The sequence below is a fragment of the Dinoponera quadriceps genome, unplaced genomic scaffold (genome assembly GCF_001313825.1).
Source record: "Dinoponera quadriceps isolate SergipeBrazil2010 unplaced genomic scaffold, ASM131382v1 scaffold367, whole genome shotgun sequence".
Taxonomy (NCBI): domain Eukaryota; kingdom Metazoa; phylum Arthropoda; class Insecta; order Hymenoptera; family Formicidae; genus Dinoponera; species Dinoponera quadriceps.
The window spans coordinates 2,177,418-2,279,546 of NW_014554712.1; the positions used below are offsets into that span (position 1 = coordinate 2,177,418).

The 102,129-nt window shown below is 44.7% G+C and overlaps 4 protein-coding genes across 5 annotated transcripts in view; 1 reads left to right on the forward strand and 3 right to left on the reverse strand.

The window, feature by feature from the left end:
* LOC106741122 (aristaless-related homeobox protein-like) overlaps nucleotides 1-8,039 on the reverse strand; it is a 15,828-nt gene extending 7,789 nt beyond the window's left edge. The window contains exon 1 of the mRNA XM_014612793.1: nucleotides 7,416-8,039. Coding sequence (XP_014468279.1) covers nucleotides 7,416-7,488 — 73 coding nt within the window. The 5' untranslated portion in view covers nucleotides 7,489-8,039. The remainder of the gene's footprint in view (nucleotides 1-7,415) is intronic.
* A 15,163-nt stretch (nucleotides 8,040-23,202) lies between these two features.
* Nucleotides 23,203-24,218, reverse strand: LOC106741012 (AUGMIN subunit 1-like). Its single transcript, XM_014612569.1, has 2 exons — nucleotides 24,084-24,218; nucleotides 23,203-24,013 (listed from the first exon to the last, which is right to left on the reverse strand). The coding sequence occupies exons 1-2, from the start codon at nucleotides 24,099-24,101 to the stop codon at nucleotides 23,285-23,287; spliced, it is 747 nt and encodes a 248-aa protein (XP_014468055.1). The 5' UTR covers nucleotides 24,102-24,218; the 3' UTR covers nucleotides 23,203-23,284.
* A 3,519-nt stretch (nucleotides 24,219-27,737) lies between these two features.
* Nucleotides 27,738-32,577, forward strand: LOC106741113 (nuclear pore complex protein Nup107). The gene is made up of 7 exons (XM_014612781.1): nucleotides 27,738-28,160; nucleotides 28,279-28,763; nucleotides 28,855-29,062; nucleotides 29,423-30,276; nucleotides 30,635-30,952; nucleotides 31,149-31,400; nucleotides 31,506-32,577. The coding sequence occupies exons 1-7, from the start codon at nucleotides 27,863-27,865 to the stop codon at nucleotides 31,605-31,607; spliced, it is 2,517 nt and encodes an 838-aa protein (XP_014468267.1). The 5' UTR covers nucleotides 27,738-27,862; the 3' UTR covers nucleotides 31,608-32,577.
* Nucleotides 32,578-39,003: 6,426 nt separating this feature from the next.
* Nucleotides 39,004-84,643, reverse strand: LOC106741014 (protein Skeletor, isoforms B/C). Of its 2 annotated transcripts, XM_014612571.1 has the most exons (11): nucleotides 84,469-84,638; nucleotides 65,927-66,152; nucleotides 64,475-64,586; nucleotides 43,032-43,270; nucleotides 42,510-42,690; nucleotides 41,553-41,573; nucleotides 41,086-41,446; nucleotides 40,360-40,680; nucleotides 39,993-40,116; nucleotides 39,516-39,810; nucleotides 39,004-39,403 (listed from the first exon to the last, which is right to left on the reverse strand). In XM_014612571.1, exons 1-11 carry the CDS (start codon nucleotides 84,533-84,535, stop codon nucleotides 39,254-39,256), a joined length of 2,097 nt encoding a protein of 698 aa, XP_014468057.1. In that variant the 5' UTR covers nucleotides 84,536-84,638; the 3' UTR covers nucleotides 39,004-39,253. The 2 variants fall into 2 exon arrangements, with proteins under 2 accessions (XP_014468057.1, XP_014468058.1); XM_014612572.1 differs by lacking the exon at nucleotides 41,553-41,573 and having other exon boundaries at nucleotides 84,469-84,643.
* Between the last annotated feature and the right edge of the window lie 17,486 nt (nucleotides 84,644-102,129).

Below are 102,129 nucleotides of genomic sequence, written 5' to 3' on the forward strand. Positions count from 1 at the left end.
CCCCCTCCCCCTCCCCTCCGCCGGCTGTACTTCCTGCCATGGCCACTCGTTCTGTCTTTTGCATCGACGAGGGCTTAAAGCCCCATTAGAGTAAACTATACGTAGATAAAGTCAGATATTTAGTTCGATACGCATCAGGCGAGAAATCGAATCGCACATCCGTCCGGTCGACCCGGCCCGGACTTTCGGACTTTCGCAGGTAGCGGAAGAAGGCGAAGAAGAATCGTCGAAGAACCGCTGAAATTTGCGGAGTTCGTTGGAACTGTCAATTTGACGCGCGTTATCTGGGGGTACCGGCCATGGTCGCGACCGGTTCGAACGAAATTTGTCGTCTATACGCGCGTATTACACACACCGGCGCTCTCTCTCTCCCGCTTTCTCTCTCGAGCGTTTATACTAAAAATTTAAATAATTGATGGATTGTTTCAACAACTTTGTTACAAAACTTGCGACTGTGCGACGCTCGAATCGATACGCTTAAAAACGTTGGAAAAACGCCCGGTGTAATGCGGCGGATATTGTACAAACGCTCAAATAATCGCAAATCGGGTGATCTGCATATAATTCCAAAAGGCACTCGACGCGTTAAAAATAAATTCAGAGTAACGAATTTTAAAAAGGCGGGGTACGGAAAAGCGTAGGTGTGTGTGTGTTCGCGCGTGATGCGTTTGTTGGGATATACTCACGAAGGCATTGCCGGGCGGTTAGCGAGCGAAAAAGCGGCAAAAATCCTCCATGGATTCTATGAGAATGCATCATGACGACGTCGTGACAAAACCCGATATGCGGGCGGCAAAAATCGAGCACAGCGACAAACCTTGTTATCTCTTTGACGCTCGTAAGAAACGGTATACCTATGTACCACGCGCGTGTCATAAATTGCCACGCGATTTATTATTTCCTCCTTTTTTTACTTTTTGAACTACCTTTATGCCGTAATCTTGAGAGCGATACGTTTCTTCCTCCCTGCCTCTCTTTGCCTCTTTCTCTCTCTCTCTCTCTCCCCCCCTTTCTCATCCATTGAAAAGAACTGCTTTCTACACGTTTCTGCTAAAGCACTGAGACGCTTTTTCCGCTTTACCCGGTCAAGTTTATTACCGAAAATCTACCGTATCGTAGAACAGAACTCAACTTGTCTTGCAATTTGAGAGAAAAATTACACAAATTACTGCGGGCTCTAAAGATACTCATAAAGTATTGCAAACTTTTCTGGGTCATCATCTCATGCAACCTGAGCATTTTTTACGTTGTTCAAATAATATAAATTACACACATATTGTTAGTATACGGTATAAATATTAAGGATATTAAGATGATAAATTTTAAGCCATGCAGGCAGATAATGGGAGGAAATTTTTCTAAATCTCTCTCTTTCTCTCTCTCTCTCTCTCTCTCTCTCTGAATCTTCTAAATCTTTCGATACACGAATAATCGGGAAATAAGCTGCGAGAATAAACATGCGACATCCAATGTGCGCTTACGTACCTCATCGACACAGGTTTTGCAGAAATCCGACGTTAGACTTAACATCGTTGTTCGACTACCTCCTTATACGGTTCACCGATAAAATTGCGTCGTCGTTACCTTGTGCTGCGAGCCAATTAATTAATTAGTCACGCTAATTAATTAGCCGGCTGCATATCGCCGTTTTAGATTAATGCACCTAAATTGGATAACGCCGCGAGAATGAAGCAGCAATTACAAAGTTACAACGGTTCACTACGACTCCATCTACATCCGCTTATGCGCGCGCGCGCCCCGACTAATCTCACATTAAATTATAATCTGCTTCGAGCGTTCCCGCGAAATCATTTCGTGCGTTACACCGCGCTGTGCGGTACATCTCCGCGAATAATATCCGGTCCTCGATAAACAAGATCGCTATCTCGTTATAAGGAATATACGACCGGCTCGAAATATCGTCGGAAATTAATGGACGTCGAGTGGCTCGCGTTAAGCAAACAAGACAAGTCGCTCGGGCATGCCTATCCGAGACTCCATCTAGTTTGTTTGTCGAGCGTAAGCTTAAAAAATAGCCTCCTCCAAACATAGATTATAGCTTTAACTCGAGCTTTCGTTGACCATCGTTTACCCCCGAACTTCGGTGAAAAAGAAATTCGGTGAAGTAGATTTGCGCATTTCTCTTCTCGGGTATTCAAATAACCAAGAAAAAGAATGAAAGAGAGAAAGTAAACGGAAGTACGACGAAGAAAAGCGCGACGAAGAGACAGCGAAGCGAACGGTTCGTCTCGAGTTTGGCATTCGAGTCGAGCGCTTCAGTTGATCCGGTTTACTCCTCGCGACTCGGTTCTTCCTACTTAAGTAACGACTCGAGGATTCGTTCGAGGCGGGCTGCAATTTATCGAACCTGAACGGATGAAGGAGAGAACGAGAGAGATAGATCAGGGGAGAACAAAAGCTGACATTTCAAAATGACCGTAAAGTTACGGTTATCCACCCTTGCCTACAGATACAATCGCAGCATGCACACACTACCCCCCCCCCCCCTCGTGCGCGTCTCCGGCCAGGCTAATTAGACAAGCATTTACTACTCGTGCGTAATGATGCTAATCCTACTTTTCGGTGTCGATACACAGCCAGCAGTTGTGATAGGATGAGCCGAGAAACGATTTAAAACGTATGCGGCAATGCACGCACGCATCCGCGCTGCCGGTGGCCGCGCACACGCGTGTGTGCGAGCGTAAGCGCGTATCACGCGCGCTTACGCACGCACGCACGCACACACTCGCGCGGAAAGAGAGGCATCGTCGTACTAATCCAAGCTGAATAGAGAGATTTCGATGTTTTTATGCCGGGGCACAATGGAGTACCCACTTGATGCTTAGCTCTCCACTGCTTTTTATTAAATCTACTGTGCGCCAACGCCTGATGTGGACCGGTCGACTACGGGCCGGGACAAGGGGGGAGGGGAGGAGGGGAGATCGAGGGTAGTCTCGTGCAGGCGGAGCGAAATGAAAAATTTATTTACCGTCGCGGGCACATGTCGAGCTTAATGACGAATCGCTCCTCCGCTCGTCACCGAAGGGAGAGACGAGGAGGTGAATCGTCGGACATTCTGTCCGATAATACACGCGATAATTGGTCAATGGTCGGCGTGCGATATTGTGCGACATGATGCTAATGTCGTCGAATTACGCGACGTACATTTGACAGATGTTTATTTCTGGTGGATTTCCGTTACGTGCCCACGCGGATTATAATGCGTCTAAGCGTCAAGCGTCAAAAGCGATTTGCGAGCGCCAAGTCCGGTAGCTCGGCGAGAGATGTACCTCCGTGAGACAGGGGGCAGATTACAAGTGGCCGAGGACTTTACGCTGAAAATCTAATAAAATCCTTAAGAGGACTTAACCGTTAATACCGCCGGCCGCGAGTTTTCCGGCTGGGATAAAAACGCGACCGCGCACGCTCGAGAGTAATGTGTGTGTGTGTGTGTGTGTGTGTGTGTGCCGGGAGAGGGGGAGCGCGTTTGTGAAAATTCGTAGGACGCGCCAATTCCTTGAATGTATCTATTTTTGTGTATTGTTATTTTTATTGTATTGTCGGATTGACGCGAAAGTTCCTTCCGTTTCTCAATCGGTTCTTTGCTCAGAAGTACGAGGATTTCTACAAACGCGGGATCACGCGGTCAGAGGGATAGCAGGTCACCGGACAAAATGGCGCATATTTGATTGACTGATTTTATTTTAATAAATAAATAAATATTTTTATTATTTACGTATATTTTGTAGCTTACAATATGCAGTTTTTATTTGTACAGTTCGTTTGTTTTCAACGTAATAAATAATATTCGATAAATTAAGTTTTTTCCCCTTAGATGACGTATATACCGGACGTATATACCGGAGTTACTCGATATGTTATTTTCACATAAAATTTGTTTATAAATAGTACCAAAGTGTTACACTTTTTGTGTTAATTTCTGACACATTTGAGTTGTTTCTTAACGTGTTCACTTTGTTTGTTAAATCAACACAAAAATTTGAGTAAATGTGTTAAATTTAACGCAAATTTTTTTACTGTGTGCTTTATTAGAATATTCACGGTATCCATCATCGTCATCCTTATATAATACTATCGAAGGATGTTTTAACGCAGGATTGGCGGAGGCTTGTCTGCAGCCATCTGGACAGGTAGTGAGAGGCAACCTTCACCACGGGGAACGTGAGTCGCATTCGTCATTTTTGATGAAGCGAACCGTAAATCGTAAACGACGTGGAACAATTCGCGCGAGAACATATAGACATTGGCCGCGCGAACACACACAAATAATAGCTCTAATAATTTACATACATATATCCGTCACATCCAAAAAATTGTTCGTATTTTCGTTTCGTGATTTTGCGCGCGCGCGCGTACTCGCGCATCACGTGCAGCGTTTCCGCGTTTGTGTACCGCACAAGAGACACAGCGTACATCCGCTGTAATACACGCGACGTTTGCGTGTCGTAACGTCGTGCCGCAAATTCGCATTACAGCTGTTATCGCTGCGATCGCTTATAAATTAAAAACCAAGTAAATCCATTATAATATATCTCTTGTAGAAAAGAGAGAGAGAGAGAGAGAGAGAGAAGGAAAGAGAGCGATGAAGGAAAAATTTTTACACAATTCGAGATAAAAGCCCCCGAGTCGAGTCGATCGTTTCAGATTACAACGTACACATGCAACGTTATTTTTCTGCCGTTGCAGTCCTGTTAATATCCTGAAAATCCCGACATGTTCGCACCGAATAATTTATATACAGTTCCACGGCGCGCACACCATTTTCCGCCTGTAAATTTCCCGATGTGTTTGAGGTCAATTTTTTGGCGAGAGAAAATAGCCGGCCGGCGCGGCTCATTTGTTACAATTTTGCGATTTTCTTGCCATTTAAACGTCATTGCGACTAATTCTCGAATTAGCGCGCGCGTTTGTTCGATTATAAAATCTAAAATAAAGCGGAAAGTCGGACTCCCGATTGTTCGCGTGCTCGAATTTTAATTTCGACGAAAGTGACCCCCCCTCTCTTCCTCGTTTCCGAGTGAACAATGAGAAGACGAGAGTGAGATGAAGAGATAAGGAAAAGAGGTGAAAAAGTATCGACGTCTCGATATCGTCCGATATCACTTTTCATCGTAAGTTCGACGCCGCCACGATGCGACGGCTCCCATTTTTTTTTATTCAAATCGACAAATACACCCAAGTAGAAATTAAACCAGTTTTTAGCCAGTAACTGGCCAGTAATTCTCCAACTAGCTAGTTTCTGATCAGTTTTACTGGCAAAAACTTACAAGTTTCGGAGACTTTTGCCTCGACAATAACTGAACAGTAAAACTAGCCAATTTCTGACTAGTTCCTAATAAGATTTTGAACATTTTCTTTGTTTATTATTTCGCCTAGTTTCTGACCAGGAAATTGCCAAAAAACACTAACCATAATTTTAAAAGTTTTGCTAGGAGAAACTGAAACTATCTAGTGTATTAACTTACTATTTTTTTGGAATAGCTTATTGCAAGTAACTGGCTAAGAAATAATAGTTAATATTTTCTGGACAATTTCTGAACAATTACTGTCTAATTAATTCAAGCAGGGGAAAAACTGTCCAGTTTCTGTCTAGTTTTTCCCTAACATTTTTTTACTCGGATACATCGGGGTAAGGCAGAGGCGTTCGTGCGTTTAATGAAAAACATCAGACAGTCACTCGCCGCTCCGTTTACCCCGCAAACCGCGGTTGCTGGCTGCCACCAGTAGCGAATACACGTAATAACGCGGTTCTTTAAACTCAATAGCGCGATTTATCACGCCATGACAATTCCGCAAAGGGCACGAAACAAACGGCCGTTCTCGTGCGTCCGTCCGGTCGCCGCCGCCTAATCGCGCGCGCGCATGCACTCGCGTGTCGCAACATCGTGTAGCAGTAAATTCACGTTACACCGATCGTCGCTACAGATTCGTGACCCGCGACGACCTAATTACGTTTATGCTGCTTTTAATCGCGCAACCCTAAACTTGACGGCGCATTTCGCGCGACCGTGCGCGTATCTTCTCCCTTCGTCGTTGTGCGAAATTCGCAACTTCGTGCGTTTACCTTGAGATCGAGATTACACATTTTGTTCGTCGCACTTATCTTCTCCCTCCCGTGCAAACAGCGGATTTTAGAAAAATAAAAAGCGGGCAGAAGAAGACATCAGTTTTCTGATTCTCCACGGATTTTCCAAAGCAGCTCCTCGTCAACAAAGTTGAATAAGTAAAAATGGAAAAAGGAACGGGGAAAGTCTAAAAACAACAAACTGTGATCGTCGATTCGAAATTCGAAATCATTTCGTAACTCCGACAGCACAAATTTTTCACAATTTACTTTGAACAGTTGAATTTGCAGTATTGAGTTAATTATCTCAATTCATTTCTTTTTTTTTTTCAGAAAATATTTTAATATGTACAATTTCATGCAATTCATTTTCCACTTCCAATTTACTCCAATTCATACGATATAATTTATTACTTAGTGCAGGAAAATAACGTTAATAGATCCCCGACAAGAATGAAGACGGATTATAATGTACGCATCGCATTCGCGGCGTAATCTGCAAACAGCTATGAAAATCAGCGACTAGTCGCTTTTAATGACTTGGAAAAGCGGTCGGTTGTCATTTGCAAAATTACCGCATGATTACGCGCCTTATCAGATAATGCTCGTGTGTTTGACTCGCGATGTGTCGACCTAGATAACTCACTTTGTTACAAAGAGAGAGAAAGAGAGGGAGAGAGGAAAAAAGAGAGCGTACCGGCCGCTATCGCTTCGCGACCGATCGGTATCGGGGTAATAAAAACTGTAACGAACTTGCTAGTTGGCTTGAATGATCAAGGATTCCGCGAACGTTAACGAGAACGGGCGAAGTTATCGATTTTACGGTCATTACGATCGTACACAAAACATTTCACGGAGAGCACGATTATTTCATTTCGCCGAATGGACTGCACCGCCGTTGTATATTTTAATCGGCACGCGTACACGGACTGAAGTGCGGGCACTCGACGAGCAGAACTTTCGAAGGAAAAGACATTCGACTTACAGGTGGAATTAGAAATTCCGCTCGCTCGCAGGCTCCGACTCTAACCGATTCACGATCGTCATTAACGACACATTACGGACGAACATTGTTGCATTGTGGAATCGTCATCAATTATACAGCGTTATTAATCATCAAACATCACCAGAGCGAAAAGTTACTTCACAGACATCGATAGATTTATTGACGAAGCGATCTAGGAGTGTTTTCATAGCTACTTTCAGGGTTAACAGCTGTTCGCTCGTTCCACGACAAACTCAAGCGGTAAAATCGCGATACTCCCGATTGAAAACTCGAAAGAACCTAAATTCGCCACTACCGGCATGTTTCCCCGAGTCGGGCACTCACCTTCGTCCTTATCGTGACCCAGTATTTGATCGATGCTGTACACATTCCTCTTCTGATTGTAAGTCTGCGCCATGCCTGAGGTGGAAGAGTCGTCGGGCGCGTCGGGCACTGACGTCGGGGTAACGCAGGGATTATCGCGACTCGCGAACGTCGCAGGCCGACGTAGGTCTCGACGATGATTCACGGTGCTCTCGGCTCACGAGAGAATCACTGGTGAATAAATTCTCCGGACACGCGCGCAAATCGAACCTCCCGCCGTGCCATGTGTCCTTCCGCCGCCGTACGTCCGCAGCAACCGGAGGGAAATGCGCGCGAGGGTTGCGAACGCGAGGCTCGACGTGGTGAAGAACGACGACGACGACGACAGGGGAGAGAGCAGCATCGGGCGCGCTTCAACGCTTCGCTCCTCCACCTTCTCCCGACGGAAAATGCGTCAATCGACGGCGCACCACGAACTGGCTCGTCGGACATAAAAGCAGCCCTTAATATCGCGTACACGCGCCCCACCTCGCAACCCCTAACACCGCCATATTAGCCTCTCGGCCAATGAGGGCGCGTGCTTTTCATCCAAAGCCACCCCGTAGTTGGGGGTTGAATGAAGCCTGGGCGGGGAATATTTTGCCCTTTCCGCGTAAATCTCCGGATTTTTTCTGGCCCCCTCACCCGCCTCGTCCTCCCTGCCGCGCGCCGCCCCCCGCCCTCGCGCCCGTCTCTTTTCGCCCTTCTAACTGTTTCCTGTTCCTCCACATTCGATCCGTTCTCGCCCTACACGCGTCTTCTTCCCCCCCAGGTGAGTTTCTCCCATTCGCCTCGCGTCTTCCTCCATCGTGTGTCTCGTCCTTTCTCCTCTCATTCTTTATCGCGTTCCCGCTCTTTTGTCTTCCTCTTTATCCGATTTTCCCACCTGTTCCCTCCTGTCCCTTTTACCTTTCTTCCGTCTCTCCGATAGCCTCCGAAGTGCAAAGTTTCGATGACTTTGAACGATTCTTGACGACGACGACGACGACGTTGCGCAGATTTCCTTCCGCCAACGATCGACTTCAGGACTCGGTTTTACTCAAGACGACGTTGTATAAAATCGACGTTTCATCTATAGTGAGATCCGCTAACACTTTACTTTTTTTACTGCTGTATGAAACCGTGTTTAACAACTAGCATGTATTGCAAGTTCACGGAGAAAACAAATCTTGCTAGAACAGCAAGCGTTTGTCAATGTAGTGATGGCAAAAAAATGTTTTGCTGTCTAAACAAATTTATTTTTGTTGTCACTATATTGACAAACATTTGCTGTTTTAGCAAAATTTGTTTTCTCCCTATTACCACAAAATTTTTCGAAAGGAAGAACAGTCGGTCGACGTGAAAAACGCGACTTTCTCTCTCTCTCTCTCTTTAGAAGACACCGTTGACCGCGGCTTTAGTCGGTATAGTATACCGCAAACCTGCTGGTGGTGGACTGCAGGTAAATAAGGGCACAGAGGAACCTGCTGCTTAAGAACCTGCGTTTAGCCGAAATAATTATGGAAAAAAGTGATCGTCGTAAGATCCGTCCCGAACAATGGTGGGTGGCAAGCAACCCCATTAAAACACGATTATCCTAAGACTCGTTCTAAGACAACACCCGAAAAGCGCGTACGCTCTGCCGGCCTAAATCAATATTCTAATCTTAAGACCACGAGACTGCGTGACATTTCGGCGCCGCGCGCCGAAGAGATCCTGTCCTTCTTCATGATTTTTTCCTTCCTTCGCCAAACTCTTCCGCCCGAAACTCATTGGCTACCTGAGCCGCGCCACGAGTGACGCCAGCCGACAGCTATTTTCCCATCTACGTGTCTCGAAATCGCGTCGCGATGGACTTAGCGTTATTGGATCAACGTCAATTCTCCGATAGCAACTTCGGTCGCGCGCGTTAGGTATGTACGCTCTCCGTAAATAACTTTGTACTCATAATTTGCTACAACGGGGGTTGCAAATAGTTCGAGTACGCAGTACGATGATAGAAATTGTATCATATCACACGAGTATTTTCCTACTTTTTTCTCTTTGATTCACGGATCTTTCGATCAAGATTTTGAATCGCTTGTTTCTCAGGAAAAACTTCGACGTCGTGTCGCGAGTCTCTCGACGTAATTGAATAATTTTGACTTGTGATCAGCAGTGTTTGATCAATGCAAAAGAGTAGTTCGGTATTTTAGGGAGAAATTCATCATCGATATAGTTGACTGCTCCTGAAGGAAATTTTCCTCGAAGATGCAACGACTCAGCGAGATCGCGATTCGTCGCTAGTCGACGATCCGAGTTTATATATATATATATATACACACACACACAAAGATATATCAATCTCCGAATTGATTTGATCGAACAGAATGTTATCGTCATCCGTATAAAGGCGTGAGTGTTTGATCTCGTCGGCGTTCGCCTCATAGTCGGGCTTTATCATGCAAATATGGCATCGACACTCGGTTGTTGTGACGATGAAAAATAGATTTATCAAGGTGCTGCTGCGTGACACACCTAATAAAATTGTCAAGATCAGAAAAATACGTGCGACTCTCTCTCTCTCTCTCTCTCTCTGTTATGTGCTAAATAGGAAATCCCAATGGCAATAAATATCTATTTTATTCTATTCTACTCTACGTCGTCAAGTCTCACGTTATAACGCAAATGACGAATATTTCATACAGTGCAAAATACAATCGCAATCTCGCGGTGTAGTATTATACATTCGCCAGGTAGAATTCGGACGGAGTAATAGCAAGCGATGCAAATCGCGGGACAATGCGAACGAAACCCGCTGGGATGGAACGAGGAGATGAGAGACGTTATCCTGCAACCGGACGAGGGACTCATAAGACGGCTGATCGCGAAAGCCCAGATAACACACAGTAGCTAATGCTACTGTAAATTTTTACACTACTTTGTGGTATTAGCCGTCCCCGAAGAATGGCTTCTAATCGGATTGTAATTAGGGGAATTCCATTGTCAAGCGGTGTCCCAGCATTAGAACGATTATCCGCGCGACTTCGCGTTACCAAAGGACAATTTTATACCTGTTGGGACTCTCTCGCCGGCCAAATTTGAAAGAATAAGCGACAAAACCGTTAGAGACACAGGTACGGAATATTTATCCCAAATGTGCGTATAAGATATATTGCATATACCTTGTATTTTTACTTATTCTATTTTTCTCTCTTTCTTTTTTCTCTCGTAACTAAAGTAACATTATTATCATTATTATTATACTAATCAATCAATCAGATTTTCATTGGTCCTTTTTTACAAGTTCTTGATTGCATGTCAACGAAGTCTTTTCAATCTGATTTTCGATCGATAACAAAATCTGCCGGAATACTTTAATTATTCGACATTTGCCTGATGCATCTCATTTACGCGATATATAATCACCCTACATTAAGGATTATCTCGAGTGATGCAATTTCGACCCCTCCCCCACAACTTGCCGGTAATTAGTCGATGAGTCAATAGCCGTAAACTAATTGATAGGAATCGCGCGTACCGCGACGAATAATCCTGCAGTGGGCTCGATTCGCACGACAATTCGCGAACTTTAACGCGTCCGTATGTCCGTGCGTCGTGCAAATCGAATTTGCGTTATCGTGTATCTGCGTAGGATATGGAAGGCCTCCTGTATAATAAGCTTAATTAAGAAAATATTATTACGACTGACTTGTACTTTCGCCGAAACTACAGCCGGACGTTCATAAATCTTCAAATCGAATTCGCAGCGCGGAATCGTGCCATCCTCAAGATTCTTAAGATTACCGATCCGTGAAAACATTGCAAAGTATATCTCCGATTGTACCGTTGATCCAAAGAGCGACTCGAGGTTCACGCCTCGTCAAATACAAGAGAGAAAAAGAGAGAGAGAGAGATTTGATCTTGAAGACAACAAACCGCCGCTTTGCGTGCTCAAACCAAACGATGGAACTTTTACATGACGGTATTCTCCATATACATATATACGTCGCGTCAGCTTCGCTTGCTGTCTCTCCATTCTGTTCCCGAAGCGCTCGAATTTCGTCTAACGCGGTAACGAATAACGTAACGTTGTTCTGCTGGTAAATCCACGATCCACGAAACGGTTCAGTCTCTCCCCCCCCCCTTCGCCCCCTTCCGCCCTCTTTTCCCATTTTTATTTTTTTTTAACGATCGTCATTTGCATACTATGGAAAATAGCTGTGATGGTTCTTTTTTCTGGAAAATTCGTCCCGTAAACAAGGGCCCGTGTTCCGCGGGCTATTCCCCGAGATTAAATGATCAGCCCTCGTACATTTGCGTATTCATGGAGTTCTTGGTTCCATAGCTATCGTTCCGGTAGCTACGGTCGCGTCACGCCGTGTGTCGCGTATAGCTGGCGGAATTCATATAGAGATACATTTCCGCCGTAGCCCGCCGTAAACAGACGTTCGCTCTCTCCGTTTATTCTATAAAAGTCAGCAGTTCTTGGGGACTCGGTTTATCCGGCGTACGACCCGAGTCGACAAAGCCTGGTTGCGCCTCGGGGGCCAATAACGCGACGCCCCTGACATACAACCACGAAAGAGCGACTCCAAACCCCTTTGCCGCTCCTATGCCGACGTCGCGTGGCGATCTCCTCGTGTCGGTTAAATCACCGTTGTTGTCATCCGTAAGAGAGCCACCTTCGCGGCGGCAGGAAAAACCAGCGAGGGCAATTTACGGGCCGAGGAGTCCACGTCGTCGCCGGCGGTATTTTCCGCGTTGTAAAAATAAAAGAAATTTATTGCGATTAATCCCCGGAATCGCGCAGTTCGTCATGCATTTGGTTCTTGTTGTTTTTTTTTTTTCAACATACTTCGAGGCACATCCACAAACTGTTGATTAATCGACGAATGAATACGATTAGATCATTGAGATGAATTTGGAACGCGTGGTGATTTCTATCTTTTACATAATGTATAAGGTACAGATAGAGATAAAATCGGTAGCCTTTAAAGCTCAAGCTGATGATTTTGATGATTCGGTTTAATTCAGCACTCATGTAATTATATTTTCTTTGATGCTTCATTCTTTAGTACTATCTATAATCTGTACTCTCTACTATCTGTAAACAGTACTATCTATAATCTATATTCTCTACTATCTATAATCAGTATTATCTATAATTTGTAATCTGCGATTCGCTCTCTCTCTCTCTCTCTCTCTCAGATATTTTTATAATTTAATCGGAGATATTTCGTAGAAGTTATACGATTTTCAACGAAATTAGTGTAAGAACGCAATCAGATAATTAATACGTCTTCATTTCGTTCGTTGCTGTTTCGTATGCATTTACAGACCTATCTTAAACATTTTATAGGCTGCGGCTTCAGCCGTTCAAGTCTATACCGGACTACTTAATCGCACGACTTTCGCTTCGTTTATCTCGTAAAATTCAGTGATTCTTCGTTTCATTCGGAGACAACAATACGCGCTATGGCCTCGGGGGCCAATAACGACGTCCTTGATAACCCGTCCTCCCTCGGAGAATCAGCGTCGAGATTCATTCCCCCTTTATGTGGAGAGAAAGCCAGCGTCAATTTGAAGCACACATTATCCCGCCGTCTTTATATCGCCGGTAATTAATTCCGCCATTTGCCTCGCGCGTCCCAATTAATCGCGTAACTGTCGCGATACATACGCGTAAACGATCGAAGCCACGATTGAAACGACGATTTTTCAACATTTTCGCGGTGTATGTAAGGTCCTTTCTATCGGAAAAAGATTCATAGGATTTACACCGACCACGAGACGCGAAATTTACTCAAAAAAACAAAATTGTCCCGCGCGCCTTTCGAGCACGACAACGATGATGATAACGGCGACACCGGCAGTAGGACTGTGCGAATGCAGGCGCACCGAGCGATCTAACTTTTAACACTCGCCGTTTCACGTCAGTTATGGACGTCGGTAATTCCCGTTGGGGTGGCGTTTGATCTTCGCGCCGGTTCGCCGAGCCCATTGTGAATTGTATCTGCTTCCTTTGCGCCCCCGATTCCGCTCCACCTCGCCTTTCCGCGCCGCGAGCAGAGCGAGCCACCTCTCTTTTGCAGATTTAATGCTGCCTATTGTAGGACCCAGGCGGTGCCTTGCATACCTTCCTCGTCGTCTCCTTCCTGTCTTCTCGCGCTCCTGCCTCTCCTTTCGGCCGTATCCATGGTCGTAGAGCTCCCGTTTATTCGTCCTCCGCAGATCCATGATGTAACAATTACGCCCACGAGTTATCACCCTGGCGGCGACACCAAGATCGCGCGTCAAAGGAACACCTTCTCTTCTTCCCCGCTCGCACTGCTAAACGAACAGAAGCGATCTCTCTCTCTCTCTCTCTCTCTCGCGGAGGTACTGCTTTCTACGTTAGCACTTTTCAAGAAACAAGAATCATTTTCGAGGAGGACGCGTCAGAGTCAACAATGAAAATCCGAATCGATATCCCGTGATATCCGTGTGTTCCTCCAAACAGGTGAAACGAAATCCTATTCACGATTTTCGTTTTCATTTATCCGGCCTATCAGATATTTTATCTATCACTTTAAAAAAATCGATTCGCACGCGCATTATTAACTAGAAATATGAATTATGCTTAGGACGAACCGGGTGTTAAGGATAAATAAATCTCACATCCATCAGGCGTCATATGTGCCTTCAACTCTTATTAACTAGAATTTTTTACTTTATACACATACATATAAAGTTAAAAATCGCGAAAGCAACCCTAATTATAATGTTAAAACATATGTACGACGCCCGATGTGCAATTAAATTAAAATTAAGACAGAAGAATTCTGTAATCGCGGCACGAGATAGATCTGTTCTTTTTCGTCGCGTTATGTCATATCATCGGTAATTCAAACACGCCAGGTGTATATTTGACTTTCGGCAGAAAGGAGAAAGAGAAAGAGGAAACGATTTCAAAGGAATCGCGCGGAGAAAGAGAGAAACTGCGGCTGAAACGAAGGGACATATCGCATGCCTCGAAAAAAAAAGGAAGCAGGGAAAAAGAGAATACTGGTTCGTATGCAAAATGATACGGAAGAAGCGCGCGCGGACAGAGTATATACAAGGATCGACAAAGAGAAGAGATCGAGGATGCAACAAACGGCGACTACGCCGCTGCTAAATAAACTGAAGCCTCCTCTCTGTACAGCAGCCCAGGGGGGCCCCGCGGTGCTGCGGGAACGAACGCGGGCTGCTCTCGCTGCACACCCCGGCGTGACTGCTGGGATTTTATTAACTTCTGCACAACGGCGGCGCGCCGCACATTTCGCTCGTGGAGCGGAGAGAAAACGGAACCGACCTCGAGCCCGACAAACAGCCAAATAAAGAGATAGTAATTATTGTGTTTGTGCCCGGTTTATTTCTTCGCCGCTGGCTCATTCGGATGAAACTCCGGCTACCTCATCACCCGCCTCCTCTCCTCTCTTTCTCTTCCCTCCTCTTCCTCTCTTTCTCTCTCTCTCTCTCTCTCTCTACCATCCTCGTGGTACGTCGCAAAGTACACCTTTGATGGACTTGGTTTTGTGCGTCACCTCACAGCCGACTCGTGATCCTTTTTTCACCTTTCTTCCGCGTATTCGAACTGCGACATCGCGGCTACAGAGCCGAGTTCGAGCGGATGAATGAAAGTATTCCGACTTGTGATCCGTTATGCCGATATAACATGCCCGCACGTGGCAATGAACACCCCCTCCCTTCCTCCTCGGACGAGCTCCTCTCCCGTCGTCTCTCTCTGCCATCCTCTCCTCATCTCTCCTCGCGAGACCACCCCCGCCGTCCTCCGCCTTCCTACATTCACGGAGAATCCCAAATGATCGCGAAATAACCGCTCACTTATATCAATTCACCGGCTGCCTCTTTGTAAAGGCGCATTCACGCGTGACATCCACGATACTATCCCTACGCGCGTCAAGGACCGCTCTCTCCTCGGCCCCTCGGTACTCCTGTTCAGTGGCGGATTACCGAACGGGCGCGTTATCCACGAGGTTGGAAATAATTTGATCTCCGTTCCCCCAACAGAGAGAGAGAGAAAGAGAGAGAGATCACGTAGATTATTGAACAATTATATTTCAAGCGCTTTCTTCATCGCTCTCTTTGGCTTCTCCTTCTCTTTCTCTCTTCGAAACCTCTTTGATCCGAGACTTTCCGTCATTTTTTCCACGTGAGAATCTAAAGTCGACGTGAGAGATACGGGCCTCCGAGTGCCTCGCTCCGCCACTGCCTCCTGCCTGTCTCTTCTTCCTGCTCTTTTGGTGGACGGTAGACGGTCCTTTTTTCCCTTTATCAACGCGTAATCCCCGAAATGATCAAGCCCTCTCGACGATCATCACCCATGCCGACACGCCGCTTCGCCCCTTCCCCCTTTTCCGCTCTCATTCTCTCGGTCTCCTTTTAGTAGCGCGGAGTATAACAACGAATCATTCTAGTCAATTATCTCGAACGCGTCTAACGGTCCGCATTATCTATATCTCCTCTTTCTCGCTCCATTGTCGTGCACTAATTGCCCTTCGGAATATACGCGAAATTGCCACTGCGAGTCCTATTAGATTACGATTTGCGGTGCCGGCGATTGACGCGGCCCGATTGATCGCTCATTTCGACACGCTCCCGGATTACACAATCGATAATACGAATCACATTCGGAAGTGGTTCGGAAATTTTTAAGTAGACGAAAAACATGTCTAACTACCGTCGCTATAATATTGAAGCACGTGGGATCGCAACGCCGATGAAATGGCATGTCGTGAATTACGTAAGGAGATTTTTTAAGAAAATTGTAAGGCTAAATGAATTTGACGGAAGAGTTCGATGAAACTTGCTGACTACATATACACTGAAATATTATCCAATGCTCCTGATTCCACAATTAGGAGATATTAAAAATAATAAAAGGTAGAAATAATTAATTTGCCGCGTTTTTTTTCGATTAAGAATTGTTGGTTGCCCCGAAATCGTAAGCGCCGCGAGCGACGACGAACGCGCAACCCAGGACAAACTCGAAGAACCTACGGAGAGAGAGAGAGAGAGAGAGAGAGAGAGAGAGAGAGAGATAAGGTCGTAAACACCTCGGCGAAGTGAACGCAGGTCTATGAAAACCGAGGCTTATCGTCCCGGTCGTCCTACTTATAATCAGAGAGAGGAAAGAGGCATTTTACGAAATTGTTCGATGCCTTTTAGCGGCTTAATCGGACAGGATAGAGGCAGAATCCGCAGACACCGATTACGCATTGAGGGCCGGCCCGATAGAGGAAGCAGAAGGAAGCGGAGGATCGGCCTCGAGGAGGAGATGATCGTCCCCGAAGGGATTTCTCCGGCGGGTGACGCCGCAGCGTGCGATTCAGGAGACAATGGCCAGAAGAACGGGGAGGAAATATAATTGAGCGATTTGAGACGTCGTCCTGCGCGGGGCGAAGGGAAAAGAAGGCAGGAGGAGGGCGCGAAGGAGGCCAGGCAGGATGGGAGACAGATCCGGCCCGATAAAGTATAATTATTTTCCGATAGAGTGGAAATTATTCGGGGACGAGCGTCGAGCTATTGACGATATTCATACTTTTATTAAACGGTTCATTCTCTCCTTCTCTCCCTCCCTCCCTCTCTCTCACTCTCTCTTTCTCTCGTCTCTTTCTCGCAGATCCTTTTCCGTTCCGACACTTATTTCAAGACGCAATATTACACACGACGCGAGTAACCTCGAGTCGGATGATTGAGTTTCGATGAACGGATAATTGTCTTACGCCGGAAGCTCGTGCATTTGTGGACATAAGTCTGCTTTAAACTAAAAAAAATTGTTTAGAGCAAAGTTTAATTCTCGTAAACGAGACAATCTGTTTGCGAACATTTTAGTGTCCATTCACGCAAATATCGATAAATCAAGAATGAAGAGATGGAACCTTGCCGATCACCGATCGGCGCGTTTGTGGTTTCCAGTTCTGAGGTCAAAGAGACATGTGTGTCGACATATCGTTGGGACGATACTTGCCGATTAAGCGGCGTTAAGAATCAGCGTACGAGTCGCGCGGCGTAGCCGCGGAGAGACCGACTGGACGGAAAGCGTAATTTCCACACGATAACGGCCGCGGTCTACGTCTCTGAATCAACATATACACGCGTGTACATATAAACGTATGTCGTCGGCGAGATTTTTCTCCAAAGCGGCCGTAATGTCGCGCGAGAATGTGCCTCCGCATCCGTTCCTGCGAGTATCTTACTTTATGAAGCCTGGAACGGACCCGCCCTGCTGATGACACGTTGATAATGATACTCCGCAGCTATTCACGAGCGAGTAACATTGTTAACTTTGCAATACAGCGGACGAGCGGAGTGAGAAGGATGAGGTGCAGGAGTTGGGGAAGGAGGTGGCGTCGCGAGGGGGAGGGTGGTGAGGCAGAACGAGGACGACGACGACGACGACGCGGCTGGAGAATAGGAGGAAGGGGGATAAAGCGACACAGAGAAAGCGAGATCTCACCCATTGTAAGGCAGGGGATGATAATAGGTTGACATCTGCACTCAGCAGCTCCGGTTCCAGCAGCTCGTTGGAAACGCAATTAATATTCGTAATTATGCCACATCCCCACCTACCGCGTCAGTCGTCCCTCGCCCACCCCGCACGGCGCGATCTTGCTCTCTCTCTCTCTATCTATCTATCTTTTCCTCTCTCTTCCTCTCTCTCTATCTCTCTCTCTCTCTCTCCCTCTCTATCTTTCTCCCTTTCTATCTCTCTTTATATCTCCCCGCCACGAGCGGAGGCTGTTTCTTCTTGCCTCCTTCGTTACCTTCGTCCTCCTGTCGAAGAACGAGATTTAACGAGATAAGTTGTCATCGCGATATCTCACTACCTTTCTTTTCTTTTCTCCCCTCCTCTCTTTCCTCCTATTCTTTTCTTTCGATATTGTTTTTTTTAGCTACTAAGAAAAATCCCAGGGACGATACGGTTTCGTCGTCTCGAACGAGGCGAATCTTCGCCAGGCGGTGTGCTGAAATGGTCACTGAGGGTGCGATAAGGGGGTTCATTCTCTTATCACCCGACGATACTTACAATAATTCCAAATGAAGGATGATTTAGAAATGAATAGAGTATGCGTAGAAAAGCGTAAGACGCAGCGAGAATGAGAAAGAAAGAGAGAGAGAGTGTATGTATAGATTCTTATTCGAACGTTAGTCGATCGAGATGAAACGCGAGGGTAATTAAATAGCGGGGTGACTTAACTCGGAACATCAATTCCACGCTATATCGCAAAAGAGGGTAATGTATAAAGGACACTCCTCGGGATGTCCCCGGCCGCGTTTGTGGAAATATTGACGTCGCTCGTCATAATGAATGGAATTTATGCGCGGCACCGAGACGACCCTCTCCATTCTTCCACCCTCCCGGATAAAACCGTCACATTCAGCGTAATGTCACATACCTGCCGCCTAATTTAATTGCGGGAGACAAGCGTGGAAGGCCTCGAATCCGCGATCTCGCTCTTTTATGGTCATTACCATCTCTCTCGAGAAAACGAAAGAACGACTGTACGATTATGTTCGATTTCTGTACAATTATCGCTTTCACGCTCATGGTAAAAAAAAAAACGATAGTTCTTCCGTTAATCCTGCAAATATCGTCAAATTCGAAGGATCAATCTCGAAATGCAACGCTTCGCAAGCCATTGTGTATTATTATTATCCCACCTTGACGCTACGAATGGTCTCACTTACTACCGTTTTCTCCGTGCTGGAGCTTGAACGAGCATTGATTTGCGAATAATTTAATATCCGATCGTCAACGTGACGCCGTCGTTGACGGGAAAAAACGCACGCTGAAGGAAACGGAGAGAGCGGATGATAAGAGCAATTGCCGCGGTGTCGCGGAGTTTCGCTACCACGGATGCGGGGATAACTGAAACGCGCGTGTTTCTACGTTTTTCACGCGCATCCAGTCTCCGTTGCTGCAAAATATATAATCTCGCACAAGAAGAAGGAGGAGGAGAAAGAGAAGGGGTGGAAGAAGACAGATGCGGTGGGGGGTGGGNTCGTCCACCGTAAGCGCCCTCCCCGCTGTCCAAATAGAAAATGGATTAAGAGCATCGAGGTACAGTTTCGAAGCGGAGTCGTAGATATTATCGGTAATAGCGCAATTATGATAATGGCAGGTAATTCTGCACAAAATTCAGACAGAGCGAAAGAGAGGGGAGGAGGACGTAGGTAGGTAGGCGAGAGAGAACGGGCGGCTGAGAGGAGCGCGAGGGAGGTTTGCGAAGGGAGAAAGAGAGAGAGAGAGAGAGAGAAAGAGAGAGGAGGGAGCAAGGATGAGAAAATGAGCGGGAGGGAGATAACCGGGCGAACTGAGACTGCTAATGAAGGAAACAGTTAGATTCAAACGGCCTCCAATAATTATCCTGCCAGCCATCCATATTATAGTCCCGACAATGCACGAAATTGTTCACACTTCCCTTGACAGTACATCTAACGCTCTGTAGTTCCTGAACGCCGAATGGAAAGGGGTGGGCGACTGACAAGGGAGGCACCGATGCATTCGAATTCTTACGTCACGCGGTTGCCACCCCGCATTGAACGTTCCGATGCATTTCTTCCGCTTTTCCTTTTTTTCCCTTCGTTCCTCTACCGAGCGAAGTCCCCAGTGTCCGAAGAACACACGTACAGAATTCTGGATGACAACAACGTCGCGTTCGCGACAATCGTCCGGATACGCGTCTAGCGAATTTCCCTCGCGAGGTAGAATTCCTTTCTTTCAAGCAGGGTGTAATCAATGGTATGCGTGTGCGTATGTATGTGTGTATGTGTGGAGTTTTCGATCGCGTCCCCACTGTTTTGATCGTGTTGACATTTGGCATCTCGACCGGACACTGAGAAGTGAGAATTTGCAGATTCACCGCCGCCAACAAGCTTCGTGCTTCTCGGTAATGCCCGTAATAACTCGATTACACCGGACGACGGCGTCGCGAAAGAAAAGAAGCGGAGCAAGCCGGCGCGCGACAGCGGAATCAATCGGGTCGTCGGATGGATTCGCGCTCTCAGCGCCGGTCAGCGCGAAAATTAAAAGGCACGGAAGTGACAGCCGCTGTATTAGCGCACCGACGCGCGGCACCTCGTGACGTGGACCTCTTTGGAAATATATAGTCGCGACGGATGAATACACGTCGAACGATCGTGCGGACCGGCGAATTCATGTCAAATCGGCGGGGTCGGAGGGAGGGGGGAAGGGGGCTCGAACCTCGAAGCCAGAAACCCCCGGCCTCGCGGCGTTGATGTGTTGATATTAGTAGAGCTAATTTGATAGTTTAATCAATTTCCGTAAGCCGACGGGAGTTTAATAGTGATGTCATCATTTTCAACGGGGCACAATGAGGTTAATCTCGCTCGACGAGCTAATATTCGGAGAGTTAACAGAGTTTCAAATGCAGGCAGGGCCGTCATTCGCCCCGGTATCCGTTCGCGAGCGACAGAGACAGAGAGAGAGAGAGAGAGAAAACGATACACACGTACACACATCGAGGTATCGCGGGGCAATGAAAAAAGGATAAACCCAGTCGCGCCGGAAGAGACTTCAATTGCGATGATACATCGCGATACGATCCGCCCGCGTGACGATTCGCCGCGTTAAATGATCGTTGCCCGCGGATCAGTGAGAATAATAAAAAAGTCCCGACTGGTCCGTTTGTCCGTTCGTTCGTCGGCGCGTCCGCAATTATTTCGGAATAATGCAAAATTTTTGATCGTCTCTCTTCCTCGCTCCCTCTCTCTCTTTCTTTTTACGAGATGATTTAATACATAAATCGCCGCATCGCCCGGGGAAAAAAAAAGAGCGAAAGGCGGGAATTACTTCAGTGCGACGCAGCGCGATAACGCATCATAAAACAATTCGGTCGCGCCCCGACAATTTCTCCCCTTTTCGAAATTTTCATCTCGAATTTATCTCGCATGTTTAAATCTTTAATAAATGGTTCACTCGCTCGCTCGCTCGCTAGCGCGCCGCATTACATGATTTACTCTATTCGATGTATAACGTTTACGCACGAAGAGCGATTGCGAATACCCGCCCACTCCGGCAAACCGTCAAAGTATACACTTGTTAATTACACGCGTGTATCAAGCTCCAAGTTTACCGGGGAGNGGGGGAGGAATCGGTCAGCGAAGCGGAATTTCTCGTCATGGCATTGTATCCGTACGATCGCGACACGAACGAGCAACCGAGACGATAAATTTAACACGATCGATAAGCACAAAGGAGCGACTCGCACTTTAATTAAGAGAGAAAGAGAGCGCGGCATTTTTCTGACTTCTCGTCAGATCAAACGAAAGTACGTGCTCTGTCGTACGTGCGATATGCGTGCGTACGTGTGTGCGCGTGTTCGCGCGCGCGCGCGCGCGAAAGTGACTGCCGGGAGATGGACGGATTACGGAAGGGGGTGGAATTAAAGATTCGCGGATGTGTTTCGCAGTTTTCGTTCGAGCGGCCCTGCATACGAATCCCTGAGCGGGCATATTAGGTGGAAGTACGCAGTTAGAGGCAATAACCGCTGTCAATAGAACCCGGCCTCTCTCTCTCTCTCTCTCGCTCCTCTACTCCTCCACCACCTCCTCTTCCTCCTTCTCTTTCTACTCCTCCTCCTCCTCTCCTGAAGTGGCACCCACTCGAAAATGCTACTCGCTAAATTAGGTAGGTTATATGGGTTTCGTTTCATTTGCGAGCAAACTTTAATAAACGCTAAAATTGCGTAAAAGAGCGAGGTTTTCAGACGGACGAATCAGGGTCGGGCTGATCTCTCGTCGACGGAGACGAAGGCGCGCACACACACATACGCATATACTGTATACGAAACGGCTGAAAACCACCGCGCGGAATATTTGTCCGCGATTATTACATTTTCTTGGATGATGAATACAAATATAGCAGGCGGTCTTGGAATATTACAAGAGAACACGCGCAGGACGAAGATGGACGAAGTGGGCCGAGATGTTCCGATGTTTCTTTTTTTCGCGAAGGAAACAGACAGACCCCGTATAGCACTTCCAAGGGACGTCCCAAACAACACAATGTCCAAAATCGGAACATAAGACATCTATACGTAGCGAGATATATATAACTTACAGTTTACGAAGACCTTCTTCTTCTTCCTTGTCACTGAGCCACTGAAGAATAAACGTTCGTTCCACCCGTAGTTGAATCGTGTTATTTGAATATAACAGTCCTTTGGATTCGCTTCTGAAATTTTGTTACCGAAGAGGTTTTTTTATCTGCCGTCAATTCATATTAATGGAAAGCAGAAAAATATCTTAACCTGTAATTAGGTTGTTCTAACACGACCTCGATTTCACATATAAAAACGGTGACGACTCGTAGCGGACATTTTGGAACTACGCTTTGGAACAATAATCCACCCGGCAACGGACTACTTGGCGTCATCTGTCGCCGTCGCCGAGAAACCAGTTGCGTTTAAAGGGTTCGAGACTCAACTAAAGTTGCGTTCGGAAAACACAATTGTTGAATAATTCGTCAATATTGATCGCGTCAGCGAACACAACGGTTACACAACAATTGAGTAATTCGTCAAACTTAATTGATTTGAATTCAAAGATGTAACAATAAAGACCGAAAATTTATAATAAATGAAAATACGGATTTGTGTTGCACTTCAGTACACTCGCGGTATTTAGACATATTTGAAGTGCAGCACAAGTCTGCATTTTCATTAATATTATAAATATAATTTTGTGGGCAGCATATATATGTAGTTTTTTTCTTAAATATGTTTTATTTGTAACTCAAATTATTAACAAAAAAGTTGGTCGTACTTGAAAAAATAAAAAAAACACTTTCACTATCATATTTAAAATACAACTAAAATCTAAACTCAACCATTCATCCTCTCCAAAATCTGATGTTCCAGCTCCTCAAACTCTTTTCTTTTGTTTTCCAGCATTAGTTTAGCCGCTGATAAGTTAGGCGGTAAATCACGATACGGATCAAAAAATTGCTTAACATCAGCCAGATTACCCAACAATTCCAAATATAATTTGTATTTTTCCTTTATTTTTTCAGGATAAAGTTCCTCGACCTCCATATCACTTAAATCAGACTCTAATTTCTCCTCAGTCTCCTGATACTCCTTCAACTTGGCAGATAAGAACATCATATCGCAGTATAAATCGTCCTTACAAGCAGTAGTTGTATTTTCAAGGGAATGAATTGAGTCCTCCAGATGGTCCAATTTCTTCAGCAATCTCGCATAACTTCTGTGTAATTTATTGTACTTCTGCAACAAATTCCTCTCTTCTCGTTGTCGTGCTTTCTCTTCTGCAATCCTACGTTCTCTAGCTACACAAATGGCTGTTTCATCGAACTCAGAAATCTTCTCAGCCCTCATGATGGAAGCCACTTTATCTAGACCTTCCTTTACATCACTGGGTAGTGTTTTAACTTCGAGATTCAATTTGGACAATATATTTGTGATCTCTTTGGTCAGTGCGATATTTTCTTGATTCGTCTCCAGAATACCTCTCAGTAAGTATCGCATTTCCACGGCATCCGCGTTATGATTTGAGGCTTCGGAAACAGAGTCGCTATGCGACAATCCCTGTTGCTAATAAATATATAATTATAAATTAACACATTATCATACGAAATCATTATTCTTAATCCATAATTCTTACCTCGCTATTGTTATCCATTGTATCAAATTGAAATGAAAATAATAATATTCGACCGACTGTTTATCGTCATTCCCGTTACACCGTTGACGGTTCTTTCTGTTTCTCAATTATGGGTTGGGACAACCTTAAAGCTCGTTTCCATCACCATCATCTAGTTAAGGGTTCCTCGTTTTAAATGGCTGCATCCCGAGTTGCGTTCAAAAATCCACACTATGTGCACACTACTGAACACCAGCTGTTCTTAAATACCCAGGCTGTATTTGGAAACATCACTCTTTAGTGACTTCAGTAACCGAAAGCACGATCGACGGATGTACCGATTGGCGGTCAGATAGGGAATTTCTAGTGTATCTAGAGAAAAATTTAGGGATCCTTGAAATTCTCTACCCAACAGCCAATCAGCACACCCAATGCTCTTCATTCGAAGTATGTAATACAGCCTTACTTTTGCACAAAAGTGACAAGTTTAGCCTAAAGGGGTGTCTACAATGAAAATTTAAGCTCAGCCTTAAGAAATTGATCAATCACAGTCGATGATTCTTCTCATATTTGACTGTGATTGGTCAATTCCTTAAGGCTTAGAGCTTAAATTATTTTTAAATATAATGTTTTGAGTATAATTTATTTGTAAGCTAAATGTCGACTATAATGTTTACAATAATTCTCAAACATTTTTACACTCTCTTCTTCTACAATTTTCTCCATTGGTTCAAGCCACGCTAAGTTAGACGGTAAATCGTGATCCGGGATAAACCACTTCTTAGCATTAGCCAAGTCATCCAAAATTGTACGATACAGGCGGCGTTTCTCTATTTGAGAGTTACAAAAATCGACAATCTTCTTATGACTTAAATCAGATTCCGATTGCTTTGTAATATCTTGATATTCACTGAACATTGCAGATAATGTTACCATGTAATAATATTTTTCATCATTATATGTGCTTACGACAACGTGGTCGTGAAGGAAATCAATTGGGCCCTGTGTATAACCTAATTTCTTCTGCAATCTATACAAATTTGTATATAAGTTCTTCTTGTGCGTCCGTGATACACAAGAAGAACTCTCTTGTGATAGAAGCCACTCTTGTGATAATTGTCTTCTTTCCGTTCCAGTCAAACCTCTTGTAGCTATATGTCGCGTGGTTATTTCGTCGAGTTCGAGATATCGCTCAGCTTCCGTAACAGGAACCATCTTATTTAAAACTTCCTTTATATCATCAGGTAATTCCATGATTGAGAAATTCAAATTATACAATACAATTTTCATTTCTACAGTGAGCATGTTTTTCTTATATATTTCCAAGAATTTGTTCATGAAGAATCGAATTATTGATAGTCCTATGGTAGTTGCGATGTGAGAATTTGAGATTAGAGGGTCCGAGCGCGGAGATGATCCCTGTTGCTAATAAATACACAATAATTATTAATTTATATACTAGTTCTCGAAATAGTTATTTTGGTAAAACTTCCGTTTGAGGGGAGGGAAAAACCCAAAAATGGACGAAAATCAAGATTAACTTGGAATTTTATATGCAGGAGCATATTTTCCGTTCCTTTAAATAGCTGTAAAACTGCATGAATAGGGTCCTATTTTACATATCTTTTACGGCTATTTATTGACTGTCAAGGGAGGAAAAAAGAGTGTTTCCGTCCATTTTCACAAGTATTGTTTTATCCAAATATCTTTTTATTTGCAAATGGCACGCAATATTTCTCAACGTGTCATTTCTCACCTATGACGTCACGAATTTAAATTAGCCGCGGCTATAATTATTCCAGAACCTTAAATTTGCTTCTCGTGTCATCATGGCGTATCCGTATCATTCATACACATCATCGTAAGTTTCTTTCTTTGTTATACGAGTTTAAGCGATAAAGATCAGACACAACCTAAAACCAGAATATGAGATGTATTTAAGAAGTCTTATGTTCCAATTTTAGGTTTTGTGCTAGTTTTTTGTACAAACTTCTTGTTTCTTATTTCGCTATCATTATTCATTAAATAAAATTATGATAAAAATTTATGATAAAAAATTATGACAAATAAAACAATTTGACTGATTGTCCTATATCATTTATTAATGGTCTAATTTTTACCGAGCCACCACGTGCACAGGCGAATATACAGAATGTTGATGATAATACAGAGCCCTAACTTTCTACTACTCCCTAACTACAGCCACCACGTGCACAGGCGAATATACAAAATGTTGATGATAATACAGAGTCCTAACTTTCCTGTTGAAAAACGGGTGACATACGCCATCTGTTGTGCAAATAACAGCGGCGGCATACATTTATATTTGTTACTACTTAAAAAAAGGAACACGACGTCGGTGGTTAACGAAATTGTACGTAATTAAAAATGGTCCCAATTTATTGGCTGACTTGAAGTTTCAGTTTCGATTAGTGAGTTATACGAAAAATTTCATCAGAATGTATCTAATGAATTTCGAATTATTACTAAATTTGACTGGAAAAGAAATATTATAAAAAAATACTACTGCGCAATCATACAATGCAGCTGATCGAGACGTGTTGAGATACTCCGTTTGTTATCGTTATATCTTTTCTCTAATGTAAAGGCGGAATACCGAAGATCCGGATATGCGTTATTTTCGAACTATCGTCATTTTTATATTGTAACTTGAAATTGCTTTGTTTCGAATTTGTTGTCAAAATTAAAAAAGGAATGGTTAGTATATAAGTTTTACAATTAAAGTCAAATAAAGGGGCTGTTTTAACATTACTTCGGATATACCACGTGGAGATACAGTCCATAGTACCTCTCTCAATTTACGGGACTCCCTGTATATATTATTTCTATAATATAAATGAAAGATAAAATCATTAAAAGTGTCTTCCCTAAACAGTAGTTTTACCGTTAAATTTATTAGCTATCAATAATTCTTACCTCGCTATTATCCATTGAATCAAATTATGATGCAAATAAAACGATTCAGCCGATTGCTCTAAGGTTACTTTGCTCTAAGTTAACTTATTAATGGTTTAGTTGCTACTGAGGTACCACGTGCTACCAGACGAATAAAAACGTGGTTGTGGGCAGTCAAATGGGCAGTAGGTCTGCAATGGGTAGGAGTAGGTTTATATTTATAAGAAGTAAATGTAAAAAATTAACCAATCACAGTCGATTATCCTCTTTACGTTCGAATATGATTGGCCAATTTCTTATTCTTACTTCTGATGAACATCTAGTGCCCACTGCAGACTATACTAAAGACCCTAGAATAAGAATCTGACCATAAGAGCGCATTTTGATTGAGTAGGCCATTTTTGTCAACTGCTGCTCATATTTGAACTATAATAAACTTACTATTTTGTTACAAATATTGTATTTAAGTAACACAAATAAGAAGTAAACGTTGCGAAAAAATGAAATCTAACATGTGTTTGTTTAATGTAACAGTGTTTAACAATATATACTAGAAATATGAAAAATTCTTTGTGGTTAATATTTGTTTAAGCATAAACAATGTAAGAAAGACATGCAACCTTTACAGAAAAGTATTACTGGCTGTAATATAACGGGGTCAACAATGAGAATTAAGCTTTAAGCCTTAAAACACTTTGTACGTCGGAGCTGAGAGAGAGAAAGAGAGAGAAGAAAGAGAGAGAGAGACTATATCGTAACAGAAAAACGCGCGCGCTGGCGTGTTTGTTTGTTACAGAATAACCTCTTCGTGCAAAATTTTCATCTTCTACAAGCTAATTAAAAAATTTCTATTGAATATCGGCAGTGTATTGTGACATATAAAAATGGAGATATTAAACGACACCAAAGACAACTTCGATCAATCTATTCGGTTGTTGGGTTCGCAAAGCCTTCAGAAATCTTTTCTGAGGTTTAACAATGATATCACTATCAGGGAAATGATGGAAGACAGCACAGCAACTGGAATGATTTTGAAGGCGAATGAACCGTGGCGAGAAGCCAAAATCAAGCTCTATTATGATTTTTTACAAAGTATGCAGGCACACTTCTCTGAAGCGCAGGTCTTCGATACCATTGCGGATTTTATACAGAATTGTACTGATACATTAGATATAATAAGAGGTATTGTCTCATATATTATCTTGTTTTTGTCATATTATTATAATAAGCAATGTATGTGTTAATGGTGATATGTAAATATATCAAAGTTCATTGAAACATCACATCTCATCTTTCGTAGGTATGCAGTCTAAAATTGAGAATACCGAAATAACAGAGGAGGAAACATCATTAGAAAGTGAGAGAAACACCTGGAGATTGATATATTGTCTCTACCAGAATCGTATAACCAGTGCTGGTCTGTCTGCTCGAATGGAACATTGCGAACATGTAAACAGTAATTATATTTCCGAGAAAGACGTTGTAGAACATTTCTACCAATCCGAGAGCTACATCAGAGAATATCAGTTGATTATTGACTGGTTGGAGAAAAATGCCTTGGATCAAGCAGATAGATATCCTTCCATAGAACTTTTCACCGATAAGACAATAGCTTGGGAAAATACGGTTCATCTGTTGCACAATCCAAATTTAAGAATCACGTTTGAGTCATCCAGACCAGTGGTATCATCCCTTGATCCTGACGCGCCTATACGGGAAGGTAAACCGTTGCATGATCTGGACAGAGAGGATGACGCCAGACTTGAGAAGAGAATGTTCATAGAAGTATGTTTGTTGTGACTTTTGTTAAAAAAAAAAACCCAACGAAATTTAATATTAAAATCACATGATATTTTGGACAAAATTTGTGTCACAGGTGCGCTGTGGACGTCTTCAAAAAGCACAAGCATTAGCTATGCACTGTGGCCAACCTTGGAGAGCTGCGTGTTTGTTAGGGTGGATTCCTAATCACGATCCCAATTATAACGTTCCAGTGACGGACATAAAATTACCTATTGAGGGGAATCCTAATAGGAGTATTTGGAAATTGTGTGCCTGGGATATGTCTCAGGATAAGCGTGTAGGTAAAGACATTTTTGACGAATATCGAGCCTCCCTGGAAATATTATGCTGAAAATTTTGCTTGAATATAAGGAAAGTTGAAGTTATACTATTAAAATTCACTGAGTTTAACTTAAAATTGTGCGTAAATTGGCTGAATGATAGTGAAATAGAATCAACTGAGAGAGAGAGAGAGAAAGAATTTCAGCGAAATATTTCCATCAGGGTTATCATTTCGAAAGTCCGCAGAGAAAATCCCAAAATGTATTATCAATATCTTTCCTTCCCTTATGACATACATTACAGGTAACTTATAAATATCATGCTTGTTTGTATGAACGTAACACATGAAGCATATCTAGGTATATTTTTTTATTAAACAGGTGTATTCTATCGTGCCATATACGCGAGCCTGTGCGGCAATGTTCAACTACTGCTGCAGATAGCTTCATCTTGGCAAGACGCGTTATGGGCGTATGTGAAGACTCTCCTGGACATCAAAGTCGAGTCGGAAATGAGAGCAACGATGGCGAGAATTTACACGAGCATGCCGGAGGAATACTGGAAGAACGAGATCGCGTTGGAAGATGTATTTAAGGAATTGCACGCATCGAAGAATCCCGTGATACGCGCGCAATCTAACAAACCCGATCATCTGATTCAAAAATACCTAATACTGGATCAAACATCCAAGTTGATGGAAGAGATCGAAAGTATGATAGATATCGGCCTCTGCGACTCGCAGTTTCTCCGATTTCTGGCGCACCTGATATTGTTCTTCCGACAGATCGGAAGAAGTACGAAGGACAAAATCGAGAACAAAGTATTATTGGCGTACGTGCGTGTTCTCATCGAGATGGGCGATCCGACTCTAATTGCATTTTACACAGCGACATTGCCGCAAGAGGATCAGATAACCAACTACGCCTCTTACTTGGAGCGCGTCAAGGAGCACGAAGAGCGCAAGAAATGTCTACGCGCGGCGGAGGACGCGAACTTGAATGTGGAAGCGATCACGAAATTAGTAGTGGAGAACTTACGTAAAAAAAACTTGGAATCTGACCCGACGGACCTGAAGGGAACCGTCACTGACATCGACATGGAAAAGATCAACGCGCTGGACTGGCTGATCTTCTACCAAAATCAACGGGAGGAAGCTCTGTGGCAGACGAACGCGCTCATCAGGTACTTCCTGACCAAAGAGAAGATCGACGCGGCACGGAAAGCGTTTAACAAGGTGCTGACCGGAACGATCAATCATTACAGCTATCGCAATAATATTATAATTCGCTTCTTCTTATATAACTCTTACATAACTCGACAGACGAATGGCTCTTTTCGTTTTAACCCTTTGCAGTCCATACCGCCACAGTGGCGGCATTCGCAAGTCGTAGAAGTCCGTAGAAGCCAGCCTGGCGGCATGATGTCATTCATGATCGCCTGGCGGGCGGCACGGCGAACAAGGCTAGCGGAAAAGTAACTGCGAAACGCTAAATTTACTCGGACCTGCTGGTACTCCCATCGAAATCTGCGGACCGCAAAGGGTTAATACGCAGTTGAATGACAAATACAATATATTTGTTTATACTTCATAGATCCCGTCAGATTCAATCGAATCAGTCGTAGCGGAATATCCGAGCATGGAGTGCACACTCATGAATGCCACAATGACGAATAATTTGTCGAGAAAAGCGGCCTCCTCCATAAGAGAGTACCTCTGTTACAAAACGTACCTCGACGCGCAGGAGGGCTTCGGGGAGTGGTTTTCGCATTACCATCATGGCAAACCCATGCCCTTGGAGGAATTACCGGTATATGCCACGTTCACGGAGAAGGTCGCGTACGACCACAGAAAGACACAGTATAACATGGAGCTGGAAAGATGGAAGTGTACGATGCAACATCACACGAAGGTACGCGAGAAGTATACCACATTCTCGCCGTCAACGTGACTTCTCGTAATGTCTCCTACTTCTCAAATTTCGGGACTTTGATCACATCGTTATTTAAATCGACGATTTCAATCAAATTGATCAGAGTTCGGTGGAAGTTAGCCACAGAGTTACTAGTGAGACGTAAGCAAGGGTGTAAAACCGCCTTCTGTTTCAGGCTGTGAAACAATTGTTATTTAACGTCCTGTTATTCCCCGACGGCGGCTGGCTCGTGGACTCGAAGGGCAGCAACGACGAGCCGTGCACGTCCGAGGACGAGCTCAGGGACCATCAGTTGGAGAAGCTGCGCGAACTTTGTATTCCTAAGATTACGCTTTTGCTACATTCCGTTATGTCCGAGATGAATGAACACGCCAATTGCATTCAGCTGGCCGACATACTCGCGTCCGAGCAACATCAACTGTATAAAGTACGTAAGCCTTATTTAAATAAGAACATTTGTCTTCTCATATGTGTATGTTGCGTGTAACGAATTGTGTGTACTAACTCAATGATTACCTTCGTACCTTCGTAGATGTTTTCCAAGGGCAGATTACGCGAAGTGTTCAAGAAGATCTGCGAGTCTTCCCTCGTCTTGATGGACCAAAAGAAAGATCCCTGGGGATATCCGAAGTGAAATACGAATTTCTAATCTATGTTATGTAAATTCATGCGCCTACGACTGACACGAGCGTCGTTCGTATCATCAGACGTTCTCTGCCGCTTCCGCTCGTCATAACAAATGTATACAGGTGGTTTTTTTTTATTACCTCTCCTTGTCTTTTTTCTTTCTTTTTTTTTATAAAACCAGTTTATTGTCAACCACAAGAAGTGAATATAAAATTTGATACAATGTTCAATAATTCACATAATCATAATATATAATATACTTCGTGATTATTTAGATGCTCCTTTTACCCAATCGTTAATAAATGTAGCGCTATCGAAGCCATTAAGATTAACGTGTGGGGGATGTGTGTGACGAAACCCATAGCCGATAAAAACGAGCAGAACATCCTGAGATACATTTCGCAGCGACACTTAGAAACTTCGAATGACAGTTGTGACAGACACACCAACATCGTCTTCTAATCTCGTATTCTCGCCGGGTCGTGAGACCGATATCATCGAGTTTATATATCGGGATTCGTGCACAACGACGAGAGAATCGACGAGCACCGAATGATATTATCACGAAACGAAAAGCGATGCCACGATTCTCGTGTCTGAATTTAAACGAATATCGTATATCAATACGCTAGAAGAGAGTCGTAGTGTGATATGGTTCTCATTGTACGCTCTCTAATGTCTCTAATGTCAAAGTGGATAATGTTTCCCGTCGACGAGAGCAGTCTTCTTTCTTTTTTCGCAAATTCTCCTCTCCCCCTGAATTCAATAATAGCGTGACCTCTTTCTCCTCTTTTTTTTTTTTTCTTTCCGTTCTCCCCTTCCCTTTTCCTCCTTTTTCCTTTGAAACTCCGACATGTGCGTCTCTTTTTTTTTTAATTAACGCTACGAGTTTCAACTTATTAGAGACACTTACACATATGCTACGCATAGACTATATAAGAAAATTAACATATTCGACCAAGAGAGAGAGTACGGACCTCTCGAAACAATCGGAATTTTTTGCGACGCTCGCATGCTCTCTACGACTAGTCGTCGTCGTCGTTTTTTCTTACCTTACGAGATATGTCGAATCGCGATTTAAATGGTAAAGATTGACTTCTCATTGAGTGTTTTACGCGCGATTGCTCGCTACGACACGGTATCGCTGATATCTTAATATCCCCTTAAAACGAACTTACATCTCGACGACGAACAAAGGAATACGCGTAGTTTAGAATAAACCTCTTTCGTCTCCGTATTCCTTAGCACTGCGCGGAATCGCTGTTCCTGCGCGAGCGTCCTCCTCCACGCTCGATCACGCCGATTACGCGACGTTGAATTTCAACTCTCGAATTTAAATTCGTATACAGTTTGAGACGCGCGTCGAGGAACGGCCGAGATGGCTCGCTCCTCGTGGGATAAATTCGTTCGCGTTCACTCGAAGTTAGGAAGATACGAGTGCCGTGTCCCTTGATTAAAATAGAGTCTGCGATAACGATTAGACGATTAGTGAAGTTAATTGTTAGTTAAGCTAGCCTAACACGTAAACGTTGAAGAGAAACAAAGGGGTTGACAATTCGTACATTTCTTCGGAATACAATTCGACACGCGCGCGGTCGGCGTAAAGAGAGAGACGATCGAATTTTGCCCTTCGTTCACGCTAATCCGCTTACACTCTCTACGAGAGACACCCTACTCGCTAGCACCGTATGCGTATTTTCTTTTTCTCTCTTTCTCCTTGTGTGCGGAACAATGTGCTTTAGAGAAAGAGAGCGCTTCGAGACGATCGTTCTCCGCTTTTTCTCAGATTTTTCTCCCGATGGTACAATTATCGAGTCTCTCGCGAGAGACTCTTGTTTCCTCGGTAAGATCAACAGACGTGGCAACATCCATTAGCGTTGTCAAACTTCGAATGTCGTACAGACGGAGGAAAAAGTAACCCTATAAGCGTGTAATATTTTTAGAATATTATAGGAATGTTCTATTCATGTTATATGTCCACTTCACATAATATTCTTGGCATATTATAAAAATGTTCTTAGAATATTAAAAAAATATAATAATAACAGAAAAAAATGTAAATAAAATATACCTATATATTATATATATACATATATATGTGTATAATTTTTTTTAGTATAAAACATTTTTACACAAAATTCTTTCGTCTTTTATTTATATAATGAAACAATTAGTATTGCAATACATTTGAAATAAAAAAACTACAATTATATATATATATATATATATATATATATACATATATATACATACATATATATATATACATACATAGAGTTGAATATTTAAAAAATATATAATATTACAATAACATTAAATATTATTAGGAGTGGACATATAGTCATATATTAATATTCTAGACATATTACTTGATATTAAATTATATTACGCGCTTAAGGGCTGTTAACGCTAATGTCGTTGCAACCATATCCGAGATCCACGCTCTTGCGCTCACCGTGAAAGAAATGTCTCGTGGAACGCGAAAATTGCCAAGATATCGCGGAAACGCAATGCTATAACTCGACTTCGTCGTTCCGTGTACACATTGCGTCATAAATATGTCTCATCATTCCCTCGATCGAGAGTTGCATGACTTTAGCCTTACATGTGTGCATATAGTCATAACCATTTTTATAATTAGAGTCCCATCATAACCCAACCGTGATAATTAAAGTTACTTATGCGATTTTCAACCTTATACGTATATGTGTAAGGATGTCGTTTCGTTGGCACAGATTTTTCGCCTAACCAATCAGAGACGTTATATGTTGTTCTGTTACACGGAACAAAATTTCCTTATGTCCCATGGAACGCAAAAAATAGAAATACGGTGTACCACGATAATCAGTCATATTTTAAATCTTTTTACTTTTTTTAGAATGTCCCGGCAAAAATATCAAACGTCGCAATTCATTGGTGCGAATTTTTAATACGCTTCATGAGACAAAAGGAAATAAATTTTGCATAATATAGCACACACATGTGTACTTCTATATTGTATACAGTTTCCGTAAAGATGAATTTCGATTAGTTATTATTATATATTTTTACTTTCCACAAGAAAGTTTGATTCAAGAAACGCGTTATGTATAAAAATCTATATCATGGAATGACCTAAGGCTAAAAATCATGAATTCTCGTTCTGGGAAATGACAAGACATACGCAGCGCATAACGTAGTGTATACACACGTGTATGTATTAATAACGCCTCGTTCTTTGCTTAAAAAATAGGAACCTCTAAAATAATCGACTCATACTTTCACAAGAGCTATCCGAATTCCCCTTATCGCAAAGATCGTTCGTGCTCGAGCGCGATTTTCGTGTTATTGTCTGAATTATTGTATCTGCGCGTGTACGAAGCGGCTGATTGTTCGAATCTCGAAATGTCTCGAATGACGTATGTTACAAAAAGAGAAAAAAAGAAACGAAAACGCAAGTGGACAATGGAAAATCCTGCAACGCTCCGTTTCGCGTATGTAAATGCGATACGACGGTCCGTTTCAACTTGGTTGATGCGTCGACGTAATTATAACACTCACGATAAAACGACGCATAAAATTTGTTCCTTTCAGCTGCGTTGGCATTGCACTGGAACGGAGGTAGAACAGACGAGTACAGCGAACATTTTTACGAGTGAATTTTTATGAAAAATGTTTATGAGAGTACAGAAGAAAGTAAAGAAACGCCAATAATGCAGCAATCAACGAGATAACGTGGTATGTCCTAGTTTTAGGTTGTTTCGCTGTCTGTAGTAGTACATACTTCTTAAACTACTTGAATTTATAGGCCAATTCAGCTGAAAAGAACAAATTTCTACAGGGAAACCATTCGGAGTTGCAAGAGCTTCCCGATTAGTCGTGCGTATATCGATGCAGCGTTGCACAGTCGGTTCGATGTCGTTACAAGGTAACAATTATGACATACTTTCGGTTTCGATCGAGGGAGCCGGATTGTTCATGGAAAATGTCTTCCATACGTAAGTAGAGACTTCGAAAAAATGTATGACAATCTACGGAGTTGTACAGTTAGAACTAAACGCGTGCTAAAGACGTCCATTACTAAAATCCTTGTAAAACCTATCGTTAGTACGTGTGTGTACGTGTGTGTGTACATGTGTATGTGCGCACCATATGTATGCGTGTGCCCGTACGCGTGATTACGTGGTTATTTTCTTCTCTCGCCGTACACCACGTCTACCACGTTCGTGGAAAAACACGTGTACACTCTCAGTTACACGCAATCGTAAGACGAACAGAAGTTCCATTCTATCCCGCCGCCCGCATTTTTCGATTTATCGCTCCACGCGCGCCCTCTCTTACGTATAATATATATATATATATATATATATATATATATATATAATCGTATATGGATGGAAGCTTACAAGTAGATTTCGTTTTATTTTTAGTTAGTTATACGTTAATTTAAAGTTAAGATCTAAAGTTGTAAACGTTACGCGCTAAAAGTATATCGCTAACAATTCGAAATCACGTTTGAAACTGTACAACATTGACGACGGTAAACCGATCTCGACGAAGGTAAACCTCTCGCGGTGCCGGACGACAACATGCCGCGTTGATGATACGTTGATATTCAGTTTCACCGGAGACACAATACGTCTCGTCGATCCTACCTCTTCTCTCTCTCTCTCTCTCTCTCTCTCTCTCTTTCTTCTTTTCTTTACGTATTAATGTACATATAGCCGAAAAATTTTCCTTACATTCCTAAGCTATTTATTTGCTCCTTACGAACTAACAACTTGGGACGACATCGAGCTGCTCCTGGAAAAAATGTGAAAACACGCGCCAATTAGCTGAGAAGAAACCGTGCGTAAGTTCAACCGTGAGTAAATGTGAAACTCTCTGATCGGCTTTCATCGTCGAAACGGAAATTATTAATAATTAGTTAATGAAACTGTACACACGCGAGAGTCTCTTCTTACGCTCCGTGTAATTTTGCCAAGTCGACTCCGGACAAACAACAATCGAAAGAGAGACGTGTGTATGTGTGCGCACAAATGCATACGCACAAGAGACAGAGAAGATTCCATTATGTTTCATTCTGTTTGTGAGACTGATTTGAGCTAATTCCGTTGCTTATCAAACGTTACAACCTACAGCTTCGCAAATCGCTTCGAAATCATAATGAAATTTTTTACTCGCATCACACTACGAATGATATATTTATCTACGTTATTGTCTATATATATATTTATGTATGTATTTATATATATATATATATTTTTTTTTTTACTGTACATACATCATGTGAATGGAACATTTCACCTATGCAACTTACGAGTTAATGCTTTATTGCGGAATTATACATGGTTTATCTGCTTCGTACATTTATACGAATCCGATCGATTCGTCACATCACACGTTAATGCGTCACGTGAAGATCGGTGAACTCTGATTACGACGATTTTTTTGAGAAGAAAAAAAGAAAAGTTAGATAACATTAACCGGCCTTTTCTCGGAGCAGCCCGCTTCTATTGTACGTCCTGCAAGTTGATTATTTATTATTGTCGTTCACGGTATTTCATTCACTTACAAACTAGAATCTGTTACTTTCGAACGATCCTCTTAGAAAAAACAAACGAATGAAAAATATAACGATAGACCTACAATCTTGGGCGAAAATCTCGTTTATTGATCGGGATTACCCTCGAATATTGTCATATCGAAATTTAGCGACATAAACATTGATTAAATGTTTCTCATTGTCATTTTACTTACACACAGCAATTAGTACGAGTCTCTACGTTAACGTTTCTTAACGTGTCAACTCTCTCTCTTTCTTTCTCTCTCTCTCTCTCTCTCTCTCTCTTTCTCTCTCTCTCTCTCTCTCTCTCTCTCTCTCTCTCTCTGCCCTTCGTAAAACTAGATAAATAAGTTTGTTTTATCTTTCATAAATTTCCGTTTTTTTTTTCTTGTATATTTATGATATTTGTATATATGTGTATGTTTCATGTGTATATGTACGTGTGTGTATATGTGTATGTTTCATGTAATTAAATACAGACTGGTCTTCGTGCGATAAGCGGTTAAATAGCAAAAAATTTTCTGCTGCGAATTTTGTGGACACCCTGGCACTTGGGAGCTGGACACACATTTCACGACTTAACATTAGAGAAACGTTACGCTAAGCCCTCTCTACCCTAAGTTGATTATGTATTCCGCTGATTTCTCTTGGTTGCACGTCTTATGCACGTCTTACCTCCCTTGCACGTTTTATATACGTAACGATGTATCTATGAGTATTAACCACAGGCTGCTTTTCGGTAACTTCTTTCTCAATAATTTTACACAATCTTTCTTCTCTTTTTATTTGACGATATTATTATAACAATAACCGTACTCGACACAAAAGCCTTTGCACGTGACATTTGTAGTCATAACCGTAAATTCGTAAAGAAAATTTACCAATTAAAGTTGATTATTCTTCTTACCGTCGTAAAATAATCGATCGGTTAATTCTCTTACAGACTTACGGTGTTAAGAATTTGTTACAAACAAGGGTCTTAAACAACACGATTAGAACTTGGTATCGGATATTTGGCGAAGATGGCGGATGAATATCGGTATCGTGCGATTTCCTACAAGACAGCCTGTAACTTTTACTCATGTGATACGCGCTCGACGCACAAGAGACCAGTTCCAAAGTACTACGCGGTGTCCCTTGTCCGAGAGTGGGTCCTAATCCTTGTATAATTAAAGACATTTATTATCTGTACCCAAGGCACATTTTAGACTTTCATTTCGTTTTAGGAAGGTCCACTCTATAGTATATACATATAGCATCGTTAAACGTACAGGGGATAGTTTGTAACTCCCTTAAGTATTACTTATTCTTTCTTTCTTGTACATAACTCTCGTTTCCTTAGCGATTCTCTCTCTCTCTCTCTCTCTCTCTCTCGTTGACTATTCTACGTATTATTGTCATGTCGACAGCATTTATAAATGTATATCTTACGTACTATCATGTTGATTTAAAGTTACATTAAGATCAACTATAGCTTTGTGCAAAATTTACATTGTACATGTATCGCTGATGCACTTCCGTTTCGCATTAAATTTACGCGTATAGTTGCATATCGATCAGCGTATCTCTGAATATATATTATCCTTTCCCCTGATAAATGAATGAATGCTCCATCGTTATTGTCAGAATTTCTTTGATTACCCAGCCCTCTAATCAGTTATTGTCTGATATTTCTCATATTATTGTCAGATGTTTCAGTTTCGTTTTATAATTGTTAAAGAATATTGAGAAATTTCTCACGTCCCTGCATACATGTTCATACGTGTAAATGTGTATCCGTGTCTGTGTATATGTATATAATATATATGTATATATATATATTATATAATATATATATCATATAATATGAAATCTTGAATCTGATAGGTCTTAAAAATATTTTGCTAATTTTTCATCCTTACGAATAAAAGCTTACGTGCTAAATACTTTCTTACAACCTTGTATCGTGTTTCGCCGATTTAACAATCGCATCATGAATTGTCACAATTTTCGTGACCATATCTTAAATCGATCAGTACCCCGTCGTCATCATCGTTTTCCTTCTTCTCCTGCTCCTCCTTCTCCTCCTCCATCGTTTGTTCCGCGTTGAAAGAAAAAGATCCGACGATTCACCTCGAGAATAAAAAGACCGCGAGCATGGATGTCACGAGGATCGCGAACGTAGGCAAAACTTGACTGACGCCGTTGACGTTTCTCTGCGACCGGTATCCCGCGTCAACGACGCGGATCTTCCAGCCCAGATGGTTGTGCGTGTAACACTGAAGGGACAAGAGAAGCAAGGTTACAAAATAGGAAAAAAAATGCGTCCGGTTCGCTCGTCGTAACGTTAATTTCAACCAATTTTTGTTCTCCCCATAATCGGATGTGTACCTGGTAGTATACTAAGTCCGGTGTATCCTCCTCGACGGTCCACACGAGCTTGGCAGGCTCCCCCTTGTCGCACTTGAGCTCGAGCGTGCGGAAGAAGCTGTTGAACGTCTCGTAGTTGTCCGCGCTGTCTACCGTGGTGCGCACCCACTCGCAGTAACGGCCGGCCGCGGTCGGATAGGGATATCCGTTGAAATCGTATTTCACACCGGCGAATACCTTCTGCTCCATCTGTTCCTCCTCGTTCTTCTGTCCGTAACCACCCGTCGGACTGTTGGTTATGTAGAACGGATGATACCTTGAATATCGACACACGCGTGACACACACGTTTCAAACATCGTTCTCGAACTATGAGAACTTCCACAGCGTCGTGGTAAATGACAGGGATACGATCGAGATGCGATAACGATCTAATCTCGTTCGTGTATACGTACACGTGCGTTTTGAGGGACGTCGTTGCGAATGAGAATACGACTTACCTAGCAGGATTGACGGAGTCGTTTCCGCCCTCCACGATGAAAGTATAAGTCTGGCCCCTCTCCACGGTGAGCTCCGGGATCAGTAAGTCGTTGATATACCAGGCGATGCCCCAGGAGGGTGTACCTACGTGTAGTAATGAAAATCTCTTAGATAACCGGAAACTTCAAGACGCCCTACGTGATATTTTGTGAACGAAGAAAGCCCTCCGCGAACAATTCCAAAATTATTATCGCGAACTTTGCATCGATATCATGTCCAGCGTTATCGCTCAAATTATATTTGAGTGACGTGTGTGTGATCAGTTATCATAAAAATAACATTGGTCAACGCGAAAACTGTATCCTGGATCGAAACTGTCAATTTTACCCGTTATTCGCGAGTATCCTCTTTTCCCGCCGGTCGGCCCGATTCTGACACTGAAAGTGTCCTTATCGTTGATAACGGCCGGTGTCCACGGTTTGAGATCGGGCGAGTCTGGAATATTGTACAGAGAATTTGTACACTCGTGGACGTTCCTCGACGTAAAATCGATACGAATGTCTTCGGTGGTCTTATCGAATCTCTCGTGAGCATTGGCTTCGCCCTTCGCGTTCAGCGGTCCGATGGCAGCGATCACGCTCGTCTCCATTTCCGGGATTATTTTGTCCTTCTCCGGCTCGTTAGTCCTCAACGGACGCGTGTACGTAACTGTAATCGAAAGAAAGTGACGCGACAATCATTGGTTATTCCTCACTTCGATCTCTTTGACATACATCATAAGCTCTAATTGCTATTCGCTGGATATATGGACAATTAATACTCTTAACGGAATCTTTCTGCGGTCCGAACAAATTTTTCGCTGTCTAAACGAATTTTTTTTGCTATCACTATATTGACCAACATTTGTTGTTCCAGCAAAATTTGTTTTCTCCGTGTGTCTAGAGAATGGGACAGCATTAATGAAAGTCTTCCGTACGACACGTACGACAATCGTGACGATCAATGGTTCTCTGTTTCTTCAACTTCCCACTATGATTTCAAACATTTTGCACAAGGATGTAACGAGAGAGAGAAAGAGAGAGAGAAAGAGAGAGAGAGAGAGAAGACATGTACCAGTTGTTATGCCGTTCTTCCGTTCGCCATGCAGGAGTACCGCGTCGTTCTTACCGCCGATCCTCTTATCCGGGCACACACCCCTCTTGCCGTCGCACTGAGCGAAGTCCGACATGTAGTAGTCCTCGGCGATGAACTTGCCGGTTCTATTGTCGTAACCGATCACGACGACATCGCCGCCGATCATCTGTGCCGTGCCGTCCCGACCCGACAACCCGAAAGCCACGTATTGGTCCTCCCTGATACGTCCCGAAATCCGAATCTGCACGTTCTCACCCTTCAACTGCCACTGCACCTGAACACGACCCTCCAACATCTCCTTGCAGTTACTCACTGCTTTAGGTGTGGGTGTGCTGCTCGTCTAAGGAGGAGAAGAGAGAGAGAGAAAGAGAGATAGAGAAATGGTAACGCGGGCAATGTAACTTCGCCGGATCGTTGTCGTGTCGATCGTCGATCGCGTTACTTACCGGATTGTACCACCATGGCGGCTATTCCGCGTGAAAATCGAAAACAGTGTTATTATAAAGAAAAATCAGACCGAGATTAGTCGGTTAGATTCTACCCAGTAAGCAAGAAACGTTAAATCAATCTTTCAAAACATTGATTTTACGTAAATTTCATAGACATTTTGACTTAATATTTTATAAATGTTTTTGAACTGTTGCTTAATAATATATTATATTTTTAAATATTAAGATTACGGCGTAGAAACATTATTTTTAATGTTTCGGTCAAATGTTGTCAACAGTAGCATTGTATATAACATTAAGAATTACATATCTGAAAACGTTACATGTTATAAAATACCATTGTAATAACATTGTGTTAACGATTTATTGCTTACTGAGTAGTGAAGAACGTGATAATCAGATTTTATCTGATATATGTGCGTCTGTGTGCGTGTGTACGTGCGTGCGTGCGTGTGCGTGTGTCACGCGTGCAGTAACAGTTTTGTCGTATCACCGGAAACAACGTAAAGAGCGAACCGAGGAATTTTCAACGGGCAAAAAATTGTTGCGGCTTCCGCAGCGGAAAAGATCGCGCGATAATTAAAAAGGCGGTTGCTGCGAAAGAAAATAAAACGGAAAAAGCAGCCCCGGGGACAAGACGATTTTGTCGGACGCGGATCGTCGTCCTATTGAAGCTAAATATTAGCGCGGCTAGAATTACGCCGTCTTTTATCGTGAAAAGACGCGAATGTCCCTCTTCTTCACAGTGCATTCAATACCGTCGCCATTGAGCTGGTGCTTTTCATCGTGTATATCAAAGAGCGGAGTTGTGTATATTATCATCTCATAGTGCACGTTAATGAGGGTATGTAAGGTACGAAAGTTTTAGGAAGGGGGGTTACAGAAGGGGCGGGAGGGAGGGAGGGGAAGGAGGTCGTATCGGGCGCGGTGGATTGAGAACTCATTTTGGTTTACCGTAATTTTCGTCTGGCCGAGAGCCGGAGGTACGTCGAGGTCCTTTGGAATTAGAACGTGGCCGAAATTGTGCCTGTATTCGACGCACCACACCGCAAGCCAGTTGATGTCGTACACCGTCAGGTTCCCCGGCAAAACGATCTCGATGTCCTCTCCTTGGTATCCTCTTAATGGTGCCAAACTGCCGGCGAACGAGATCGATAATCATCCCCATCGTGGATCGAGCGGATAATAAGTAAGCACGCTGAATTTATGTACGCGGCCAATTTAATTGTAGAAGAATTAGATTTGTGTGATGAGATCGGTTTATCGAAATCATGTGAATTCTTGTGTGAATAAGACAAGTAAAAGTGGATGAAGTAAACTTAAAATGTCAGAGAATATAAATCAAATATGAATCATATAATATTTAACCCTATCTCAATAATTTATTACTGGCCAATTAATCATCACAGGCAGTAATACTTTTCTGCAAGGATAGTGGTTGAAAAAAGCACCAACTCCACGAGTCACAAAACTCACCTGCCTATCTCGTTGGGGACCTTGATACCGAAGTGGCTGGGCTCCGAGCCATTGCCCACCCAGAAGTAAGCGTCCGGGCCGCCACCGTCGTAATGCAAGTTCGGGATGTAGATGGTTTTGCTGTCTAGAATACTGATGTTGCCGCTACGGAGATCATGCGCTAATCTCGAGAACTCGGGGAGCACTTGCAATTTCGGCACTTTCAGATCGTGCGGTATGTAAACATCGCCGAAATCGACCTGAAACACACGAAAGCGACACGGTTACTTCTGTCGCGCGCACAAAACCGTCGACTTCGCAAGATCGCGACCCGTTCTCGCGATTATTCCGCACGGGAAAAAGGAATTTGCCGTCCGTATAATACAACTGAGATTCAGTTGCCAGGCTTAGTTTTTAGCTGCGGAAGCTAAAAACTACATTAAATTAACTACTAAATACTACTTACTGAATTAACTATTTATTAAATTAACTAAATTGTATTATATGGGCAGCTAATTTCTACCCGTGAGAGTTTTTAGCCGTTTAGGAAGTGATTTTTTTCCGTACGGTGTTCTGTATAACATTAAGAAGCGGCAAATCGCGAATCACGCCTCGACGATAATGACCGCAGGAACGACTTTTGCGGCGGGGGGAACGCGATATCGCGGTATCGATCGCAATCGCGAGACATTATATACCTTTTTACGATCTTTATAATTGGACCTACTTTGCCAACGCCGCTCCAGCAAAACCCGCTAATTTATCCTTCTGAGGACATGCATTTACACCCACGCGGTGTCGACGAAAGAGTCGATCTATCATCCCCTACCCGGCGCTCGAGCTGACGTACCGATGAGGGGTTTCGGCTCGTTTATATTCTAAGTTCCGTCAAACGTCTTAACGTGAGAGAAGGGAGTTGAGAAAAGTAGAAAAGAGAAAGAAAAAGGAAGGGCAGGAGGGGGCGAGAGAAAGAAGCAAGTTATCGGTCGAAGGTTCGTAAAATCCGAGAAACGGATTCCACCCTCCGTATAACGGAGCTCCATCCGTCCTCCGTTTCTCCGGGGAGCGTTTTATGGGAGAAAATTCAACGTTCGCAACGATTTCTCAACTCATTCTGAAACCCCCCGAACAAATCTATTCGTGAATGGCGAAATAGCGAGCTTATATTATACCGAACTTCCTCGGACGGATTTTCTCTGCTCTCTCTTGTCTCGCAGAAGCGAGTAATAATCGAGTTTCGCTACACCACACTCATAGAGAATATTCTTCCGTAGAATTTCTTCCACAGTTTTTCGATGTTGAATCTATCTACTTTAAATAGATTTTATTTCTTGCGACAAAATTATTAAATTTTATAATAAGGAGTCCATTATATATCGATCAATATATTTATGGGAAATTATCCCCTTTGAGAATGTAGTTATACACGTTATTCAAGAGAGAGAAAAAAAAATATATAAATATATTGTAAAGATGACATTTTAAATGATTCAAAAAGTTTTTATAATAACAGTTTTAAATGAAGATAGATACGAAGATTATATTTCTGGTGTGTTAAGTAATTTTATAATCATCGATTTTATATTGATTTTTCACTGTTCTTGGAACGATTGTAAAACAAGGAGGAAAATATTCGCCTATTGTAAAATAGTTACAGTAACAAAATAATCGGATTTCACATCAACCACTTTCGTCAACTTTTTCTCTACACCTGCGAAGAATTAATAAGCGAACACAAGCCTATCTGATTTGCACAAACGTGTCGAATTAATCTCTGATTGATACAGATTTAAGAATCCTCATCGCCGGCGACGTGTAAAGTCGACAGTATTGTGTATACCTGATGAATAATTCCGCGAGTTGAATTATACCAACACAGTCGAGCTTCTTTCTTTATTATTATGTCGGCGCGAAGTTGCTCATCGAATTTGCGAAACGTTCATGAGCGAGGTTTTGTTCTCGCGCGGATTTTAATCTCACACCATGCCACTTCGGCGGGCAGAAGCAACAATTTATTAACGTCGCTGCTTGTTAATGGCCCTGCATCAAGTGCCGACGAAGAACAATCCACAATTGAACGGCGAGAGTGGAGAGTCCCCGCAGAAGCGAGTTACGAACACCGCGATTCGCCGAGCGCCGAGTTTCCATCCGCGTCTGACACAAATCTCGCCGCTTAAATTGTTATCATAGAATTCCATTCAAGATAGTTGATCCATCAAACCACTTTCTTAGAAATCCTTTCAAAATTTGAGTTGCGTTATTGATGGAAATATCGGGTTGGCCGAGAGAAGATCGTATAAGTTTCGACAGATGCCTCTATAAAAATACAGGATTTTCCCCTAAGAGGTTTCGTTTTAAATTATTAAAAAAATAAAAATTTTTTTTTTGAAAAAGTGATATTTTTATTACGATGCAAAGTACAGATATATAAATAGAGCATTAATAAGAAAAATAAAAAATAAATAATATCTCCGTGTTTGCAATATTGTGCGTATATTTGTCTTCATTTTGCTCTCAAAATTAACACTTACTATCTGGATAAATCTTAAATAAAATTATAGGAAAATATTATTTTCAGTAAATAAACCTTTGTAGGGGCTCCTTGATGTCGCCGTCGAAAATCTGGCGGCTTACGGAACAACTACTTTATACCGTCATCAATGTGACACACATTGTCACGCCGGTCGTGTATTCCTCGTGTCGTAAAAGCACGCTCTCGCACACGTATCGAAAACTCGACAACTTCGCGCTATCAGCTGCATCGTAATGAAATTACGAGGTACCGCGTGTGCTCTCGCGCAATTAAAACGGAGATATCATAATTGCCGGCTAAGATCCTCGTCGCCCGCAATTCTACATTCCAATTACCGGCCGGTAATTGAATAATTAAAATTGAGACGTGCATTTAATTGGACTGTTGAGGGAGGAACTGAACAAACGTATAGTATTTTCGAGAAATTAAATCGGGAAGACCTACGTGCCAGTGCGCGTGCCAGAGCAGCCCTCTGCGTCCTCCTCCTTTCTCCCCCTCCTGCCCCCGGCTAGGAAATAGTACCCTAACTAAGATTATGCCCTTTGAGATCGCGATTCGCGACGCGATTTTCCCCATGGAAAACAGCCCGCTCGTTCTGGAAAATATGCTCTGGGAGTTACCGGAGTTACACATTTCGCAGAGAATTCTGTGCTTGTGCGGTACATACACACACACATACACACACAAATCAACGACGACGACGGCGAGCGACGCGGAAGTTCCATCGGTTTTCCGAAGTTCCTTTGTGCGATGCCGTGCGTCGCCAATTTCATTTCTAACAAGCACAACCGGCAAAGTGGCTGGAAAATTTGACGTTCATGCGTATACATATATATATATATATACACACCACGCGGTAATTTACATTTCCATTTGCCCGGGTATATTCACGTCATATCCTTTGAAGTCGCCGGCATCTCGACCCCGTAATTAATTCCAAAGTCAATCGCCCTTCTTAACAGGTTTATCAAATATGTCGCTCGTGCGCGCTCGTGATTGTGATTGAATAAATACAGATGTGATTGAATAAATACAGGGCTCATTGTGGTGAACGAAATTCCGAGCTACGTCGCGTCGCAACGACTGTTGAACTCGAGAGAAACGAAAGTGGCAGAGACGCAAATTCCGACTGAAATATCAGCGATGGTCGAAGTTAACGGCGCGGCTCGGCGCGAATCGGCGAAGTTGATCGGTCGATTCCGAGGTTACGAGGAGATCGTATCGAATTTTTACGCGGTCTATCGCGGCTGAGAGAAGAGACAATACGAGGTGAAGTGATATCAGTTTCCCAGCTGCTCGCAGATCGTTGCAAGATGAGGGGCGCGCGGCCGCGCGCGCCGAATTTCATCATTAATAATAATTATTATCGACGAGTCGGGACGGACTCCCCCGAGACTCCGGAATTTGCATGCGCATTAATCCCATTTCGTTTAAGGGCTCGTCAATCATACCGCCCTCCGCTAACTGATGGCGGTGTGTACGATGAGCCCGGAAATGTTCTGTACGAATGAGCCGCGAGACCGTGACTTAATAGCATTTTAAAATTGGCCTCCGGACCGCACTCTAATAAGTATAATCGAAGAGAGAAGGAGAAAGACAGATAGCAATTATCCAGTATTAATTCAGAATCATTTTAGAAAATCAGGAATTATATGTAGACCACAAAGTGAAAATATTCCCGAGTCAAAATTTTCGCCCTATGAGAATTAAACCTTTAATTTTACAACATAATAGGAGCGAAGCTAGTAAAATAGGTTCAATTTCATTTCTAATAATATAATATAACCCCTACTTTGACCCCGATGATGCCTTAAATTTCCGTTTTCACTGTATCAGTGTTAAAATAGGTAGATGAAGATAGCGTTAAAATTCAATCTGTAGAATTAAAGGTTCAAAAGAGAAATTAAAGAATATCAATATCGTCAAAGTAAGTTTTTCTTAGTCTACAGGCTGTCTAAGTAGGCGCAAACTGTCCTTAAGAGCGTCAGAATAGCATCCAAATTTCGACTCGACTTCTTTATATAAAAAAGCATTCAAATGCGGCAAAAAGTTTTGCGTCCAAAACGGTTCACGGAAATATTATTTTATGTCACTTTAATATGGGGAATACATTAAATCCTCAGTGTCTCTTCTACTTTGACGTTTCGTGCGATAAGTGCACGAAATTGTCTCGTGTGTCGTTTGAGTTACAACGCGGTTCCGCCCGCATTGGTTCATTAAGTACACGTGTATTTAGTAATAATCGCAAACACTGCAAGTTCCCGGTGAAATTTACGTCGGCGGCTTTAGGTCGATGCCGGAAGCTGCAGTATAACCGCTCCTTATGATGAGGAGAACGGGACGAGAAATTACTCTCTCCAGTTCGGTGACACCAACCTCCCACATTGGACGTGTGCATACACCGGTAGATTCAATGACACCTACGTAACCGTCGTTAATTACCGATAGCTTCCGGTTACTGTAAACGATGATTCGCTTTTCCATCCTACGAAACGAACGCCCACATACCTACGTGTTGATTCGCCGCTTGCTCACGTCATAGCTCTCGCTATAAATAGAAAATGTAATTTATTCGAAAACATAAAACCGTTCCGTTCGCGATATCGACGGATATCGCGAACGACAGTGCGTCGAGAATATTCAGTTCTCTGATTCGGTCCCCGATGGCGAGGCACGAATATATATATAGGAAAAATGTACTTCCACTTCCGCGTTAATTCTGTCTCGCGATTATTCCATGTTCGTATGACACCGCTTCGCTGCACGTTGCGTGACTAGGTGGTATTCTTGAAAAAAAAAAAAAAAAGAGGAGGAGAGGGAAAAAGAGCACGCGTACGTAAGTTGCAATAAATAAACGGGATAACGAGATATTGAGAAACGAAAAGATTCTTTCGGCGTCATGCAATTTCGCGTACCGTTCGATTGATAGAAAGCGTAACGATATATTCATATTACGACCGGCTTATATCAAATATCGAAGCGTTACCGAAGTTTTAAAACCACTTGCCCAGATCCGATTGCATATGCACGCCGGATACGCGCGGGGTATCATTCGATATAACGAAATAATGCCAATAATTAAGTGAGTGGCATTCAAGTCGAGTGCCACCCTAAAAAAAATCTCCCCTCCCCGTCCATACCCGCGCGAGAATTATAGCTCGGCCGTTATTACATTCGATTACAACGCTGCAATTATGCAAGCGCAACTTCAGCGCAGCTTCCGCGCATAATCTCGCGATTGAAGAGAGCGAATTGAATGAAAATTCGTGAGAGAGAACGCAAAGAGAGCACGTGAATGTACGTATCTTGAAATGTCAAAAATTTTATGTTCTTTGAAAAAATATCAGATTCGGGTCAATTCACTCGATTTCGATACCGAAAAAGCAATGCCGGACAACCGAGTATAGCATTCGCCTCTCTTCAGCTGTCTGCGAAATTAGAATTCAAGTTCTGATAGTGACGCTGACGCTCAATTAATTTTTCGCGAGACGTTGACGCGAGAGAGAGAGAGAGAGAGAGAGAGAGGGAGAGAGAGAGAGAGAAAGAGTTAACCAGATCGATCGGGCGTGGGAGACTCTTTTGTGGAACTTAGCGAGCGGCTTCTCGAAATCGCTGAAACTTACCCGAGCCCCCGCCGACTTTTCTGCGATGATTTCCCGAGAAAGTGCCAGCTCTGCGCTCGTTTCGATCCGATTGTTCGCGATTGAGAGCTGTCGTGAAAGAGAAAGAAAGACGAAGGGAAAAGGAGAAATAAAGAGAGAGAGAGAGAGAGAGAGAGAGAGAGAGCGAGAAGAGGAGGGGTAGAGATGGAAAGGGGAAAGAAAGAGAGAGAGATAGAGAGAGAGAGAGAGTCGCGTATCTCCCGGTTTATAAACCGGCGGTGCTGAGCCGCGTGCGAGGGTTCCTCGTCAATCCGATACCTTTGATGTAGCCGTTACATCCCCGAGGTTTCGCGCAGGGCCGCTGCAACGCCCCCTCCTTCCTAATAGACTGTTTATCTCGTAAGCTCGGATTTAGATTTGGATCAGGGTCTATTATGCGAGCTTCCGTGCGGGTGTGCGCGTACACGTACTAGCCAGGAGTGTAGCAAATACAGCGAGAAAAAGCGACACATATCACAGGTCTCACGATCAAATTCTATACAGGATTCTACACAGACTCCGGTGCGACTGGTATCGAGAAAATACGAAACGTCAATTATTTTTTGCTTTTGTTTATCGAAGAAAACTCGATAATTCGAAATTTTAAATAGCCAATTCGACAAGCCTCACACATGAGAGCCCAGCCAATCTAGTTACGTCACTAACTTGTGGGCGAGAGCACCCACGTGCTCATCTCGGCAGACGCTCGTTAAGAGCTATATTTCAATGACGTGGTCCGTAAAAAAATGTTTGCTCAGCTTCCCGGAGAAGATAAAACGCTCGGGGCTGTATGTAAAAGTTCGATCGCGAGCGATTTGCGCGGTTGTCCGTATTGACGCTCTCGATTAACAGCAAGCCGACGAAGAGCTTCCAAGTACCTTCGAACTGAAATGTTTCGGCGCGAGCGCCCTGGGGAACCCAATCTCGAGCGATCGGAAAAGCTGTCTTTCTTGAATCTTGCCGAAAAACATGGCGCAATTATGAGAATTGCGTGAAATAAAAGTAAAAATAGCAAAAAGTAGAAATACTTGTTGAGAGATTGTTAGAAAAATCCGCCAATTATATTAGTAACTACTTACACAGTCCCTGTCCATATTATTGGACACATCTTAATTTTTTACAATTCATTGCCTTCCGAGGCTTTATAATGTCTCTCTAGCTCATCTATCGATCAAATTATGTTAAGGAACTATTATTCTGTAAAAGATATTTTTCATAATGTCATTTCATTTGGCTGTTACAATTGTTGATAATAACGAGAACGGATGTCTCGCAATTACAAATATAAAAATGTAATATTTAACTTTAGTAATATGAAAAACAGACTTTTCTCTCTCTCTCCCTCTCTCTTTCTCTCTTTCTTGGGAAACAGAGAGAAACGTTTTCTTTCGAGGAAGCAGTAATAGAATAATAAAAGGAATAACCGGATATCTCGCCGCTTGCACACACGCATACCTCACGACGGGGGACGTCTTTTCACCCCCCGCGCAGGGTCTGCGCGTTACTGATACACCCGTTATAACGTGGGTGGCTACTCGAGCAGTCGATATTCAATCAAATAAATCCCCCTAACAAACTGGAGAGTCACGGATAGCATCGAGAAACAATTGGAGAGGCGGAAGGGGATAAAGCGGAGTAGCTGGTGGTGAAATGGAAAGAGAGAGAGAGAGAGAGAAGAACGAGAAAGAAAGGTGAAGAAGAGGGGGTTCAACGAGGGTAGGAAAGCGGGAAGGGAGAAGAGGGAGAGAGCCTGACGGGAAAGGAAGAACGAATGAGAACGAGGGGCATTATGTGTCGGCGAGATTCCGGCCGAGCCGAGGCTGTATATTATTTTAACGCCTTATCAGGTCCGTATCACCCCTCAGGCGCGCCCCCGAACGGGAACGCGATCACCCCCTGTCGCGAGACGCACGTCCTTTCGGAAATTGAGACACGAGCTCTCGTTAGGACCTCAGCGTCTCCCCTCGCAGCCGATCGACCGAGCACGACGAAAGGCGCGCGATGAGATGCAGTTTATTACTTCTGCAACGCGCGGGAACGCGTGATCGTTCCTTTGGGGAAGGTCCGCGTGTCAGTGGACATAATGGCGAGATAATGGCCGGACACGCTGTTGATCCTGATAATGCATGCGCGCCTCAGGGGAGACCAATGGAACCTCGGAAGGAGCGACCAAAGCGGTTTTTATTATTTTAGATGTATCGTTCTATATCGTTGGCGCACGAGATACAGTAGCGATATTCCGCTTCTCTCCTCTTCTCCGTTAATTTTAAGATAGAGCCGCATGAACAATATGTTGCTCGAACGATTTAGAAAAACAAAGCTGACAAATAAATGTTGTCCGCATCCAAATGAAATTCTTGAATCTGTTTACCGTTTCACTTGTCGAAATACAACGGTAAGTTATCACGAGATATTGTTTCATTTGTTTTTTTTTTTCTTTAACGACTCTTTCACAACGTCGCAGCGGGCACTTCTCGCGGTAGCGAGCAGCACGGGATTACACAACGAGAAATCGGATCGGATCCGTACGATCGTTCGACGAGGGTGAAATTCGCGCCCAACGCGGCAACGAGTCTTTGTGTAAATGTATATCGCCTTGTTTAACAAGATCGAAACGTATCCTTTTACGGCCGTTCTACAGAATCCCAATTCAAAGTCGCAGGACAAGCAATTGAAGGTAGATGAAAAGAGAAAGGGGAGAGAGGAGAGAGAGAGAGAGAGAAAGCGCGAACGAGATGGCAAGTTGAAACCCGAGCTAAAAGGAGGCCTCTTATTCGCGAGATCGTTGGACTTTAAGTAGGTGATAAATTAAACGAGCGCCCCCTTCGCGCCCTACCTCCGTAATACCTCTATATCTTAGCCGCCAGATTTAATGGAGTTCTTTTTTTAACCGAAACTTTTACTAGCCTGGATAAGCTCCTGTTAAATATGTTCCGCCGAGCCAATCTAATCACACGGATTTTGAGCGTCGCTTAAAAATTTAGCTGCAGCAACGCGCTGCTGTTAGCGGTAGGAAGAGGAAGAGGCATATACAAATTGACTTGAATTTTCACTTACGGGAGCGGGCGAGAAAACTGGGAGAACTGCGACAGAAGAGGACGAACGTCCGGGGCTCAATTAACACCGGATATTTTCACCGTAGATTTATTCCGCGAAACATTACTTAACTACTGAAACTGCTGCCCCCGGTGCAGCTCCCTGTCGTTTCATTATTTCCCGGTATAAACCGCTCTCACGCGTTTATTTACAAAGCACCGAAAACCGATCCGCCTGGCTAACGAAAGGACGGTATATATCCTTTTGTTGCCAGGAGGATCACGTTCTCCGCTGCGCAAGGACTCGCCGTCGATGACTCCTGAGGTTGATCAGGGAGGTCAACTAGGTACACACTATTATCACCGCTACCACACCGGGTATCACAGTGGCGGCCGCCTATTCCGCCGTGGTACGAATGACGAAACTTTCCCGGCGGTAGAAGGACCCCGTGGCGTGGGCGGTCCTCCAGGATACCTGGAACTTTCGCAAGCTCCCGTCCAATCGGCGGTGTTGAAAAGCGAGAGAGGGTAGATGGAAAGAGAGAGAGAGACCAAGAGAGAGGATACACAGAAGGCCGCAAAAGGGGAGCATGACAAGGGTGAGACTGTGGGTGGGCGAAAGGAGGGCTTTTTCTCATCGGGAAAAAATGATAACTTTTACTGAAATACGTCTGTGTGGTTAGACGAACGCGATGCTAACTTTACGTTTTACCCTGCGTTTCGTTTTTCGATGTTTCCTTCTTCGTACACACACACACACACACACACACATGTGCACAGGTATTTTTACAATAACCGTTAGCGAGGTCTTCCTCCCGGCGTTTTTCCGACGTCTCGTCGATGACGCACCCCCGCGCGATTGGTTTCTGATTCGTGTATCCGAGTATTTATACGGGAGATCAGGTCAACGAAAGGAAGAACAAATCGGTTATTAATTAAGTTGGTTTCCGAAATATTGCTCTCAGCATGAGGAATCCTATCATCTGATAATTATTATTAATCATCATTGAATGATTATCATTAAATGAAGATACTGTACAATTGTCTATCTATACTGATATTTTATAGGGTTTTCCATTAAGAGGTTTCATTTTTAATTTCGCACTATTTTTAATTTATTAAAGATAGAATTGTCAATCTTTAACAGCTGGCAAGTAAAAAGTAAACGAAAATGGGACAATATGCTCTTCAGCAACGTACAGAAATTGTGAAAATTCACTACAAAAATGGCGAAAAATTCGCGGAGACAATTTGTAAAATTCGTACTGCTTTCGGTCGTAAAGCACCTTCTCGTCCAACAATTGTTTATCTAATCAAAAAATGTGAGCGTTCAGATCAAATTAAGGATATAAAGACCCCAATCCGTGCTCAATATCAAAAGTTATTCACGAAATCGAGCCGCAATTATGCGAAGACGTGATGCGAGATTTCTTCAAAAAGGTGACTATTTGTAAGAAAAAGTCGTGGCGGCCATATATCGGATATCGTGTTTCATATTTAATCATACAGTACATTGCATTGAAATAAAAACATCATCACTTTTTCAAAAAAAAAGAAAAGTTTGTTTTTCTAATAATTTAAAATGAAGCTTCTTGATGAAAAACCCTGTATAATGTAAGCAATGCGCGAACACTGGACACTTCATGTTGAGGAAGAATAAATTTCTGTTTTTGATGCAGCCAAGTCGCTGCCGACCAAGTCGACGGTATTTTTTCACATGCCGATTGCGAGACGAGTTTTTAGACTCGCACGTATAAAATATACGCACTGGATAGAGGCAACACATAAACCAACGGTAAAACGCAATAATAACGCGTATTTTCGTATTTCCGCTCTCCTGAAATTTGTTATTCCGACGCTATTTTCGCAACGAACGTCTACCGTGTGTGTTTGTGTGAGCGCTATCCTCCTCTATGTCACAGAGAATAGATACGTTCGTCGCGAAATTATGATAGATGCGAAATTGTAACGAGGCCAGCCGGACAGTTCGCTCCCGGAGATCTTTCGAAACCGGTTTACGTCGACCCGCTTCGATTTATCCATTTTCGATCGAGCTCCCATTGATACCCGAAACGCTGCATGGCCGTACACCCGGCGAGTCGCTCTATGTACGCCAATACGATACGATCCGATACATTGGCATACATCAGCTGGAATCTACACCCGCGAGTAGTATACGAGGTCGATGCGTAGGTGATGTCAAAATGGCGCGCGAGAGACGCCCTTCGACCTTCCGTCGAGAGATTACACGTGCATGGTGCTCTCTCTCTCTATCTCTCTCTCGCGTACCTTCGTCGACTTTGAAGCTGGCCATAATATTCGTTAACTCGGACGGAACTCGGATTCATTACATCCCCCCCCCCCTTTGAGATTTAAAGTCCCCTCGAATAATCCGTCGTCGAGAGGTGACTAAAGGANGGGGGGAATTAAAGCACTGTGGATCGCGTGAATGCGTGGAAAATATAACGCGAGAATCGATATCGACAAATTTTGCGCGAACAGCGGGATTACTCGCGCAAGTGTTAATGGATACGACGATCAATATACCGGTGCGTATTGTCGCGGAATGTTGGGTAGTGCGTTGCCGCGGAAGAAACCATTATCGCAATTGCCTCATATTTTCCGGAGCGCGAAAATAATTGAACGCGAGAATTATGAATAATGAAGGTGCGTGTGTAAATTTTCTTTTTTTTTTGCTCGTTTCGCTAATCGCGCGAAGTATCTCCAAAAGCGTGCTCCGGTCCGCTCGGGACTTAGCGCGGAGTAACATTTTCGGAAACACGTGATCGGGAGGGGACGTATCCCGATTAAAAGGCGTGTTCTTCTCTAAATACAGGAGACATGCAGGAGGCGTCGGATGAAGTGTATTTGTGCGAATAACGAGTGAAGTTTTCAAACACGCGCTTGCAGAAATATGCGAGCGTAACAGCGCGCGTAAAATTTATATAAAATGCGTTGAATATACGCACTCGAATACGTTTCTCAGCCGTGAGAGAGAATGAAACGTTTCTAAATATCCATTTGCAAAGGGATATTCAAAATTATTCAACCGTTATTCACGAATATAAACACGTGCGTAAGTGTGTGTATGTGTGTGCGTTGTGTATGTATGTGTATTGGAAACAAGATAACGTACTAAATGGCAGAATAAATCGAGTTTGCCGTGACCTCGAGCGACTATATTGCGTAATGATTTATCGAGAATTCAAGACAGATCAGATAGCCTCCTCGTTAATAGCTCAACAAGATAAATCCGATTGTCGCGATCGGCACAGTTGCGTGAGGGCCGGTATTCGAAAATTCTCCGATCGAACTCATTACTCGTTCAATCGCGATTCATCTCTTTGATTGTCTTCTCGATCGAAAATTTCGACCTTCGGATGCAAACTCTTGGCCTTCGACCTCGGCATCTAGTCAGCCACCGGAACCATGGGGGTGATCCTGTTCAAAATGGCGGCGCTCGAGACTCGGAATAGCGCGACATGGACAGAACCAGTGGAAAGAGGGAGGGGGGGGNGGGGGAGGTAGAGAGAGAGAGACAGCGAGTACGGCACCTGTGCGAAGGGCGAACCGAGGAGGACGGACATAGCGGACGGTTCGAAAGAGCGAGAGAGAGAGAGAGAGAAAGCGAGGAACGCGAGTACGGAGGAATTCAGAGATGCGGCGAAGAGAGCAAAAACGTCACATCATTTTCAGAAATGGGACCGACGGTGGACAGACGGATAATAGCAACGCAGGAGGAACGAATGATGCACGACGAAGAGACGAAGCCTCGACGAAGACCAGGGTGGAGACCGGCAGAGAAACGCGGGGCAGGAAAGGGTTGCGCGACGAAAGAGAGAGCGAGAGAGAGAGAGAGAGAGAGACGGCGGAACGAAGGTGGGTGATAACCCGCGGGGGTTGGAGAGGGTGGTTAGAGAGAGAGAGAGAGAGAATATATGAGAGAAGGAGAGAGGAGGAGAACATCCTCGGCTACCAGCCAGCCAGTCAGCCAGCCCCGGCCAACATCGACCGGGTATTGTCGCGTCTGCGCTTGCGCCACTGTTATCCAGGACTATCAACCTTGCCTCAATTCCTGATCGTCCGTTTTCCGTGTCCCCATCCACGCTCGCCGGTGGTCTGTGTAAGTGCGTGTGGCCTAGGGGTGCCCGTCGGCGTGTGTGCGTAGTACGCACATGGACACGCGGTACCAGAGAGCGCGATTCGCGCGCGCGTATTATTCCCCGTGAAATCGAGGCCGCTTACGACACGGCGGGGCGATCGCGCGACCTCGAATCGATGGACGTCGAGATTTCTCTACGCGAACAGTTATTTTCCGCGTGATCGATGAAGCTGCGAGCACACGACAGCTGCGGAGACGGTTTTATCGGCGAGACGCTCGCATGCCCCGGGAAAGATATTTAGCGTGCCGCTAATCCTCGCGATTTTAAGACTTTGTTACAACTCGTCGTTGATGACAGTCACCGTTGTTCATGTCGTGCACCGTTGTACAGTCCCTGGCCATATTATTAGACGCACTTTGATTTTTTAATAGAATAATCAACACTTTTACCTCTGCAACCTTCCGACGTGTCAAATCACTCGTTTTACTCATCATTTTTGTAAACAATATTGGTGTTTTTCGAAACAAAACAAAAATTTATTTTTCTGTCAGTGAGCGAGGAATTTGAAGTTTCAAGTCGCAAATAAATAAAAATAAAGCTAAATTTCAATTAAATGTAAAAGCTAAATAGTTAATGAAATGTAAAAAATTATGGTGCGTCTAATAATATGGCCAGATACTGTAGTTCGACAGATATGAGTTAATCGTGGACGTAATCAGACGATAAGAAAGTTCCTTGATCATGAATTTGCACACAGATGACGCGTTGAAATGAATTAATTAACGCGGATACTCGATAGATTGGATCTCGGAATTGGAATAAATTAAGATTTTGGATTCGCATTTGTACATCCCAGACGGATTTTCTACTCCGTTGTCATCGTAATTTTAACGAAACAGAGGACACCGGTGTGTGTCGTAAATAGATGCCTCAGCGGCTTAGTAATTTGTCCGGCGATTAGTACATCGACATCGGTACACGGTACGGCATGCCGATTGCTACTGTATCACCAGCTGACAAGTCGTTCGCCGATTTGTCAAGATTATTAATGATCGTCGTATCGATAGCAGACGTTTTGCGAGAGCCGCATTCATCGCGCGAGTTGTTGTTGTTGCCTCAGCTGTCATCAGTCCCGGTAAAAAGTATTCAAAACAAAGCTGATAAATATCGACGTCCAGATCGCGAAAATAAAGTCGGGGCAGAGAATATGAAACTAGGAATAGAACGAGATAGAAATTTACGAGATACTCTCAGGTACGACTTGGCCTCTTCGTTGAAAGAAAAGAAATGTAAAAGCATCGACGAGCTCGTGACGATAGATGTATGATTCGCCGTGTAATATCGTTAAACGCTCGAGGGTGATAAAAAAAAGCTCGAAGCTGAATAGTCGCTTGTCCAGGACTCGGGAAAATCACACCTCGATCCGTTCGACGGTTCGTTTCTTGTGCGAGGGAGATATGTCGAGAGTTGTCTCGAGGTAGAGAAATGTGGTGGTTTTAGAAAAATAGTTAGATGGTAGCGGGCACGGGAGGGTGAGGCAAGACGATATTTCAAACGTTAAAGTCCAAAGTCTGAAATCCGGTAAGATCCTTTTCCCGTGGTAACTCCGCGCGAGACCCTGTGTGCTCGATATAACATAGATTATTAACGTCGACTCTCTTTGGTCGGTCGGGAGAGAGCAAGAGAGAGAGAGAGAGAGAGACTGAGAGGAATCCAACGGCATGGAACGGTTTCCGAAGTTACGCTACGTGCTCGGAAATCTCGCGCGCGTTGCGGACTCTCGAGCTACGCGACGAATACAATGAACGATGTCAATATCGAGAGAAAACGTTTCAAAGCTTTTACGCACGCCGCCATGAACTTATCAACGTCGCTTTTACGTTTCACATTGTTGTTGACGGCATCGCGCCGAAATCGCACCGCGTGTCAGCAAAATTTTATTATTCCGCCGAAACGAACGAACGACCGACCGACCGGCTGGCGGGTTTCGAGCGATTTCGTCACGGCGTATTTGTAGGCATTTATTCCGATATGCGACGCACACGATGCGACGGAACGAGATGTGATGTGACGTTTCGATACATATTAATGTTGCATCTTATAATAAATTGCAAACAATAAATTGCACCAGAAATATGCACGATACCGCCGCCCCTTTATTAACCGTCGCTGGCGCTTCATTAGCGATCATTTCGACTGCGCGGCTTCGCGTGAAATCTTTCGTGAAATGATACCGAAATGACGCTGACACGTTGCGAGTTACGATAATAAACGGTGGGATCAGAATTGCAGCGCGGTTCGCGAGCGATCGTTCCAGCAGCATTCCCGTAATCTTCGGAGAGGAGTGTGTTATTAGAGAAAACGACGTGAACTGAAGGAAGGCACGCCTCATCGATGAATTATGCTCGCAGCGTGAAACGAAAAGGAAATCAGCGAAAAAGAGGTCGAGGAGGAAAAGTTGCGGTGAACGTGCCAGCGTTAACACGGGAATAGTCACCTTACTTTACTTATTTTTTTTTACGTAAACGATTACCTGGGGAGTCATTTGGACCCGAATTAAAAATCGCTATTATTAATCAAATATAGCATATTATCGATTGCTCTGATGCCAGGTGACTATTCCCAGGTTAAAAACACGATATCGACGGGTAAGGATAATCTTGCGCTTGGCTTATTCACTCACTCACTCACTCATTCACTCAGTTTCTTTCTCCTATCTCTCTCCATTTCTCTCTACTTGCGCACTCCTCACTGCTCTTGTGGATCACCAGGAATTCATTCTAAGCGGTTATTAATTGACGCTCTCAGGACAGGGTCGGATCGTCCACTTGGTGCCAGAAGCAATCGTACTCCGTCATCCCGTCCCGAAAACTATGAGGCGTTTAATTAACTCCCGGGCCAGCGTAGAAAGAGACCGGAGAATTCAGATGCAAATGCTCCATGACACGACGACGGAATAACCATTTCTTTTCTTTCTTTTTTCTTTACAACTCAAAGCTCGGCTACGACCGAAACGACCGCAGAGTACCAAACACGCTACGCGACGAATCTAAATTTCATTTTTTGGTCTTGCTTTCGCAACAAGATATTATGTCGCACCTCAAAGCGCGAGATCGAGCTTAACGTAACCGAGAGTACACTCGCTTGTTGAAAAAAAGAAATAATGATGTACACATATAACGAAAATACCATGCACCTCACGTAGAGCGGATAACAAGGGGAAGAACAAAGCGGAAACTATGTTAAATGACGAGAGTAGAGCGCAGCGAGTTTATAGATACATCTGTTCTCGATCTGTGATCGTAATAAATGTGTAGAAATAGAACATGAAGGAAAAAGAAAGAGTAGCGCGAGTGCAGTGTAGCGAATATGAAATGCGAAAATAGACCAAATGTAAAAGAGAGCACGTCAAGAGAGGAGAGGGAAGGGGGTAGACTGTGAAGGCGCATAAAGCCGGAGGAAAAAGTTGGACTCGAGAACAGACGAGATAGTTCGATGACAAGATGGCAAAGGAAAAAAAAAGGTAGAGAAGGAAGCGAACCATAGTCGTCGCATACAATAGACTCACTTTGAGATCAGACATCATCATAACGTAATCGTATTTTATCAAAATAGAGAGACCGTCTCGAGACAAATTCGCATGCGATCTAAAATTATTACATCCTGATGATGTAACGCGCGCGATCTAATAATGAGCGCATGCACGCTGACTGATGGACGGTAACAATTGATGACGATAATATAACTCGGCATCTACTTTTTTACAACGAGCTTACAACCGACGCTATAATCGAATGCACAGAATGAATCACCCAGCGAGAGACGATGAACACACGACGCGTAATCGCGTAGTGGTTCGCGTCACGCATAGGTCAGCCAGAAAGTGAAAAAAGCTATAATCGACCGACCGACGATACCCGCATGACTTTTCTGCTCAGTTTCACCCGTACTACTTGCACACCACGAGAACCGAGACCAGTTTAGGAAATCTTATATAAAATTAAAATAAAATAAATACAAAATAAGAATAAAATAATATAAGGAATGTGTATAAATATGCAGGTGGGAACAGAAAAGTTCGTTTTGATCATATTGGAATACTCTATTTGTGGGATAAATTTAATTTACGGATAAAATAAGATTGAGAAAAGCAATATCAAAATGTATCACACGAATGTGACATGATAGCTTCACACATGTTATTTTTCAGATGGTATTCGTTCTTACGTGCAAAGTGCGAAACATTCGCGTGCGGAAATGGAGAACAATATATCTCAGAGTCGTTCAATCTACATTCTCGCAACGCGGTGCAGCGCCCATTAAATCTTCAATTATTATACACCGGATATTCGCAACATTTCCTCTCTCCCTATTTTTTTCCTTCTTTCGGCAGGTGACATTTATAAGTAAAAGAGGAGGTGAGATTTCGAATCTCCGAATCTCCGTGCACGATGGCATTCCGCTCATGCGTTCACGGCGCGCGACGGACGCGGTAAGAGGAACGCGATTAATCGCGGGTAAGAGTCATCGAAGAAGAATGAAATATCGTGAAGTGGCGGGTAGAGAAAGGAAAACAACGGAGAAGGAGAGATGACGATACGGGACGACAAGCCGATCACCGGCTTTAACGGTTCGAATTTTCTCGCAAGAGAGGAACACCGTTGGATAAGATCGTCGGCAACGGGATGACGGAGTTGTTTCCACCCTCTCGCGTGCCGTTCTTGCGTGCGGATACACACACAAAAGTGGCGCGATTGCCCGCGATTCGGACGGTCCCGCGCGCGCGCGTAGTCGGACGGATAGACGGAGAAAAAAAATTACCGAATCCCACCTGAATCAGTGGTCTATTGAGCGGTTTGATATCGCCAAAGGATATCTCTGTTCCTTTGAAAGGAAGCCCGACGGATTTGAAGGAAGAAGGATACGACGCCGAAGGGGTGGGCTTTTGAGAGGAAGCGGAAGGAGATCCCGGAGAGCTCGGAGAGAGGAGGACAAGGAGGAGGAGGGCGAGGTGGCGAAGGAGAGGACGGGAAGGTTCGAGAGGGGTGACAGAGAGGGAGGACGAGGGAAGGACATGAGAGAAAGAAGGAGCGAGAAGAAGGCTTACCCTGACAATACATCCTCCCTGCGAGAGAATAACGCGAGGGAGCGCTGACTGACAGACAGCTCCTGTCTACCAGATATCCAAGCAAAACCTACACCACCACCACCACCACCCCTTGCACGTTGTGTAATAGCAGCCATCCTGCAGAAGGGAGAAAGAGAGAGAGAGAGAGAGCGAGGAGAGATCAGCTTCTTCGAAATCACACAGGGAGAGAAGCACGCGCGTGAAAGAAGGACTTTCTTCGGGGAAAAACATTTCCAATGATACATGTCGTAAGATTTCCCTTTGTAACCGGGTATAATCAGGGGATATTTCGCTTTATCGAGAGTATACATCGCGTTTCTGTCTCCACCTCTCTCTCCCTTTGGACGGATATCGTTGTTCGAGACCACTGGGTAAATATTTCAAACAAGATTCGCGCGCGTACATAGGTACGGAAAATTAAACGTATTAACCGCTTCGTGACATTGCGGCGATCACGCGGATACATGTGGATACATGGAACGTAGGAGAACACGTGGCGCTGATAGTATACATTTTAATTATGCATTTTAATTTTATTAACAAAGACCGATTTTAACACAAAATGTTTATACTATGTAGATTATAAATACATGTTATATTAGGCATAGAAATTTGTATTAAGCATCGTTAACCGCGCAATTCTATTGGTTTAATTAATTTCACACGATCAGCGTTTCACCTACCGGAGAGAGTTTCCAGGTTTGTAACAGTATTATCATCCTACGATGAACACATTTAATTCTCGAGATAATATCTTTCTCATTTGTTTCTCGCGACGCTCGACATAATCAACGATGTCCGTCGATCGATCAATCCACCGGCCGCCGCTAATAGGCGATTGTTCGCCTCGTTGTAACAAGAACGCTCGTCCTCCCCGCTACTTAAAATCCCTCTTCGCTTTTCGCGGGCCGATATAGACACATAAGATACACCCGTCGCCGTAAAATCCCTTCGCCACCCCCCAACGACGGGCTTTACGCCCGTCGATCGGCGGGGCAGCCATAAACGAGAGCGATTTATGCCAAACCCCCCGGACTCGCGGCGATCGTAATGGGACACCCGGTAGAATGGACCGTAGGCGGCGGACAGCGCGTTTTGCGGTGACAGAGCGTGTCTGATGGAGGGTTGTCACGGTGCGGGAGCACCCCTCAGACTTCGATATTAAAGCCCTCCTAATATAAGAGCAAAAGCTCTGCTCTCTACCGTCGATATGCTCGCCTCAAACCGCTTCTACCCTGCCTAGAGGCTGCGCGATATCGCGCGCTTGTGTGTCGTTAGATTCGTACATGTACGTACGTATGTGTGTGTGTCCACGGTGAAAAAGGGGGAAAGGAAAAAACTGAGGATAGTCCGCGAGTTAAACGTGGACCGGGCCGTGCGTGCGCCGAGATTTTTAAGCGACGAGTCTCCACCTGCTGGGAGAGAGGGTAGAATTCACCCACAAAGGCTGTACCCACGTTATAATTTGTATAATTTCCGATGAGAAGAGACGGAATGGCCGAGTGAGAGGAAGAATCAAGTGAGCCGTGTGAAACACGAACGAAAGGGAAAAAGAAGAGAAGTCTGCGTAAGAGAAGGAAGAGAGAGAGAGAAAGACGTGTGGGAGCGTAAAAAGTAGCGGAGAGAGCCTGGAATCGTGCGCAGCTTGAAAATGTTTTGCTGAATACTTTCGATATACTGAGAGCCATCCGTAGCTCGTACACAGAGAAAAAGGTTCCTTTAGATTTAATATTTCTTATTTATTTCACTAAAATTTGTTTCACAAAAACAACGTATACTCGTACGAAGTATTATTTGTTTGAATAAAAATTTTATTGTCTCATTCAAGAAGACTCTATTAACTTAACAGAAAGAACGCTATTATTCGAAATAATATCTTTGTACCAAATAAAAATATTACTTAGTTACAATAAATTTGTAAAATAAAACGAATAATCTCTTTATGAGAAAATTATCTTTCGTTTCGAACTAATTTCTTTATTTAAAATAAAGACACATATTCGTTGAAAAGTCTAACGATCGTACTTATTAATCGAAGTATTAGTTTGTTCGGAATGCAATAAAACTGATTAAATTTGAGGAAATCTTTTTCTCTCAGTGTAGGCCGTCAGCCAGTGACATCGTAATTCGCGACGTTTTTCCAAGAGCATTTTCTCTGACTCTCCCACGCCGAAGCGAAGTAAGCAAAGTGTTAAAACGGATAGAAGACATTTCAACGGTTTTTCTCTAAGCGTTCACACATGCGAGGTTGTATATCAATATTAGTGTCACCGATGCCACGTGTTTACACGCCTACACAGGCGCGAAAGAGATACACCGGCAAGATAAAGACGCGACCGAGTCGCACGCGCGCTTAGACCGGTGTGTGCACCCGAATGGAGAAAGCGAGGAAAAAGCCCGAAAGGAAAGAGCAGGACGCCACCCGCACACGTGTGTACGCACGTGCACGCATACACAGACAAGCCTCCTACATATATATATATATATATATATATATATATATATACATATAGAGACTCCGGCTTCCACGTATCCATCTCACACGCACCATTGACCCCGAATGCACGTCCGATAGAGCTTCCCTGGACCTCCTCAAAAATCAAGTTATCTCTATTCTCCGTGCATCGTGGCGTTTGGAATAAAACGCCTCGTGCGATATATCGAGCGTTTCTGCTGCGCGCGAGAGAAATGTCTTATGTCTCGCGCGTCTCTCGCCTCCGAGTAGTAACTCCGTGAGAAATTACGTGGCGCGCAAACACAGAAATAGAAATTCGCTCCGTCGAAAATAACGACGAACTTTTCGCGAATACCGAATTATCAGCATGTAGCGTTTTTTTCCAAAGGGGAAAATTTCAAAATTTCAAGCGCCTCATCTCGCGAGAGAATTCTCCAGAATCACGCAAAACGAGAAGGGAGATTCGGGAATCTCTAATTCCGTTTCGGCACGATCGGCGTGAGAGAAAAAGGAGGAGTTGGTACAAGATATATCAAGAATCGTCCGTTTGACGATTGCGTTTCACTCACCGTGAATCTCCTGCACCAGACGCTCAGCCATTTGATGTCTCGTATGCGCTTTCCGCCGGGTAACCTTAGGATGATGTCTGTATAGTTGTACGCTCCCAGTACTTGCGGGTCACTATTAACAGAAAGTAGCAGCGATTCGTGTGTTTATAAGTGTTTCAACGTGATCTGTGTTCCCACCACGGAGCGCGCGACGAGAATTATTATTTGTAAAAACAACGCGAGCGGGAATCGCTCGTCGGACGATAACGGATGAAACCTACGTTTTTCCGCCGCCCGAGCTCGTACATTCCCCGTCCCCCGTCGAGCGAAATGATATTTAAACGGGTAATCAGATGAATCCGCGGTGTTCTCGCACGCATCGCGAATTTCACGGTTTTTTTCCTAATGTCGTCCCGTTAAGGGACCTTTCTACCTTGCAGGATCAAAAAATCGCTTTTTCTTTCTCTACATAATTTTGAAGAAAAACATAATATGAATTTCTTACTCGATATAATTAATTTCGTATGACGAAAATTTAAATGATGTCAAAGATCGCAGAAATATGATATGGTGAAAATGGTTTATCTATCTTCTTTACTTTGCCGGAATAAAAATCACAAAGAAATGCGTTTCGTTCACAAAATAGAAAGGACCCTTAATCACCTAGATTTCTCCGGAAGAGTTTGCAGATTGCATCGTTCGCGCGCGTACAATGACGCCTAGTTCTCTAACGATCGATTTCACGCCTCCCGATATCGTCGACGCGAGTCCGCGTTTCGCGCGTCTCCTGAGAGCGCAATCGAGAGAGAGAGAATGGACGTAGGCGCCTTGTGTACGCGGTCAGGGACGCAGGAAGCCGAAAGGAAGGGTACAGGGATAGGAAGCGGTAGGGTTCGCGGCCCTACCGCGCGGTACTCCGTAACCAAGGGATGAAATGAAATTCAAAGAGTCCGTTGTGAGCGCGGCGGAGGGGAACACGCGTGGTCCCGTGTATGCGGTGAAGGGACTGCGGAGTAAGGGGGGGGGGGGGGGAAAANCCGAACGACCGAGTGAGTGGCGTGCGCGCGCGCGCGTTAGAGAGTGCAGTTAATAAAACGGGAATTATACGCCAATCTCGTTCGGATTTCATCTGCGCGAGCACTTTATTACGTTTCTACTCGGTTGCTTCCCCGCCCGCTTCAGCATACGATACCGAAACTCGCGCACGATGAGTGTCCTTTATATGTATATATAATATATATAATATACACATATGGATATATAAAATTCCCATCCCCATCCCCAAGTGTATACGCACATGTATATTTAACGTTAAATATAATATCGTCCGATTGTCAGATTTGAAAAAAATTCCTCACGATCAACGAACGAAAGATGAATGTAATGGGAATGTCGGGCTAGTTTTTGGTTTTCGTGAGAGAATACGTGTGGAAAGTATGAAACTATAAATGTAAACGACGTCAGTGGTCTTACCTCTCCTTATCGGTCTCGGGATAAGGTACGATGTAACCCTCGGGACTGGGCATAGTGCTGTTCCCGACCCAGAAGTAAGCGTCCGGCCCGGTACCGTCGTAGCAGAATCCTTTGATGAATATCGTCGCATCGTCCACGGCGTATGCTTTACCTTTGATGCCGTGCGCGTAATTTTGTAAGGTACCGATCAACTTGCCGTAATAATTGGGTCCGTTTCTGGCATAACCTGCGAACAGAAGTAAAACATACATATCATGTATATTAAGATTTTACTCGCAACATATCAAACTTGGAAATTTCGGAACTTGTCGCTGATATAATTTGTTTGCAAAATGATACGAGAAGAAAAACTGTACCTTCCTTATAGTTTTAATCACAAAAATAGTAGTAACAATGTACACGTAAGATTATTATCATTGACACTGTAATAACATTTAAAAATGGTTCTTCTGATTATAATTCTTCCACGATGATGATTATAGTTACAAATATAAAATGTTTTTCTCTCCTCGGTGTAGCTAAAATTTCGACGAATGAAATAATCGCGATAATACGCGCGATGAACGGAATAATAATAACCGAGCGAAACTCGGCTCGACCGTTATCGCTGGCTCGCTCTCTCGGGTAGGAATTCACATTTTTCCAGCCTTTTCCGTCCCCCTCTTTCTACCTTTATTCAAAGCAACGAGTCTACAGAGATATCGCATATTTTCCGAGAGTTCGACATGATCGTGCGACTTAACTAAAGCTTCTCAAAAGATATCCCGGACCGGTTCGTGAATTTTATCCGTACGAGCAACGACCGGGACACCGACAGGGGGAAGTACGTTTCACCCTCGTAATGTAGGTTGGACGCATCGCCGCCCCGATACAAAACCGATGCGATGCCGCGTCGACAGCGCAAAGGGAAACCGGCGGCGCGGAGCGGCGCTGCGCGGTTCCATGATTTGCATGAATTTCATTTCATTTGCTCGACAGGCCCGTAAAGCCGGGCGCTGTAAATATATATGTATATCGGAAGATCCAGCCACGGCAGTAAAGATCAGAGGGCGTTTATACAACCGACTTCGAGGTCTCGAGGGCCCTGGTGTGATCGCTCCGCGCGGCGTGGTGCGAGTTTAAAAGCCGAAGCGCGGGGAACTTGCTAGCCGTTCGGAGGGTAATAGCGCAGGTTCGGCGCGGAAAGGTCGAATGAAATTAGCGGATTAGGACTTAGCCCTTAATCCTCGGGGAACTCGCGCGGACCGAAACTCCACTCCTCGCAGTCGGCTCCTTCGATTCTCGTGCGGAATATGAGAAATATTGAATTAGGCAATTACGAGATAAAGGACGCGGCGGTTCTCGGATAGTGTATCTCGTTATTCGTACTTCCCGTTATGATTTATGTATCCCGAATCCATTCTGGGAAAATGTCATCAAGACGCATGTCTTGCACAGTAAAAAGTTTTGTGTTAAATTTAACACATTTCGCATGTCTTAAATGGTCCGCACAATTTTTTGTATTAATTTAACACAAAGTGAATATATCGAAAAGTAACACAATTATTATGTCAAAAATTAATATAAAATTAATATCCATGATATGTTAATCGAGATTGAAGTATATAAAAAAGTGTTATTTTATTATGTATACGTGTTGAATATCGACTCAACATAAAATATATTTATATAACATAAACACAATATGTCAAATTAACACACGGTACGTTAAAAATTTAACGCAAAAATTTTAACGAGAATTTCAACACAAGTACATGTTTTTTGGCTGTGTAGTAGTAACTAGAGAATAAAACTACTTAAGATTCCAATGAAAATGTAACGCTTTTCTTGCAGTTACTGCACACGAAAGATACGCAAAATGTGAATCCATGAACGAAAATAGAACAATAAATGAACAAAATTTACTTGCTCTCGCTATTCCGCAATATTCGGATCTGATTTTCACGCGCTTTTTGATCTGACGACAGAGAGAGAGGGAGAGAGAGAGAGACAGACGAGCCCAAAATGCAGAAGACACGGTGTACATCGTTACACCGTTTAATTCGTATTCTCGCCCAAGGGACGTCGCGTTGGCACCGAGAGAATCCCGAGAGCAGGCAGCAAGTCCGAAAGTCCTCCCCGACGGCCGATTGTTTAAGCATTCACGGCCGCCGCGTCTACGTCGGGTAAGTGGCGTGCCGAGCATTTGCTGTATTTAAAGTAGCGGCCCGTCAGCGTCGTCGTAGCGCGTTAATTCGTCCCGGTGATTATGGATCCATTAGCGTGGCAGCCAACAAATAGCACGGTACAATCCAATAACCGTCGTGGCCCATAATAAAAGGGGAGGAACTGGTTTAGGCACCAGTCGGGGGTAGTTTAGCCGGTGGCTCATGTATCCGTGTAGGCATACGGCCGGCGCATCCGTGTGTGCGTGCGCGCCCACGCGCGCGTGTCCGCAAAGAGGGTGGCTCGGCACCCCCCTCCTCCCCCGACGCACGCAGATAGCGATCGCTGCGTTCATTGTCGCATCGCCGTAATATCCTGCCCCGCTATTCCTACGAGCGGGAGGCGCAGGCGGAGGAACGAGCAGCGACATGGAAGAAACGCGCGCGCGGGTCCCTCGCTGATGTCTGGCGCGAAAGTAGCGAACGGGGTGCGACAGAAAGAGGGGGAGAGAGGATAAAAGCCTCCGGGTGCGCGTCATCCCTAAAGACCGACATCAACGACGTCTTAATCATCAATCTATTTCCGCGAAACCGCGTATCGGTGAGATACAGGTAGGGTCGGCAATATTCTAGATTTTTCGGATAAAGTCCGAAAAATCAGTCAGTGGTAAAAACTGGTATTTTCCGGAAATTATTTACTAATTAATATAATTTATGCAAGGATCTTTTTTTACATAAAACTATATAAATATATTTTAGTGTTGCATATTAGTCCTTTCCATAGTTTTTACTAGCTTATTCCATTGAATAAAGTCCGGGACGGTAAACACCGGAATTTACCGTGTCCTGTTTCCACCTACTAGAATTTTTTGGTAAACCGTGGATACAATGTAAATACAGACGTTTAGACTCAATACAGTATCGACGAAAGTTTCGAAATGCACGTTCCGTTTATATTCCACAGAAAGGTTTAACGAAAGTCAGGTGGAATAAAATGAAATTTAATTCGGATCGACCTTTCAGGGGATTACGATTGTCATTTCATCTGAAACTAGAATAAGTGTTAGTCGGAGTAGCGACTATAAACAAAATGAAAGCTCATTCTCAGACTCGCTAATTGTATCGCGCTTAATTATGCAGCTTTATTATTTTAATCTCAGCGAGAACTATTATTCAAAGTGATCGCCATGTACCAATTTCGATATGAGTAATATTCCCCGGTCTATTCAGACAGTCGACGACCTGCAGCCAGACCGATTTAAAGCCGTAGCGCAGTTTCCCGAATGAGTCAAAGGATCGCGCGCTATGATGGAGTTTGAATTCGCCCGACATCCGGGCCAAATATCGGCTTTGGGCAGTGCAGCGAGCCCCACGATACGGCGAGTTATTAAACGACGAATCATACTCGAGTGAACGCGAACAAGTTCCGGTTTCTTCTGCCGCTTCAGCCGAAACGGGAATTTCAAACAAGCGTACCGGCCAATTTTATTCATATTCCAATCCGCGAGAAAGTTCGCCTCGTTTGTGTGGCAGAACGCCATCTCCATCTCGCAACATAACAAATTTACCGATCCGGTAAAGAAAGGAAATCAGCCCTAAGAGCATCAATCAAGGTCACGTTCATCGCCTGTAACCTCCGTACTCCAAAAGGTATTTACTCGACGTCGATTTTTTTTTTTTTCCTTTCAGTTGTATGTAATCCGCCCGTAACGCGGATTCGAAATATTTCCCGTCCACTCGTTTCGACGTTTTCGCGGACCGCGCGGGATAAAATATAAAATTCAATCCAGCGATTTCTCCTCCACGTTGATGCATGCGAGAGAAGAGATTCGCCTCATTTGACTGGCCTATTCGAACAAATCGAAACTCGCCGTTAGCTCAGGGAGGTTCGTCTGAAAGCATGATATGGTGCAAGGACGGTCGAGGGAGTTCGGTCAACATTTGAGCACGGTAAACAGCATCCACTTGTCGATACTCCTCCCTCTTACTCATCTCTCTTTCTCTCTCTCTCTCTCTCTCTCCGGCGATCAGCTTCCGGATTGCGCATAGGTCCTTCGAGTAGTCCCCCGACACACATTGATCTTAGCTAGGGGTCTTAGGGACCGGGGAATACCTTGGCCCGGGGCATCTCCGACACAAAGCATATTGCGTGTGCGGCAAATATACGTCGACGTTCTCGATCGTCGTCGTCGTCGCGCTCGTGCAAGGCCTCGATAGCGCATAACGTCCGACGCGGATCTCCGTCGGTCGGATCCAGATCGGATCCGATAGATCCTTTGTACTCCGGCGTGCTTTCAACGAGGATCGTCCGGACTAATTCACTCTTCGCGCACGACAAAGCGCGCTGGCGCGCGCCTACGTAATGCGTAATGTATGTTTAACTCGGTGGGTCGGAACCGTCGCACGCGCCGCACAGCGTGACGTTCGATGATATCACTGTCGCGCGCGTTGCCATCGTCTTGATCGCGGGGAAACGCGCACGAGGAGATCGGTGTTTCTCGCGAGCAATTTTGTTTCCTTGGAATTTCTTCGAATATCGAATCTTTGAATTTCATCTTGATTGTCCGGAGAGTCGACGAGAGAACAACAATAACAACAACTTACACGAGCGGTTTCTCGATCCCCGAGTACTCGAGAGCCAAACATTCGATCGCGCCCACCCATGCGCGGAATTAACGGAGACCGGAGAGATATATTCCTGACCCGGTCAGTACACGACCGGTTGCGCCAGGCGTACCACTACATGCGCTTTCACTTTCGTCGAGAGTACAGATCGCCGGCAATGCGGTCGACCCGATATCGGGCCACCGTCGCCGCCGATATTGCGTTCGACCGCGAGCTACGCCGGAAGGCTCCAGGTGGTGGCTTCCTCGTTGCTCCGGATGCCGGTCTTTCCCCGTGAAGAGAAAGTAACAGAGAACGAGCGAGAGGGAGAGAGACTCGGTGACTTAGGACGTTAACGAGACTAACCGGATTCATCGCGCGACGAAAGGGGGCTGGCGAAACGAGGAGACACGGAAGAAAGGAGAGTACCGGGAGGCACTGATTTTAATCAAGATATGGCCTGGCAGCAGCCAGCGGCGGATCAAGCGAGCCAGGGCTTATCGATTTTCTAAGTGCTCCCGACCGACAGACAGACGGACGGAGCAGTCGCGACACCGGCGTGAATTCGAAAGTAATGGTGGTAGAGGAAAGAATGTGTGAGTGTGTGTGTGAGAGAGGATTCACATACGCTTTATTGTTCGCTCGACCAAGCGTCGATCAATTTTACTTCTCTCTCTCTCTCTCTCTCTCTCTGTTTTGCGAAAAATGGTTTTCCTCGCGAGTTGCAGTTATTGCGAAAGATTTGAAGAAAATCCCCCCGAAGATCATTTTTGTTTTTTTTTATCGCGCTCGTAGTTAATCGAGATGCATTTGACAAGGCAGTTCTCTTTTAATTTCTAACATATTGGATTAATCGCATGCTGACCACGCCACGAAAGTACTCGAACATATTACGCGAGAAAGGTACGCGAATGCGCGTACAGCAACGTAGCTAACGAACTTCGTCGAGAAAGAGACCCTTCGCGTGAGTCGCCAGGATTAAAAACGAATGTTTAAAGGTCCTTTTAAAGGTCCGCGTTTCAACCTGCTCTATTTAATGGGATCGCACGTACCCACCTGGTGTTAATATCCAGGGATTGCGCGATTTGCATTTTATCGACCGTCCGGACAACCTCGCCTCCTCCGGGCGATCCTCCGTTCGTATTGATTGTATTCCGTAATCGCTTCTCGTTCTTTTTGTAAAGCCGCGTGACAGTTATCGCGACGACATATCTAAAGTACTCAGCTCCGCTCGTAAATAACCGGGGTAGGGTGGGTGCATATAGAGGAAGTCAGGCTACAAATTGAACAACGGACACGCTTGTGATTCTGTATTCGCCGATACGCGTTCGGCGTATCGCGAATATAAACCTGAACGTCGCGAACTCGCGACGAGGAAAATCCTCCCGGACGATCATTTTTGTTCACGCCTCGCCGAGTGCGAATTGCAATCGTCGGATTTGCGATAGTGCGTCAGATAATTGACTTGGTAGCGCGATACGCCACCGAGATTGGCGGAGAACAACGCGGAAGGAATGTTTGGCCAATCGATCGTGTGTCTTTCGCACCAGCGAGATAGCTCGATAGCGTGAGAAGTCGCGCTCGAAAGTGACTCGCCGAGGCCTGAGCGGGTGCGACCCACTTTCGCGATTTTCGATAAAAATGCTCGGAAGGTGTCCCCTCCCCCCCTCCGTTTCTCTACGGCGCGTGCAAATAAATAAGGAAAGTTCATCCGGCGCGGACGTTAATACGTTCGAAACGGCAAAGCGCGAATTTAGTTTGGACGGCTATTACGTTCCGAAACACGCACACACAGGTAATTCCTAGACGTAATTCGTGCATTTTGCGCGCGTTTGCCATTTGCAACAAATGCTCTTGACATTTTCATAAAACCCATCCTCCCCGTCTCGCGACCGACGTATTATGATAGTCCTCCCCCCCCCCCCCCCCCNAAGCGCTCTCCCGTGCCACAAGAATCGGACAATTAAAGCGGACATGTCCTTTGCGCATTCACGCTTTATCATTATTATTATTATTATTATGTTACTCGAATCCCGCGTTTACGAGTCGAGTAGCGTATGACGTATTGCTCGTACACATTCCTCGTTCATTTCACCCAGAACTATATAATAATAGAAAATATCCGCGCAGATAACAGACTAATAGCAAAATTAATCATTTCGGGAGTCCATCATTCTCAACGCGCTGGCTATTCCTATCGACCTGTTCGGCTGATGCGGCTACCTGTTTGTTATTAATTTCCGCAGCTTGAAAATTGACAATATTAGCAACATTTTCGCGTGACCTTTCGCAGGAATGTTAATTATTAATTATCGCCGATGCGCTTCCATGCATGTGTTTTGCACAAGTTACGAAATATCAACGCAGAATTGTTTTGCCAAGTCATTAACGCGCGCATAACACGGCGAATTATTTGCAGTTCCACGAAGCCATTAACCTGATTATCTCGATTCCGCGGGAAAATATTCGTCCCGTGGACGGATCCCGACGACACCGGATTTTTCTCTACTTCCAGCGTTGACACGAAAGTCCGATGCCGCGCGGCAAGAACCGCGGGCGAAGATTTAACTTTCCGTCAATTTCACGCGAGCGTCAGCGAGAGAACGTGGAAAACGAAAACGTGGAAAAGCTCCGAAAAGAGCTCCGCGTATCCCGAGCAAGAGACGTCGCTCGGCACGCATCGTCGCTGATAATTATCACAGACGAGGAGGTAATCTCTTAATCGATCGTGCGAGTCGACGTCTCCTCCTATCCATCTCTCGCAGGAAGAACGCGACTGATATTTTTTGTCGTTTGCCCGTTAAGAGATTAAAGCCAAGGACTTCGCCCGCTTCGTTTTAGGGCCATTATACTCTCGCTGGGAAAGAGGGGATGAGGAGAGGAGAGACATACACAAGGACGCGGAGACAGAGGGAGAGAGAGAGAGGAGAAGGACAGAATGAAAACCGAGAGAAGGGGGAGGGAGAGAGAGAGTATGGAGAAGCGGGGGAGTGCTGAGCTTGCAGAAAGGGTGCCTGGTGATGCGTACCGTAGCTACCTCGCCAAATGCATTAAGACCAACCGTCCCATCGTCCCTCGCAATATCGAACTGACTGAACCGTACGACTCGTCGCTATATTGCTCGCACTTCGTTGGGCCGCGAGGGGGTACGGCGAGATCCACGTCGACGGCATTTCGTTCTGGGTAGCCGCGCTACAAGCACTCGCGAGGTTCTCTTTCTCGAACGTTGGGAAACACCGAAATCTCACCTCCCCCCTCTCTACTCTACTCTCTCTCGGTCGATTGGTTGGTTAACATTCGACCCGGAAGCGGGGGTGGTGTATTCGCAAGGGAGCAAGAGGGTGGGAATGGAATCTTGAGAAAATAGAACGCGTGCCGCGAAGGCCACTCCGGTGGCTCAAGTCGGTCTACCCGCAACATCGTTTCTCGATGTGCTGAAATAAAGACGCCGGCTTAGAGTACCGCCGCGGTCGTCGTGATCGTGCTTGAAAGTTTATTTATTTCGTTCTGCGATACGGATCTCTCCCCCGTTTTTGTTTTCTTCCTCTCGAATGCCGTGACTCCGCAGCGCAACGCGTATGGTACCGATATCGAGAGACGGACGGTGTGCCGAGGACTCGATCGAGAGGAGTTTGTGGAGAAGTACGCGGAAAATTGCTGGAAACGCGGATCGCTTAAGGGGGTTATAAGGCTCAGTGTCGTATTTTCAACGACGATAAATAGTCCCGACGATAACCAACGCGCCAAGATTTTCCGCGCACGGAGAAAACAAATTTTGCTGGGACAGCAAATTTTATTTTTTCGCCCGTGAGAAAACGTGCCGTCGTCGTTAATTACCAGTCTTATCCTCGTACGTGCGTATCTCCGAACGAAAATGCGCGGGGTAAGATCAATGCAATCAAACACTCTCCGGTATCGACGGCACGTAGACGCGAGCCGTAAGCGGTGGAGGCGATATTACACAGCTTCGTCTCTATCTCTCTCTCTCTGATTCGTGTTTGAGTTTCCTCGCGATATGAATGCTCGCGCGCGCGTACACACGCATACACACACCCCTGCACACGACGAGCGGGAGGGCGGACGGACGGAATACACATGTGAATGCCGTCGCGTATCGATTGGAGCGGCGTACGTACGTATGTACATGCGTACGTGTGTCCCGTTAGAAGCGGGTTCACGTAACACGGCGGCGGTGACGACGCGCTTCGTGGGAACCGAAATCGTCGGAACGACGAGGGGGATGTCGGCCGGGGTGGCAGATCGGGGAGGTGATCGCCCCATCGGCGACGAGCAGCGGGAGGAGGAGGACGACTCGCCGAGCGATAATGATATCGTGCCGGAGGCATTTGTCATGCGCTCGTGTAAAACGCATTACGCACGTCGACGACGCGTGGCGGCGGCGCAACATGGCGCGGCGTGGCGTGTACGCCAGCCGGAAGTCACCAAGTCGTGCCCGCTAAACGGTTGACTTACGCCGGACAACGCTACTTTCAGCCCCTGTGGCGTAGTTACAACATGGAACTTCGATCGCGTCGATTTGCCCGTCGCGCTACGATCGCTAAGATCTCGGGCTCGCCCCCGCGAAAACTGGGAAATCTGTGACTTCGCATGCTCTCTTTCATGAGAGAAAGAGATAGAGAGAAAGAAGCAAGAAGGAAGGGAGAGAATAAAAAAGATGAAGAGAATGGATAAAAAAGATCATATATGAAATTTGCCCGTGTATAATCATATATGTCCACATCGAAAAAATATGTAAATATGTTCGAAGTAAATGCTTCTAACAGCACACGATATCGACATTTAATTAAATGACATAACATCATTATTTTTTTGTATAGACATATATGAGCATATATGTAACCACATGTATGGTCAAAATTTATATATGATTTTATATAATCATATATAATCACATATAATCATTTTTTTCCCGGGGAAAGTGATAATCACTTCTCCGATATTCAATGTTACTCGATGTAGAGGAAAGCACTTAATTTCGCGTTATAACTCGGAGCTAGTCTAATCCCCGCAGACGCGGGATTGTGATTTAAGAGCAGTCCGGAGAACTGCTGCACCAAGTTGATCGATACGCGCGAGTTGCTCGTCGCGCGTGCTGCGGCGCTTGTCCTAGAATCCGCGACCTTAATTTTAACGGCGCGTTTTTCCGGCCATTGCCGGCTTGTTTATTCTTATCGCATTCCAAGGATACGGTTTTCTCGCGTGAATCATGGGGCGTTTTTCTTCGTGACGCCTGCGTTATGTAATAAGCGGTCGTTTGCGGGGCGGTCGAGCGGCCGGTCGATAATGATCTCGTGACGGAGCATGTGCCTCTCCATTCCCGTCTAATAAAGCATTATGCACCCTGAAGACGTGCAAATGACAGTTGTCTGCGGCACGATTGGCAAAGGAAAGCCAATCGACTGTCCCGTCGTCGCTAACTTGTTGCTGCGAGCCGTAAGCTGAACAATTTAGCCGACCCGACAGACGCGATTATTATGCCAATCATTCATTAGACTCGTGCGATAAATGCGTCGATGAATCCAGCTGATCTCAATCAGTTTTGATGGTGTATGGTCACCAAGAGAGAAAAAATATCTAATATATATCTAATAATAATAAAATGTTACGAAACGACCTCTGTGCTAGATAGAAATATACCTTACGAAATCGTATGTTTAATATTTACGACAAACTCGCGCATACGTATGACGCTAATAATCTCCGGCGAACGGCGTAACTTTCCTATCAATACTCTATAGATATGTATTTATTCCTGTTTCTCTTGCCCTCCCTCGCGCGTTTTATTATGCTAAATCCCCGTGTCTCGGTCGTTGCGCCCCCGAGTGAATACCAGCATCGATCAGTATCTGTAGGAATTCGAATCGCGTACCAACAACGACGACGACGGTCGCACGTCGTGAGCTTGGAAGGTGGGAATAGCGTACACGATATAAACGACTGTTCACCTCCATGAGACACACACGCAGTGTCTTAAGTTCATTGTACACCGACATGCGCTTCCACGTCGTTTTCGACGTGTCCCGACTGGCGTTATCTCGAGCACGATATATGTCGTGTAACGATCGCGTGACTATGTGTTTTTTTTCTTCTCAGCGCGATAACGTAAAGAGAGAGAACAAACAGGATGAAGATGCGAGGATGGGCGCGATCGTAGACTTTCGTCGGCGAATCTCGTTCCATTAGTTGAATTGTTTCACTCGAATCGCTCTTCCTCACATTTTCACCCTCCTCCCTCCCTCCCCCCTCCGGGGGTTTCGACTCGTTCTCGTAACAGGCAGACGCAATTGGAACAATACAAAGGGAACAAACAGCGGCAACGGAATCGAGAATCAAACTTCTTTGTAAGAATCAATCTTCCGATAATAATAATTGTGGCTGTTGCGTCATCAGGAAGGAGATATAAAATAGATATTCTTCACGCAAGACAGAAAATCCAAGGCTGGACAGGATAATGAAAAATCAAAGTATACAAATGCGAACGAAGAGACGCGAGGCCGCGTAAACCGCATTTCCAAGTTGCCAAGTCGTTCTTGACGGCCTTGACTAAACACGCCAATCGTCCTGCCGATGTTAGACCCGGGAGGCGCGTTTTCGTGATTATGGAAGGATACGAGAAGAGAGTTACAAAATTGCGAATCGCAAATTTCGCGATTTCTTTGGGATTTGAGCCGGATCAAAGGACGGCGCGTTTTCGTAATGCGATCGCTCGCAAATTACGATAGAGATTGCGGAGCGATTAATGGCGGAAACGAACGATTGAAGGAGGACCTTCAGTTCTCTTTTTCTCTCTCACGCACACAATCTCTTTCTCTCGCTCCTATTCTCTCCCTCTCTCTTTTCCCGATTCGAATCGGCCGTTTACATCTATTAAGCGTAGGCCGCAGAATTTGGGGACGGCCGACGCCGTATGCTCGTCACTTCCAACGTCCACACAAATGCCACACTGGGAGTTGCACATCTGGCGATCGAGCAACAAGTACACGCATTAAATGTATCCCGCTTACCGACTCCAATTACATAGAGTGCAGCCCGCCTGCGTGCACGTGGGGCACGCATCGAAAAAGAGCCCGTGCAATTTTTATATCGAATAGAGAGATCACAGCTAAACCATCGTTGCACTCGGGCACAATAGATATTTTTCTTCATGTCGCAATACAACACAACTGATCAATCGCATTTATATCATGAATGGATATATTATATGAAAAATTAAATTTACGAGATAAATAAAATCTCAATACGGAGAATATTTTTTTAAATAAATAAAATAAGAAAAAAATTGAATAAGATAAGAACTGAAGGCAAAATGAAGTACAATTTTATTTCAAGCGATATGTTCGTTGCAATTTTTTTACTTTGCGCAAATTTCTTCTATAAATATTTGCAGAAAAGTAACTTGTCTTTTCGATAATTTATCTCTTACGCTTCGACAAAGCCGATCTCGATTATAATCTAGATCACGGACGAGTAGGATGATGCCACAAATCCCACAAGAATCGACCGCGATCATTGTGGCGCGCCATGTATTCGTTCTTTTAGTGTCAAGGTGCGTAGTGAACGTAAGGTCGAAAATCATATAAACATAACTGCCCTCCATATAAGAATAGAAAGCGGATAAGTTAACAATCTTATTGTTTTGGCCTTGTACAGGTGCGCAATTTTGTCGTCGTCACTTCATCGAAGTGTAATTGTCATGACAGGCGTGCAAAAAAAAGTTGCAGCAACGAGCAACGCGTGAATAATAACTTTTATGTAATTTTATGAGAAAGAAGAAGCAAGTAATTGTTATATAAAGGTTTTACAAATTGAGCTATTATCACGTCTAGTGATTTTTTTTTCAATCTCTCTCTCTCTCTCTCTCTCGTCTTCCGTAATTTCCTCGTTATTACGCAGAACAACGTATTAACTAACTGTAATACCTGTAATAATGAAATGGAAAATGTGATGATAATGGCACATATCCAATTATAACTCTGTCCTTATCTTTGTAACTCAACGTAAAAGCGAACCATTCATTATACAAACTATAGATATTAAGTTGGGCGATTGATCAGCGTCGTTTGCGACAATCACACAACACATTTCTACGCATTATAAATCAAAGAGAACTGATACAAATAATTGCGACAAATACATATATTGTAAAAATTAATCGAAAATTCTTCGAGGGACCATCGTCAAATAATGTGACTTTATAGTATCCCGATACTTATGTATATCGCGAATATTTTTGGTCTTACGCGAACGCATCCACGCCCACGCGATCAGTGCGATGTCCTCCGATTTTTCGCGTCGTCGTACGGATCGTAGATTATTCACGAATTCACGCGAATATCGGAAAGGCACTGAGAGAGAAACCTCGAAGAAACGCGTGGCATCCTGGGAATCGGCGGGAATCAGGTGACGCGCAATGATTTCTCGTAATGGATGCTGACGCGTTAGCACCCTCCTTGCTAACCTTCCTTTTTTCTACCCCCTTCATTTTCATCAACTGTCAGTCATGAAGCTCACATCGCGAAAAAAACGCGGGCGATTGCGCTGATGCATGCACATTACACACACACACACAAGTAAGCACGAAACTTCCGCGCTATCACAAACATATACATATCACCCGGCGCAAGATATCGGGGCGCTTGCGCAAGCCCCGCTTTCACGTGCGCTCCATTACGCGCTTTACTACGGACGTTACTACGGTGAGTACACTCCCACGTAATGTACCCCCGCGAGGCTGAGCGAGCGGAATACTTCCAATCGTAAGTTGCAGCTCGATAATCCCGCGAGACTGAAAACTAACAAGAATGAAAAGAAAGAAGGAGAGAACGAACGAACGAACGCTTCGATTATCCTTATTCGCGAATGCAACCGGTAATCTCGTGAACGCGCTCTCATCCGTATGTGTACCTCTCTCTCTTTCTCCCTCCCCCTCTCCCCATTAACGCGTATTAATTTGTGATAACGATAATGTAATGTATTAGTAGCCGGGAGCTGCTATCGGGTCTTTCGGACCCTCCGGCTGCAAAACGGACGCTTTGCGTCCGCGGACGGAGCGACCGTGCATTATGTTAATACAAAATGAACGCTACCTCTTTGCGCAGGAGCGGGTAGAAACATAATCCTCTTTGCGCCACTCCGTCGCTTTGGTGTACTTAGGTCGTACGAACGCGAATATATTATAATATGGATTAGGCGAGGAGAAAATGACAGTGAGATTATTTGCGACTGCGCATTGTGCACACGAGAGCCGCCGGCTATATTTATTAAAAAGTGGAAAACGTCTCGGAAACGCCTCTTTCATTGCCCTTTCCGGAGAAATTGAAACTTCTGAAGCCGGAAGCCTATATTTGTCAACGTGCGATACCCCGCCCGTGGTCTTTAAAAAGCAATCAAAGATTGTGCGCGTACACGAGCTCGGGATGATCCAACGATTAAGTAAAAATCGCGAGAGAGGTTGCGTTATCCAATTTCACCCCTTCGAATCGGTGCCTCTTGGCGCATTCCGTACACCCTTACGTGGAAGAATGAGTGTCCGTGAAATGCGAGTCGACGTCGAGACGATGAAACGATCGATCTCGCGTGAAATATTGTCCGTATATCGCGATTCTCGCAATATCTGGTTCGTCGGAGAGAGAGAGAGAGAGAGAGAGAGAGGGAGAGAGACGGTTCGACGGCCGCTCGGGGACTTACAGGGGAGCCTCTGTGAGCGCAGCCGCGCGTTTCGAGATGCGCCTCGCGTCACGCACCAACAAGTACCCTGTAATCTGTAAGAGCGCGGAACGGACGTGATCGCGACTGGCTCGCTGACCCAGAAGTAATCCTCGAAAAAGAAGACAGATAGAGAAAGAGGGAGAGAGAAAAGAGAAATGGATGTGTATCTCTCTCGCTGGCCGATGATGATAGTGTGTGGGTGCAACCGAGCATTCGTGATATTACAACCGCCGGCGACAACATGCGGGCACGCGCGTACCCCAGAGACTTTACAAGTTATTCCAGACAGACGGAACGAACGAACGAACGAACGGACGTATGGATAGATGGACGGACGGACCACCACGGGGCTATTGTCCGTCCGATTTGAGATTCGTCGAGTGCCGCGATCGAACGACTCCAACCGAGCTTTATTGGGAGAGCGAGGGGGAATGTGCTGCACGCGCGCACTCCGCCGATACTCTCGGTGTGTACGCCGCCGTTGTTATACATATATATATATACACACATCGATATGTACATTGATTCGACGTTGCAAATCTGTCGTAGTGCTGCTTCTGAAGTGGCCCGCCGTGCTCGCCGATCATCGGCTCGAGAATTTTCATCGCGGAGAATTCTTCCGCGCTTCCGCTTTCCCGGGCTCGCAGCGCGATCCCCGGTCACGATCAACGGTCGATTTCCACTGTGACACGCCGTATTTTCAGTTGTATCCCGGCTGTAAGCCATCCCGAGGATCAGGATTCTCGACCGTATCGAGCTTTAAAACTGCGGCTTACTTCTAAGCGGTACTTGGCGACTCGAAACGATGAAATTGTGAAAGAATGCTCCGCTGAGAAGAAACCACACCTTGTTTTCGCGCAAAGGACGTTGCGAAAATCTGCTTCTGCTTTAGAATGTTTCTGTTGCAAACGTACAAAGAGACTGTGATTTGTTTTAAACGAATGTAAGAGCGAAAGAGAGAGAGAGAGAGAGAGAGAGAGAGAACCTAAATGTAATTACGTCACCGCGTCTATCAAGAGCGAGTATTCCGGTAAATAAAGACAAAATGGAGTGGCAGGTGAACGACGAAGGAGAGAAAAGGAGAGAGAGAGAGAGAGAGAGACCAGCTAATAGAACTTGATTAGAAAGTAACTCACCTGCGAAGAAGCATTCTCGCCAAGATTTCTCTTAAAGTGATTTAGCCTTATCGCACGACGAGGCGTCGCGGAATCTGAGGTGTGAAATCGCGCGATCTTTGCGATCGGTGAACGACGAGATCGACGAGAGACGTCGATCGGTGGTAATAATAGCGCGATAACGGTGATAATTGGCTCGTGCTTTTGTGTCTGCCGAGAAATCGCTCAAACGGATTATCCGACAGTTTCGGCGGAACCCTTCGATCCGCCGATGACAGCGAACTGGTTTGAAAGCGAATTCGGTCGATGAGAGACCGACGTTTGAGAGGAAACGAGCAAGGAGCGGGCGGCGGCGAGACGGAAAGCGACCCAGCACCGATAGAGAGACGGAGCGAGATAGAGAGAAGGAGGGAAAAATGAGAGAGAGAGAGAGAGAGAGAAACAGAGAGAAACATGGAAAAAGAGAAAGATATGAACTCCGAGTGAAAGTCCCCTAGCAAAAACCAGGCCAGGGCTTCGTATCTTGGTGCGAACACACCGTAGCCATTATGCAATTACGTCGACGACGCGTTCGTTCTCTCTCTATCTTTCTCTCTCTCTCTCTCTCTCTGCCGTCTACTTGGGCGTCGCGGCTTCGCCCGGCCGCGTCCCCGTTTCCCTTCGCGCAATTTACGTTCCAAATCGCTTAAAAGTTTTCGAATTACCCGTCGTGGTCGCAGACGCAAATGTTGTCCGGTTACGTCATTGCGACGTTGTTTTTAGCGATTAACGGCCGATTCGCTACCGTGAACAAATGCCGTGCAAGTATGTTCTCCCTCTCTCTCTCCCTCTCTCTCTATCTGTCGTTCTCTTCGGAATGCAACGAACACGATTTTTTATCCCTTGATATTCGGAGTGATCTCGAGATAGATAAAATATAAGGTGCTATTCGATATTTAAGTGTAACATTTCGGTAAAGCGACAAATGTCGGGGAATACAGGAAGGTATTCCCACGTTCGTCTATGAGAGGCGGAATAATTTATGCGCTTTGCGACCGCGGGAACAAGCGGTGTGTCGAAAGAATTGTCGTCGCGTCGTCCTTGGCCAGCCGGCGATATTCGAAGGTAGATCAAGGTCGTCACGAGCTACCTGCGACGGCTGAATTTCGGAACCTTGTAGCCATTGTATTGCACCATGAGCAAGTATAATCTAATGTGTTATTCGCACATACGTAACATTGGCGCTGCAATCATTCAGTTTCGGAAAGAAATATCCCCAGCCAGAAAAGTCGAAATGAATTAACACGGATTGTAGTTATCAGTCGACAGTCAAAATTTATATATTGGTTCAACCTAAATATGAGCCTGAATTTCGACCAGTCATCAACGTTAGTTACTGTAATTATAAAATATTATTTGTAACAAGATTACGTTGATAAAAACGATGAAACGATTTCATCGTGATATGTAAAGCCAGAGGAGAAAAAAGAGAAAGGAAAAAACAGAAAAAATGTTTCCGCCTTCGAGAGACGAAACGAGATAAGACAAGTTAGATCAATCATTTGTTTAAATAAAGAAAGACTGCCATTTTATCTTTTGCATCTTCTTGTTCCTTTCATAGTGAGTTCTTGTTATAAGGTCGAAAATGATGAAAAGATGGCAATCGTTATTCGACATCTCAATTATATTTCACGTCAACGTCGAGTCGACGTCGATTCGACTTTTCACTTCTGGATCGTGAGATCAACGATGCATGAGGAAATGATCACATTCTGCTACATCACTTCGCGCCTTCAGCTTCATTCTTTTTATTCATCGGTAAACATCAAACATCCGTGATATTTTCATTCACGCATGCGTTGCGCAACGACAGGTTAAAAAACATGTCCCCACGCGCGAGGAACCGCTTTGCGAAATGTGCGAAATCGTTGGGAGTATTCTTGGGAGGTCAAGGGGTCAACGAACGTTGCGCAAGGCTCCTTCTCGCATCCGTCCCCGCTCTGCCGCGGAACGGAAAGCCACATAATTTGTATCACTTTGGATAATAACGAGACACGCGAAATGTGAATATTACCGGGAAATAACGGGCGCGGCCTTAGTAACAACGACGGCAGGTAACTGCACGGCGTTCGAGCTCCTGGTAATTCTACGCGTGCACCACACGCGGAACCCCGTGGCCGTAGGGGATCTCCACACACATTTTAAATTGACGTGATACAACACGGGATGGCACAATGGGGCCGTCTATTAAGGGCTGAACAAACATAAGTTAACTCTCGTGTAATATGTGGAAGGCGAGCAGTCATTTCAACGCCGTAATAAGTCAAAGCACGCATCGCGAGTCATTTATAATGCCGCGAGGAGACGTTTCTCCTGTTTTTCCTGTTTTTCCTCTCTCTTTTTCCCGTGACTCTCTACATATCGCGACGAAATAACTGCCGACTGACAAAGTAAAGTGCGCGTGTAATGCATGTATAAATGAAACGCATTAAATTCGCAAATAGATATAATCCTATAAACGCGCGTATCGGCGATGATCGCACGAATGGTGGGGGGGTATAATTCTTTGCGTGAAATTCGGAAGATTATTCCGACAAAGTGGAAATCGAAAATAAATTCCATCCATCGTAATTTTTGTGTCGGCGCAATAAGCGACGTTAGCGGAGAGCCGGTCTGTGAAAAATCATTCACACGCGGTATCGTTCTTAATTTCACGCATTATTTTTCCCGGAGCTCGGCAACTTCCGAGTTAGCTTGCCGAAGTCACTTGCTGTAACTTGGTTGGGAAACAACCGATGCTCGAAAGGAAACGCGCTTAGAGAGAAAAGAAGCGCGCTGTTTTCTCCTCTCTCGACCTCCTTCGAATAACACAACGTTTTCTCCGATCCGGTGTAACGTCACGCGCGCGTTCCATTACGCCTGGTGGATCGCATTATGCTCGTTGTGACTGTTAATAATCGAGACGACTTACCGAGGTGTAATGTGGCGAGGGCGAACAAAAGCAAACCGGAGATGAGTCGCCGCGGCGTCGCGTCCATTTTTCGGTTCCGGCCACTGCGGCTCGAGTCCCCTTCTTTCCCGTTACTGCTGCGGACGGTGGTGGTGACGATGGCACATGTACACACACACGAACCACACGCGCGCACTTATATTCGATCTGCAATTCGAGAGAAAAAAAAAGCACTGTGAAGCCTCGATTGTTGATCCTTCCTCGCGAACCCCCCGTAGGTCACCTCCCGTTGATCCTTAATTCTTAACAATTCGTTTATTCGTGTCGGATGCCGGATAACGGAATTTCGATTTGCAATTTACTATCGGCGGTATCTCACCGCGAACCGATCAAGATTCAAAGTTTCAATCCCGTGAAAAAAACAATAGACAACTGTCGCAGTGTTCCGTAATCTCGGGAGAAAAGCATGAATGGACGGAATTCGACTGAAATTTATTCCATAGAAGCAACATGTACTAAAGATACGTATTCGTTGATATGTCTAACAATCGTATTTATTAATCGAAACATTAGTTTTTCGGTGCATGCCAATGATAATATTTATTTGGATATAATAAAATTGATTAAACTTGAAGAAATCTTTTTCTCAGTGCAGTAAAAATGATTGCGTTACAAACGGTCCACCCAAATGTTGGTGTTGCTTTAACAAAGTGAGTACGTCAAGACATAATGTGACAAGATAAATAATTTGTTAATTTAATACATTTATGAACTTTTAACTTATTCTCCTTGTCAAAGCAACATAAAAAAGGTGGACCGTTTGGGTAAAATTTTTTACTCCGTATAAAATACGAAAATATATACAGACAGATGTATTGTCAAACAGATATTATCCGTTCACAACGAATTTATAACTCCCAATTAATGTACGTCGAACGACGCTGAATCTCGCACGAAAACACGATAGGCACGAGGAGCGATCGACGAGAGATCGGGCGAATTTGATGGCGACGCTCGACCGGCTCAAAGTCGACTGAGTGTAAATTCGTCATTGATCGTGCGGCACACCTTTCCCATACGATCTCGTGGCTCTGAAGTCGTACGATCGTACCGTTACCCGAAGATCATGCTTCTGGTATACAAAAGCACAAGAGGCTCTCTTGCCAAGAGCGACTCCAGCGCCAAAATAGTGCAATAGCTTATTTAGCACGTTCACTTTGCAAGAATGAAATTTGATTAAATAAATTTTTAATTTACCTTCGACAAAGATTAAAATAACAAATGAATTTTTAATTAGATTCTTACGGAAAAAAACATACTTCGTCTTCCGTCCTCGACCTATGGACAAAGTCTTCGTTTCCGTAATTTTTAGTAAATCTTTACAAATTCGGGTAATTTTTATGAAAACGTGAGGAAATAACGCGTCATGCAACGTACGGAGAAGAATACCGTTCCCAAATATCGATGTACATTTAGTCAGTTCGTTCGGTTAAAAAAAATATAATCAATCACTTTTAAAGGAAATGAAAAACTCACTTCGTCATAAACAGATTTAGGACTTGGTCCTGTTAATATTGCAGCCTTCAATATTTAACGTAAAAACACAAGAGAATATAATATCACCGTTGTTCAAGCTTGCCGATGAAGCGGCGCGTTCAAGGTATCTCATACGCTATTGTTTGCTCCGACAAACAAGAATTTATGCACGTTTAGCAAACAAGCGCTCATGCCAACGTGTTTGGAAAATCTCATTGTCTAAATTTGCTCGCCTCACGTAATGTGCTTTGGATATCAAAATCGTAAAAGAGAAAGGGAGAGAGAGAGAGCTAAGCATAACGCAATCGTGTAATGATTAAAATGCCATTGGCGTCATCATCGGAGCATAATCAACGCACGTTCTATTTTCTCCACATCGCTCCATCGTTTAATGAATTTTAATAGAACAGAATCGAAGTTCATCCAGCGTTCAGTTTACGAACGTACCGATAAATCGCACATCGAATCAAACGGATGAAAGATCGCACTTGAAGAGGCGTCACGATGTGACGTTCATTCGCTTCGATAGTCAGTCGGAATTAGAAACGTGAAATTACATTGTATAAAATTCGCGATCGACACACACCGATCGATTTTCAAGCGTACTGTGCCCGAAATAAATTGCGAACGTCGCACGGATAAGCCAGATGAATGAAAGCTCGATTACATCGTACGACGTTGTAATTTACATTTATATTTTCAGCGATCCAGCATAAAAAGCGCTAAAAATACGCGCAAAACAACCGTTTCTTTCGTCCTTCCTCTCTCTCTCTCTCTCTCTCAGTCGCGTCGGACAGAACGCGCGCGCACAAAAAAAGTCTAAATTTCCCTTTTTTTCCAAATTTATCCCGCGCACTGCTGTTTAGTCTCCCAATTTATCCGGGACGTTTTGCATCAAACTTCGCATCGCTATCCGAGAGAGAGAGCAACGGATACGCGGTGTATACCGTATCATGCCGTATTTCCTGCTGCGTATCGTATATACGAGCATAATCTCTTTCTATCGCTCGGGAACACACGCGCGTCGCCGGTATTTCGGCGGCGCGCCTGTCCCGAAACGGATAATTTCTATTTATTTATCGCGATACACTACACACAGACACGCGTATCTCGACGAATCGATGCACAGAGTTTGTCTCGTGCAATCGCGAACGGCAGTGTCGTTATCGAAATTACCGAATTAAACGGCGTGTTCGCGAATTCGCTGAATTCGAGCGGCCGCCGTTATCGCGTTACTTTTACGAGCATTTCTCAATTGCCGCGATCTCGGGAAACGTCGTGCAATCGTCGTCGTCGTAAATCGGTGAATTACACCATAATCGACGGGGATCTCCGTATCGGATCCCCGCGAGCGTGGATGCTGCGAAGCGGCTTAATCGAATGCGTCGAGAAACTGCACACGCACGCGATTGATTCTCACTCGGCTCTTCTCACGCGCTCCAACGAATAATCGCGTTTAATCGCTACGCTAGACACATATCATGCCATTAATTCGTTTGTTGAGTATTCGTGCCTTCGCCGATCGATCGGCGGGGATGCCTTCCCGGTGACCCGACAAAAGACTTCGGGAGCAGACCGTGCTGACACGCGACATATATCAAAATGTAAAATCTCGACGATATCGATTCGTCGCACGTCGTTACGACAGTTTCGAATGTGCAATCGGTCGTGCTTGGAAAATAATATTTCGTCGCCGACACAACGAGCGAATTAAAGAAGGCAAGGGTAACTGAAAAATTCCGAAAATTGCAATTTAGCGTTTCGAACGTGGAGTATTTAGCTAAGTTTCTCTCCGGGGTGCATCGAAAGCCGCGTCGGACATGTTTGAAATCGCGAATGATTGACGTTACTCCGTTGCAAAATTTTCCGGATATAATCGCGCGATCACTCCTCGAACGTTACCGAAACACCCGACCTCTTCGGAAAGTTTACAGCGGGAAGGTCCATTCCGCTATCGAAATGATTCCTTCCGGAAACTTTAGCGGGAAGAGAAACTCCGTACTCTCTGTATAAACACGACGGGGTTATCTCGCTGAAACACCGCGCGCGCAAAAGACGATACCGTACCCACCGGACAATTTTGATGAAGTTACCGGTCGCGAGCGCGCGATACTTCACCGAGAGCACCGTTTTTACCAGAGCTGAACTCGGAGGAGAGGTCTCCTGGCTCCTCGCGCCGCCATCTAATCGACTTTCCCGTGCACACCGGTCCACATTAGCGAAATTCTATTCTTACGTTCACGGGCATTTCCCCCTCCGCGCACACAGCACACGCAGGTAGGTCGGTACAGTCCGAGCTGTCTCTCTCTCTAATTCTCATTCACCTGCCGCCCAGCCCTCCTTCTCTCTCTCGCTCTCTCGATCGTACATCCTCTACGCGATAAGACTCCACTCGACCGGATACGGCCGCACGACCGGCCACCCTTCGCGACCGACGCGAATATGTCGGCCTTATCGCGCGCGCGTTATCACCGGGGCCCTCTCCAACCCTCTTCTGACCTGATCGCACGGCGCGGTAGCAGCAGCAGCGGGGGAGCCGGCGCCGAGAGGCCACCACACTGCACCGTGTGGGCCACCACCGTGGGACGCGCGTTTTCGTGTGGATGTGGAAGGACTGAGGCGCGACGGCGGCGGCTCTACTCGCCGTGAGCCGCGAGTACGCGCTCCCCGGGCACATGTATTGGCGGGTAGGAAAGCTCCACCTATCGCGCGACCGAGTGGGAGGGCACAGGAATACCCGGAGCTTGCGCCCTCCGGCTGGCCCGCGCACCAAGCACAACCCCTTCCTTGGCTTTTTCCCAACTTTCGAGCTTGCGGTGCACCCCCCCTCCGAGCCTCCTCGACCCTCTCCCTCCATCATCGCTCTCGCCCCCGTCATTACCATCCTGCCGCTACCATCCTGCAACCCCGCGAGCTTTTGTCCGCCCGCCCGCCGCTCCTCTCTACTCGTTCCGCTCCCATCCACCCCCGCTGACCCCTTGTTGGCCGAGGGGCTCTCCTCTGCTCCTAATGCGATACAGGGCACCAACCGGCGAAATTCGGACTAGCAGCAGCGGACCGCAAGCACGAGTCGAGGAGTTTGCCGGAGTCGAGGGAGAGAGAGAGAGATAGCGAGCGCGCGCACGCGGGGGTGACAAAGGGTACCCCCTTTGCGAGCCTTGCCTGCAGCTTGCGCCTTCTTGCGTTACCTTGTCACCTCATCCTCCCTCTCCTGCTCCTTTCCTTCCGGCCGCCCATGCCGCCTACGAGCTAACACGGTTTTTTGCGTCTCCGCGCGCGCGAGCCGGCTGTATTTTCTTGCCGAAGCGAATTTCGGGATTCGTGGCCGCGAGAGAGAGAGAGAGAGCCTTTGCCTCGCTTAAGTAGAACGGAGTACCGGTACCGGTTCTCTCTTGCGAAGTAAACGTCCGTTCGTTCTCCCGCCACCGCCCTTCTCGCTCGCTCGCACGAACGAGACGCGCACGCGGGAAATTAGACTGAAGCGAGGATCCTCTCCGCGCGAGTCTTCGCGTACCTTCACGGAAACTATCGCGGCAAGCGCGCGATATCTTTCGGTTACTTTATCTTTGTCTCGTGTGTGTATCTTTTTCCGTTTGCCGACCCGGCGTCGACTCTCTCTCTCTCTGTGTCGAGCTTCCTCGAGCTTTGAATAGCTGGCGGATAAGGAAACGGTGAAGTATCTCTAGCCATGCGAAAACACTAGTCTCTCTCTCTCTCTCTTCTCGCCGTGAGACGTTAAGATGCAGATTTTTTCCCCCGCCATCTACGGTTCATCTGTATTCTTTATTCTTTATACACGCGCGCGTGCACAAAAATCGATGCGAATAATTAATTTCCCCGAGTAAAGTCGTCGTTTGCGTCGTGATAAGTTTCGTACTCGCCATCTCATTCAATGTAGCAGTTTTAATCGAGGTAAGATGTCTCAGGTCCAGCGTTACACTTTAATACACTTTAAATCCCGGTCTACAATAGATGCCTTAAGCTCTAAGCCTTAGGAAATCGTTGACCGATCACAGTCGGTTATTCCCCTCATATCCGACTGTGATTGATCAATTTCTTAAATCTTACCTCTTAAATTCTCATTATAGACCTCGCTCAGCGCGAGTTTCTTATAAATGTGATCATTCTGCGGTCTTCCGTTTTACACGGGAAAAAGGCAATTGATAAAATTGTAGATTTCGCGCGATGCATTAAAGTGTTATCGAAATTGTACGCTACAAACACACGCACGTACACAAAGTGTCCGGGCAGTACTCTAATTAGATTTCCGCTCAATAAAAACAATTTAAACGTATTACACACGCCCGAAAACTCGAAAAGCGGGGGAATGCGATAGTCGTCGGGCTTGAAAATACTTCTAATTATAGTTTGCAAAAACGCAGAGATCGTACGCGCTCCAGCTCTCCATGGGGGATAAAATACGCGTACAAAATGTTAGCGCGGCGTCGAGCGGTCGTTCCATCGCTCGTGTTTACGCGCTTTTTAAGTGCGTTCGGCCGCTACGCGCGCGGACGGATGAAATTATTGCTTTCGACGCGCCAAACCAGCACTCGTGAATATTGTTCTCAAAGCGCGGAAACACGGTGGGCCTGGCGTCGATGTCGCGCTGTTCGCGATTCATATATCGGGGAACGTCGGCTCGCGGAAAAGGCGAACGGGGATAGCCACGAATAGACGGATAGTGGATACGAGAGAAGGAAATCGAAAGAAAAGGAGACAAAGTAGAAAAAGAAGAAAGGCCGTTTTCGTGCGCGAGGACAGGTGCGAGCTACGTTTTCACCGTATGATGCGCACAAACAGCGCTATGAACGGGGCGAAGAACGGCGATTTTTCGATAGCTCTCTCTCTCTCTCTCTCTCTCTCTCTCTTCACGCGTGATCGCTCTCGAGCGTCGAATCGTTGCACTCGCGATATCGACAATAATGTTTTTTTTCGCAAATATTGAAAAGATAACTCGCCGAGGGTTGTTCAACCGTTGCGAAATAAAGTTCAATCCCGACGCAACGAGAGAGGGAGGGAGAGAGGGAGGGAGGGAGGGAGAGGGAGGGGGAGAGAGAGAGAGAGATCGTCATAATTATCGGCTATAACTAGAATTCTACACGGAGAGAAAATATTTTGCTGGCACAGCAAATTGTTAGTTACTATAGGAACAACAAAATATCTTTGTACAGCAAGAAGATTTGTTAAGAATATTAATTGCTATTTATTGGATATACAGATAGCAAAATAATTTGGTTATGCCAGCTAAATTTTTTATCGCTGTAACAACAACAATTTTGTTGCAATAGTAAAATTATTTTTTCTATATAACGAATATTCTCGTTGTCCCTATAGTAACTAACAATTTGTCGTGCCAGCGAAATTATTTTTCCCGTGTATGAGAACCATTATTTCTTCCTTTTTTCCCCGGTAATTTCTTGAAGAGCACAGAAACGAACTTGCAGGACAAAATAGCATTTTATCGCGGCAAATGTATCGCAAGATGCACGAGATATTAAACCTCAACTTGTGTCTGTCTCTGTATCTAATTTTACTTTGAACAAGAGAGAAAGCGGAGTTAAATTAAGTTTAAACTCAACCGATACCGACGGGCTTTTTTAATTGCTGTTCTCTCGTCCAAGAGAATTGAAAAGAGAGCCGACCCTCGACCGATGCGCGACAACGCGAAAGTGGGTCTTCATATCGTAAACGAGCGAGGCCGAGAAAATTTAATGAGACGACGACGACGACGACGACGATAACGCATCTAGATATCTGTCAAACTTTTCGCAACCGCGTTAAACAATCAGCGCATCGGCGTTGGTTCGCTAATATCAGAGATACCGTATCGACTGGCCATCATTGTGCGATTTAATTAAACATTTCATTACGCTACGAACGACAGGCAACAGATAGGCAATTGCAATTGCCAGCAGAATATGCCCGTATGCGCCATCCGAGGACACGCGATCGCTTCCTGTACGCCTGACAACGGCAGGAACGCACAACGGACGTTTAATTAGATATTTTAATTACAATCGGCACACGTAAGAGCGTTCTAATTATTTTATTCCAAGGAAATATGTGTTATGCCACGCCGTTTCGCCGCCAACGGTGTTCGCAGAAATTCCCACCTTATCAAGACGCGACTTTTCAAGATTATCGTAAGAAACATGAAAACATTAACACTTCGACGGTCGCGACCGAAAAACGACGCTAACGGTCGTATGTATTTCCCACATACTCCCGTATTCTAATTGTACTCAGTTAAACGATGGTTTAGCACAGTTGTTTTCCATGACCGGAAGAATTCATTCGTGGATATTAAAGAGAAAAGTTAGTTTCAATCAATCAATTAATAGTTCAGTTGAAATATGATAGTACCTAAGAGACGGTCATATTATTAGGCACACTTTGATTCCTCAATAGAATATAGGTTAGGAGGAGAAGAAGAGAGTTTCTCACGTGGAATGACTCAAGCAATTTCGATCTTCGGAAATCGGTAACTCTCGCGACTATGCGCGAGTGTGCGAAGTCCCGATTAAAAAGCTATCACCTTCTGGCGGATAAATCCGGCAACAATTTGCGGTATTACAAGAGGTGAATATATCGGTGCCGAATCGGATCAGGGGGAGGGGGTAACGCTCGAAGCGTGATCTACCGAGGCGTCGTCGGGCCCCCGTCCTTCTTAAAAATGTTTCATTTTTCACATTTGCTCCTTAGCGACAGCGAAATGGCATCGAATCGTAGACCCGGCGAGCCGCGCGCACGTTACAGCCGGGGCAGGCTGGAAATATGACGGTATTTCAATGAGAAATGAACTTCTTGCTCCGTAATGCTTTGGGTAACGTATATATTCCCGTTTCGCTGCTTCGCCTCGCCGATTCGCTCGCACGGGAGAGCTTTGGAAGTCTCCCTCTCTCTCTCTCTCTCGCTTCCTCCTCCCTCGCTCTCTCGCACACTCTCGTGTGCTCTTTTCTTCCCACCGACCTTCCTACCCGCTACGTGAATTTCTACTTCGCGGCCGGTAGATTTTCCATTTTTGAACTTGCGCTCCGAGCGGCCGCGGAGGCTCCACGGTGATATCGAGCTCTACACACGATTTCCCATGCCAATATTACCGGCGAGGTCGCGTCAGTGCTGCCGCGCACTGCGCTGGTCGATGCACTTTTTCACCGTGCTCCTTCGCCGATTTCACTCCTGCTTTTCTAAAAGCTACCTGCCAACCTCGCGCGACTATTTAAGCTCGTGTCTTGACTGCTAAATATCAACCTGAATTCCCTGTCTCTCTCTTTCTTCTCCCTTCTTACTTCACCGACAAACGAAGGAAATGATCGGACAATGACGCGAAGAAGAGACCGTCCTTGCTGCTTTCGCATCGGTTCTATTACCTCTTCCCTCGCGACAAAACGGACTTCGTCTGTGTTAATTTGAAAACAGAAGGATTTTATAAGGGAACGAATAACTTTCCGTGATACGAGCGCGTAAGTATTGCTCCCGCATTCCTGATTAAGTCGGGGACCGGGCGAACGGAATTTGCAATCGATTCAGCGAAAGACGCGTCGGCTCTCCCCCTTTTCCGTACCGCTTAATAAACATCTCGGCGAATTATGAAATCGTATTAAGTGGTATCGGGTTTCTTCGAGACTCGGCAGCTTTGAGAGCTCGCAAAGAAGTCCACCCTGCCTCCCCGCGCCACCGAGAGCGTATTTCATGCACGGGCGCGCGTATACGCCGATAAATATTCGCGGCACCACGCGGACGGCTGTACTCGTGGTTTCGTAAATTCGTTTCCACGATGAGAGAGAGAGAGAGAGAAAGAGAGAGAAAGAGAGAGAATCGTATCGTCGTCGTCATCTGGCCCGGCTACAGCCACTATCGGTTTCGCGGGTGCGCGGGGATGAAAGAGAAAAAAAGTAATAATATATCCACTCCTGGGATCCTCCGCGCGTTTTCTTCGAGGCAGCGTCGACGTCCCGCGTTCTCGACAATAGGCGTCAAGCTCGTTCGTGCGCCGGCTGTGCCGGGCTGAATTTCAAATTAGCCGACCCCGACTCCTTCGAGGAGGAAGGAGCGCACCGCCGCGCGTACACACAGGGTGTCCCGGAAACCCTGCCCTTGATTTCAATCGTCGAACTGCGCGCGATATGCAGCGCGGCTTTGAGAAGCCCTTCGTCCGCGACCGGGCCGCCTTTGATACGTGTGTTTCGGTTTAAATGTAAAACGTTTAAACGATCGATAGCCGCGAGAAAAAAGGCCGGAGAGAAAAACGTGCTCCGCGGGAGTCTCTACGGAGACCTTCGACTGCGATCGGGGTCACCTCTCGGATCGAGCGGCCGAGTCTCAGAAGCTGCCCTAAGATCGGAGAAAGGAGCTTCTGCCGTGCGAAGGATGAAAGTAATGAGGCCAGATCGCAGGTCGACGCGCACCGTAAATGGAACGAAAGGGGAGCGTGCCCGCCGGAGCGCAGGTGCAACGGGACACAATTAAAAAAGCCCGAGCTTCTCTTTCCCTCGGCTTTGTATGCGTTCTCAGCGTGTGCTGCTGCACGCGCGAGCCTCGAGCTTCCTCGAAAAACTCCCCTCGAGTCTTTTGTCTTATTTATCCCGACCCCAACGGCCGAGGTCTTTTTCTCCCGGACGTTCTCTCTATGTCGCGCGCGCGCGGCTCGGTATCTCAATTTCGCCCGGCGCTGATTTTTTCGCAGCGCGTCGCGACGCGCACGGCCGTTTCTCCGAGGGAAATGAGAAGCTTTTTCGTACGCTTATCTTTCTCTCTTTCTCTCTATTTGTCTCTCTCGTCGAGCGTCTCTCTCGATTTTCCTCGGCTTATCCACGCGAGCGACGATCGCAATCGACGAGATACGTGGGAGGTGCGTTTTGAGAGACGTCCCCAAAAAATTTTACAAATAAAACGCTTGGACGCACATCCTTTGTTTACCAGCACAGAAACGATCGCGCAAAGATTTTCTTCATTTCGATGTTTCCCCCCTCTGTCCTTGTTTGCATTCGATTACTGTACAATACCGCTGAGGATGATTTAATGTGACCCAAAACGTTTGGTCGTTGTAAATACAGCTACCGACATTATAGATTTGCTGACGACGTAAAAAACAATCCAATTTCATTTAATCACGGCACTATAATTACCTCTGCTGTATTCCTCTTACGGTCCTATGCTAATAATTGAAATTCATCGGAGCCTCAACGTTACTGTTTTACCCGATCAACGTTCCTTTCTCCCCCAGTTTTTTCTCATTCGTGAGTTACAAGGAAGAAGCTCGCTATGCAGGAGATCGGCTTTACACAAAACACGCTCGAATTTCGCTAATATCAAAAGCGCACCGTATGCGCTTCAATGAAGTTCGGCCGGGAAGAAAACGCGCGTAGAAAACGATTACATGCGAGAGAGGAACCGCTCGCACAGCCACGGTAACTGCAATAACAATCGATGCTCCCCCGACGCGCTCACGGCTATCGCTATTGAACTGTCAATTTCCAGCGGGGCATATTATTACGCGAGGAAAGACGGGGTGTCCCGAGGCACGTGATTTTATTAATTTTCAGGCGCACATGTAACAAGACAACGGAACAACTCGCGGCACATTACTCGTGCTCGTTGATCGCGTGAGATATTCGTGTATCGCTTTAATCATCGCGTAACGCAATATGTATCTACCGACGACGACGGCAAGCAAAACGCTCCCGAATGTAATTTTCGCGTTCTTGTTTCGCAAGTTTCGTCCCTCGGCGCCGAGATGATGCGCCCGGCGCATTGTGTGTCAGAAGTTTAATATCTTCCCGCGGGAGGTCTTTTGAGCCGGCCGCTGGCACGTGACCGCTGGATTTATACAATAGACTCTGACTATCGATGATGTAGCTGGCCGAATAACCTGCCTCGAGCAAAAAGCGAACGAAATTCGAGCCCTAAATCCGACTTGAAGGGAAGCTTCGTCGAACGTGTATCAGCTCGAAATTAGTTGTTTATTATTGAACAGAGCGATAAAACGTAAGCGAGCACTTTCGGATTATTGGGGGAGGGGAAACACACCGGAGCGGAAAAACAGACATTGCTCCCTCGATTTTTCGCTGCTAAATGTCCGCCGAGATTATAATTGCAACCATGACGATCGTTTCGTGAAACAACGATGTAAATGTTGGTTCTTTCTCTTATATATCATATGTATTTTTTATACAGGGTGTCCCAAACTAATCTCAGTTCTCGCGGTGTGCAAGTAGAACGGGTGAAATTGAGTAGAAAAGTCATGTACCATTTTTTGCAAAATTCGCAATAAGTGAGGAATTAATTATTTTGTCTGAACTAATGAACGCACGTTCTACTTGCAAACCACGGGAATCGAGATTAGTTCGGGACACCCTGTATATGTATCATAGACCAATTTTTTCTACTTCGTACAATTTTTTTACTCAAACTTTTGATACCGATTTAAATAAGTACGGTGAAATATTACAACCAACGAGAAATTCTTCAAAATTTGCGAAGGTGCCTGTCACCATTAATTATCCTTTGTTGTGGAAACGCGTCTGCTCGCGAAGGATATAATTATAATATGCTCAAGCATACGAACGTACGCGATATATGACTGCACGGTAGGCGCTATATTAAAAAGATAATTAAGGGGTGAAAGACAATGAGCGCCCCGATTGAAATTCAAGACAGACACCATTGTATTCCTCCTTACACTAAAATCCCCTTTCTTCAACTTTGCCATAAATGAGCGCAGCCGTCATTAAGATACCGTAAATGAATTGGACGGAATTGATTGGCATCGATGACACAATTATCTCGGTATTACGAGATTTTTTCGGATATAATAATCGCATATATAAATAATTTTGCAACATGGAAAAAAATCTTTGACCTACAAATAAAAGCGTTTACAGTTATTCCATTTGATATTTTTCCTTCAGAGAGAGAGATCCAATCGTGAGATTATTTTAATTTGCAGCGCAATACAAGCATATTTTCACGTCAAAGAAATTGATATCATTTGGTACATGTAAAAGCGGTTTTCATCGAGATGTGACGACGATCGTCTTTGTGGCTTAATTAATTTCATTCGCACAACGGGGGGAGTTGAATCCACCATTTTTGCGTAATTTATGTGCTTAGAGGAAGCGTATCTCTCTTGAGCGAATCAAAAGAGGGACTCGATACGTTGCAAAAGCAAAACCGTGCTTCCGATACTTTTTCGGCTCCCGGGGAAGTCTGTAAATATTAATTAAAGCGCCGATGTTAAATTACCTTGCGCGATTCTTCCTTGCAGATTTATCTGGGAAAGCAACTTCGGGAATACTTCGGGATAATTACTTTGCCCGGGAGCGAAAGCCAAAGCTAACAAGGCCCGTAAGAGGAGGTAACAAAGCGTCGTCTCTAAGGATTTCAGCGCTCCGCGGAAATCAAAACCCGGCGATACGCCGTGCTCACGACATCCCGATTCGTGAAAATGCAAGAATAAACATACGCTTGTCTATCGTTATCGAAAACAACGAGGCAAGAAGCTGCACGAGAAGAACTTTATCGTTGCTCTTTTCTCGTCTCGCGATTCGTCGCTCTATAAACATGAGCAAGAAATCCATATCGTGCGAAAACGGTATCAGTTCAAACTTATTTCCCGAAATATTCGCAGTCGAGATCACGCGAGCGAAATAATAGACCCGCGCGAATTAATAAATCGAATGATGAGCGCACCGGCGCGCTCGGCCAGCGTTTAACCGAATTTATACCGCAGCATAAACGTTCTATCTTCTCTCGCCTTTACTTTCGTCAGTCGAGTAACGTGAACACGAATAAATGTACCGACCATCGCGCTGATTATATTACACGCAAAAACGGCATTGTTTACGACACAACTGCATATTCGTTATCGTCGCGCCAAAGACATGAATCGAAAAAGCAAAGAAAAAGTATTTTGCAATGGAATAAAAATATTCACCAGTTTTTTTTTTTAGGAAAAAAAACTTTGTTTTTCTAATAGTTGGAAATGAAACCTCTTAATGGAAAACTCTGCATATAGATGTAATGTCAAATATATCATACGAATATATGAAAATCTCAGTTTTAACTTTGAATTAAAATCTGAATACCTCGCATGAGACGAGATTTTCAAGTGACGATTATTAACACAGACCGTAGACTCGTAATAAATAAATAATAATACGAACTTGCGGCACGAACATTCCGCGATCGTAGACCGCGACGTCGGTCAAAGTTCGCTGTCCGCAGATGCCGCCTAATTATCATCGTCGCAATTTCCGAGGCGCGTTTAACGCGGCCCGTGTTACATAAGCAGGTGCAAGGCAAGAGGCCGGAGACGAGATCGTAGGGTTTATTGATTCGGTTTTCTCCGAGCGGTAGTTTTTTTCCTCCCTCTTCTACCCCGACCGACCCTTTCCTCCCACCCACCTTCGCCCTGTCCTTATCCTACCTACTCGTTACTTTCTGTTGCGCGCCCGCCTGAGAAACCGATGTTAGAAGTAGGACGCGTAACTTTCGGGGGCGCGAGAGAGAGAGAGAGAGAGAGAGCCTTCCGCGCTCTCCGCGGCCTCACCTCGTGCGACCGATTCAGAAAACGATGCCGGAGATTAGCCGTCTCGCGCCCCCGTTTGCGTTACTCGCGACCACGCACTTCGCGCACGAGAAGTGACGCAGTCCAGCGTCCCGATTTCAAGGCGTGGTAGAAGGGGTAGATACTCTACTCCGATTACAACGTCGTTAATTAGCGTCAATCCTATTATCGCAATTTTCTTTTCTGGGCTATATCGAGAGAGAGTCTAAATAGAGGGAACGTAACGTGCGCACTGAAAAATGAATTTGATCGGATGTACCTGATAATGATGAAACAAACGCGTTTTGGTTGGGGAAGATAAAATTTAAGAAATATACGAAACAGCTCTAAGATGAGAATCAATGCAACAAATACGATGTAAAGAGCCAGAAAATGCAATTGATAAGCGTTTATACAGAGTTTTCCACCGAGAGATCATTTCATTTCATTTAATTTTAAATTTCACTAGATCGTGCTATTTAACACCGCTGGACTATTTTCTTTGGAGCTATGCGAAAGATAAGGTCTCCCTCTCTCTCTCTTTTTCTCTCTCCAGAAAAAAAGAGGGAGAGAGAAAGAAGGCGTAAATAACATGAGAGGTACGTTCGACGAGAATTGACGATAGATATTGAGCGTTTCTTCTTCTTCTTCTTTTATTACACGCCGGTATTCGCAGATAACGAATTTAATAGCTCTATTATTACATCGATCGGAAGCGCCATATAGTCATAAGTCTCCCTCGCACAACAATCCGACATAATAAGGAGAACTTCCTGTTCGCTACCTTGACGTAATACGATGCCTTTCTTCCATTCACCGTGCCCGGTCTATTCTGCTTTGCGCGAGCTAGTTATTAGATCCATCGTTCCACTTAGAGCACAGTTTTATTAACCGTTTCCGTCGCGGTAAATTCAATAAAGACGGCGACACCATAAGTCCGATCTCTCACGACTCAATTTCCATTAACTCGATATACACTGTGCCAAATCCTTCTGAAGACTTTACTATTTCTTGTGCTTTTTCATCAATTTCGTCGCGTATTTACCTCGCGTGTCGGTGCATTTAAAGAGCGCGTCGCTGGGAAATCGTCATCGTAATTAACATACAGAGCGTTCAGCAAATAAATTAAATATCGATAAACAAGACAGAAGAATATATGAATAAGGCTGTCGGAATGTACAGTCCTTGAGTAATTGGCAAAGTCCAATAAGAGCCAGTATTGGTAATTAGTTACGAAATAAAAAAAATTATTTGATTCGTCGAATTGTTAAATCTAATATCCAAACGAGAAAGAGAAAGAAAGAGAGAAAGAGCAACTCCCATAATTCGACATGCGAGAGTAGTTTGTTAAATTTTCTATCATAGTTTGTTAAATTTTCTATCGCATAATTCCGCAATACACAGAAAAATAAATGTTCAATTCAAGTTAATTATTTCACTATTCCTTAGCGAATTTTTACTTGGATGAAGCAAATTTTACTTGGATCAGGTAAATATTTTACTTGAATAATATTTACTTGTAAAACATTTTACTTGAATCAAATAAATATTGCTTGATTCAAGTAAAAATACTCGCCAAGGAGTATTGTAATAATTATATTTACTTGAAACCAACATTTCTTCTGTGTAGGATGCTTCACACTTATAAATTATGATATTGAGAGCGCTTCTGGAAACGTGCGAGAAGCAGGTGAGGATGAGGAGGCTGAGAAAAGTAGTGGAGTTTCCGGGGAACATCGTGTCTCTGATTCGAGCAGATTTTTTCTCAAGCGGAAGTCTCTCCGCGCGATATCTTGTCTCTGTCCTTTAAGACGCGGGATCTTATGACTCGCGATAAAACGCGCGATACGCGTCTTCATTCAAAAATAACCACTCTAGCGGCGGGAGAAACGTGAACGAGTAACAAAACGACTCCCACTTGGACTGTGTAGCTCCATCGCTCAAAAACGCCATAATTTCTTCTCGGAGAGGGGAACATGCGGGTAACAACGGTCAAGAACAATAAATGGCTTCGGGAAGCCACCGTCGAGAAAGAGAGAGAGAGAGAGAGGAAGCGAAGGAAACATCGAGGAATGGAGAGGAGCGGAAGGAGCGCAGCTTCTCGAGGATGTTACGATGTAAGGAGTAACACGATATTCCCAATCCCGCGCGGAAGCTTTAGGAACGAGATAAAGAAGGGCTCGCGAGCGCAATAAATCCCCGGGTTTCCTCCTCCTCCGCCACCTTCTCACCCTCCTACTCCATCATCAGCGCATTTCATCCGCTGCCACCGTAAATCCGAAGGAGGCGGTGTCGAGACGCTGATCGAAATGAATTTACTGTTTACCCGCGAGCGCGCCGGCACGATTCAAGAGTGCGGGCTATGAAATATAACTCATTCGCTCGCGATATCCCACGAGTTTCGCGGTTTAGAAATCATTTCCCTCCCGCGCTCGCGCCCTCCTCCATTCGGCCCTGCCGCTGCCGCGCACCCCCAACGCCAGCCCGTTCACGGGCTATATCGATACCGGGATGTGACGGCGACCGCGGAATACGAACGACTCGAATGGACGTGTCGGGAATTAATCTCCAGCTCTCCGAGCTCTAAAGCGAATTGTCTCCCGCTCGCTTTTCCCCCGCACTCCGAAACTTTCGTACGAAGCTACGCGGAGGGCAGCAGTCGTGTGAACGCTTCCCCCCTCTCCCCCCTCCTGCCCGCGCTCTCGCAGAAAACGTCACCTGCGAACTATGGCAGCGTCATCAGTTCGAAAGTTACTGTCGCTATTAGTTATCGATTTTGTCGACTGAGGCCCGTCGCTCGTACTCGTCGCTCGTGATCCGGTCGTACATGAAGGTATCATCCCCGTTTACTCTTTCTCTCATGAACGCCGAGAGCTAACCATCCATCTGCCCTTGCACCGATGGAAATTTATAGTTATCCTCGACGCCAAAGATACCCCTTTTTTTGGTTTCAATCACACAAATAGCAATGTGCATGTAAAGTATCATTAATACATTAAGTTATTATCGTTATTAATAACTTTATTAATTATTAATAAAGTTACTTCTTTTCTATGTATAGAGTTTAATTGCTGTTGCTATTTTTGCGATAAAACTAAAAAGGGATATGATGCCAAAAATTACTATAATTTTCTATCAATGTGCAAATCGTAAAATCATGCGATGATCACCCTTGATAATCTTGTATAAATGTAACCGAGTGTGTACCGAGATAGTTGATAAGAGATAGTATGCATAAGAAGAAGCGCGTAGACGAATTCGGGAAATTTAAATTTCTTAAGATTATTTCGCACACTGAGAGAAATTATAGTTATTTTCGGCTTGAATTACATACGTACGAGATAACATGAGATAGTCTCTCTTAAAAAATTCCGATCCCGAATTCGTCCGCGCTCTTCTCCTTACACATGTCATGCAGTTCTGCGTATAAAACTCGATTCGCGCGCAATGACGAAAGATCGACGCTTAACCGATAATTGAGCGGGCGTTAATTGATGTTAAGTGCGTTGCCGTTGAACCGCTCGACTCTCAGCCGAGTAATATGTACGTGAATACACGAATACACGGGCGATATATATATATATATATATATATATATA

Bases quoted from the DNA above. Each gene is read 5' to 3' on its own strand.
- LOC106741113 (XM_014612781.1), top strand. From the start codon at position 27,863: ATGGAGATATTAAACGACACCAAAGACAACTTCGATCAATCTATTCGG. The intron at 29,063-29,422 runs GTAAAGACATTT...TTTATTAAACAG, and splicing joins GTCTCAGGATAAGCGTGTAG to GTGTATTCTATCGTGCCATA. The intron at 31,401-31,505 runs GTACGTAAGCCT...GTACCTTCGTAG, and splicing joins AGCAACATCAACTGTATAAA to ATGTTTTCCAAGGGCAGATT.
- LOC106741014 (XM_014612571.1), bottom strand. From the start codon at position 84,535: ATGGACGCGACGCCGCGGCGACTCATCTCCGGTTTGCTTTTGTTCGCC. The intron at 64,587-65,926 runs GTAAGACCACTG...TTCTGTTAATAG, and splicing joins CCCGAGACCGATAAGGAGAG to TGACCCGCAAGTACTGGGAG. The intron at 39,811-39,992 runs GTAAGTCGTATT...TCGATATTCAAG, and splicing joins GACTCCGTCAATCCTGCTAG to GTATCATCCGTTCTACATAA.